This window comes from Hemitrygon akajei, chromosome 25 (genome assembly GCF_048418815.1).
Source record: "Hemitrygon akajei chromosome 25, sHemAka1.3, whole genome shotgun sequence".
NCBI lineage: Eukaryota > Metazoa > Chordata > Chondrichthyes > Myliobatiformes > Dasyatidae > Hemitrygon > Hemitrygon akajei.
The window spans coordinates 13539962-13648171 of NC_133148.1; the positions used below are offsets into that span (position 1 = coordinate 13539962).

The window sequence follows — 108210 nt, forward strand, 5'->3', positions numbered from 1 at the left end:
CAAGCCCTGCCTCATGTTTGAGCAGGCGTTCCTAGAGCAGCTGCCTGAGGACATAAGCATGCTGCTGTCCGACGTGGATTTCAGCGACCACCACCCCACCCCCCCCCCCGAAGGTCGCGGCCCAGGCAGATGTGCTGTGGAAAACCAAGAAGGAGAGTGGGGCGTCCGTCGCACAGATCACCAAGCCACACGCCCAACAGCAGACCAGACCAGGCCCGGCAGCAGAGCCCACAAAACCCAGAACCAGGAGTGCGGAGGCCAATGAACAATGGTGCTTCTATCACCAGCGGTGGGGCACAGAAGCCCGCTGCTGTAGCCCGCCCTGCAACTTCCCGGGAAACGCCAGAGCCAGCCACCACTGATGGCTACGGCGGCTGGCCATCAGGATAGCCTCCTGTATGTCCAGGACAAACAGTCTGGATGCCGCTTTTTGGTCGACACCGGAGCCGAGATCAGCGTCTTACCTCCGAGTTACGACACCCGCAACAGAGAACCAGGACCCACCCTGAGGGCCGCAAATGGCAGCACAATACGGACCTACAGCACCCATACGGTGCAGCTACAATTCGGCTCCAGCCGGTTTATGTGGGACTTCACACTGGCCGCCGTGGCCCAACCACTCCTGGGGGTGGATTTTTTGCGAGCTCACAGCCTGCTGGTTGACCTGCAAGGGAAGAGACTAGTCCACGCCAAGACTTTTCAAACGTTCTCCCTGGGTGAAGCCAAGTTGCCAGCCCCACACCTGGACTCCATCACGCTGTCCGACAACGAATTCACCAGAGTCCTGGCGGACTTCCCATCAGTTCTGGCACCACAGTTCACAGCAGCCATGCCCAGACACGGAGTACAGCACAACATCCTGACCCAGGGACCACCCCTTCACGCCCGTGCTCGGTCTTCCCCTGGACAAGCTCCGACTGGCGAAGGAGGAGTTCAAGAGGATGGAGGAGTTGGGGATCATACGGCGGTCCAACAGCCCATGGGCCTCCCCCCTGCACATGGTGCCCAAAGCAACAGGGGGCTGGAGACCATGCGGAGACTACCGCAGACTGAACGAGGCTACAACACCAGACCGCTACCCTGTGCCGCACATTCAGGACTTTGCAGCAAACCTGCACGGTGCAAGGATCTTTTCCAAGGTAGACCTCGACCGGGGATACCATCAAATCCCGATGCATCCGGACGACATCCCCAAAACAGCACTCATCACTCCGTTTTGCCTTTTTGAATTCCTTCGAATGCCGTTCGGCCAAAAGAATGCCGCACAGACGTTCCCACGGCTAATGGATGCGGTGGGACATGATCTGGACTTTGCGTTCATCTATTTGGACGACATCCTCATAGCCAGCAGTAGTCGTCAGGAGCATCTGTCCCACCTCTGTCAACTCTACACCTGACTGAGTGAATACGGCCTAACAATCAACCCGGCCAAATGCCAGTTCGGGCCAACACCATCGACTTCCTGGGCCACAGGATTACTAAAGACAGGGCAACCCCTCTGCCCGCCAAGGTAGACACGGTCTGCTGCTTCCCCCGACCCAACAGAATCAAAGGCCTGCAGGAATTCGTGGGTATGGTGAATTTCTACCACCGCTTCCTCCCTTCAGCTGCCCGAATCATGCGCCCCTTGTTCACCCAGATATCGGGTAAGGGCAAGGACATTACCTGGGACGAGGAGTCCACCACCGCTTTCATTAAAACAAAAGAAGCCTTGGCAAACACCGCAATGCTAGTGCACCCCAGAACGGACGTCCCTACCGCCCTCACAGTGGATGCATCCAACACGGCAGTCGGTGTAAAATCGATTCCTCTATCTGGCTGGAAGCCCAAGAAGAGTTAATAATTTCTTCTTCTTAATTCTTGGTAGGAAGGTGTTAAGTTCACTTTATGAATGGAGACAGCATAATAAGTATCTTCACTGCTGCAAATCCAGCCACTGATTATACAAGATCTAACATCTCAGAAAGTTTAATGCTAGTCTCCAGACGTTACCCTAGAATCAATTGTCATTCCTATAAGAAGTCTATATCCATTTTCCAAACCTTATTTGATTTAGACGATACTTTCCAAAATGCATAGCCCACTCACGAGGAAATCTACAGATGCTGGAAGTTCAAGCAACACACACAAAATGCTGGCGGAACACAGCAGGCCAGGCAGCATCTATAGGAAGAAGTACAGTCGACGTTTTGGGTCGAGACCCTTCATCAGGACTAATGGAATAAAGAGATAGTAAGAGATTTGAGAGGGGGAGGGGAGACCGGAAATGATAGGAGAAGACAGGAGGGGGAGGGATGAAGCTAAGAGCTGGGAAGTTGATTATTGGCAAAAGGGATACAAGGCTAGAGAAGGTGGAGTATCATAGGACAGAAGGCCTTGGAAGAAAGAAAGGGGAAGGGGAGCACCAGAGGAAGATGGAGAACAGGCAAGGAGTTATTGTGAGAGGAAAAGAGAGAGAAAAAAACAGGAAGGGGGAAATATATAGATATTCATCAAGCACAGAAGTAATCAAACAAATATAAATGGTCAACAGACTTTCATGTAGCACCCCAAGAATACCTACATGGACACCTGAGAATATTTAATGCTCCTTTACATTTGTCAATTATTTTACTGATGTGGCTTTTCCATGTCAGCTTATTATCTATCCACATGCCTAGAAATCTAATCAACTGACAATGCTTCAAGAGTTTGACCATATAATTTCAAATACAGTACAGGTCTATTTACCCTCTTTGTAAAACACACAATTTGTGTTTTTGATACTGAAAGCTTAAATTTATTTGCCAATGTTCAACCTTATTAATCACTAATCGCATCCTAAATACAATAAAATTGAAATTTCTACTAGTAATTCATAAAGTTCCATCGTCTGCATATTGTCATTTACCCACTCCAGTACCTATCTCAGAAAATATCATTAACATTTTATTAAATAATATTAAATACTGGCTTGTGGGGTCCCATTCTCTATCTCATATAAGTCCAAATACACCGTACCCACCGTACAAATAAAAAGTTCCAGAAAGAAGTTATACAGTCTTCCCCTCACTCCTAATTTCCATAATTTAATCAAAGGCGTTCCTTCCATAACATATCATATGCTCTTTCAATACCAAAGAATACTGCTATACAACTTCTTTATTTACTTGTGCTTTCCTAATATCATCTTCCAAACAGAAAACGTAATCCAATGTCATTCTGCCCTTCTGTTAAAATGCTATATCACCTCTCTTTTCCAAAATATAATTCAAATGCTCTGTTACCTTACATTCCATAAGTTTACACAAATAAGACGTCAATGATTTTGGTGTATAACTACAATGATCCAATGGGAGTACCCCAAGTTTAGAAAAGGCACTACTACTGCCAATTCCCATGAGGAAGGAAGATGACCTAACCTTCAAACATGATTCAAAATTTTAATATTATCTCAAGAGAGTTGTCAGTCATATATTTAAACATACATATATCATCCTTTCTTGGGGATGACTGACCTGCACTATAAATTCACACAAAGAAAACTCTACATCACTAATACTGTCATTGCTACCACTGGCTTCCAACACATCAGGGTATTCACTTAAGACCTTATCTTCACTTTGTTTAACCTCCTTACTTAAATTATTATGAGTTGCAGCAAATGACTAGACAGTAACTCAACATTCCCTATTTCAGTAACAATCATGTTACCTTCTTTAATCTATAATGGAACGTTATTGTCACTATGAATCCCCCCCCCCCCCCCATTTTCTTAATCATTCCCCAAACATCTCCAAGTTTAATATGCCTTCCAATAATATCATAATATGAGCTCTAGTAAACCATTTTGGCAATCTTCACTACCTTCCTCGCCTCAACCTGTGCCCATTTAAAGTAATAAGGTCATTTGAAGAGTGATACATAACTTACCGAAAAGCCTTATTTCTCTCACTAATGAGGTGGTTTCCTCAGTCCACCATGGTACAGACGTTCTCCTATTAATGTCCTTTTTAATAGGAATCACTACCAAAGCATTATTACTCTTTGATGAATAATGTGACATAATCTTTCATTAAAAAAACAGTATCCTCAATATTTAGCCCTGACAGACATTCACCACATAACACCTTACAACATTTGCTTTACCAAAATTCCACCTTCTAAAGGTGGCCACACTACTCTCTGTAAAAGAAAACCTTGCCCTACACATCTCATACAGAACCTTACAAGACAGTACAGGCCCTTCCGCCCATGATGTTGGTCTGACCTTTTAACCTATTCTTAGATCAATCTAACTCTTCCCTCATAGCCCTCTATTTTCAATTATCCATATTTCCTCAGAACTCTCCTGCTCTTACCTAATGCAAGTCCACTAAAAGATACACTGTCTACTCTAGCTATAAATCAATAGATCCATTTAATATCAGAAAATATATACAATATGAAACTGAAATTCTTGTTCTTTGCAGGCATCCACAAAAACAGAATAGTGCCCCAAAGAATGAATGACAGTAAAAAATAATTAGAATCAGCCCCCCTACTCACCCTCCCATGCACAAGCAGCATCAAAGCAGCCATGCTCCCCCATCCCACTTACTTCAGCAAAAAGCATCAGCGCCTTCCACTCACCAAGCAAGCAATAGCAAAGCCGTCACGATCTGCAGAACAACTAAAACTAATCACTTACCCGACAATTTGACATACCTCGTAGAATTATTTGAAGTGGAAATAGACTGTTAAGCTCAAGACCTCCATACGTCTTTGATCCCCATTAAACTAGTCTCAACTGCCCACATTTGGCCCATAGCCCTCTAAACCTAACCTATTTATGTACTTATCTAGATGACTTTTATATGTTACTCATGTACCACCTCAACAACTTTTATTGGTAACTCAATTCAAATACGCAGAACCATTAGCGTGACGAAGCTCCACTGCTATCCCTTTTAAATCTCTTGCCTCTGATCCACTCTTGTGTTTAGTATTACCTCCCTGGGAAAGTGACTATGTGTTTTCACCCTGTCTATGTCTCTCATGATCTCATATACCTCTATCCAGACTCCTACATTCCAGGGAATAGAGGCCTAGTCTACACAACATCTCAGACCCCCCCCCCCCCCACCCCAAGTCCAGGCAACATTGAGTAAAATATTTTCTGCACTCTTTCTAGCTTGATAACACCTTTCGTATAACAGGGTGACCAATGTACACCAACTTGGCCTCACCAAAGTCTTATATAAATTCATCATAACATCACAACTCCAAATCTCAATGCCCTGACTAGTAAGGTTCTTCACCAGCTGAGACACTAGTTTCAGTGAACTATGCACTTACACTCCCAAGTACCCCATTTCATAAGATTCCCCAGTCCCAGAACATTCTCAGTATATGCCCAACTTGCTGTGATCTCTCAAAATGCAATGCCTCACACTAATCTAGATTGAAAGCCTTTTGTCAATTAGCAGCCCACATTCATAACCTATACTATCTACAACATCACCTATTTTAGATTCATCTACAAACATAAAATCAAAAAAATAACAAAGGTCCCAGCACCAATCTCTGTGGCACACCACTAGACATTATGCACTGGTGTCCAGTCTGAGAAACAACCCTCAATCATTATATTTTGCTTCATACCACTGAGCAATAATGAATCTAATCCACTATCTCATCCTGGATCCCATGCAATCAAACCTTTTCAGACATTCTCTCTCCAAATCTTGATAGATCCTGTCTGTCAGCAATTTACCCACCACTGATGTCAGAATCACTGGTCTGTAGTTTCCTGGCTCATTTTTGCTACACCTTTTAAACAATGGCACCATATTAACCATTCTCCTGTCCTATAGACTACAACTATGGCCAAGAACAAAGCAAGGATCTCTGCAAGGTCTTCCACAATTTCTTTTGTAGCTTCCTGCAAGGTCTAACTATGCACCAGATCAGCCCCACCTAAATGCACTGAAGCCTCCAATACCACATCCCTGCTAATTTGCACATGGTGTTATGGTCTGGTCTGGAACCCACATTCCAGGTCTTGATCTGGTCCGTGGACTCCGGGTCTTGTAGCCGTCCCTCCTTTCACCCTTAAGCCCAAATAGGATCATCTTGGCTTAAGGAGGTGCACCTGAGACCTATTTGCTGGCAGGTGTATATAAGAGGCTCTGGGACTAAGTCTAGTTGGGGGGTCCCGTCCCTCCCCTCTCGACCCCAGCTTGGAGTACCCACTGTTAATCATCTAGTTCTGTTAGTCCATTCCTGTAGTCACCCTGGACCAAGCTCCCTTCTGATCCCTTGTCTCTGCTGGGTAAGCAGGCTGGACTGCTGTTGTCCGGTGGGGGACTCTGACCCTTTCCTACCCATCTCTTCTGACAGGTTGTGCCCTGCACCTGCCCAAGCCCCTGTGTTCCTGTCTGGGAGGCCGGGCCCTGCCCAGGAGTTATGCGGCCTGCCCAGAAGACTCTGACCCTTTCCTATCCCTTGCTTCTGATGGGCTGTGCCCTGCATCCTGCCCAGGCCCCTGTGCTCCTGCCTGGGAGGCTGGGCCCTGCCCAGAAGTTATGTAGCCTGCCCAGGGGGCTATCCTCCCAGCATTCCTTGTCCCATAGACCCATCCTCTAGCCTAGCCAAGATCCTGCCTTTGCCAAGAACTCCAGGGTCTTCTCTTCCTTGCCACTCTTTTACTTTTTACATATCTATAGAATCTCTTAGCATTGTTCTTCACCTTGCTTCCAGATCCTTCTCATATTCTCTATTTTCCCTCCTAACTTCACTCTTAAGTGCAATTCTACACTTGTTGTAGTCATCAAGAGATTCACTAGCTTCCAATTGCTTATGTGGAGTGCATGCCTCTTTTTTCTTAAATGGAAACTCAATACTTTTCATCAACCAGTGTTTCCAAAGCCTGTCAGGTTTGTCCCTCACCCAAATAGGAACATTCAGGTCCTAAACTCTTCACATCCCTCTTAAAGGCCTCCCACTTGGCAGACACTTCTTTCACTGCAAGCAATCTCACCAAGACAACTACTGCATGATCCTGTGTAAAACTTCCAAAATGTGCACTAACCCTGGAACTTAATCTGTGAACCAATGGTATCCTTATCCATAACAATTTTAAAACTAATAGAATTATGGTCACTGGATCCTCATTCTCATTGACAGATACCTCCACCACTTGCCCTACCTCATTCCCTCTATATGTTGATTAAGGAAGTCTTCTTGGATACATTTCACAAATTCCTCTCTGTTCAAGCCTTTCTCACTATGATTGGCCTGTCAGTATTTGAGAAGTTAAAATCTAGAGGTGAATAAAACCTTATTATGTTTAAAACTAGCTGAAATTCCTTTATATATCTGCCCTCCAATTCCTGCTGACAATTAGGGGGCATATAAGTACATTTCCATCAGAGTGAATATCCCTTTCATTGAAATAAATCCAGTTCTTAATCAATGGTCTTTTCTCTCCTTTTACAGTGATCCTGTCTATCTTGACAACTAAATTTGCTCTCACAGTATTATCCCCTGATACCTCATCAGCCGCTCCACTGCTCAGGTCCCCACACACCTGGTTTAAATCCTTCCATGTAAATTATAATCTTATAACTTCATAATTTTAAAGAAAAGATAAAGATTTTTAAAGATTAGCTCTATTTGTCATCTGTACCTTGAAACATACAGTGAAATGTGTCATCTATGTCAATGACCAATGCAGACCAAAGATGTGGTAGGGCAGCCACAGGTACTGCCATGCTTTTGGTGCCAACGCAGCATGCTCAAAAGTTGCTATGGGAACCGTACTGCACTGTTGAACCTATATATCTTTGTAATGTGGGAGGAAACCCACAAGGCCACAGAGGGAATGTACAAACATCCTACAGATAATGGGTGGGAATTGAACCCTAAGTAATGATCACTGGCACTATAAAGCATTGCACTTACCATGCTGCCCTCAAATTAGGAAAACAGCTCAAGTTCATCCATCCTCTCCTCACAACACATGCCCTCTAATCCAGGCAGCATCCTGATTAACTGTTTCCAAAGCCCCCACATCCTTCCCACAATGAGGTAACCAGAATAGAAGGTAATAGACCAGATGCAGTCTAACCAGAGCTTTATGCAACATAACTTACTGAATTTGAACTCAGTGCCTCAACTAATAAAGGCAAGCATGCCATAAGCCTCTTTTACCATTCTGTTAACTTTTAGGAAAATATAAATTCTTTGGTGGGTTCTGGCTGAACTGCTGAATATTTCCAAAGTATCCACTTCTATTTCAGATTCTGGCATCTTTTGGCAACTTCTACTTTCATCAGTTTGGAAATTTTTATTTCCCAAAACTGCTTTATTAAAAGTAAAAAAACAACAGAAAAGTAACTTCTGTTAGCTGAGCCTTTGAGTGACCCCACATCTCGAATGTAGAATTATCTCAAAGCAGATGCTCCCAATCTACGTTTAGAACATAAAACAGTGCAGGTCCTGTGGCCCACAATGTTGTGTCAACCTTACAACTTACTCTAAGATCAATCTAACTGTTCCCCCGTACATAGCTGTCCATGTTTCTATCATACATGTGCATGTATAAGAGTTTCTTAAATGTCCTGAATGTCACTACCACCACCCCAACAGGGTGTTCCACACAACCACCATTATAGGCATAAAAAACTTACTTCTCACATCCTTCCCACCCTCCACCCACCAATCATCTTAAAATTATGCTACTTTGTATTAACTATTTCTACCTTGGGAAAAAAAATCTCTGGCTATCCATTCAATCTTATCATCTTATACACCTTTATCATGTCCCTTCTCATCCTCCATCGCTCCAAAGAGAAAATCCCTAGTTTTCTTAACCTATTCTCATGTCATGCTCTCTAACCCAGCATCCTGGTAGATCTCCTCTGCATTCTCCATAAAGCTTCCACATCCTTCCTATAACGAGGCGAGCAGAACTGAACGTAATATTCCATTTGGGGTCTAACCTAGGTTTTATAGAACTGCAACATTACCAGATGGCTGAAGCTCAACTCCCCTACTAATGATGGTCAACACACCATATGCCCTCTCAAAAACCATATCAACTTGCACAGTATCTATGGGTGTGGACCCCAAGATCTTTCAGTTCCCCCACACTGCTAAGAATCCTTCTATTAACCATGTATACTGCCTTCAAATTTGACCTTCCAAAGTGTATCTCTTCACACTTTTTCAGGTGAACTCCTTCTGCCATTTTTCAGCCCAATTCTGCATCTTGTCACTGTCCTGTAACATATGAAAACCACATCATCCATAAGTTCACCATTCTTTCTGTCATCTGCAAACTTACTAGCACAGCTTTTCAGTTCCTCATCTAAGTCATTTATAAAAATTACAAAGACCAGAGGTCCTAGAACAAATCCCTGTGGAACAGCACTGATCACTGACCTGCAGGCAAAAAACACACCATCTATAACCACTCTCTGCCATCTATTAGCAGGCCAATTCTACATCCATACATCCCCTGCCTCCTTATTTCCTGAATGAGTCTACCATGTGGAACTTTATGAATGGCTACCAAAATCCACATCTGCTGCTCTACCTTCATCATGGTGCTTTGTCACATCCTCAAAGAATTCAATCATGAGGCATGATCTACCCCACACAAAGCCATGCTGACTATCCCTAATCAGATTATATTTCCCCAAATACTTGTAAATTCTGTCTCTAAAATTCTTCTCCAATAATTTGTCCAGCACTGAAATAATACTCATGAGCTTATAATTCCCAGGGTTATCCCTACTCCCTTTCTTGAACAAAGGAATAACATTTGCCACACTCCAGTCTTCTGAAACTACTCCTGAGGACAATGAGGAAGCAAAGATCATTGCCAAATGCAGCAATCTCTTCTCTCACTTCCAGTAGTAACCTAGGATATTTCCTATACAGCCCTGGAGACTCATCTATCTGAATGTTTTTTTCAAAAGTTCCAGAACGTTCTCTTTCTTGATGTCAATATGGTCTAGCATATCAGCCTACTTTATGCTGTCCTCACAAGCATTAAGATTCCTCTCAATAGCGAATACTGAGTCAAAGTATTCATTAAAGACTTCCTTTACCTCCTCCGACTAATGAATACCCTGTCACCACTGAGGTCTTGTCACTAGGACAGCAAGATATTTACCTGTACTGTGCATTACCATATGCATTTTGAATTATATTTTATTACCTTATTTATAGTACAATATTTTGGTTTATGCACTGTGTGGTACAAAGGAACACTGTTTTGTTTGATTCTATGTATATACAGTCAGATGACTATAAACTTGAACTTGACTGCACTAGCCTGAAATCCAATATTGTTAGCACCCGAATCAAAACGAATAAACTCTTCTCGGGCTTCTAGCCGGGTACAGATATTGATTTTGAGTGCATTTTCAATGACAAACTTTGCCATCTTCATCAGGGATGACACCTGGGCATGTCTGGTCTGGTGGTATATATACCTCCATTGTCTGCCTATCCTTCCAGATTAGTTAGTCCTCATCCAATCAGGCTTCCGCTTTCCCACCTTGTTTACAATTGAAGTCCAGTTCTTACTTAAAGCGAGACCTTCATGTTTATTAAAATGCTTTTCCTCCAGTTTTATTTCAATGGCTTCCTTCACCAGGCAGCCCCAAAAGCCACTGGTGTGGCACAGTAGTTTCGTGCCAAAAAAATAAATCCAATTGCCATTGCGAATGCAATGTTCTGCTACCACCATTTTCTCTGGGAAACCCAAATGGATACAACTCTTGTGCTCTTTGATACGGGTTTCCACCGTATGGCCAATATACGCTGCTTTGCATTCATAGGGAATCCTGTAAATGCCAGCCATCCTGACTTCCAGGTCGTCTTTGACTTGTACTGAAGGATCCATCAATGAGGACACAGGACCATGGGTGGAAACTGATTAAAGAGAGATTTCAGACTAACATCAGGAACCATTTCTTTATATAGCAATTAGTACACACATGGAACAACCTAGTTGTGTAGATGAGAGTAGTACCTTAGAAACTTTAAAATCTAAACTCGATAGTTATTTCAACACACAATGTGAATAGGAATTGGCAAATTTTGTTGGGCTGAATGGACTGTTCTTGTCAAAAACTTTCTAATGTTCTAATGTTGTCTACTGGAGAAGAACAGGCCTACTTTAAAATGAATCACCAAAAGCAAATTAACTGCAAACACATTTTGTTCCTGGATTGGAAAACCCACTGCGGCACAAGGAAGCATAAAAGCTCCACAGGCAGCAAGCTTGACATATAAACAAATTTTAAAGAATTAGTGGTAATTGGGCATCAAGCAGGATGTCCAGCAACCTGCTAATACCCTCAACATGTGTCGAATATTGGAAGTCCTAGTGGACATGGAGAGAATGTGTTCAATAGTTGGGGAGTCTAGGACCAGAGAGCACCACCTCAGAATATAAGGACATCCCTTTAAAACGAAGATTAGGAGGAATTTCTTTAGCAAGAGGGTGGCAAATCTGTGGAATTCATGCCAAGTCATTGGGTATATTTAAAGTGGAGGTTGATATGCTCCATATCAAAAGTTAAAGGTTACAGGGAAAAGGCAGAAGAATGAGGTTGGGAGATAAAATAAATCCGTGATGATTGAATGGTAGAACAGACTCAATGGGCTTGAATGGCCTAATTCTGCTCTGATGTCTTGTAGTTCTATGGTATGGATCCCTCAGCACTATGAAGACATAGATAATCCAAAAACATAAGGAGCTATGCCATTGAGAGCCAAAGCAAAACTGAACAGCATAGAGAGAAAGGCAAACATTGCTCACTGGAAGGAGAATTTTGAATAACTTCTTAACCACAATTCCACCTTTGACACTAATGTTCTTGGTTCCATTCCATAGCAAACTATATGTGTTAACATCAGTACAGACTAAGACTATCCATCTCACAATGTGATGTAATCTTTCATTTACCTAATGTTGCTACATGATAACAATGTGAATTCAAGCAATCTGACCTTATCAGAGCCACCAATGGACCAAGCTGTTCTGAAAGCTACATTATCATCCTAACATTTTCCACAGTCCCTCTTGCATTACTATTGCACCTTGCATCCAACAGCTGTCCAGCTGCATTGGAACGAAGTAAATAAGACATAGAAAACTACTCAGACAATTTGCCTCCACAAAGATCAGGAGGGAGTAGGGAAAGCTATCATAAATGGAGTTCTGCTCCTCGAAATGGTAACCAACACCAGAACGAATGTCATTGCAATCATGGTTGTCAAGCTGCAATATACAGTTGACATTTGAATATGCACATGTTCCGAGGATAAGCTCCAAGCTTCACCAACTTGCTCAGTGAAGCATGTAAGGGACATGTAAGTCTCATACTTAAAATCCACAACACAGACATCTGATAAAGTCCCCCACTCTTTAACAACAAGCCCATGACAATAGTAGTCTCTGAAAACTCATTTAAAAATGTGATCTTTCCATTTCTTGGTGGGAAGGTAGGTGTTGATGATCATCACTTTCAGGATTAATAGTTATTGCCCATTGGAACAAATGAAAAGAGCTCAAATTTTGCTAAAGCTCCTGGTCTAGTGGACAGCAGTGATCCCTGTCTCTCTGTATAGAACGAGATTTGGACTGCTTACAATCGGCACCTCTATGCACTTGAAGCAAAAGCAAAGCTGTCGGTACACCCATCTTCACCAGCAGGGTAAGGGAACCAACGCTGGCATCCTCTTCCAGGCCAAAGCGCCAGCACTAAAAGCTCTAATTTCATTAATCCTGCTCCAATGGATAAACCCTAATCAGCACCCCATGGCTCAGTGACCAAAACTACACACAGTCTGCCAAGTGCAGTCTCTTCAGCATCTTTGCAGTTTACTTACTTATTTAGAGATATGGTGCAGAGCAGGCCTTTCTGGCCCCAGTGAACTGCATTGCCCAGCAACCAACCTATTTAACATTAGCCTAATCACAGCTCCTATGGTGTTAACCCTCAAACTGTATTTAGGATTGTAGTATATTGTGAACATAACCTCCTAGGGGAGCTTTAACCACAAGATCTCTTACTAATCCTTCCTGTTTAGTAATTGATAAATTGAAAATAGTTGTTCCTGTGTAGGTTCTGATGCATATTGCTCTAACAGCAATTCCCGATGCAGTTCATAAGTTCTACTTCTAAAATACACATGGCCAGTTTGGGTTATCCACTTGGCATGTAGATTAAAATTCCCTTTAACACTTCCCTTCAAAGATGTACTCAGCGGGGCTGGCAAACCTGTGTCATGCACAAAATTTTGTTGGCATATGGCATAGAGTGTTACCACTTGATTCTTTAAAATCCACCTATAATAATAAGATATATAATAATTATCCGTACTGCAAAATGGAGCAGTAAATTTTGTTTTACAACCCGAGAGCAGTGGGATGACTTCACAGGAAAATCTCACACCAGCTTGGCACCAGCTAGACGTTTGTGAGACACTTGATGTTGGATGATGCAATTTGAAATCCTTACAGACCTCGTATACACATTACTCTTTGGAGAGTAAATGGTTACAATAACAGTACTAATTAGAAATAATGTTATTTTTCAATTGTCTTTTCAAAAGATTAATTCAATAATTTTTACATTTTCCAAAATGTTTCATTTATTTTGTTCTCTTTGCATTATATTTATATTAATATTAAAACAATGAATACATGTAAATAAGCAACTGGACATTCTTTTTTCTTAAAAAAGTTCATAGTTATTGTTACTATTTCATCAATCAATGATAATTTCTGCTCAAAACTATCATTGCATGTGAGAGTGTTTTTTTAGATTATCACCAGTTGGGCACGTGCTCTCTAAAAGGTCTGCCACCTCTGCACTTGACATTTCCCCCATTTACATTCGGCCATAAGACCATAAGATATAGGAGCAGAAGTAGGCCATTTGCCCCATCGAGTATGCTCCGCCATTTAATCATGGGCTGATCTGATTCTTCCGGTCATCCCCACTTCCCTGTCTTCACCACATACCCTTTGATGCCCTGGCTAATCAAGAACCTATCTATTTCTGCCTTAAATGCCCCCAATGACTTGACCTCCACAGCTGCTCGAGGCAAGGAATCCCACAGAGTTACCATCCTCTGAATATCAAGAGGTCACTTTGGCAGGCTTTAAACTATTCCAATCTGTACCATTGCTGTACCAGACCATGATGCAACCAGTCAGGATGCCTTCAACAGTAGCTCTGTAGAAATTTATTAGAGCATTTTGTGACATGCCAAACCTCTGCCTTCATAAAGACACTGGTGTATCTTCCTTGAGACTCCACTAGTTGTGTTTGTGTTCCAAGAACCTGAACCCATGTTTTACACACTAATTTTTGTTTATTTGCATATCTGACCCCATTTAGTATTTGCCAATTTGCATGTTGCTCAGGTAATAATCCAGAAATTATTAGCCTTGTGGTTCTGGTTTTCAATTTTACCCTGATTTCCTAATAACACTTTCCTGGTGCTACCTATGTCATTAGTGCTTATCTTGATGACAGCAATTGGGTCCCTCTGCTCCCACTTCAGTTCTTCTCAAAGCCAGAAGAGAAGTCCTTAATCCTAGGACTGAACAGATAACAGAGCATTTAATACTTCTGCCATTTCCTGCATAGACATACCTCTCTCATCTCCTTATCTGCAGCTTGGTTAAAGTGTCTGTTCTTCTTTTTGATCTGTCTGTAACTAAGAAGGACAAAAGAAAAAATGGTAATGTCTCTGCTACCTAATTCAGGGATTGAGCAATGCAAAAAACTGTACTTCTGTTCCTTCTCACCACCCGACTGATCTTGGGACAAAGCCTGCCTCTTTAATCAGAGAGGGGAACATGGAACACAGACTCTTTAATAGTTCTAGTCACTGAAACCTGGCTCCTGTAAGTGGACAGACAGAACAATAACTTTTACCAGAATTTGAAGAACTTTAACTATTAACTCAATGGAAAACAGGGGTTGATGCCAAAATTTACTAACCCTGCTTCATAATAAAATGATGTCTAAATACAAAATAATGGAAACACTAGTCTTATTAAAACCTTTCTTCACAAATTAAAACTTAATGGTGTTACAAGGCTGCAACATCCTTGAAGAAGGAATTGGTTTTCTGCAGCTTCATATTTCTGATCAGTTCCTTGTGGAGCTCCTTGTAAAATGAACGGAGTTGAAAACAGAGAGTTGGGATAAATGGTTTATTCTCAGAGTGGCAGTTGGTGACTAGTGGTGTTCCGCAGGGGTCGGTGTTGGGACCCCAACTCTTTACAATCTATATTAATGATTTGGAGAAAGGGACTAAGTGGAACATATCGAAGTTTGCTGATGACACAAAGATGGGAGGGAGTGTAATGAGTGCGGAGGACATTGAAACCCTGCAGGGGGACATAGATAGGCTGAGTGATTGGGCAGACATTTGGCAAATGAAATATAATACTGACAAGTGTGAGGTCTTGCACTTTGGCAGGAAAAATAATAGAGCAAGTTATTATCTAAATGGAGAGAAACTGGAAAGTGCTTCTGTGCAAAGGGATCTGGGGGTCCTGGTGCAGGAAACACGAAAAGTTAGTATGCAAGTGCAGCAGGTGGTCAAGAAGGCCAATGGAATGCTGGCTTTTATTGCTAGGGGGATGGAGTATAAGAACAGGGAGGTCTTACTGCAGTTGTACTGGGTATTGGTGAGACCATACCTGGAGTAGTGCGTGCATTTCTGGTGTCCATATTTAAGAAAGGACATACTGGCTCTAGAGGCAGTGCAGAGAAGGTTCACTAGGTTAATTCCGGGGATGGGTGGGTTGATGTATGATGAGAGGTTGAGTAGATTGGGACTCTACTCATTGGAGTTCCGAAGAATGAGAGGCGATCTTATTGAAACATATAAGATTGTGAAGGGGCTTGATCGGGTGGATGCGGGGAGAATGTTCCCAATGATGGGTGAAACTAGGACTAGGGGGCATAATCTTAAAATAAGGGGATGCCACTCCAGGACTGAGATGCGGAGAAATTTCTTCACTCAGAGGGTAGTGGGGCTGTGGAATTTACTGCCCCAGAGAGCTGTGGAAGCTACTACACTCAATAAATTCAAAATGGAGATAGACATTTTCCTGGATAAAAATGGCATTAGGGGATACGGTGAGCGAGCAGGTAAGTGGACATGAGGCTAGGTTTAGATCAGCCATGTGATCTCCTGGACCAGTTTTCGATAGCCTGGATGGGTCAGAGAGGAATTTTCCAGATGTTTTCTCCTCAATTGGCAACTCGGTTTTTTTTCCCCAGGGTGATCACATGGGTTTGGGTGGGTGAATAATAAAATAAAATGGGCGGCATGGTGCCCTGTTGGTTGGCACTGTTGCCTTGTGGGATTCGGTGAAAACTAGAGTTAAGATTGGATCAGCCATGATCTTGTTGAATGGCGGAGCAGGCTTGAGGGGCCAATTGGCCTACTCCTGCTCCTATCTCTTATGTTCTTATGATCTCATTCTCTCTTGAACTTTCCATCCTGGGCGCAAGATCCGTGTTCTTAGTTTTACATCCTTACAAAGAAATCCTCCGCTAGCTGTTGCAAAGACAGCTGACTTAGTAGGCTCCATTCTCTTCCTCAAAACACTCAGAGTGCAAGGAAATAGGAATTGCCTATGCAGACATTAAGTCTGTCCTGCCATTCAATATGATCACAAGTCAACTATGACTGTCTCAATATCATTGATGGAAGAAGCAAGCTTTTGAAGTTCAATTTGGTTCCTGTTGGAGGGACTCAATCAATTCAACCACCTCCCTATTCACAAAGTCTTCAAACCTTGCTTCTCCTAGCTGCTGGCCAGTCTAACAATGTCCTGATGTGGTCTCCTCTACATTGGTGAGACCAGATGCAGACTGAGCAACTGCTATGGCTACCCAGCAATCCCAGTGGCCAGCCCTTTTAATTCTCCTCCCCATTCCCACACTAGCATGCACATTTTTGGCCTCCTCTTCTGCAAAGATGAGACTAAATGCAAACTAGAGGGATAGGAATTTTGCCTAGGTGGTCAACAACCTGGTGGAATGAACATTGAATTCTCCAACTTATGGTAAACTCCTCCTTTGTCCTCTTTTTCTCTTTCCTGATTCACCTAGTCCTCATTAACTTCCCTTCCCCCAACCTCTCCATCTGCCCTTCACCCACACACTCTCTCACTGGATCACCTTCCCTAATACATCTGCTTGCATTCTTCACCTATGTTCATTGATTCTATATTCCATCTTCCTCATCTTTTAGATTTCATTATCTTTAGCCCTTTCTCACTACCACCTCCCGCTCCATCTTCCCCCATCTAACATCCCTCCTCACCAGGATCCACCAGTTACTTACAAGCTGAAAAAGGTGAAGGGAGGGGATGGAGCAAGACCTGAAACATTGACAGTCCATTATTTTCCATAGATGCTCTTTAACCTGCTGTATTTCTCCTGCATCTTGTGTTGTCTTCCTGAGCTGGTGCCATTTGTCGGTGTGGCCCATATCTCTCTAAAGCTTTCCTATCCACATACCTGTCTAAATGTCTTTTAAACTTTGTAAATACTACGATCTCCTCTGACAGCTCATTTCATATATCCAGCCCATTCTGTGTCAAAAACGTGCCCTTTAGTTCCCCAGTAAATCTTTCCCCTTTCTCCTTTAAACCCCCATACCTTCTAATTTTACCTTACACTGCGAAAAAGATTGTGAACTATCTTTACCCAATATGATTTTATAGCCTTCTGTCAGATTCCTATGCTTCAGGGAAAAGAATCCAGTCTATATGATCTCTCCTTTTAAGTCAAACAGACTAGTCCTGGAAACATCTTTTCTTCATCTTTTGCATTTTTATAGCAGCCTTTGTATAACTTAATGGGAACTGCACACAATACTCCAAGTGTGGTCTCACCAATATCAGGCACAGCTGTAATATGATGTATCAACTCTAGAACTTAGACCTACTATTGAAGGCAGCATGCATGCCACATGCATTCTTCATCACTCTGTCTACTTATGTTGTTACATTTGGACAACTGTACTTGTACCCCAATGCAACTCCCGTTCTATAACCTCCAGCTCCATCTTACACGTAGTATCCATACCCTGCCATAGTGAATTACCAGTCTTGCCCGGCCCTCAACCATATTTCTGTAACAACTGTAATATCTCAGTCCTATGTGTCTATCTGCTCTGCATCACCTTGTTGTCTGCATTCCATCTTCCCGATGCAGTCCTGATGCTGCATGTGATGTCATACACACTACCAGTGTGAGATCCCAGACTCATAACCCAATACATTCATTGCAGTACTGGGAGACTTCAACCATGTTCCTTGCTTGACAACCCTATCCACCTCTGAATAAGCTTTTTAAGTGTCACACAAGACAAAATAAAACATTGGATATCTCCTGTATGCAAATGTTAAAGATGTATACATCTCCACAGCTCTCCCCCCACTTGGAAGATCAGATTACACCCTGGTTCCCATCATGCCCTTGTATAAGCCCAAAGTACAAAAACAGCTAGCTACCACCAAGATAGTAAAGAAATGGCCTTCAAAGGCCATCAAGGGCTTGAAGGACTGCGTTGAATTTACTAATTGGAATGTCTTTTGTGAACCATATGGGGAGGACATTAAAGGACTTACTGATTGCATCACGGACTACATCAACTTCTATATGGATACTATAATATCATCAAAGACTGTTTGCTGCTTCCCTGACAACAAGAGACAGACAGACAGACAGACATACTTTATTGATCCCGAGGGAAATTGGGTTTCGTTACAGTCACACCAACCAAGAATAGTGTAGAAATAAAGCAATATAAAACCACAAATAATTAAATAATTAAGTAAATTATGCCAAGTGGAAATAAGTCCAGGGCCCCAGTGCTGCTAACTATTCTGTCTGACATGCAGTGTTGCAAGCGCACGTACTGTGGTCTGCCAGTCAGGTAATCAATAATCCATGACAGCAGGGAAGCATCCACCTGCATCACTGTCAGCTTCTCACCCAACAGAGCTGGGTGAATGGTGTTGAACTCATTGGAGAAGTTAAAAAATATGACCCTCACAGTGCTCACCGGCTTGTCCAGGTGGGCGTAGACACAGTTCAGCAGGTAGACGATGGCATCCTGAATCGGGGCTGGTAGGCGAACTGGAGGGGGTCTAAGTGTGGCCTAACCATAGGCCGGAGCTGCTCTAGAACAAGTCTCTCCAGGGTCTTCATGATGTGGGAGGTCAATGCCACCAGTCTGTAGTCATTGGAGCCACTGGGGCGCGGCTATGGGTCACAAGGGACCTAAGGGCTTTTCTCAACCACAAAAAGAGAACCTTTAGATCAGGAGACAGGGAGGAAGTGAAACATGTGCAGAGGGAGCTAAAGAAGGAGATCAAGGTGTCTAAAGAGGAATAAAGAGAAAGCTGGAGAACAAGGTTGGGCAGAGTAGCACATCGGAAGTGTGGGGAGGCATAAAGAACATCACTGGCTTCAATCAGCCGAGCTGTAGAGCCTCTCAATGGGTTAATGAGATAAACCAATTCTTCAACAGCTTTGACAATTGCCCTCCTGTTCACACCCCCCTCAGCACACCAGTCCAGGTGCCAAGGCAGCCAATGCTCCAACACCAATGCCTCCTTTCCTTCCCCCTCCCCCCACAAGTTCAACACGTGGATGAACAACACAGGTTACCACTGTCTACATCCCCTCCTCGCCCTGCACCTACCATCCTCAAATCCACATAGCAACTGCTATCGTCCCGATCTTCACCTCCCCCAGGACCCACCTCCCACCAACTCACCAGTCTTCATGGACTCACCTTCACTATGAGCAGGTGAGGGGGGCTCTGGGGAAACTCAGACATGGCAAAGCGTTGGGACCGGATGGTGTGAAACCCATTGACCTCAGGGAGTGTTCTGAGCAGCTGCGTGGAGTTCTCCAGTGCATTTTCAATATGAGTCTCCATTTGAAGAGGGTCACGACTGTTTGGAAAACAACATGTCTGGTCCCAGTACCCAAGAAGAGCCAACCAAAAGTCTTGAATGACTACTGTCCAGTGACCCTGACCTCACACATCATGAAGACCGTAGAGAGGCCGGTCCTGGCTCAATTCTGACCCCCTGGTCAGATCAGCCCTCGATCCCCTGCAGTTTGCCTACCAGGAACACACAGGAGTCAATTTACCTGTTGTCATCTACCTGCTGAATAAAGCCTACTCACATTTGGATAAGCAGGGCAGCACTGTGAGGATCATGTTTTTTTAATTTCACAAATGCCTTCAATACCATACAGCCCCAATTGCTGGGGGGGGGGGGGGGAGCTCCATTCAAAGCAGGTTGGAACTTCCGTTGTTTCCTAGTTAATGGACTACCTGACTGGCAGACCATAGTTTGTGCAGCTTCAGAGCTGTGTGTTAGATGTGGCTAAAAGCAACTGGGGACCCACAGAGTTCCATATTAGCTTCCTTCCTGTTTACCCTGTATACCTCGAACTTTAGATACAACACAGACTCATGTCATCTGCAGAAATTCTCTGATGACTCAGCAAAAGTTGGGTGTATAAAGGGAGGATGGGAGGATGAATACAGGGCCCTGGTGGAGGACTTTGCTAAATGCTGTAAGCAGCATCATCTGCAGCTCAACACAAAGGAGCTGGTGATGGTCTTTAGGAAGACTAAGTCTAACTGTTTCCTGTTACTATTGATGGTGAGGTCGTGGATGTGGTGAGGATCTACAAGTACCTGGGGGTACACTTGAATGTGTACAACAAAGGCCAGACTCACCTCTACCTCCTGAGGAGACTGAGGTCCTTTGGAGTATGTAGGCCTCTCCTTCACATGTTCTTCCAGTCTGTTGTCACCAGTACAATCTTCTATGTGGTGGTGTGCTGGGGCAATGACATCAACACGGGTGATGCCAACAGGCTCAGTAAGCTGAAAAGAAAGGCTGGCTCTATGTTAAGAGTCAAACTGGACACACTGGAGGCTGTGGTAGAATAAAGAACCCTATTGGAAATCCTGGCAATTCAGTATTTCTCACCCTCTCCATGCCACCTTGGCCCAACAGAGGAGCAATGTTAGTAACAGACCAAGACAACTGTGCTGCGCCAAAGAGTGTTATATGAGGTCCTTACCCTCGGCCATTAGGCTCTATAACATAGCTGGGGAAGTAATGACCTCCTCCTGTTGGACTGTTTGAGGTAACTTATTTTTTAATCTTTCTTACTTGTCTATTAATATTTGTAAATCTGTGCATTTGTAATGCTGCTGTGACTCTAATTTCTTTTGGGATCAATAAAGTATCTATCCATCTGTCAAGCTTTTTGTATTAAAATAAATGCTGTTTAGTCTGGCATACCCTTCTCGCTCCATGTCCTGGACCTGTCTATCCCACCTTCCAGACTTACCTGCTTTAACTACTATATTTGCCTCAACTTTCTCAGCTGCCACTCTATTACTTTGTTTTCCAACCCCTTGCTCAACATATTTAACCCCTTCTCAGTAACTCTAGCAAATTTTCCTGCTAGTATTTTGGTTTCCCTCCTGATCAGCTGGGAAATAAACTATTCCCACAATCTACAGGTGACTTTCCAGGACTCTTCATCTCATGTTCTCAATATTTATTGATTATTTAAATTTTATTATGTCTGTTGTTTTTTACTTTTGTATTTGCAATTTGTTGACCTTTGCATACTGGTTGTTTCTTGGTTTGGTTGTGCATGGTTTTTAATTGATTCTACTGTGTATTTACTGTGAATGCCCACAAAAAATGAATCTCAACTTAGTATATGGCAGCAGTAGTAATTTGATAATAAATTTGCTTTGAAACTTTTACCCCACCCCTCGTTCACAGGTTATCTTAGAGGAGATCCTGCCAGTCCAAGATCATGAATCTCTCCCTCATGCAGCAGCAGGTTAGTCACACATTCATTTGTCATTTTTTTCCCTGATTTAAAACTTACTAGTACTGTATATGCCACTGCGAGTAATCGAGGCACTACAGCTCTGTAGGTTCTGCTTTGTCACCTTCTGCCAAACTCCCTTTATTCACTCCGCAGGACCTGATCCATTTTCATACGAGTGTTGTTGGTACCAATGTGTACAATGACTTCTGGCTGCTCTCAATGTCATTGATAATGTTGTGGAACTGGTTGGAGATATCTCTGAACCTGGAAGCTAGGAGGAAATATAACATTTTGGAGTCCCGTTCGTAGGCAAGAATCTCTTGCCTGTTTCTCTAACTATGGGGTATGGTATCACTACAGCTCTCCTTGTCTCCATCCTCCTCTGCAGTGCATCAGAGCCAGTCATGACACAGAACTAGCTACTGCTGCTGCTTTCCTCTGAAAGGCCAACCCTCAACAGTATCAAAATAATATACTTGTTACTGATGAGCATAGCCACAATCCTGCACTTTCTGCCTCCCCCTCTAATCACCATCACAAATGCCCCTTAGTCAGCATAGCTGCAGCCCCTACCCCACTTGATGTGATCAGTGAGGAACTACAGCCAGATGCACTTTAATCACCAGGGATTCTGGAAGTTTTCCTGATCTACAAGAGGAACAGAATTAAATAACACAAAATTATTTAATTAACATCATGCTGGGAGACAAAAACATTTAAATTTTGGGATCAGCAATCCTGTATGACCTGGCAGATTGTCCATCAAAGGAAGACCCTGAAGGAGAGATCCTTTCCCCAAAGGAATTTCTTATACTTGTCATCCAGCACACGGGTTTTATGTTAAATTTTTAAAATTAAATTTGTTATATTACTGTTAAGATTTTGCAGCTATTTGCAATTCTCTTTGTAATTTTGCGATTTGTAGTATTTGGAGCTGGACACAGATGTAAAGCAAATCACTGCTGGCTTAAGATGTTACCAGCCACTTCACACAGTGACAAGGCACAAACACAAATTATTTTAACTAAAACTATATAATTATCTACAACAATCAAAGAAGAATAGATAGAGTGGACAGCCAGCATCTCTTCCCCAGGGCACCACTGCTCAATACAAGAGGACATGGCTTTTAAGTTAAAGGGTGGAAAGTTCAAGGAGGATATTAGAGGAAGGTTTTTTACTCAGAGTGGTTGGTGCATGGAATGCACTGCCTGAGTCAGTGGTGGAGGCAGATACACTAGTGAAATTTATGAGACTACTAGACAGGTATATGGAGGAATTTAAGGTGGAGGGTTAGATGAGAGGCAGGGTTTGAGGGTCGGCACAACATTGTGGGCCGAAGGGCCTGTACTGTTCTATGTTCTATGTAATACGTAGAAAGTTAAAATCACCGACAATCACAACCTGTGAGAGGCAGGGTTTAAGGGTTGGCACAGCATTGTGGGCCGAAGGGCCTGTACTGTGCTGTATTGTTCTATGTACTCTATTTAAAACAATTCAATAATGAATAAAAAGAACAGGAGGAGAGTAATAGTCAGAAATTGTGACTTAGACTCAAAAGTTATTATGACGATTACAACCAAATAATACAAAAGACCAAGGGCTGAAGAGTGAACTTTAACAAATGAATAACAACAAATTGAATGAATTTCAAGTCTAAATTTAATTTGAATTGCTTTTGCATTGTTGTCAAGTGGCTGCAAGCACAGAACACTAAATATACAAATTTGTAAAAGCTACAAGAAAGGTGGGGTTGATCGCAAGCAGAGATGGGGTGGGGGGAGTGGATGCCTTGGTGATTGACAATCAAGAACACCTTAATAATAGGTAAGCAGGCAATGGAGACATTAAGTAAGAATATGATAAAGAAGACTACAAAATTTAATTGTGGGTCCTCTAGTAGAGTCAAAACCTTAGGCTGAACATCTATTGTATAACCATGCATAGTTAACATTAAGAGGAGCTCTTGACCTGTATTCACTGGAATTTAGTGGAATGGAGAATAGGTTTCTCATTGAAACTTATCGAATTTTAAAAGGCCTAGACAGTGAAAGTGGAGGGGATTTTCCTATCATGGGGAAGTCTAGAACTGATAGGCACAACCTCAGAATAGAAGGATATCCATTTATAACAGAGATAAGGAGGAATTTCTTTAACCAGAGGTTGTTGAATATGTGGAATTCACTGCCAAAAAAAGTCTGTGGAGGTCAAGTCATCGGGTATATTTAAAGAAGAAGTTGATAGATTAGTAAAGATGTCATGTCAAAGGTTATGGAGAGAAGGTAGCAAAAGGTTGAGAGGGATAATAAATCAGCCACAATGAAATGGTGGAGCAGACTTAATGGGCCAAATAGCCTAATTCTGCTCCTATGTCATATGTACTTGGTAGTCAAAGGAAAAGTATTGCTTTTCAGATGAAGGATGAAACTCATAAATAGAATCTTAAATATTGAAGAAGATATGTAGTCCAATAAGATTTAAAAATGAATGTTTATCAGAAATATTAAGAGCCTGTTACGTACACACAACAGTTTAAATAAACCTGCAGCAACAGACCATGGCTGGAGTCTGGTTTTGATGCTAAAAACCGCTATTTATTAGTAACTACTTAATATAGTAACTTAAACCAGGTAAATCAAAAGTTAGCAGTGTTATGCATATATATGTGTGTAAATGTAATTCCCAAACTTGTTTAAGCTTGGGTGGCAAGGTTTAAAGTCTTATGATGGTAATGTGAGAAAGTTCAGTTCAATGCACGGAGTTGGTGGGGGTAGAAGAGAGGGGTATCTGTAAGCCAAGGTGAAATCCACAATAGGAAAAGAACGAATAACAGGTGCCATCGGTCTTCCGTTGTCGGACTCTGAATCCACTCGAGTTAACCAAACATAGTTTATTACAAAGGGTACTGTCTTCAAGAGAAGACTACCACCTAAGCAAGGGTAAACACACTGGTAGCCTCCACAGGGTCAGCCCTTCTACACACCGTGGTAGCTACTGATCGATTCTCCTGATCGATCCTCAACCCACCCTTGTGGGCACTCGAAAGTTTCATCCAGTGATTCTTCTGTCACTGGTGTCCTTCCATGGTCGATTCCAGCTGTGTGTCCATGAGAGAGTCATCTGACCTTGCTTAATTAAACACATCGCGAAGCAACTGTAAACATCAACTGTCATATTGTCATAACTCCACCTCTCTCTCACCATAGCTACCCAGAAGCAGGCAGTAGTATTGTAGTCAGTGTCTCTCTCTCTCTCTCTCTCTCTCTCTTTTTTAAAGGCCCAGTCTATATCCATCACAAGCCCAAGATTGCAGAAAACTCCTGGAGTATCAAAAATTTAAACTAAAGGAAGTTGTGATGACTAGAAAGAGGGAGGAAGTGAGAAAAGGAGGAAATAATGGAGACAGACAATTATTTTTTACTTGTTCTTGGCCACATTGAGACTATCAAGGGGAAGGGTACGAAGCTAGGTGCTTTCCACATCAGCACCAATAACAGGGAAACAAAAGAAATGGAGATCCCACAAAGTGAATACACCAAGTTAGGAAGATTAAAAAGCAGGACCTCAAGGGCTTTATCACTGGTTTACTACTGGGGATAGGAATAGAGAACAGGGCAGATTAATGTGTAATAGAGCTAGCGCAGGAGAAAGGGTTTCAGGTTCTTGAACACTGGGATCTTTTTTGGAGCAGAGGTGATCTGTAAGAGAGGTTTACACTGGGGCTGGAGGGGCACCAATTACCTGCCAGGGAGAATTACAAGATGTACAAAAATGCTGGATGAACTCAGCAGGTTGGGCAGCATATGTTGAAAGAAGCAGTCAACTTTTCAGGTCGAGACTCTTTGTCAGGACTAAAGAAGGAGGGGGCAGGGGCCCTATAAAGAAGGTGGGGGAAGGGTGGAAAACCAATCAGAGGAAAGATCAAGGGCTGGGGGAGGGGAAGCAGGGAGGGGATAGGCAGGACAGGTGTAGAAGGAATGTAAGGGGAAAGCACTATGGGTAGTAGAAGGCAGAGTCATGAGAGGTGATAGGCAGCTAGAAGAGGAGACAGAGTGAAGGTGGGACAGGGGAAGGGAGAGGGAGGGAATTACCGTAAGTTGGAGAATTTGCTGTACATACCAAGGGGCTGGAGACTACCGAGATGGTATATGAGATGTTGTTACTCCAACTGAAGTTTGGCCTCATCATGGCAGTAGAGGAGGCCATGTATGGACATATCCGAATGGGAATGTGAAGGAGAGTTGAAGTGAGTGGCAACCGGGAGATCCTGTCAGTAGTGGTGCTCAACGAAGAGGTCCCCCAATCTGCGTTGGGTCTCGCCGATGTAGAGGAGGCCGCACCGGATGCAATAGATTACCCCAACAGACTCACAAGTGAAGTGTTGCATCACCTGGAAGGACTGTTTAGGGCCCTGAATGGTGGTAAGAGAGGAGGTGTAGGGACAGGTGTAGCACTTACGCTTGCAGGGATAAGTGCCAGGTGGGAGATCTGTGGGGAGGGACGTGTGGACCAGGCAGTCAGGGAGGGAACAATCCCTACAAAAAGCAGAGAGGGGTAGAGAGGGAAAGATGTCCTTAGTGGTGGGGTCCTGTTAAAGGTGGCGGAAGCTGCAGAGGATAATATGCTGGATCCGGAGGATGGTGGGGTGATATGTGAGGACAAGGGGGACACAGTCCCTGTTGTGGTGACGAAAGGATGGGGTGAAGTGTGAGAAATGGAGGAGATGCGGGTGAGGGCATCATTGATGATGGCAGAAGGGAAAACACGATTCTTAAAGAAAGAGAACATTTGGGATGTTCTGGAATGGAAAGTGTCATCCTTGGAGCAGATGTGGCGGAGACGGAGGAACTGGGAATAGGGAATAGAATTTTTGCATTTGGCAGGGTGGGAAGAGGTATAATCAAGGTAGTTATGGGAGTCAGTGGGTTTATAGAAGATGTCAGTGGACAGTCTATCTCCAGAAATGGAGACCGAGAGATCGAGAAAGGGGAGAGAAGTGTCCGAGATGGACCAAGTGAATTTGAGGGCTGGGTGAAAGTTAGCGGCAAAGTCGATGAAATTGACGAGCTCAGCTTGGGTGCAGGAAGCAGCACCAATGTAGTCGTCAATGTATCGAAGTAAAAGTTGGGGAGCAGTACCAGTATAGATTTGGAGCATAGACTGTTGCACATAACCCACGAAGAGGCAGGCATAGCTAGGGCCCATGCGAGTGCCCATAGCTAGTGGGAAGAGCCAAAAGAGAAGCTATTAAGTGTGAGTACCAGTTCTGCCAACCTGAGGAGTGTGGTGGTGTTGCGGAACTGGTGAGGTCTATTGTTCAGAAAGTAGTGGAGGGCTTTGAGGCCTTCTTGATGGGGAATTACAAGATACTCAGGAGAGTTTTGACTAGTCTTGTAGAGGGGTGGGGCCCAAAGCATTAGATTGACAGGTGAAGAAGTTGAGAGGAATATAGACATTAAACCAAACAAGTTCAGTTGGCAGGAACAGGACATGGAGAATGGATGGTCTGATAAGCTAAACTGCATAAATTTATTGCAATGAGTCTGACAGCTAAGACAGTTCAACTTGGGATATGTACATGGGATAGGGGTATTATAGCTATCACAGAAACATGGTTGATGAAATGGCAGAACCGACACTGCAATTCTTCAGATAAGAGATGCTACCAGTAGAAGTGAGGGTAAGAGAAGATGGAGAGTTGGTTATTATTGTCCAGAATTCTTCTGTTTCTGAATGGCCCATGTTAATTGGAGTGTGGCAATTGTAATGTAGGAAAGTCAGGTCTCTGGCACTGAGTCCACCTCGGTGACTCAGAAAGGAAGGGAGAGAAGGCACATTGTGGTAATAGGGAATTTGTTAGTTAGGGGAATGGACAAAAAGTTCTGTGGGCAAGAATGAGATTCCTGTATGGTACATTGCCTTCCAGGTGCCAAGGCCTGGGACAACTCGGATCGAAGACTCAACATTCATAAGTGGGAGGGTGAACAGCCAGAGGTCGTGGTTCATGTAGGTGGCAATGACATGGGGAGGATGAGTGATGAAGGACTTATGTGCTAAGTTAAAGGGCAAGACCAGGGTCATGATCTCTGGATTGCTAATATATTAACAGGAAGGTTTGTTAATACTGCATGGCGGGGTTTCAACTAGAATTGCAGGGAGATGGGACCCAAAATCCCAGACCAGTTAGTGTACAGGTTGTGGAGGCAGATGTTGGTAATACCTCAGACAAATTTAAGGAATCAAAAGACTGAGCGTGGATTGAGGATGTTTTCTGTGGTGGAAGAGTCTAAGACCAGAGGATATAGCCTCAGAATAGAGGGGTGTCCTTTTAGAATAGAGATGAGGAGGAATTTCTTGAGCTAGATTGGTGAAATAGTGGAATTCTTTGCCATGGGCAGCTGTGGACGCCAAGTCTTTATGTATATTTTAGGCAGAGGTTGATAGGTTCTTCATTGGTCAGGACATGATGAGATACAGGGAGAAAGTAGGAGATTAGAGCTGAGATAGGCCTAATGGCCTAATTCTACTCCTATATATTTTATTAGACCGAACACAAATGAAGATTGCTCCAAAGTCAATTAACTTCTATGAAAATAGGAAAGGGTAACATTAGTTTACATGGATTTGAGCAAGGTTTTGACCACATCCTCTATGGTAGGTTGGTGAGGTGGTTAGGCACACGGGGTCTAAGTTGTCATGCTATAAAACGGTTCTGACTAAGCTACAGGACACAGAATAGGTTTACATGGATGCTGTTGTGACTGTGGGGCTGAATTGTGAGAGACTGAAGAGGTGGGACTGTTTTCTCTACTGTCAAGGTTGCTGAGGCGTTACCTGAGGTTTATAAAATCATAAGGTCAATGACCACACTCTTTTTCCCAGGTTAGGGGATTTCTCAAACTAGAGGAGAGGTTTAAGTTGGAAGGGAAAATATTTAATGGGGAACCAAGGGGAAGGTTATTCAAATAATGGGTGCTGGACATACGGAATGAGCTGCTCAAGGAAGTGCTCGAAGCAGCGAGAATTACAGCAATGATATTTGAACAGGTCCATGGATAAGGGGGATGTGGAACAAATACAGGCAAATGAAATTAGCACAGGTAAGCACCTTGGTCAACAAGGACAAATTGGACCAAAGTGCTAGTTTCCAATGCCGTGAAACTTTATGAAATCTTAATGTTTACTGATATTGTTAGTGACTGTAATAATACTTCCCTATTTTTAAACTCCAACCTCTATCCCATGAAAAGTAATTTGCCATTTGCCTTCCTCACTGCTTGTTGTACCTGCAAACAAACAAACAAAAGAAAATCTGCAGATGCTGGAAATCCAAGTGACACATACAAAATGCTGGAGGAACTCAGCAAGCCTGCATACTAATGTTTTGCTAATAAAGATGATCGCTCACAACTCCACACATCTGCACTCTCACCATTCATAGAAGAGTCTGACCTATGATTTCTCCTTACCAACATCACACTTTCACCTTTCAAAGGTTCCACATCACAGCCAACATCTTCCAGAGACATACAGCACAGAAAAGGGTCCTTCTATCCAGATGATCCATGCTAAACAAAATGCTCCATCCAAGCTAGCCCAGTGATCTCCCTTCTGTCATTTTACCCTGCAGACATGGGTAATGCTACACCTGCCCCTACACCGCCTCATTCACCACCACTTACAGCCCCAAACAATCCTTGGCAGGTGAGGCAACGCTTCACCTATCTATCAAAATCAGCTATTGTATACAGCGTAGTCTTTTTTACATCAGAGAAATGCAAATTTTGGGACAGCTTTGTTGAGAATCTTTGCCCTGTCTGCTGCAAAAGACAAGATCTCCCTGTGGCTACCCATTTCAGTTCAACTTCCCATTCTGGATATTCTCCAACTTAATAGAACACACATCGAGTTTTCCAATTTTTGGTAATTTCTCCCAATCCCCTATCCATTCTAATTATCCTCTCACCCCTTCTCTTATCAGCCCATTACTGCCCTCTGGTTCCCTCCTCCTGCCCTTTCGTCCACTGTCCTCTCCCTATTAGATTCCCTCTTTTTTAGCCCTATTCCCCCTTCCCCACCCACCTTGCCCCTTACCTGGTCACCTGCCAACTTGTACTCCTTCCTCTCCCCCACCTTATTATTTTGGCTTTGCATACCCTCCCCACCTCCACTTTCCTTTTCAGCCCTGATGAAGCGTCTCGGAACGAGACGTTGACTGTTTATTCCCGGCATAAATACTGCCTGATTTGCGGAGTTCTTCCGCTATTTTGTGTGTGTTGCCTATACTTAGAGTTTCACCGGTCATTTTTTTCTCCATATTCTTCCGAGCTTTCTGTGGCACAACACTCTTGTCAGCTGACGTATAATTCCCATTCCCTGTCCTCTGCACCCCGCCGTCCGAGGGGCTCTCAGTTCTCGTAGTTTTCTATATACGGATGTATGCTTATCGTGATCTCTTGAGTCTCTTTAAAAGCTTCCCGATATTTAGTTGTTACTTTCTCTCACATCTGCATTAAGAAGCAATATTTTGTGTCGCAACAACTCGCCTCTCCGGCGCTGGACACCTTCCTACCACAACAACCCAAGCCGGCAGTACAGCGGCTCGAGACCCACGCCCGCCCTCACACCCGATTGGTGCAGAAGGCAGGGGCCGCTGGGTCGGCTGATGCCAAGCGGGCTCCCCATTGGTTCTCGCCTGAGTGACATCGGGCGGCGGCGCGCAGGCCCGAGACGGTTGACGGTTCGCTGGCGGAGTGAGCTCCCTCCGTTTCCGGTCGGTGGCCCAGAGCAGCAAGGAGCCGGAGGGGGGCGGGGGCGATCGCAAGGCAGGGCGGGGCTAGGGCGCAAGGCGCGGTCCGCCGTCGGAAGTCAGCGTTGGACACTAGCGGACAAAGAAAGCGGTGCTGTGGGACCGCCACCGAACAGGTAACGAAGACCTGCGGGCATGCTCGAACTGTCTGGCTGTTATCCGTATAGACTGCGAGGTTTCGGATTTCTAGCTGGCTGTAGGCGATGGCGGCTGGTAGTTTGGAATGTGGGAATAGACGGGTTCTGGGGGATGGGGGGGCAACTTAGTCGCCATGTTTGAGCAGGACGGGCGGCAAGCAGCACGGGGCATGCGCATCGCCATCTTACTCCGGTCACAATGAGAGGCGTGACTTCTGGTGACGTCAGAAATCCCGCCTCCCTCACAACTTTCTCCTGGTTACTGGGCAACTAGAGCAATTAACTCAAGGACCGTCCAAAAAGCACAGGAGCAGACTGCTCTGCCTTCACTGTAAGAAACTGGAGAGGATTGTGGGCAAACTTAGCACATCCATGCAGTCTGTCTACAGTTCTCAATGCCTCAGCAATAAAGTTCAGTTTAAAGTACATACCACTGGGCTGCAAGACACTTTCCATTTCACAGTTGTAAAGCCGTTGATAGGTTCCTTAGTATGATAAGTATTTTTGACCTCACAATCTACCTCATTGTGACCTTGCACTTTATTGTCTGCTTTGCTCAGCACTTTATCTTTAACTTTATTCTGCATTCTATTCCTGATTTCCCTTGTATCAGCTGTATGGATGGCACGTGACAATAATAAGCTAGTTTACCAATTGGCTCCTGGCCTGCCCCAGCATTTAGTGTGATCATGGCTGGTCTCTGCTGGCCTCAGTTCCTGCTAAGTTCAAAGTAAATTTGGTCAAACTGCATATATGTCACCGTGCACAACCCTGAGGTTCATTTTCTTGCAGGTATACTCAATAAATCCATAATGAAAGAATAGCCATAATAGAATCAGTGTAAGACCGCTCCAATTCAGTCGTTCAATGTGTGCAAAAGACAACAAAAAGAAAGAAATAGTACGGTAATAACAATCGAGAACATGACATGAAGAATCTTTGAAAGTGAGTCCATTGTGGGAGCATTTCAGTGATGATGATGTGATGAAAGTTGAATGAACTTGACGTCCTCTGGTTCAAAAGCCTGATGATTGAGGGTAATAACTGTTGCTGAATCTGGTGGTGTGAGTCCTGACACTCCTGTACCACCTGATGGTAGCTGCGAGAAGAGAGCATGTCCTGGGTGGTGGGAGTCCCTGATAATGGATGCCGCTTTCCTGAGACAACATTTTGTAAGGATGTGCTCAGTGGTGGGGAGGACTTCACCCATGATGGATTGGGCTGCTCTGTCGATGACTCTTTAAATATATCTGGTTATCTGGCCTCCACGACCCTCAGGCATACTACTCTCCCAGGAAAGGAGTTTCTGCAACCTTCAGTTTTAAATTACTAATCTCTTCAGGGCCCTGAACAGCCCTTCTTGGTGAGACAAGCATACACCTAGGTCTTGTATATTGTATCTGGTGTGGCCTCCTCTACATTATTGACACCAGGTGATTGCTCAGCACTTGTGCTCCATGCACCGTGGCCACCCAGGTCTCCTGCTTGCCAGCCAATTTAATTCTCCTCATTTTGACATGGACATGTCTGTCCTTGGCCAGTTCCATTGCCAGGGTGAAGCTATATACAAACTGGAGGAACAACGTGTCTTGTTCTGTCTGGGTAGTCTGCAACACAATGGCATAAACATAAAATTCTCCAATTTTATGTAACTGGCTTCCCCTTGTCTCTCTCCTCCTGATCTACCCAGTTTTACCTACACTTACCCCATTTGTCCAGCACCCTGTTCTCTTTCCCCTCTTCCACCCACTCCATTGGCCCATCACCCATATGCATCAGGTTTTCAGCATTTATTTTGTCTCTTTTTTACTATTTGGATACTGTTTCATGTCTAGTTGAATGGAATTGATTTCACTGGGAGCTTGTTGTAGGTCAGCTGCCTTTCCAGGGTGCTTAGAGTGAGATGCGTAATGTTACTTGATTTGTAACTGCCGAAGTGACCTGGGAATTGAAGTGTTTCAGTTGTAATGTCATTCCACATCATCTAATTTTACTCTTTTGCAGAATTCTTCTAACATTTTTTGTTTTCTGGTCACATTAAGTGTTTTTGCATTGATAACATTTGCTACTTAAGTTTGTTTTCTTACTTACAAGTATATGTATGCACAGATGCAATGAAAAAACAATTTGGCATCAGCATCACAAACACATAGCATCAAATAAGTAGCATTCGCAAGAAAAACTGATGTAAATTATACACAAATTTTGCAAGGAAGAACAAAATTAGAAGAACATCCAATCGAAAGTGGTCATAGTGTTGCTGTGCTGAGATAGTAATTGAATTGTAAAAGTTGGTTCAAGATGGCATTCTTTTATCATCAAGTGCAAGTGTTTTTTTATTGCCGTAAAGTACTGCTGATAGGGTTTGAATATGGGTCCATGTATGATAGCTTGGTGAGTGACACTTTATTAATGTATCTGTGCCATTGTTTGGAAAGAACTTTTACACTGGTCTTACTTGTGTGCTCTTTCCTACAGTGCTAGAGAGTTACTCTCCTCTTGCACTGTTTAAACCACCTTTTTCACCCAATGCATTTAAGTTTAACTTGCATTTTTACCTGAGGTGTGTGCTTTCAGCTCTAACTTGCTTCTTTAGCCTTACTAATTTGCAGATGTGTTTTCTCATCCTTGTTGTTTTGGTAATTTACATGCCTTAAGTACTGAACACTTTTCAGAACTACATTCAGACTTGGACTTAATATTCCAGTTATAGCAAAGATTTATAAAGATTTTGTATAAGTTACGTCTTTACAGTTTGTGCCTCTGTATATGAAGTCAAAGATTCTACGTAAACATTACCATTTTGTGTTTCTGGTGTTAGTGTATGAGAATCAACAGGTTTCTGATGTCCTGTCTTTGGAATGACTTCAGACTTGTACAGAGCTTGGGTTTAGGACTTTGTGCTGCAAACGTGATTGTAGGATGCTTTGCTGTCTCCATGTTCAAAGTTACAAGATGCAAAACATTCTGGAGGGCGAAGGTAAACAACCACAGTCCATGTTACATATAGAAAGAAAGGTTGTGTATTGCAGGTAGACTTTAGAAAACCGATTAATAAGCAGAGCCTGATCTGTGAATACCTGCCATTACTTGCCAAAGATTAAAGAAATAGAAGAATTCAATAAATGTTCTGATAATCCACCACAGTTGTTTCAAAATCAAAATGATTTTGCATCTAGATCACTACTGATAGTTCCTCCTCTCCACTTTGTGCTCCACACCCTGAGCTCGCATGGTTGAGTTAGTGTATTAATTTGTAATAACCTCCAGTAGTCCAGAATGTCTTCCAATCCAGCATCTTCATAATCCTGACTGTGCCAGATAAGTGAGTTTTTACTGATGCATAAATGTATGGGTGACTGGAGAGATGTATTAGGATGGAAAGCTTTAGATTCCTGCCATTGGGACCTGTACTGGGGAAGGTGGGATATGTACAGGCAGGTGCATGGCACTTCAAAAGAACTGGAACCAAGATTCTACTAAGCAAGTTTAATAGTTTGTTAATGCTTTGAGAAGAGCTTCAACTTCATTAATGCAGATGCTGAGCAAAGACTTTGGGGAAATTGAAACAGAAAGCAAAGAAAAGTTAATGACAGCATTGCGTGGCTTAGTAATGGAGCTTGTTGAGTGTGGCTTTGCAGCTCTGGTGGCCTGAGCTACCAGTGTAAAAATCTTCTCATTCTCCCTTAGACTGAAAGAGTTTCCTCAGGGTTTTATGATTTCCTCCCACATCCCAAAGACAGTGGTTGTAGTTTAATTGACCACTTGAAAATACCCTTCTTATAGGGGTGTGTTGATGGGAATATGGGGAGAATAAAATGGGATTAGTGCTGATTGATGCTTATCATTCTGTGTGAACTCAGTTGGCCTTATGGCCTCTTTCCACAATGTATAATTCGGGTAATTTAAAGACTTGGCAGTCAAAGGAGTTTGCGAGCAGTATAGAGAACAGGTAGAGGAATTGAGGGTACTTGTGGAATTTTAAATCCCTGATGGCAGGATTTTTGGATGAGGTAGAGAGAGATGTAAACAGAGGTGGTGGTGGCATCATAGGCTGTAGAAGCAAACATGCACAACTTTCAAACAGGCCCTTTGACTTCACTCATTCATACTGACTAATTTCCCTAACTAAGCCAGTCTTATTTGCCTCCATTTGGCTAAAATACCCTCTCGATCCTTCATATCCATATACCTGACCAAATACCTTTTTAAATGTCATAATTATACCTGTCCTGACAACTTTCTCAGATAGCTTATTCCATATACTCACCAGCCTCTGTGTGAAAAATGTTGCCCCTTATGTTCCTTTTAAGTATTTCCCCTCTCACCTTAAACCTTGTCCCTCTGGTTTTGGATTCCATGGGGAGTAAGATTTGGTTGTGAGCAGGAATGATAGTTTAGTAGGATCATCCTGAAGAAGGGTCTTGGTCCAAAACATTGACTGTTCATTTCCATGGACACTGCCTGACCTGCAAAGTTCCTTCAGCTTTTTGTCTATGTTGCGTTGGATTTCCAGTATCTGCAGAATTTCTGTCTTTATCAAATATCTGTGTTGACTGGATTGGAAGACAGCAAACTGGGCAATCATAGTGGAAGGTGTTTACTATAAACTTCTGAACAGTCCAACAGTGATTGAAGAACCAAACTGTAAGCAAGTGTATGGCATGTGTATAAAAAAAAAACATGAGTTAAAACATTACTGTGTATCAGGCTCAACGTGGTTGGTGGATGCAGAATATAGTTTTATGAATATGTAATAGCTGACAGTTCCTCTTTGTTATTGAAGGCTGTTTCCAAAAGGATTCCTAAAAGCTTAAAACTTGGTCCCATACTTCATGTAGCATATACTAAATGAATATAGGAGGAATGATAAAAGTTTGCAAATGACAGCATTGTCTTGATAGAAAAAACAATTACAATAATTGCAAAGATGAGGAAATCTGCAGATGCTGGAAATTCAAACAACAACACACACAAAATGCTGGTGAAACACAGCAGGCCAGGCAGCATCTATAGGTAGAAGCGCTGTCGACGTTTCGGGCCGAGACCCTTCGTCAGGACTAACCGAAAGGAAAGATAGTAAGAGATTTGAAAGTAGTGGGGGGAGAGGGAAATGCAAAATGATAGGAGAAGACCGGAGGAAGTGGGATGAAGCTAAGAGCTGGAAAGGTGATTGGCGAAAGTGATACAGAGCTGGAGAAGGGAAAGGATCATGGGACGGGAGGCCTCAGGAGAAAGAAAGTGGGGGGAGCACCAGAGGGTGATGAACAGGCAAACAACTAAATATGTCAGGGATGGGGTAAGAAGGGGAGGAGGGGCATTAACGGAAGTTAGAGAAGTCAATGTTCATGCCATCAGGTTGGAGGCTGCCCAGCCGGTATATAAGGTGTTGTTCCTCCAACCTGAGTTTGGATTCATTTTGACAAAAGAGGAGGCCATGGATAGACGTGTCAGAATGGGATGTGGAATTAAAATGTGTGGCCACTGGGAGATCCTGCTTTTTCTGACGGACCGAGTGTAGGTGTTCAGCGAAACAGTCTCCCAGTCTGCGTCGGGTCTCACCAATATATAAAAGGCCACACCGGGAGAACCGGATGCAGTATACCACACCAGCCGACTCACAGGTGAAGTGTCGCCTCACCTGGAAGGACTGTCTGGGGCCCTGAATGGTGGTGAGGGAGGAAGTGTAAGGGCAGGTGTAGCACTTGTTCCATTTACAAGGATAAGTGCCAGGAGGGAGAATTTCAAATCTCTTACTATCTTTCCTTTCGGTTAGTCCTGACGAAGGGTCTCGGCCTGAAACGTCGGCAGCGCTTCTACCTATAGATGCTGCCTGGCCTGCTGTGTTCCACCAGCATTTTGTGTGTGTTGTTATTACAATAATTGATCTGGATAGAAAGTGCTGACATTGTAGTTGATTTCTGGAAATGTCTATATTGCATTTAAGTGATATGTGCAGGAATGCATTTTGGCACTGATGTAGGTCAGGATCCAGATCTGGACCTTGACTGAGCACAGACCCTTAAACTATGCCATGATTTGTTGGTCAGGTTTCAAAGTTTTATGTGTAAATGATCGAAAATTCTCAAATGTTGTTTCCTGCAAGATGTCTGAATAGATTTCCTACGTGAGACATAAACATATAAATCAGATATTCTAGATAAAGAAAGCCCTTATTACAACATCTTTGCTACTTTCGCAAAGTGTGACAGAGGAGGGGAGCCTGCGAGTTGCAGTCAACGAGTGCGAGAGGGGTGACGGGAGGGAGCTGCTATTCCTTCTGACAATATCAGCTATTAACACTCCTGAGAGGAGTACGAAACACAGCTAATGTAACTGTTTCCATTTTCTTCCTTTGATCGAGGCAGAATTTCAGCTGAGGGAGGTAGAGTGAAACAATGGATCCTGAAAGGCCACCTGAAACTGTCGGTTTGAACACCAGAGAGAGTGAAGAAGATCCAAAGAAGCCTGCAGGTTCTAAGGAGTTACCGCCAGCACCAGCAGAGTCTGAGTCAGAGCCTGCGGATATCAAAGAAGATGAGGAGGGACAGAAGAGTGCAAAGGAAGATGAAAGACAACCATCACAGCCGCAGACCAAGTAAGCAGCTGCTGTTGGTTTTTATCAGCACTTGGAATGTTATGATTCTGCAAGTGGTTGTTGGGGAAGCAGTATGTATTCAAGTTTAAGTTTAATTATAATTCAACCACATATGAATGTAGCCAAGCAAAACAGCGTTCCTCTGGGGCCCAAGTGCAAAGCACATTACCAACAGCACATAGCACATTTGTCTTTTGGATTTTAGAAAAATACACAGCCATTTTAAAAAAAAACACAAATATAGCCCAAGCCCCTTAGTGGCATAACTATAAATTAATGGTTCTCAGTGTGGGCCATGTGGTCCACTCAGGGGACCATGCCAGATTTTGTAGGAGCCACAAGTTTAAAAAAAAGAAACTAGAGAGTTTCTGAATGGGCCATAAGTTGACTGTTTTAATAAAATATTAATATATAAATTAAAAAATGAATATATGTCATTTAATTGGAACTCTAAATAAAATGAGTGGGAAAACATACTAGATAATGCAAATGAGGCAGCAATATAACTTAGCCTGTGTGGGGAATGCAGCACATCAGTCATTATCTCTGCTTCTGCCTGATCATGCACAGTTCACCGTTCATACCTATAGGGTAACCTGTGCACCCTGCTCCACATCCACTCCCAAGTTGCCATTATAGAGTGAGCAGGTGGGCATGAGCCACCAGGATGTTCTTCACCAGCTAGTGATTATAATTACTTTTGGTGTGGGAACCATCCACATTTAATTTCAACTGAAAGACTGCCAGGTTGTACATATCCAAACCCTTATCAGAAGGAGATTAGTACGGAAAGTCTGGCATGGACAGTCTTCTAGTAATCTAATTATAACAGTTATAAGTATTATGAACAAATTGAATGTTGGGTGGACTGTTGGCAGTAAGGCCAGTCAGAGAATATGCAGCAGGAGGCTGATTCTGCCTTCCACTAACCTGTGCATGTTATAATACTTAGAAAATGTACCACTACAACTTTCCTTAAATCCCTGATATTTTGAAAGGAAATTCAATTCACTTTCCTTGGTGAGTACGCACTCTTTATTGCTGCACAGAATTCCATTATAATTACATTTTTAAAAGAAATATTTATGACATGTATCTAAGAATTGCCTAAAGAGTTTATTCCACTTTTACATGTATATTCAATCAATTTGGAGGACAAACTTCTTATCTTGCTGTTGTGCAGCTAGTTGTTTTTCCATATCATCTGGCATTTCATGAGTACTCATTAATACAATTAGTATTAAAAGCTCAAGGGGATGGCTTGAACAGTTTTATATACACTGATTCATAGTAGAAATTATAGCAGAAACTGCAGACAGAAAGTATTACGGCTTGTGCAACTGATGGTTCTGCTTCGATGGTAGGAAAGTACAGAGTATTCCTTGCTCATTTTTTTAAAAAATGCTGTACCTGACATTTTTTGCATACACTGTGTCATCCATGGTCAGCATTCGATTGCAAAAAAAATTGGGAGGACGTTTGCATAACACCCTGCTGCTCTAATAATGGCTGTCAATTTCGTTAAATCAATTGCATTTCGAGATTGCCTTTTTTCAACCACTTTGCGAAGAAATCGAAGAAGATTTTGAACAGCTACTAATGCATACAGATTCGATGGTTGTCAAAAGGTAATTGTCTTTGTTGCTTTCTTTCACTTTGGGATAGTAAGTGATGAACAGCTTGGAGAATAAATTGTCACTGACATATTTTACTTGTCACATATATTTGAAAAACTGAATTTATTAAACAGCTACAAGGAAAAAACTGTGATCTCATATCATGCAAAGAGGCTGTTACTGCTTTTCTTGGAAAACTCAAAGTTTTCAGCAGCAATGTTGGACATCGTGAATTTAAGACCATGAGATATAGAAGCAGAATGAGACCATTTTGCCCATTGGGTCTTCTCCGCCACTTCATCATGACTGATTCATTTTCCCCCTCAACCCCAATCTCTTACCTTCTCCCATATCCCTTCATGACCTGACTAATCAAGAATATATCAACCTCTGCCTTAAATATACTCAATGCTTCCACAGCTGCTGCGGCAACAAATTCCACAGATTCACCAGTCTCTGCCTAAAGAAGTTCCTCGTAATCTGTGTTCTAAGAGGATGACCCTCTATTCTGAGGCTGTGTCCTCTGATCTTAGACTCACTCGTCATAGGAAACATCCTTTTCACATCTACTCTGTGCCTTTCAACATTTGATAGGTATCAAAGAGGTCACCCCTTATTCTTCTGAATTCCAGTGAGTAGAGCCCCAGAGCTCTTCATATGTCAAGCTTTTTCAATCCTAGAATCATTGTCATGAATCTCCTTTGAACCCTCTCCAATGTCAGCACATACTTTCTGAGTCAAGGGGCCCAAAACTGCTGACAATACTCCATATGAGACCTTACCAGTGCTTTATAAAGCCTTAATCCTTGTGTTTTTTTTACTCTAGACCTCTTGAAATGAATGTAAACATCACAGTTGTCTTCCTTGCCACTCACTCAACCTGCAAATGAACCTTTAGGGACTCCTGCACAAGGTCCCTTTGCTTCTCAGTTTTTTGTCATTTCTCCCCATTTTGGAGAGTCTAATACAATTTCTTTCTCTGGCCACTCTTAGAATAGAGTGAATAGAATAGAATAGAATAGATCAAGGTGATGATCTGAAAGTATACCATTATCATTTGAAACAACTGCACTAAGGAATTTCGGTTCCGAGAGTTTCTGGAGATTCCTTTTCCAGATTGGATGGTGGATCCATTTGGAGTGGATGTGAATAATGGTAACAGCACATTGCAAGAATGTCTTATTGAGTGGTATAACAGCTCAAGTAAAATCAAATGCAGCAATCAGTATTTCTGGATACTAGTGATAGTCAAAATAAGTTTTCACAGCTCTGGGAGAAAGCAAAGTTGCTTTTAATTGGGTTTCCCACCTCTTTTCAGAATTAGGCTTAATATCACTGGCATACGTCATAAAATTACAGCAGAGGTACAGTGAAATAGATGATAAATGTAAAGAAAAACAGCAGCTTTAAATGTATATTTGTGTGTGAGTGTGTATGTCTGTGTGTATATGTATGTCTATGTATGTGTTTGTGTGTGTATATATACAAAAAGTGTGTATCTGTGTGTGCGTGTTAGAAAGGGCAGATGCTGCTCCTGAATTGCAGAGTGTTTGCCTTCAGGCTTTTGGACCTCCTTTCTGATAGAAGAGGGCCTGTCCTCCATGTGGGGATCTTTACTGATGGATGCTATCTTCCAAAGGGACTGCTCCTTGAAGACATCTTGGATACTACAGAGGCCAATACCCATGATAAAGCTGACTAATTTTACAAGTTACTGCAACTTGCTTCTGCCTTGTGCAATAGCCCCCCCCCCCCCATACCAGATGCTGATACAGCCAGTCAGAATGCTCTCCACAGTACATTTGTAGAAGTTTAAAAGAGTTTTAGTTGACAAATCAAATCTCCTCAAACTCCAAATAAAACATAGCCGCTGTGCTGCCGCCTTTATTGCTGCATCAATATGTTGCATCCAGGTTAGGATCTGGAAAATATTGATACCCAGGAACTTGAAATTGCTCACTCTCTCCTCTTCTCTCATCTCAATTGCTCATCGCTCTGTGAGGATTGGTTTGTGTCCCCTTGTCTTACCCTTTCTGATGTCCACAATCAGCTCTTTGGTCTTACTGGCATTGAGTGTAAGGTCAACTCAACTAACTGGTATACCTCACTCCAGTATGCCCTTGCATCACCTTCTGAGATTTTGCTAACAATGGTTGTATCATCAGCAGATTTATACAGTGTAATGAGTTGGCCAACAACACTAAAGTGGGTGGGGTTGTGCATTGTGATGAGGTTGCAGAGGTGTTTCAAGGCTGTTTAAACATTATGAATTGGGGCAAAACTCAGTAAATACAGTATAATTTTATTTTTATTCTACTTATTTGGAGATGCAGAACAGATCAGGCGTTTCCGGTCCAATGAGCAACACTGCCTGGCAACCTACCTATTTAACCTAGTATAATCACAGAACAGTTTACAATGATCAGTTAACCTACAAACCAGTTTTTTGGACTGTGGGAGGAAGCTGGAGCACCCTGAGGAAACACAAATATTCATGGGGAGAATGTGCAAATGCCTTACAGAGAGCGGCCAGAGTTGAAGCTGGGTCACTGGTTCTGAAATAGGTTTAGCTAACTGCTGCCGCCCATGCTGTCCTATAAGGAAAGAAACAAAATGGTAGAATAATATTTACGGTAAATGGTGTTTAATTGGGAATTGCAAGTGTACAAAGAGATTTAAGGATTCTTGTACATCAGTCAAGCAAAGGGGAATGTGCATCAAGGCAAATAGTGTACTGACTTTCATAGAAAGAAAATTTAATTGCATGAAAAGATTGCTGCAATTACTGAGAACAGTGATGGAGTGTTATAGTCTTGCCTGAGAAGGGATATACTTGTGGAGAGGAATGCTACAGAAGTTGGTAAATCGGTTTATTATTGTCAGATGTACCAATTTAAAGTGAAAAACATGTTTTGCATGCCATTAATACAGGTCATTCCATTACAACATGAGGTAGTACAATAGAAACAATAACAGAATGCAGAATAAAGAGTTACAGTTACAGAGAACATGCAGGGCAAGTAGACAATATGATGCAAGTCTACAATGAGGTAGGTTGTGAGTTCAAGAGTCCTTATTATACGAGGGAACTGTTCAATTGTCTTATAATAGTGTAATGACATAGGCAATTAACATATTGTTACTTAAACAAGAATGTTTAATTAAACAATGTAAATACTCAATATAGATTACTCAAACATAATTGAATATTAAGGAAACAACATTCCTCCCTGCTTAGCTATAAACTCCAACACAGTATAGAATGCAACTCAACTGTATACACAATATACCATTCAATACAACTACTATATACATAAATCCACTGCATAGTAAATTTTTAATTGTCCCACTCAGGCTTAAAGATTTAATCGCTGTGGAGGATTTCTTCCTCTTGTGGGATAATGCCTTTCCTGACAAGGGAGGTCAATCTGCTTGGCAGATGCAGCTGTGAAACAATCTCAGATTCTGGGGCCTGTTCTGTGGTGGTTGTAGGAGTTGACTGAGGCTGCAGGAAGTGGTTCTGATAGTGGTAGCCACCTTACTACTACTTCCATTTTCTTCTTGTATATGTTTGTGTATCTTGATCTTGGGAAGGTGTATTTAGGTCACTGGAGTATTCTCTTATTAGTCCTTCTATTGCTCCTTTTATGATCTGATCTCTCCTTTTGGTTTTTTCATCTACAGCATCATCTGACAAATCCTCTGTTTTTGTATCTCCATCGACCCTAGCTGAGCATCTACTGTTGCAAGCAGCTTGAAGTTCATGCAATAACCTTAAAGCACATAGAGTAGATTTGGGTTCTTGGTACTCACAAACGCTAAATGCTTGCAACTTTCTTGAAGCTCCTTGAACTCTCTTCCAGCTTAAAACCAAGCCATTTTTCGCAGTTAACTACTTGATCCAAATGACTTTTCATCACTTTCATGATTCCCTTGAGCAGCATGGTCCTTCCTTGGTCCAATAAGCTTTCCAACCAGAGGCACAGAGGTTGTCACCAACACCTGTTTGTCCTCTTTTAGGCAACGTTCATGGTGTTTGACATGGAGACAGCTGTTGCATCATCCAGTACCTTTGCTAATTCCCTTTTGTATGGCTTCGTGGCAGGGGATGTGGTGTGCAAATGGTGGATGGATCTCCAATTAAGTTTTAGTTTTCCCAGCCAATCATGCCCCCCACAATACTGCTCCTTCTGTTTTTACCACATACGAGCTCAATGTGGCTTGCTGGGTGTTGTGTTTCCTGGATGTCGTTCCCACAGGAGTTATCTTTTCTCCAGTGTAAGTTCTTGGTTGGATATCTGCTGGGTTCAGTTTAGCATGTTTGAAATGCTGTTTAAACTCGTTTTGAGGAATGAGTGAAAAAGCTGAATCAGTATCCAGTTCCATTTTAATTAATTTGCCATTCATTTCCGGTGTAAGCCATATTGCTCTTCGGTTGTTAATTTTCACACTGTTATTTCAAGGCTACACAATCCTGTGTCACTCTCATCATTAACAGATGCTCTTTTTGAAACTGCAATTTGACTTTTTAGTTATTTCTCTTCACTGAGTGGTGCATTTATTTTTGTCTGCCTACTTTGTTGCATTTTCTGCAAGATTCATCTTTAAATCTGCACTTGTTTAGTGTATGTGAGCCCCTGCCACAACAGTAACACAATTTGTTCAGCCAGGCCAGTTTCTGTTTAGATGATGCAACTTTGTTCACACCGCTTTCTTTCCTGACTGCAGCACCATTGCGTCTCTGTCAGCGGTTTCTATTGAAACAGCAATTTCCACTGCTCTTTTAAATGTAAGCTGTGCTTTAGTTAGGAGCCATTTTTCAATGCTTTCTTGTACTATTCCACAAACTAAGCAGTCTCATAGTACATCATTCAGACAACTACTGAATTGACAATGCCTAGACAATTTCTTCAATTCAGTCACGTACACTGAAATGGACACTCCTTCCTTTTGATTTTGCTTATGAAACCTAAAGCATTCTGCAGTTAACAGTAGCTTTGGTTCAAAATGTCGCTGCATCACATTGACAATATCAGGAAAGCTGATTTTTGCGGGTTTGGCTGGAGAAGTCAAGTTTCGAAGCAAACTATGCCTTTAAACCCAATGAACTCAACAAAATTGGCACTTGCTTCTCACTGGCTACTTCATTTGCTTCAGAATACTATTCCAGTAGCTCAGTATGCATGAGCCAATTACTCATTGATCAAACTCGACAATCTTTCGGATGTAGTCAGCCATTTCTGATTTTTTAAATGATTATTGTTACTTGGTTACTATTTATGAACCTTGGATTCTTCAGTTTGTGGTCTCTTGTTTTTGAACTTGATCATGTCTTCCCTTCCAAGTAACATGTGCTACTCTGCTTTACTGTTCCTTGATAAGTTAGTTTTTATTTTGAACATCTTCCTCGCTTTAACAGGTTTGTAGTTGTCTCAGGTTCTTTTTAAAATTACCTCTTTGCCAGTGTTACGTTTTATAATTTCAAAACATTAAATTAATTCAAAGGACACAGGAATCCAGGAATATAGATTAACTTCATCTTTACTTTAAGTGATGAATACACATATCACTTTGTAGCATGATGATGTATGAAATTAACATTTTTACATATAACCTCTAATTATTTAAATGAACAAAAATGCTTATAATCAAAGAATATATATACAAGATTACTCAAATATTATTGAAATATTAAATACACAGCATGATAGATATTTCATATTTTATCATGACATAGGAGGCATATTGCCCATTAAGCCTACGCCACATCTCAGAGAATCCCATTGTCCCTTTCCCTCTTTTATTTCATAGAAACATAGAAAACCAACAGCACAATGCAGGCCCTTCGGCCCACAAAGCTGTGCCAAACATGTCCTTACCTTAGAAATTACCTAGGGTTACCTGAGGCCCTTTATTTTTCTAAGCTCCATGTACTTGTCCAGGAGCATCTTAAAAGACCCTATTGTATCCAGCTCCACCACCATCACCAGCAGCTCATTCCACGCATTCACCACTCTCTGCGTACAAACCTTACCCCTGACATCTGTACCTACTTCCAAGCATCTTAAAACTGTGCCTCCTCGTGCCGCCCATTTCAGCCCTGGGAAAAAGTCTCTGACTATCCAGATGATCAATGCCTCTCATCATCTTATATACCTCTATCAGGTCACCTCTCATCCTCCATCACTCCAAGGAGAAACAGCCGAGTTCACTCAACCTGTTCTCATAAGGCATGCTCCCCAATCCAGGCAACATCCTTGTAAATCTCCTCTGCATCCTTTCTATGGTTTCCATATCCTTCCTGTAATGAGGTGACCAGAACCGAGCACAGTACTCTAAGTGGGGTCTGACCAAAGTTCTATATAGCTGCAACATTACCTCTCGGCTTCTAAACTCAATCCCACGATTGATGAAGGCCAATGCACCATATGCCTTCTTAACCACAGTCAACCTGCGCAGCAGCTTTGAGTGTCTTATGGACTCGGACCCCAAGATCCCTCTGATCCTCCATACTACTAAGAATCTTACTATTAATACTCTCTTCTGCCATCATATTTGACTGTAAACTCTCTTTGATGTAATCTTCAATGCCACATAGATTCCTCTAGCACCCAGCTATAGTGGAAGCAATTTACAGTAGCTAATCTACTTATTGGGCCAGCTGGTGGTGTAAGGCAGATGGTCCTGAGTTCAAACCTAGTTGGGTCCCAACTTGGGCAGCAGCAGTATCTGCGTGGAAGAAAGGTCTGGCAATCTACTTCTGTATCTTGCCATGAAAACCCTATGGTCCATGAGGTCAAGAAGAGTCGGACTTGACTAAACGATTGAACAACATCAACAATCTACTTACTACAAATGTTTGGGATGTGGATGAATCAGGTTAATTGAATTATAGTGTGGAAATTGGCCCTTTGATTCACTATGTCCATGCCAACTGTCAAACACTTTTTACACTAATCCTATACCAAGCTAATTTATTCTCCCCCATGTTCCGAACAATAATTCCAGATAAATCATTAAATTATATCACTCATCTACACAGTAGAGACAACTGATAATGGTAATACCGTAAATCGGTAATTTATTGGCGTGGCCGAAGATTCTGTAGTGTGCTGTACTGTTCCGTGTAATTTAACTAAATGCTCACAATGTTCTTGAAAATTTATCTAGAGTTAAGATCAGAAAACACAGAGTTACTGGACACGTAGGAAAATTAATTGCTAGATGACTTCAAGAAAGCAGAAAATGGAGCAAGACTTTATTTTATTGTGGAGGTAGGTTGGAAATGGTGTTTCACCACGATCTATGCTGGGATCACTCATTTTCAGAATTTAAAATGCCAATTAAGACTTTGGAATTAAAAACACCATTTCTAAGGTTGTCGATGTGACCAAATTGGGGTGATAGCCAATTCTGACACAACTGCAATAAATTGAAAAATTAACATGGAGAATGGGGAAAAAAGGAAAATGAAGTTCAACAGAAATGAATGCAAGGTAATGTCGTTTGGTGGGAAGAGTGAGGAGGCTATTAATACTTAGAGGATGGGAATCAAATGCGGTAGTTAAAGGAATGAACAAATACACCAATCTCTAAAACTCTTTGTACAGTTTAGCAAAGTAAACCAAGGACAAGGATTTATTTCTGGAGGGACAGAATTGAAAAGCAGCACAAACCTGTATTGAACCATGGATATTGCAGCAAGCCATCTTTATTCTTATACAGTGGATTCTGGTTAATTGCGACACATTGGGACCAGTACCAATTACGTGGCTGCCCCAATTAGCCAGAGTTTCACAGAAATATTTTAAAAGGTATAAAAAAGACAGCCTACCATGTAACTGAGTAACAAATTATGTATTTAAATGTAATACAGAACAAATTAGAATACTGCAAATAGGGTAAAACTTAGTGTTAGTTCCTAATAGTTACTGATGGTACACTGCTATGTCCTTTTTAAATGAACAAAATCAACGCTGAAACTGGTGTAGATAATGGACTGCCTTAATACAATGCGTCCTCTAAATCCTCATGTTCATTGTAACAGACGATGCCTTCAAATTCTTCATAGTTCCTAACTTGTTGAAGTTGTGAAATTGTTCCATTTTCACTCCTGGCTGTTTCTGGCATCTCAAATCTTAAATGCTTGAAACTGCAGTGAGCAAAATGGAACTGAATTGTCTTGTTGCTCACTTCTTGCCAACTATCAGTGACAAAAATCGCTGCATTTTGAACATAAATACATGCAACTGATAGTATTTAAAAATTATTCACTCTATGCACAGCCACACAACTGCATGTGACTGATGTAAGTTAGAAACTGTCCATCAACAGTCTTTGTCCCAATTGAGAACCAAATAAATGAAGAGAATTCCAGCTATTTTCTTTATTAGTTTTTGTTCTTTGAGGGTTATCCCAAATAAGAGGCTGTCCCGATTAACCGATTTTCCATTTAACTGGAATCTACTGTACCTAGATCCTCTTGCTATGAAGAGTAATATAATATTAGCCTTCTTGCTGCATCTAAATGTTTGCTTTCGGTGGTTTATGAATCTCAGGATTGCATATGGTAACATATGTGTACTTGGATAATAAATTTACTTTGAACTAATATACAGGAACACCTCTGTGTACAGTAATAATTCTCAAACAAAGTTCAAAGTATTTTTATTGTCCAAGTTTGTATACATTATACAACCTTGAGATTTGCCTCCTAACAGCCATGAAGCAAGAAAACCCAAAAGAAGCTATTTTTTTAAAAAAAGCTGTCAAACACCCAATGTGCAGAGAGAGACAGAGAAAACAATCATGCAAACAATAAATGCAAGCAGATAGTGTTCTGAACTGAAGTCCACAAATGGCATCTATCCACAGTCCCTGGGTATAATGCAGAGCAGAGCAGCGAGGTGAACCAGCCCGTCCTTGCCTCGGGCCCTGAGCTTTTCAATCTGGTACTAGCGCCTAAATAGTCGTCCAAGTATTGAGTTTGGTTGCTTTGGATATGCTCTGGAGCCTAGACTCCACTGCTTCAATTTGGCCTGGCATTTAAATTGTAAAGCAAACATTGGGTTAAGTAGCTTCAGTATGCTCTGGTGTTTGGAACCTGCTACCTTGATTCGGCCCAAAGTTTAAATTGATCGAACCTCAGGTCTTCCTTGCCCTACGTGACAGGACCGCTGCCTCACCTTGGTTCTGTCACATCGAATTGCCTCCAAGTCCAAAGGGAAGTTACGGACTACTGCTTGTGATGATCGTTTACCAGAACAAGATTGATGAACATTGTATTTAGTTTTCCTTGTTTCATCAGTCACCAGCCAGAAGTTGTTGAGATTCACCAGTGCCACCTTAAACCAGACTATTACCTACTATTGTCAAATTGAAACATATACCATATTTGCCACTATCTCCTGCTTCTAATTTTATTTGCTCTGGCTCATATCCCATTTGTAGATCTGGAAATGCAGAATTGAAGTTTGTACATATTGAATTAGACAGAGGTCCTAAATCCACTTTATGAACTTTATTGCCTTATTCCCTTCAATTAATACTGGTAGCTGGAATCCCCCTTGCCTCCCAGAACATTATTTGTGTTTTCTTTAATTATTTTCCCATTCTGTATGTGTTCTTCTAACTGTATAAATAATACATAATTGTGAGATAAATCCTTTATTCAATCTTTGTAAATATGGATTCTGTGTTACTTTTTTTTTTCTTTCAATTGATGAAGTGCACTGCAATTCTCCCTCCACTTTATCTCTTACCTGTTTTCCAAATATGTTGTATCCTGTAATGTTTAATATCCTGTCCTGATATTTCTGCAGCCAGATCTCAATTGCCTTCACTATGTCTAGCTCTCCAAATGCAAGAACTCCTCCTGTTCCTGTTTTGCTATGGGCATTGTGCATTATTGTAGAATTTAACTACTTTTTTTTCAAAGAGGATTTCCTTTTACCTCATGGTAAACCATCTTTTAAGATTCTTGTTCTAGAACAAGAATTTGCCCTCTTGTCATTAATCATCCTTTGTTCTTTTCTATGATTTCCTCATCCATTTTCTTTTTGTTTTTATTTAATCTGCTTACATTTCTTATAAAAGGTATCAACAAGGAGTAGGGAATTCTGTTATTTTCAAGATAACTTCCCATTTTTGTGGATTCAGGTCCCTGCTTATAATGAAAAGGAATGCTTATTTCTCACAACAATCCTTTAACCACCTGATCTCTTTCATTTATGCCAATTTGAACACACCTTGAACAAGAATATTGAGATCATTTGCCTCAAGGCTCTGGTTTTCTATTGTAACCTGTAGATTTTGCAGAGTACCTTCTGTGTTATTGGAACTTGTGTTTTTTTTTCATTGATTTTAATCATTTTCTCCCTTTGGAAGCTGATTGACAGGGTCTAGAGTAATACAGGACATTTCTGAGCACAGATTCAGGAGAACCCAGAATGACTTTGGCAGCCAGTGAAACCAAGCAGTAGCCATCACTGAGATCAAAGATATCACCTTCTAGCTATCCTTTCCCTCCCCCCATCTTTTTATTCTGTCATTTTCCCCCTTCCTTTCCAATCCTGAAGAAGGGTCTGGGTTCACAACATCATGAGCTTATTCATTTCCTTAGATGCTGCTGACCTGCTGAGTTCATCTAGTATTTTGTGTTTGAGATTGAATGTTTGCAGATGTTTCTGACATTGATAAACATACAAAAATAAAAGCACACGCATTGTAAACTGTAAAACACGTGCTCTTTTTAAACAGATGGGTTTCTTCCTGATGCTCTCATTTCATTTCATAAAGATGCACAGAAGAGTAGAGGTTAATTGAACCTACTGTACATTGTAGATCCTGACAGTGTGTATTGATTGGAATGTGAGAATTAAAACAACAAATAGGATAAGTCCAGATAGTTTTTGAGGCTTGACATGGACTCAGTGAGCTATAGAGTCTGTATGATTCCTTGAGGCTAAACTTTGTTTTGCAGAAGATCTGCCTAAATGTGTCCACTGGGGTAGAAAAATATCCCTTACCTAATTGTATCCAAGTACCATCTTTTCTTGTGTATGCAATGAAAGTGATGAACTTTTAAATGTTGCGATTATTTCTACCTTTACCATCCTTTCAAGCAGTGAGTTACTGACTTCCACCAATCTGGGTGAAAATATTCTTGCTCATTTTCACTCCAATTCTTTCGCCAATTAAATCTGTGCCTGTTGCATTTGCTAAGCAAATGGCACATTCCTACTTGCTCTATATAGTTCCTTCATAATTTTATATATCCCAAAACAACTGTAGCTTGTCAAATATTTCCTCGTGCTGAAATTAGGAAGTCTTGGCAACATCCTTGTGAATACCTCTCCACTCTCTCTACTATAATGTGAACGTGCTGTAATTCTGACTCCCCAATGCAATTTTACTCCTATCATACTGTATATTGGAGGATTTGTGGGCATTGTACATTATTCTCTTTCTCCTCTCATTCACTTTGCATTCCCATGCCTTTTTGAACCCCCACCCCTCTCAGTGCTTTGTCTGGGTTGGACTTTCATTTGCCATTTTTCCTCTTGTAGTCTACAGCATTTCACTTCACAATCAAACTCAGCTGATTTTGTATCAGGGCTCTGTCTAACCTGGCCTGTTGGACTCTATTATGATTTCAACCAGCGTAGTTGTCCTCCACCTCACCTGCACTCAAGAGTCCTGAGTTTCAGCCCGGTTTTATTTATTCATCTTTGGATGTAAATGTTGCTACTATTTATTGCCCATTTATGAAGAAAGTAAAGATTTCATAAAAAAGATAATGGGACACTAATTTATTGAAGCATTATTGCCTTTCTTGTGAAGGTAACCCAGCAACCTTTTGTCAGATCACAAGATCACATTTTGAACGTCTATGCGATGGTTTTTTAGAGTAGCTTGTGCTTGAGCCTTCCGGGGAAAGGCTATCTTAGATTGGGTGTTGTGTAACCCAAATCTTATAAGGGAGCTTAACATAAAGGAATCCTGAGAAGGCAGTGATCATAATATGATTGAATTCATTTCTCTTGAGAAGGAGAAGTATCAGTAACACATGGGAATAAAGGGAATTACAGAGGCATGAGAGAGGAGCTTGCCCAGGATTGGAGGAGGATACTAGCGGGGATGTCGGCAGAGCAGAAATGGCTGAGTTTCTGGGTATGGTTCACAAGATGTAAGATAGGTAAGTCTACAGAAGAAGTTGTTCTCAAATGGCAGGGATAGGCAACCGTGGCTGACAAGGGAAGTTAAGGACTGCATAAAAGTCAAGGAAAGGGCATATAATGTAGCAAAACTGAGTGGGAAGTTGGATGTTGGGGAAGCTTTTAAAATCCATCAAAAGGCAACTAAAAAGTTGTACGAAGGGAAAAGATGAAATCTGAAATAGCCAATAATATAAAGCAGGACGCTCAAAGTTTTTCTCAGTATTAGAAAGAGTAAAGGGGAGGTGGGAGTTGATATTAGACCACTGGAAAATGATGCTGCTGAGATAGTAATTGGGGACAAAGAAATAGCAGATGAACTGAATGAGTACTTTGCATCAGTCTTCAGTGTGGAAGATGCAGTGTGTCAGAGGACCATGAGTGTCAGGGAGCAGGAGTGAATGTCATTGCTATTACAAAGGAAAGAGTGCTAAACAAACTCAAAGGTCTTAAGGTGGATGTTACCTGGGCCAGATGCATTATGTACCAGAGTCCAGAGAGAAGTTGCTGAAGAGATAACGGATGCATTGGTTATGATCTTTTAAGAATCACTTGATTCTGGCATGGTCCTGGAGGACTGGCAAATTGCAACGGTCACTCTACTTTAAGAAAGGAGGAAGGCAAAAGAAAGAAAATTACAGGCTAGTTGGCCTAACCTCTGGTTGGGAAACTGTTGGAGTCTATGACTAATGGTGAGATTTCGGTGTACTTGGGAAACTAATGATAAAATAAGTCAAAGTCAGCATGGTTTCTGTAAAGGGGAGTCTTGCCTGAGAGATCTGTTAGAGTTCTTCAAGGAAGTAAGAAGCAGGGTGGACAAAGGAGAGGCATTGGATGTCATTCACTTGGATTTTCAGAAGCCATTTGATAAGGTGCCACATACAAGGCTGCTAACAAGATAAAATCCTATAGCGTTACCAAAAAGATACTGGCATGCCTAGGGGAATGGCTGATAGGCAGGAGGCCATGAGTGGGAATAAAGGGGGCCTATTCTGGTTGGCCGACATTGACTAGTGATGTTCCTCAGGAGTTACTATTGAGACAGCTACTTTTCACATATTCACATGATTTGGATAATGGAATTGATGGCTTTGTGAAAGTTTGCAGCTGATACAAAGGTAGGTGGAGAGCTAGGTAATGCTGAGGAAGCATTGTGATTGTAGTAAGACTGAGACAAATTGGAACAATGGAAGAATGGGCAAAAAATGGCAGATGGAATACAGTGTTGGAAAATGTATGATAATGAATTTCGGTAAAAGGAACAATAGTGCAGACTATTATCTAAAAGGAGAGAAGATTCAAATATCAGAAGTGCAGAGGGACTTTGGACTTCGGACTCTCGGAAGGTTAATTCACATATTGAGTCTGTGGTAAAGAAGGCAAATGCAATGTTAGTAATTATTTCAAGGAGAATAGAATATAAAAACAAAGAGCTCATGTTGAGGCTTTATAAGACATTAGGGCACACTTGGAGTATTGTCAACAGTTTTGGGCCCCTTATCTCAGAAAGGATGTGTTGTCATTGGAGAGAAAGTCCAGAGGAGGTTCACGAAGATGATTCTAGGAATGAGAGGGTTAACATATGAGTTTTGGCCGATTTGGTCCTGTACTTACTGGAATTTAGAAGAATGTGGGGGGGATCTCATTGAATCCTACTGAATGTTGAAAGGACTAGATAAGGCGGATGTGGAATGTGGAGAGGATGTTTCCTATGGTTGTGATATTCAGAACTCAGTCTCAAAACTGAGGGATGAGCTTTCAGAAGAGGTAAGGAGATGCTTTTTTAGCCTGAGAGTAGTGGATCTGTGGAATGTTCTGCCATGGACTGCGGTGGAGGCCAAGTCTATGAGTATATTTAAAGTGGAAATTGATAGTTTCCTGATTTTCAGGGCATTAAAGGATATGATGAGAAGGCAGGTGTATAGGGTGAGTGGGATCTGGAATCAGCCATGATGTAATGGCCGAGCAGACTTGATGTGCTGAATGGCCTGGTTCTTCTGTGTCTTACAGTCTTATGGTCAATGCTGTTGGCCAGAGGCTACCATGATTTAATGTCAGCAGCGCTGAAAGAATGACAACATACACTTAGTGGCCACATTTTTAGCTACAGGAGGTAGCTAATAAAGTGACCAGTGACTGTTTCCAAGTTGGGATAGTGTGGAGTATGGGTATGACTTGTGGTCAGTGGCATTTCTATGTGCCCTACCTCATTCCTCTTGTGACTGATCAAGAAGGAGAGCGCAGCTGGCCCCAGTGTTCTCAGTAATAAAAATATTACTAACATCATAGAAGAAAATGTCCTAGCAAGACTATCCTCAGTCCTGCCAAAGGGTCTGGGCCCGAAATGTTGTCTGTACTTTTTTCCATAGATGTTGCCTGGCCTGTGAGTTCCTCCAGCATTTTGTGTGTGTTGCTTGGATTTCATACAGAGAGTTTGAAAGTACATAATTAATAGGTTAAGTATACATTCATATATAATAACCTCCCAAACTCATAGTAATTATGAAAAAAGGGAGTAAATAAGAAGAAAAAAAACCCCAAAAAAGAAAAGAAAAAAAAAAACCTAACCAACATGGGCCATTGCATTATGTCATATATACACAGTAGCGTCAATAACTCCGCATCTCCATCCAAATAATTAAGGATAATAGAAGCAGGGTTTAGGAAAAGTCAGTTTAACTGATATGAAAATGTTGGATAAATGGGCTCCAAGTTTCTTCAAATTTAACTGAAGAATCAAAGACAACGCGTATAATTTTTTCTAAGCTCAAACAAGAGATAGTTTGAGAAAACCACTGAAATATAGTTCAATAGGATAGATCTTCTAGCCATTAATGTAACAAATGCACTCATCTGTCGAGCTGAGGGGGATAAACAAATATTATCCACCATTGGTAAACCAAAAATTGCAGTAATAGGATGCGGTTGGAAATTGATATTCAGAACTGTTGAAATAATACCGAAAATATCTTTCCAATAATTTTGCAAACAAGGGCAAGACCAAAACATGTGGGTCAATGAAGCTACTTCAGAATGACATCTGTCTCAGGTTGGATTAACATGAGAGTAAAATCAAGCAAGTTTGGAAAGGTAAGATGTCAAGAATATCGTTGGAAAAATTGACATGGAAATTTGAGCTAGGAGGGTTACAACTTCCAAATTTTAAGAATTATCGTAAAGCAAATCAACTTAGATTTATTGCATCTTTTTTTGAGAAAAGATAAACCGGCATGGATTAGAATAGAACTAGATAAAATAGGAGAAAACACACCAGAAGATTTTATATATAAATGGGAATCTAAATGGATACGGGAAAAGAATCTCCTATATTAAAACATTTGATTGACTTATGGAATAAATGTTGACGATGAGACAAAGAAATCCTTATTAGCAAAGAGATCTTTAATTCAAATAGACTTATTCCTTTTACAATGGATAATCAACTTTTATATAATTGATTTCAAAAAGGGATTAGATATATAGGAGATTGTTTTGAAGGAGGCATATTAATGTCATTCAATCAATTAAAGAATATCAAACAACACTCTTTTCTGTTACTTTCAACTAAGGGCTTATTTAAGAGAAAAATTAGGTCAAACAATGTTATTACCGAAATCCAATGAAATAGAAACTTTAATTCAAAAAGGAAAGATTAAAAAAATTATCTCTTGTATGTATAATTTGATTCAAAAACTGGCAATTAAACAAGGAGTCCATAAGTCAAGACAAAAATGGGAAAGTGACTTGAATATTAAAATTGGTCAAGACTATGTCTTGAGAGTATGACAAATACAATAAATGTCTGATTAAGATTAGTGCAATACAATTTTTTACATCAATTATATATTACACCACAAAAAATAAATAAATTAAACCCAAATTTATCTGATCAGTGTTTCCGATGTAACCAAGAAATTGGTACTTTTTTACATTCTACTTGGTCTTGTTCTAAAATTCAACCTTTTTGGACAAATTTAAGAGTTTTATTGGAACAAATTATTGGAATACAACTTCCACATAATCCAATATTACTTTTACTAGGTGATATTGAAGGGATGAAACCGATATCCAAATTGAATAAATATCAGAAAGAATTTATAAAAATTGCATTGGCAGTAGCCAAAAAGGCTATTGCAGTTACTTGGAAATCGGATACATATTTAAGTATAGATTGTTGTAAGAAAGAAATTTATGGCTGTATTCCACTTTAAAAAATTACTTATAATTTAAGAGATAAATATGAAACATTTTTGAAAATTTGGCGCCCTTATTTACAAAAGATAGGATTAAATATATAGGTGCTCCGAAGATGAAATAATTGGTTACTTGGGGAATTAAATAAATAAATATATATACTAAAGTTATTACGAACTCCATGGAGCATGTGGGGATCTTCCAATGTCCAGGCATTCCTTCTTTTTCTTTCTTTCTTCTTTTTTTTTCTATAGGGATGTTAGGGGGGAGGGGTTAAGGGGAGGGGGGGATGGGTAACATACATTTTCTTTTTCATACACTTTTATTCTGTAACTACTTGAAAACACAATTAAAGTTTTTTTTTAAAGTTTATACTTGGACATGTGAGCCCTATGTACAACCTTAAATTGTATTAGGGCATGTTTAGCACAAATAGAAGAGGAATTGACTAATTGTAAAATTTCCTCCCACTGCTCAGTGGGTATAAGACAATGAAGTTCTTTTTCCCCATTCCTTCTTAATTTTTTCTAATACTTCTGGCTATATTTTCATGATCATATTATAAATGGTGGCTACTAAACCCTTCTGGCAAGGATTCAGAGCTAAAATTTTTTCCGTAATATCCATTGGACATAATTTCGGAAAAGACTAACATATTATTCAAGAAATTTCTAACTTGCAAATATCTAAAAAAAAAAGAGTTTTAGGTGAATTATATTTATTAGATAGCTGTTCAAAGGACATAAAACTATTATCTAAAAATAGATCATGAAAACATGTTATACCTTTTGTTTTCCATAATTCAAAGGCTTGATCCGTAAAAGAGGGTCGAAAAAAAAAGTTACATATAATAGGGCTTGATAAGATAAACTTATCCAAGCCAAAAAATTTACGAAATTGAAACCATATTCGCAATGTATGTTTAACTATGGGATTAGTTATTTGTTTATTCAATTTAGATAAAGAAAAAGGAAGTGAAGATCCTAAAATTGAAAACAATGAAAAGTCTTGTACAGATTTACATTTCAAATTTACCCATTGTGGGCAAGATGCTATAATCAATTCTTGTGTCCAAAATATTAAGTATCGAATATTGACTGCCCAATAGTAAAATCTCAGGTTTGGCAAAGCCAAACCACTCTCCTCCTTAGGCTTCTGTAAATATTTTTTGCTTAGTCTAGGATTTTTATTCTGCCACAGATACAAAGATATTTTAGAGTCAATAATATCAAAAAAAGATTTAGGAATAAAAATTGGTAGTGCTTGGAATAAATATAAAATTTTGGGTAACACTATCATCTTAATAGCATTAATTCGACCAACCAATGACAAAGATAATGGGGACCACCTGGTAACAAGTTGCTTAATTTGGTCAATTAAAGGTAAAAAATTAACTTTAAATAAATCCTTATGTTTCTTGGTAATTTCAATACCCAAATAAGTAAAATGATCTGTGACAACTTTAAATGGTAAGTGTTTATAAACTGGAACTTGCATATTTAATAGAAATAATTCACACTTATTAAAATTCAGTTTGTAACCAGAAAAGCTACTAAACTGAGCAATCAAGGACGAGATAGCAGGAATAGATTTCTCAGGGTCAGATATGTATAGTAACAAATCATCAGCATATAATGATAACTTACAAGTCCCTTCCCCACAGGTAATACCCAAAATATTAGGTGATTCACGAATGGCGATAGCTAAAGGTTCCAAAACAATGTCAAATAGTAAAGGACTTAAAGCACAGCCTTGTCTCGTGCCATGGAATAACTGGAAAAAAAGGAGATCTTTGATTATTGGTGAAAACCAAAGCCAAAGGTTTATAATATATTAACTTAATTCATGATATAAATTTCGAACTAAAATTAAAATGCTGCAACGTATTAAATAAATATGGCCATTCAACTCTATCAAATGCTTTTTCAGCATCTAAAGAAATGACACATTCTGGTATTTTGGATGAAGGAGTATAAATAATATTAATCAATTTTCTGATGTTAAAAGATGAATAACAATTTTTAATAAATCCAGTCTGATCTTCAGAGATAATTCGAGTTAATATATTTTCTAATCTAGTGGCCAAAATTTTACTAAAAATCGTAAAGTCCGTATTCAGCAAAGATATAGGCCGATAGGATGCACATTCAGTGGGGTCTTTATCTTTTTTAAGAATTAGAGAAATAGAGGCATCATAAAAAGATTGTGGCAATTTACCTACAGTTAACACATCTTTAAAAATTTTATAAAGCCAAGGAGAGAGTATAGAGGAAAAGGATTTAAAAAAATTCTGCAGTATAACCATCCGGACCAGGGGCTTTACCTGAATTCATTGGAAAAAATAGCCTCTTTTATTTTGGTTTCCGTAATAGGTGCATCTAGAAGTACACTGTCTTCCGTAGTTAATTTTGGGATATTCAATTTTCTTAAAAATTTATCCATTATAGAAGAATCCTCAACAAATTCTGATTGATATAAAAAATTATAAAAATCTTGAAAGGCTTTATTTATCTCTTTATGATCAATCATCAAAGGGCCATCTCGCTTACGAATCTTAGTAATTTGTCGTTTAACTGAAGCAATTTTCAACTGATTAGCTAATAATTTGCCAGATTTATCTCCATGTACATAAAACTGGGTTCTAGATTTAATTAACTTATTTTCAATCAAAGAAGATAATAACAAACTATGCTCCATTTGAAGTTCAACTCTTTCTTTATAAAGTTCTTTGCTAGGGGTCACTGAATAAATCTTATGAATTGCTTTAATTTTATCAACCAATGTTAATATTTCTGAATTAGTTTGTTTCCTAACTCCAGCAGAGTATGAAATAATCTGTCCACGAATAAATGCTTTAAAGGTGTCCCATAATGTTCCACTAGAGATCTCTTCTGTAAAATTTGTTGAGAAAAACAAATCAATTTGTTGTTTAATAAAATTAAGAAAGTCTGGGTCCTGCAATAAAATAGAGTTGAACCTCCAAGATTTAGCATTAGAAGATGAATCCATTGTCTTAATAGATAGCTTCAAAGGTGCATGATCAGAAATGGTAATAGAATCATATTTACAATCAATAACATCTGTAAGTAAATGATGATCAATAAATAAGTAGTCAATTCTTGAATAATTATGATAAACATGGGAAAAGTATGAAAATTCTTTGTCATTGGGGTGTAAAAAACGTCAAATTTCAGAGATTCCGGAATCAACCATAAAGGAATTAATAAGAGAGGCCGATTTATTCGGAAGAGCTTGGGTGGGCTTAGATCTATCCATCGAAGGGTTTAAGCAACAGTTAAAATCCCCACGCATTATCAGCATGTACTGATTAAAATTAGGAAAGGATGTAAATAAACACTTAAAAAATTCAGGACAATCAGTATTCGGAGCATAAACATTAACTAAAACAACTTTTTGATTAAAAAGTGAACCAGTAATAAGCAAAAATCTACCTTGTGGGTCCAAAATTGTTTCATAGTGTATAAAAGAGGTTGAAGAATCTATAAAAATGGAAACGCCTCTTACTTTGGCTTGGGAATTCGAGTGATACTGTTGGCCTTCCCAAATCCTAAAAAAATGTTGACTATCCACCTTCCTCACATGAGTCTCTTGTACAAAGATAATATTAGCATTCATTCTGTGGAATACTTTGAATACTTTTTTCCGTTTGTTCAGATGATTTAAACCATTAGTATTCCAAGAAACAAAATTAATAATCTTATCCGTATTGCCAATATTTATTACAATTAACATATAAGGTTAAACAAAAGATGACCTCGTGAATCCGGAAGAGGGAAGTAAGTTCAAGGAGGAACCGGAAGTCATGACACTGCAACCATTTTTGTAGTTTTAAGTCAGCCCATGAAATAAAACTAAGCGTGAAGCAAGCAAAAAGAAAAGTCCCCTTCCCTCCACCCTCAAAACCCCAGGAAAAAAGCCAAAAAGAGGCAAACAGGCAATCCAAAGCTAATTTTAGCCCCAGGTCTCAAGACGGCAACTCAAACAAAAAAGTAAAAAAAAAGATACAAACCACCCATATTTTAAGAAAGGGTTAATATAACAAAGATTAAACTATAAAATTAGTGTTTTATATAAAACAAAAGGGTTAAAAGAAAAAAACTAAAACATTAAAACCCATAAATGGATAATATTGTATTAGTATTTTAAAAGGAAGTCCTTACACTTATTCAGACATATCCAAACGGCTGTGATGTATCCAAGCACTAAGGTCTTTTGGGGAAAAGAAATGACATCTTAGAAAAGTTTTTTATTTTAAAAAAACCTTAATATTTAAGCGTTAAAAATATAAAAAAAATGTATATGAACTTAAAAGAAGAACCTAATGAGTTACTTTCAAAACTAACAAAATAATAATATAAAAAGAACAAACTCAGGATAAACCAAAAAAAAAACGGACCTTTACCGTGTGTAAGAAATGGACTATTAGCCATCACACAAAAATCATCAAATTATAAAAGATCCAAATCTATAGGCTAATTGTTAGCATAAAGAAAAGAAAATTAAATACAAATAGTAAAATTACAATATATTAGTCAGCTCGTAGTAAAAAAAAAGTACTATTCTTCATGGAATCTTTGAGCATCCGCTGGAGATTTGAACAGCCGATAAGTCCCATCTTGGAGAGTAACTCAATTGTGCTGGAAATAACAGCATTTGTTTGTAGCCTTTCTGATGAATTTCCGACATAACCGATTTAAAAGCCATTCTTGCCCTTATAACTTCGGGACTATAGTCTTCCAGAATACGAAATTTAAAATTTTTAAAGCTGATCATACCCTTTTTCCGGGCACCCCGAATCAAACGTTCTTTGGTATGAGGATAATGAATCCGGAGGATCACTAGTCGCGGTTTCGTACCTGAAGCTGGTTGAAAACGAGAAATGCGATGTGCACGGTCGATTATTAGAGGGGTATCCAGTACTTCTGAGCCAAAGACGTCCATTAAAAATTTAGAGAAAAATGCAGTCAGATCACTGTTCTCAAAATTTTCCGGAAGCCCAATTATCCGGAGATTTTGTCTTCGAGACCGATTTTCAAGATCAGTGATTTTAGATTTATAACGATCCAGCAGTTGAGCAGTCGAAACTTGCTGTTGTTGCAGAGTTTCAATTTTGCGATCTCTCTGGCGAGTGGCATCTTCAAGAACTAAAATTCTTGCTGCTTGTTGTTGTAAATCCAGTGCAAGTGATTGAAGTTTTGCATCGACTGTCTTTAAAATTTCATCAAGCGCAGGAAGCTTTGGGGTTAATTTATTCTTCAGTTTTTCAAGTCTCTCGTCCATAAGTTTCGCCATTGCTTCCAAAGTTATCGGTTCTTTCGTCTGTTTCGATTCCTTAGGTTCTCGTGGTTTAGACATTTTAACGAGTTGAAAATGATTCAAACAGTTGAAAAAGATTTCATAAGTATGAACCCCTTTAGAATAGGTATAAACAGGTCAGTTAGGGAGTGTTTGTAGGTAGAAAAAAGTAAAAGGATTGGAGCGAAGCCTAAAACTCCATAAGCGCCCTCTTGAGACCTCGATTTTCTTTTTTGTGATATGAAATTAGGATGAGCTTACATGGGCACTCTGGCTTGGCATGGATGGGTTGGACCAAAGAGCTTGCTTCCATTACTCTGATTCTATGAGGGGTAATATCAGAGTAGCTTTGGCAAGTAACTGCAGTGCATTTTCTACGTGGATGAGGTGCCCATCAAGTGGGCTGCTTTGGTATGCATCATGTCAAGCCTTAGGCTGTTAGTTTGCTGTCATCCAGCAAATTATCTTGTTGCCCTTTTTATTTGTAGACTAAGGGAATTCTGGATTATTAAGGAGGAGCATGGTGTAGAATACCATGCCTCTGACCTATTTTTGCAGCCTCATTTTTATCGTTCGTAAGAGTTTCTGATTAGGGGTGACTGTCCTATTGAAATGCTCAGGGCACTGCAATAGCAATGACAATGACTATCAGAAGAGCATCTTAAGACTTTGTCATATTGGAAGTGTTCATTGTAAGCACTCTGCTTGCTTTTACATTGATTCACTGCTAGTTTTATTTTGAAGGACGTTAATGAATTTGTCAAACAGTAAGCTGTTAATAACATCAAGTTGACTCTGAGTTATGATTTTTCTAACTGTCCAGTTACTGCTGGCTTATTCTGTACACAATTGAGATAATAACCCAGAAATGATTACTCATTTTGATTTTGCTTGTTAACTTAGTCTCTAATTCTCACTGAAACGTTTTCAGTGTTTCATGGTCTGTGATGCTCAGATCCTTCTCCTCTTGCGAGTCATAGAATAGTAGAAAAATAAAGCGCAGGAACAGTCCCATCAGCCCATCTAGTCTATGCCTAACTGCCCAGTCCCATCGACCTGCACTGGGACCATAGCCCTCAATGTTCCTATCATCCATGTACCTTTTCAAACTACTCTTAAATGGGGTGAAATCGAGCTTGCATTCTCCACCTATGCTGGAAACTCATTTCACAATCTCACAACCCTCTGAGTGAAGGAGTTTACCCTCATTTTTCTTAAACTTTTCACCTTTCACCCTTAACCCGTGACCTCTGGTTGTTGTCCCACTCAACCTTTGTGGTAAAAGCCTGCTTGCATTTACCCTATCTATACCCCTCATAATTTTGTACACCTTTATCAAATCTTCTTTTCTTCTACGTTCCAAGGAATAAAATCCTAACCTATTCAGTCTTAACTTATAACTCAGGTCCTCCAGTCCCAGCAACATCCTTGTAAATTTTCTTTGTACTCTTTCAACCTTATTTACATCTTTCCTGTAGTTAGATGACTGAAACTGCACATAATAGTCCAATATTCCAAATTGGTGAGGCCTAATGTCTTAAACAATTTCAACATAACATCCTATCTCCCCTACTCAGTACTTTGATTTATGAAGGCCAATGTGCCAAAAGCTTTCTTTATGATGTTATCTACCGGTGATGCCACTTTCAACAAATTATAGACCTGTACTGTATTCCCAGATCCCTTTGTTCTACCACACTCCTCGGTGCCTTACTGTTCACTGTATGAGACCTACCATGGGTGATCCTATTACAGTGCAACACCTCACATTTGGCTGCCATTAAATTCCATTTACCATTTCTCAGCCCATTTTTCCAGCAGGTCCCGATCCCAATCCAAGCGTGATGGCCTTCCTTAGTGTCCACTACACCATAAATCTTGGTATCATCTGCAAATTTGCTGATCCAGTTAACCAAATTTATCATCCAGCTCATTGATACAGGTGAGAAACAACAGTGGACACAGCTCTGATCCCTGTGGCACTCCACTCGTCAAAGATGCAACCATCTACTACCACTCAGATTTCTGCCTCAAAGCCCAAGTCTAATCCAGTTTACTACCTTATCTTGAATGCAGAGTGACTAAACTTTCTTCACCAACCTCCCATGCAGTTGTCCTTGTTAAATGCCTTACTAAAGTCCATATAGACAATATCCACAGTCTTGCCTTCATCAACTTCCCTGATAACTTTCTCAAAGAACTCTAAGATTGGGTAAGACATGACTTGCCATGCACAAAACCATGCTGACTGTCCTTAATCAGTCCATGTCTATCCAAATAGTTATTATTTTGGTCCCTCAGACACATTACCCCAGGCATTATGCATCCAACACTAACTTTATGGTTTATGATCTCCGCTGCAAATGAAAATAACTGTTTTCCTAACTAACAACAGCAAACAATCCACTGGAGGAATGCAGTGGGTTGAGCAGGATCTGTGGGCGGAAAGGAATTGTTGACATTTTGATTAGTATCCTTGCATTAGGACTTCTTTTTCTTGGGCAATGAGATGAGAGGAAGATGGAGTGAGGGGAATGAGAAGGTTGGAGAACCTGCCCCTAACTATACTGTTAAATACACTATTTCCCCTCCTTTGCTGAGTTAAATGTCCCTATACTACTTGCTTAAGTCATCCTCCCTGCAAGCTTCTCTCTTATCCACACTCGCTATAGTATCCTAGTGCTGTTTGGAGAACAGCATGTTCCAAAACTCCTGGGGGGAGAAACGTGACCAGTAACTTTCTTTCTCCAGAATATCGTGAAACCTGCAACGCAGACTCTGGTTCAACAATTTACTTTGAAAGTTAGTCAAGTTCCAGGCACCTGTTACAGAATATAAAAGCAAGGAGATAATGCTGTGCTCCTGCTCACCAAATGCTTAGTTTTGTACTGTGTAGAAGCTGCTCTCTACAAGTACTCTTGTTAATGTGTTGTCATAGTGATGTGATCACGTGCAATGGAATCAGAGAATACGGCAGAGAAACATGTCCTGCTGCCCACTGAATCCAAGCCAACCATCCATTTACACTAACTCTACAATAAACCTATTTTTTTTATTCTCCTCACATTTTTAATCAACTCTTCTCAAATTCTTCCTTTCTTTACATACTAGGGGCAACTTGTAATAGTCAGATAACCTACCACTCCACAATACTTCGTAGGAGGAAACCAGAGAACCCGGAGGAAATGGACACAGTCAGGGAAGAACCGAACAAATATAACACTGACAGACTACTGGTCAAGCTAGTGCCTCAGTGTAGTCACTGGGGTTTTATCCTGGGAAGACAGAATTTGGACTACAGTGTCTGCCAGCTCTTATTCCACTTGGTGCCATTCCTCTGTTTAATCCCCACATGTCCACAGATTATTTATGTCTAATTAATATTCTTGAAACTACTGCATCTTATCATGCCTATTGAATCCCAAGTCCTTATTCTAAGATTTAACAGTCCCCACATCTCGCTTGTTGCTTATGCGTAGAATACAAAAATCTGTGTCTCTTGGCTTTTGAATTGCTGCTCAAGGGATTAATATCTTTTTGTGTAACAAGTGTACATCTAGATCGTCAGCATCAAATCCCCTCAACTATCTTTTTTCATCAGAGAGCGAGCCCTTTTTCCAGTGTAACTATGTTGCAGGAGTTCCTCACTCCTATTGCTTTCCTGCATCCTTGGTAGAGCCTTCATATTGTTCTTAAGTGTGCCAACCAGATTTGGGCACAATGTATTTTGAGGTTCAGCATAACCTCCCTGCTTTTATACCCTATGCCTCTGTTTATGAATCCTGTAATCCAACATAATTTACTGGCTACTCTTTTCATATGTCTAACAGCTTTTGAGGATACTTGTACATGTGCATCAAGAGAAGGCTTGAGAGTGCACGCTATTGAAATTTACAATTTATTCCCTTTAGTATCTCTTGATTCTTTTGTCCAAAGTACATCTCTCTTTATGAAATCTGGTCTGCCCACTCATCACACATTTTTGGAATTTCCTGCTATCTCATTATGACCTCTAAACGCTGTCATTTTCAAACATTTTACGCCATACACCCATGTCTAATGTATTTGCATGTATTAACACAACAAAAAGTATTAAACTTATCAAGATATAACACAGAAACAGACACTTGGCTGCACAAATCTGTGATGATTGTGAGCCACCTGTTTACACTAATCCTACAGTAATAGTTCATTTTATTCTCCCCACTGTCTCATCAATTCCCCCAGATTCTACTAGTCACTTACACACCAAGGAAAATTTACCATGGCCAATATATCTACTAACCTCTGTGTGTTTGTGATGTAGATGGAAACTAGAGCAGCCTACAGAGTTACAGGGAAAACATTCAATCTCGGCAGACAATGCTCGGATCACAGTGTTACCAAAAGCATATTGGTCATTCATGACTAGTATGAAAAGAAATTTCTTCACCCAGAGTTCTCCACCCAAGAGCACTTTGCAGACTCAGTCATTTAAGTATGTTCAAGACAGATTGATAGGTCTTTAGGTATGAAGGGAATTAAGAGATATGTGGGACTAAGCTTAGAAATCTGTCATGATTTGTCACATGGCAAAGAACACAAAAAGGAACAATCGGCTTACTGCTGCTATTTGTTATGTTCTTGGTGACTAGGACCTCGCTTGCTCCATGAACCTGATACAGTAATTTGCGCTTTCTTAGTTAACTTACTGCCCATTATGCTGCTCATGTTTAGGACAGCAATGAAAGTCTGTAATACCCTTCATAGTTTTCTCTTATAGCTAGCTTAATCAACTTTAATACCAGGATCATTCAGATGTATGTGAACTCTGCCTCCTCCAAAGCCAGAATACCCTAAATGAATGCCATAATACATGTCTCCAGATAGGGTTCAACCATATCTTTGCATGGCAAGAATCCAGTACCTTCTCATTAGGTCTATTTTCCCAGCAGAGGACAAAATATTGAGCAGTTCTGCCACTTCCTGTTGGAAGGAAACGAGAGTGGAATGGAACTCAGCTAAAGTTAGAACTATAAGGAAGGGAAAAGCCAGGAGAAAACTCATTGGTATCTCAGCAATAAATAAGAATTTTCTTGTTCATCTCTCAGGGTGGAATAGGTCTCAGAACAAAAATAGATAGACTGTTTTTAATTTTTGTCCTGTACTTACTGACATGATTTGGAAAATCTTTTCATAGGACATTGGAAGAGAATTTCCAGACAGGAGACTCCAATGAATCATCGCATCAAGATCCACCTGAGTCGCTTGATTCTTCAGGACAAGAATGTCATCGTCCATTGAACACGGAAGGAGAAATGTTTGTCTGCTCTGTATGTGGGAAGCGATTTAAAACATTAGTATGGATGGAAAAGCACCGAGACACACACACTAGAGGAAGAGTGTTCCAGTGCTCTGACTGTGGGAAGAGTTTTAATCAGTTACATAGCCTGAGAAATCACTGCAACATTCACAGCCACGAAAAACCGTACACGTGCTCTATATGTGATCGGACCTTCAGTGGGTCAGACAGCTTGATGATGCACAAGTGCAATGACACAGGAGAGCAGCCCTATAAATGTGGCGTCTGTGGGAAGGGGTTCAGTTACCCATCCAAGCTGGAGACTCACTGGCGCAGTCACACAGGGGAAAGGCCCTTCAGCTGCTCAGTGTGTGGAAAGAGGTTCACTCAGACTTCCAACCTTCTGACTCACCAGCGCATTCACTCTGGGGAAAGACCATTCACCTGTTCAGTGTGTGGAAAGGGATTCACCGGTTCATCCAACCTGCAGATACACCAGCGCACTCACACAGGGGAGAGGCCATTCAATTGCTCTCTGTGTGGGAAGGAATTCACTCAAGCATCCAGTTTACTTACCCACCAGCGTATTCACACTGGGGAGAGGCCATTCACCTGCTCCATGTGTGGGAAGGGATTCACTCGGTCCTCACATCTACTGACTCACCAGCGCATTCACACTGGGGAGAGGCCTTTCACCTGCTCTGTGTGCGGGAAAGGGTTCACTCGGTCCTCGCACCTGGTGACACACAGGCGGGTTCACACTGATGACCGACCCTTTAAATGCTCTGAGTGTGGAAAGACATTTAAAGGCTCTGAAGAACTTATGAAACATCAACGTATTCACACTGACGAAAGGCCATGTGGTTGTACCCTCTGTGGGAAGAGGTTCAGGCAGTTGTCTCATTTGCTTACTCACCAGCGAGTTCACACTGGGGAGAGACCATTCAGCTGTTCTATATGTGGGAAAGAATTTACTCAGTCCTCCCATCTTCTAAGGCATCAACGACTTCACAGTGGGGAGAGGCCTTTTATCTGCTCCACATGTGGCAAGGACTTCACCCAGTGGGCTGACTTGCTGACGCATCAGTGTACAGCGAACAATCAGGCACAGGCAAACACAGAACCATTGGTCTTCCTTCAGTTCCAGGTATAACTTCATTAATTATCAGAATGGAGTCAACATTTTCTAAGAACCCAGAGGTGCTGAAAGTCGCCATATGAATGCAGCTTTCTTGTTCAGATTCAACAAGTTGTATTTCTGCAGTGCCTCTGATGTTTAATCAAAGATCCCAAGGTCCTTATAGTTAACAAGTACTGAATAATTAGGAGAAAGAGAGAGTAGAAGGCCTGAATAGGGACACATGTTTTGAGAAGGGTTTTGTTTAGGAAAGAGAATTCTCAAATGTAGGACCCACATGTGTAAAGAGCAGGCCCCAGTCATGAAGCAGAGGAAGGTGGCAACCATAAGAGGGCAGAATCGGGAATGGGGCATCTGTAGGAAAGTTGGACTGGAGGTGTAGCTAGCACTGAGGATTTGAAATGTTTTGGTTTGGGAAGCCAGTGGAAGTCAATAATAAATGGGAGAAAGGAAATCTTTTCTGACTGCATAATGTGAATACAATTGAGACTGAATCCACACCAAAAAAATGTGAATAGAAGGAAAAATGGGAAGAACAGGCAAATGTTATTAAATGGTGAGGCACCTCGTGGAATATAAACATCAGCCAGACCAAATGGCCTTTTTGTAATACATTGTGGGTAAAAACAAAAAAACCCAGTGAATGAGTTCACATGAGGTTGATCCTATTTTTGTTCTTGCATGCACCTCTTTGAGGCACATCAGGACGGTTTTCCTCCATTATTGGCACAATAGAAATGCAAATTTCTTAAGTTCCTGATGCAATTTATTCAAGGAAGTGATTCTGATATCTGTACAAACAGTGTACCTTGACTTCCAGGTTTTTGTCAAAGGCATTATGTAAAGAACAAAACTGGGATTTTCAAGGCTGGATAAGAATCTGACTGATTGGAGGAGTTGTCACGTTGTGAGAAGTTCTAAATGGATTCTACAAGGGCTTCAAATTGGAACGATTGTTATTGCTAATTTCCATTGATGACTTGGATTCAAAATGTCAGTGCAACAATTTGGAATTACAGATGTGATGATCAGTGAACTTCAAGACGCCAGGTGAGAAATGGCCGTAGGTGTAGGCTGCAGAACATAGATAACTATGTAAGTAGAGTTCTGAGGTGGAGGGATTTGACGAAGACAAGTAACTCAGGAATGTAGATGTTTTGGAAGATTGCAGAAAATAATGGTACAGATGAAAGACTAAAAATTAAACTCAAATTTGACCAACATATGTAGAACAGATACCTGTAAGATGTAGGACAAGTGAGTGATCTTGTCATACCACACCTTTAGTGTTGTGATTAGTTTAAAACATGATCAAGAGTTCAGTGCTGCCGTACTGTCAGGTGGTTGAGCTGTAAGGAAATCAGTTTGGGATATGGTGTTTCCAATGTGTCCTTATTGCTGTTTATCAATTAGGAAGGAATAGAGGCTCTAAATTGACTGTTACTTTAAATGGAATCTAGGACATAGATTTACAGGATTTAAAATATTTTTAGTAAGGCAGGGTTTAGGATTCTTTCAGGTGGAATAACTGACACACTGAACAAACCACCCAAATGAAATAAGAGGTGAAAACATGCAATGGCTTGAGGTAATTGTGGCCTCCATTGCCTGAAACTGTCTCAACTCTAGTAGCTAGTGTTTACTGTTGGACTAAACAATTTTCATTCTGGAATTTGGGAATAGTTTTGGCTGAGGCACAAACCCGTATAACTGGGCTGGAGATTCACATATTGGGTATAAAGCAAATAAACCAATATTTTTTTTTTCGGAATTGTCTGGTCCTCTGTCTCTGAAGTAAAACAGAGGTAACAACAAGAGAAATGGAGGGTCAGAGACTGCAGGGCAGTGTATAATATATGCAGCTTATCAGTGGTAAAGGGTATTGTGGAGAAGTTACTACTGTAAAGGAGGCAATGTGGAAACTAATATGGGCCATTACTCATGTGAAAGCTGGCCAGTACACATATCAGTACTAACATCTGTGTTATGAATGTATTTGTGTCACAGGGTAACACAATGTAGATTAGGTGAAAGCTCAAAGGAGTCATCGGTTTAATGCAGTTAAAGAAGGATCAATGTTAAAAATAACAGCCTAGTATGGGAGCAGTGTGCCTGGAAAAAGTGTGAATGTTTATTATTGTGCAAGTTTCTTCTTGTCTACTGGTAAGACATGAAATCTATTACTTTCTAGTGATGCTGTCGTTTATGCTGTACCTTGCTGCCACCTGGTGCAGTAACAAAAGGATCACATGACAATAATCTTGGGATTGGCATGTTCAGACCATGCCACCTAACATTGCATTGAAACTATTTGTAAATATGAACTGTTTTCAGTAGTTTTGTATTCAATGCTGACAGCTCGCTCGACATTGAAGTTTACATGCTCCTGTTTGTAAGTATATAGGCATATAGAATGCTTGTACTTTGTCTATTCAATAAACCAAGTTGATTTAATTTTGGTGTTAAAACTTCTACAATTTGTGTTACTCAGCTCACCTGATTTGTTGGAGGACATGATATGAAATCGACAGAGAGAATTGAGACACTGCATGGCGCTGTAAGGATGGGAACGAAGAAAAAGCTGTTTGGAGAAAGATAGCAAACTGTCCACATTGGTTTACAGGGAGGGAACACATACTCAGTAGTATTTTTTGTGTGGAAAAGATCTTCAATTTCATTATTATAAGTTTGTATCCAAACTCAATGGTAGGAGTGAGTGGTTTACAATTCTAAGTACTTCATTGAACACAACAGATCAATAATCAGAGCAATGCAGATAGAGGAATATGTGATATTGTCATCAAGTTGGGTGTAAGAATTCCAGTCTGTTCAACACAAGAAGCCCTGCAGGATCTAGAATTGCGATGCACTGTCACAGTACAGACCAAGACACCAAGGAGAAGGCAACAGCTTAAGAAGATGAGGAACTGAAGTAGGTTAAGAACGCAATTATAAAATATGGCTAATGCATCTCAGCACAATTTCATGTGCTATCCAGGGTATGTAAGGAAAGTTGAAAACTATTGCCCAAAGCATGGCTCCATGCACAGGTATTTGGTAAAATAGAAACCAAGCAAAGTAGACCATAGATTAAGCTTAGGACACAATATACTAAGTGTAACAGGATGGACATAATTCTTATCAAGTATCATAAGACCGTAAGATATAGGGGCAGAATTAGGCCATTTACCCCATCGAGTGTGCTCCGCCATTCAATCATGACAGATCCTTTTTTCCCCTCCTCAGCCCCACTCCCTGGCCTTCTCCCTGTAACCTTTGATGCTGTGACCAATCAAGCATCTGTCTAACTCTGTCTGACCTGGCCTCCAAAGGTGCCTGTGTTATTAAATTCCACAAATTCTCCATCCCTTTGCTAGTAGAAATTCCTCCACATCTATGTTTTAAATGCCTCACCAGTGTCTTATAAACCCTCAGCATCACATCTCTACTCTTATGTTCTGGACCTCTTGAAATGAATGCTAACGTTGCATTTGCCATCCTCACCACCGACTGTACCTGCAAGTTAACGTTTAGGGTGTTCTGCCCAAGGACTCCCAAGTCCCTTTGCCTCTCAGATATTTGTATTTCCTCCCCATCTAGAAAGTCGGCTGCACATTTATTTCTACTACCAAAATGCATGACTGTGCATTTTCCAACATTGTATTTCATTTGACACTTCCTTGCACATTCTCCTAATCTGTGTAAGTCCTTCTGCAGCCTACCTGTTTCCTCAACACTACCTGCCCCTCTACCAATCTTCATATCATCTGCAAACTTGGCAACAAAGCCATCTATTCCAACATCTAATTCATTGATATACAGCATAAAAAGAAGCCGCCCCAATCAGCCCCTGCAGAACACCACTAGTCACTGCAAGCCAACCAGAAAAGGATCTTTTATTTCCACCTGCTGCCTCCTACCAGACAGCCAATGCTCTTAACCATGGCAGAAACACTCCTGTAGTACCATGGGCTCTTGGTAAGCTGCCTGATGTATGGAATCTTGTCAGAGGCCTTCAGAAAGTCCAAATATACAACATCTACTGCATCCCTTTTACCTATCCTACTTGTAATCTCCTCAGGCAGGATTTTACTTTAAGTAAACCATGTGGACTTTGTATTATCTTGTCCTGTGTCACCAAGTGCTCCAGAACCTCATCCTTAACAATTAACTCCAACATCTTCACAAACACTGATCTATAATTTCCTTGCTGCTGCCTTCCTCCTTTCTTAAGAGTGGAGTGACATTGCAATTTTCCTGTCCTCTGGCACCATGCCAGCGGCCAGTGATTTTTGAAGGATTATTAATAATGTCTCCGCAATCTACCGCTACCTCTTTCAGAACCCGAGGGTGTAGTTCATCTGGTTCAGGTGACTTAAGTACCCTTGGGTCTTCTGCTTCTTGAGTACCTTCTCCCTTGTAATAGTAACTGCACTCACTTCTCTTCCCTCGCAGCCTTCAACATCTGGCACACTGCTAGTGTCTTACACAGTGACGGCTGATGCTAAATATTCATTTAGCTTGTATGCCATCTCTTTGTCCCCTGTTATTATTTCTCCAGCCTTATTTTGTAGCAGTCGTATATCCACTCTCACCTCTTATTATTTTACAAACTTGAAAAAAGCTTTTAAAAAGGGTTAAGAGGAGATCAGATCGGGACATTGGGGAATGGATTAAAGGGAGATCAGATTGTGACGTAGGGGACGGATGAGGGTGGATCAGATCGGGATGTTGAGGAACAGATTAAGGGGCATCTGATTGCGACATTGCGGAATGGATTAAGGAGAGATCTGATCAGGATGTAAGGGATGGGTTAAAGGGTATCAGTTTGGGACGTTGAGGAATGGGTGAAGGAGGATCTTGGACATTGGGGAGGGGACTAAGGGGAGATCAGGCTGGCACATTGATTAATGCATTAAGGAGGATCAGATTGAGACTGGGGAACGGGTGATGGGGGGATCTGATCAGGATGTTGGGGAACAGGTTAAGGGGAGATCAGATTAGGACGTTGTGGAACAGGTTAAGAAGGATCATATGGGTGTGTTGGGGAATGGTTTAAGGGAGATCAGGCTGGCACATTGGGTAATGCTTTAAGGAGGATCAGATTGGGACTTTGGGGAACGGGTTAAAGGGATCAGATTGGGACATTGGGAACTGATTAAGAGGAATCAGATTGGGACGTTGGGGAAAGGATTCAGGGGAATTGCGATGTTGGGGAAAAGGCTCGGGATCAGAGCGGGGTCTCGGTGAACCGGTTAAGGGAGATCAGATCAGGACAATGGGGAACAGATTAAGTAGAATCTAACCAAGACGTTGGGAATGGATTAAAGGGAAATCAGTTTGGGAAGTTGGGTAACTGGTTGAGAGGGATCAGATTGAGACTTTGGGGAACAGGCTAAGAGGGATCAGATTGGGACCTTGTGGAATGGGTTAAGGGGATATCAGTTTGGGACATTGTTAAGTTAAGGGGATCAGTTCTGTCCACTGGGGTACAATTCAAGGGGAGAAAGGATCTAGACTTTGCTGAACTGGTTCTTGGAAATCAGAACTGTATGTTGGGTGTTAGGAGTATCAGATCAGGTTATGGGGGAATCAATTGGGACATTGGGGAAAGGGTTAAGGATCAGATTGGGACTTTGGGAAACGGGTGAGGGCGGATCAGATTGGGATGCTGGGGATCGGGTTAAGGGGGATCAGATTGGGGTGTTGAGAGAAGGGTTAAGGGGGGATCAGATTGGAACATTGGGAACAGGTTATGGCTGATCAGATTGGGACATTGTGAAGGGGTTAAGGGGATCACGGGACTTTGGGGAAAGGGTTAAGGAGATCAGTTTGTGATCTTGGGGAATGTGTAAAGGGGACATGTGATTGGTGGAGAACAGATTAAAGGAATCAGGTCGGGACCTTGGGTAATGACTTGAGAAAAGAATTGGGTCGTTGGGAATGGGTTAAGAGGGATCAGATTGGAAAGTTGGAGTATCAGTAAAGGGGATGAAATTGCACATTGGGAAACTTGAAGGGTTCAGATCGGGACATTGGGCAATGGGTTGAGGTGGATCAGATCGGGACTTTGAGGAACCGTTTAAGGAGAATTTGATCAGGACATTTGGGGAACAGCTTAATGGGGATTAGGTTGGGACATTGGGAAACAAGTTAAGGGGGATTTGATCAGGATGTTGGGGAACGGGTAAAGGGGAGATCAGATTGGGACATTAGGAAATAGGTAAGGGTAGATGGGACATTGGGGAACAGATTAAGGAGATTAGATTGGGATGTTTGGAACCTGTGAAGGGAGGCATCAGATTGGAATGTTGGGGAATGTGTTAAGACCATATGAGAGGAGCAGAATTAGGTAATTTGGCCCATGGAGTCTGCTCCACCATTCAATCATGGCTGATCCTTTTTTCCCCTCCTCAGCCCCACTCCCTAGCCTTCTTCCTGTAACATTTGATGTTAATTACTTCGCATCTCTGTTTTAAATGGATGGCCCTCCATCCTGAGGTTGTGCCCCCTTGACCTAGACTCCCCCACCATGGGAAACATCTTTCCACATCTACTCTGTCCAGGCCTTTAAAAATTCAAAAGGTTTCAATGAGATCCCCCCTTATTTTAGACATAAAGAAAATTGGGAAAGATGAATGTGTAGCAACATTGCTAAACTTGAACTAAAAGAACTACTGATCGGTCAGTGTTATGCTTTAATGAATTAACAAGCAGCACAGAAAAACAGGAATAACGAGATGCAAACCTATTCTAAGTATTTTCTAGAGTGCACTTTGACTCTTTGGTGCAAGTCTCAACTCTTCTCAAATCTTCCCCTCACCTTCTCAACTGTTTCCCTATTTGTTTCACTACACCTTTAATTGTCTAGTGCAGGGGTTCCCTACCTAGGTCTATGAACACCTTGGTTAATGGTAGGGATAGTTATCATATCTTTTTGCGCTTTGTGGCATTTTGGGCAGCATTTTTGCCATTTCCATAGCATTTCACTCCTCTTTTTGAGGCCCAGTTGCTAGCTCAACACTCAACCCAGCACAGATGGAAAGCGTTCAAGGAGCCGGCTGGATTTGAACTCAGGACCTTTTAGTTCAAATCCGGTGCTGATGCCACTACCAGCCGGCTAAGCGATCCATGGCATAAAAAAGGATGAGAACCCCTGATCTGCAATAGCACATTCTTGAATGTAATTAACTTTGCCTCCATAGCTGTCTTAGATAGAGAATTTTAAAGGTTAACAATTTTCTCAGAATAAATTTTTCATTTTATTCTTAAATATGAGATTACTTATTCAGAAACAATGCTCCCTTACTCTAGATATCCCCAACAGAGAAAATTTTGATCGCATCTGTCTGAAATTACTTTCCGGTTGGATATTTGTGATTCTAGGCTTTATTGGCCTTATCTTCCAAATCTGTGATGCCTATCAATATGGAGAAGGGAAGCAGAACCACTGTCTTGAAGTTCTCATCCAAGTCAAGCACCATTCCATATGAAAATGCTTTATTTTTTTTAATCATCACATGGTATAAATTTTGGAACATTGTCACTAAAAACCTGGTAGGAGAGTTAACAAATGGCAACTGATCTAGTGGCTCCAATGGAAATAAAAGGCCAGCAATAAATATCGGTGATAATGGTGATACCCTTATCATATAAAAAGAGTACAATAAAAATTCACTAGACAAATCTTTTTCTTTACTAACCCCCTTCAACTAACTAACCAAATCTAGTTACAAGAATTATTCCAGTAGAACTGCACTTGAAAGTGTGTATATCCTTTCTCAAATAAAGTCGGATCTGTTCATAATGCTTTAGAAGTGATTTCAAAGGTCTCTGCAGTTGTATGACGATCTCCATACTTTACCATGAACAGTATACCCTGTGGAGTAAAGTTTATGCAGCAGAGTTTATATAATTAGATATACAATGGCATGAACACTTATTTGAGCACCAAATTTTAGTAGTTGTACCTCAGCTGCAATTCTCAGGATCTCTGAGACATTAAGAAAGATCAGGGGAAGAAACGATCTGGACAGGATCTAAACAAAACAAAAGCCAGTATCTTTGTGGATACAGACCCTTCAGCCCAAACTTTTAACCTATTCTAAGATCTATTCTAGCCCTACCTCCTGAAAGCCCCATGAGATTCTGCAGATACTGGAAATCCAGAGTAACACGTACAAAATGCTGAAGGAACACAGGACTAATGAATGCTCTTAGCCCAAAACATTGACTGTTATTCTGAACTTGCCTTCCATTTTTTTGTCAGTATGCCTAAACACTTAATAAATGCCCTCTACCACCATTCCTGGCTGTGTATTCCACATACTCGCCACTCTCTGTGTAAAGAGTCAATAATCAGCTCCTTGGTCTTGCTGACATTCAGTAAAGAGTCTATTGTTTTGGCGCCACTCAGCAGATTTTCAATCTTCTTCCTAAATGCTAATGCTTCACCACTTTTGATCTGGCTTACAACTGTGGTGTTGACAGCAAATTTAAATATGGCTATGGAGCTGTGGTTAGCCACAGTCAGAAGTGTAAAGCGGGTTGAGCTTGGGGGCTAAACACAGCATTGTGGTGCGCCTGTGCTGATGGAGATTGTGGAGATCAGCAAGATTTTTAAAAGAGATTGCAGGATATAAAAGGAAGTGGGATTGGCTCTCAAAATTGGGTGAAACTACAAAGACAGCTGTGAGAACAGATGATATGTTAGTATCATCAAATGCAGTTTTACAGGACTGAGAAGTGATTTGACAAAAGGAGACTGGAAACAACTGTATTTAAAGTACAACTTTAAGAGTAATGAGAGGCAACAAAGGAGTCTTGGGGGATGCAGGGTAAATTTTTTCCATCAGAAGGGTAGGACTACGAAGTTAACATGGACACCTATCAACTTGGACAAGAAAATCAGGCTCATCGCAGTACTGCCATCTTGTGGTCCTCATTCAAGTAGCACCATTCCATGTAAAAGCGTATCCTTTTTTTCACTATCATGTGGTATAAATTTCAGAACATTGCACCCAATAACTGAGAGGAGACCTAACAAATGATAACTGTTCAAGCAGCTCAGTTTTACCCCTTCAAGGGCAATAAACCTAAGTGATAGTAATGATACCCGCATCCTATAAAAAAGAGTAAAATACAGAAAAACTTTCAACATTTTTCTCATAAGACAACTCAATTTCTTCACATCCCCCACCACAACCAACTAAACTTGATCACAAGAATCAGTCCAGTGGACCTGTATTTAAGGTATGTATGAAAGACTCTATCACATTATCCAAACAGTCTGAGCAAGATTGAACTACCAAATTTGTAAGCAAATATCTGGCAAGTTGAAAAGCATGGGGACAGTAATAGCATATTTCAATCATTATGCAGTATATTATTTAGTATATATTATCATTATCATACGGTCATATAAATATATGAAGGGCAGAGAATTTCTAAAATATATTGAGAATGCTTATAGCCAATATGTGGAAAGCCCAACCGGAAGATTCGGGTAAGTTTTGATTTAGTTTGAGAGAGGCTGGGAAGAATATTAATGAGGGAGCATTGTGTGGTATTTGTCACCATTTTTGGACAGAACAGTAATAGAAAAAGTATAAAGAAACAAAGGTTCAAATCTGAAGGCCAGTTTTACTAGATTGAGGAGTGATTTGACAAAAGTACTTATATTTGTATTTAAAGTACAGCTTTCATAGAGTAATGAGAAGGGAATGCAGGGTAAAAATACCTCTCATAATTTTATACACCTCAGAGGATCACCCCTTATTAACCTACTCTTCAGTGGAAAACATCACAACCTACTCAACCTCTTTCCAGAATTCAGGCCTTCAAGTCTTTACAGCATCCTTGTAAATTTCCTCTGCATCCTTTCCAGTTTAATGGCACCTTTTCTTTAGAAATGTGATGAAAACAGAATCCAATATTCTAAGTGTGGCCTCACTAAGAGTTTATACATTTGCAACATTACATTTAAATAACTAAACTTAGTGTCCTGACTGATGAAGGCCAGCTTGCAAAAGCATTCTTCATCACCTGCCTACCTGTGGTGCTACTTTCAGGAACCATGTCTTTTCTCCTTGGTCCCTCTATTCCATAACATTACCCAGGATATTCCTATTCACTGTGAAAGTTCTAGCCTGATTTGCGTTCCCAAATTGCAATAAAATATTAATTAAATGAGAGGAAGAGTTCTTGGAAGTGAGTCCATAGGTTGAGGGAACAGTTACGTGATGGGGCAAGTGAAATTGAGTGAAGTTATCCCCTCTGGTACAAGAGCCTTTCGTCAAGGTGTAATGACTGTTCCTGAACCTGGTGGTGTAAGTCCTGAGGCACCAATACCTTCTTCCTGGTGGCAGCAGTGAGAAAAGAGCATGACTGGGTGGTTGGGGGTTTGGGGTTCCTGATGATGGATGCTGCTTTTCTGCAACAACACTCAGTAAAGATGTGCTCAATGGTGGAGAGGGCTTTACTCATAATAAACTATGTCATATCCTCTACTTTCTGTAGGATTTTATGTTCAAGGGCATTGGTGCCTCTATACCAGGCTGTGATACAGCCAGTCAATATACTCTCCATCGCACATCTATAGAGGCTAATTAGAAAAAGGGTAGGACTACCAAACCTAGAGCCACTTGCCAGCATTATGTGCAGAGGGTAGGAAAAGGCAAATAAAATTGAACTGTAAATGACAAAAGCAAAAATCATCAGAAAATGCAGAAGAGAAAATTTTATGGGGAAATTGGAAGGCAAAAAGGGTGCTAGAAATATTTGCTTGTAAAGTCAAACAATTCAGAGAATGCATTTCCAATATGTAAGGAGCAAATGGATGACTGGGGTATGAGTAGACAGGATAGACCAAAATGGTAGGCTGTTTGTGGAGGAAGGCATTTATGGACTGAGATTCAGACAACACAGGTACAGGCCTCTTGGCCCACCCTGTCCATATTAACCATTGTACCCAAAACTATACTAGTTCTATTTATCTGCATTAGCTCTGTCACATTCTAAGCTCATGATAGCCATCTTCACTGGCACTGATCCCAACTATTTTAGTGTCACCTTTAAACTAACATACCATGTCTGGAATAGTCTCATCTAAATAATTGATACAAATGACATGGATGGCTAGGACGAATGGGTTAGTAAGTTTGCAAAGCTTGGTGATGCTTTGGATAGTGTACCAGATTGCCAAAGGATATTGTGATGTATATCAGTTCCAGATATAAATGAGGAAATGACAGGTGGAGTTTAAACTAGTAACATGTGATGTGTGTAAGAGATCAAATGTAAGGCAATGGTATGCAGACTTTTAACTGTGTTGATGTACAAAGGGATCTTGGGGTCCAAGTTGTTAGCTCCCAGGAAGTAGCTGCACTAATTCATAGAGTGTAAAGAAGATGTAGCTAAGACACTGACTGAACTCAAGAATCAGGAGGTCCTGTTTTTACTTCATCAAATTCTGGTCAGGATAATAGAGTATTGTATTCAGTTTGGGTCGTCCCATTATAAGAAGGATATAAGAGTTTTGGAGAGAGTACAGAAGAGTATTATGAACTTTAGAAAGACACTACCTGCATTGTAGGTCAAGCGCTACAAGGCAGGGCTGGCCAACTTGGGTTGCTTTCTCTGGAGCCACAGAGGCCAAGAGCAGATGTGATGGATGTTTATAAGATGATGAAAGGCGTAGTGCTGATGGACAGTATCTTTTTTCCCAGCGTTGACATGCTGAACACAATTGAGCTTGTATTTCAAGTGAGGTGGATAATTTTCAAGAGATGAGCAGGGCATGTTTTAGTTTACATAGAGGATTGTAGTTATCTGGAACGTGGGTGTTAGTGGAGGCAAATGTAATAGAAGTGTTTAAATGTTTCTTGGTCACATGAATGAGCAGAGAATGAGGGATATGCACCTTGAGTTGGCTGAAGGGATGAGTTTTTTTTTCAGCGTTTATTTACTGGTTTAATTAGTTCAACACAACTTTGAGGGTCAATTGACTTATGCAATTACAATTGCTCTCTTCAATAAAATTGATATAGATTGTAAATGTCAGTGGCCTTCAACTAAACATACTTTAACTTACCCCCAGTCATACTAATGTACTGCCTACTTTTGGCCCCTACTTGGTTCGGTAACCTATTCTCAGAAATCCAAGTCTGAATTTCTATCTGACTTGCTCGTTGCATCTTTAATACATCATGATCTACTTAAACATAACTCTTTTTTTTAGAGCCAAGCTAATTGCCTAATTTGGGTCCCGCAAAACAAAGTATACATACAGTAATATGATTCTGAAATTATGTTACGCTTTCAACCATTTTATCTATTAATAATTGGCAATATTTTCCAGCCATTGATGTTCATTTGCAATTCCTCGTTTTTCATTCTTTTCTTGAATTTCCTGTTCCGCAATTACTCTTAGGTATTTTTCACCTTCACTCTATTGCCCCGTTCCGCTGTTGCTCCCGCCTTTGTCTCCCTTCTTCACTCACTCTACCCTTTTTGTGTCTTCTCCCTCTCACACTCGTCTTTCTCTCCTTTTCTCCACCTCTTTGACTGTGCATCACTCCCTCACTTTCTGAACTTTCTTCACTACCGTCTACTTTTTCCCCACTTTCATCCTTCCCGGTGTTGCTACATTCCTCTCCTTGCCAAACCTCGTTTCCCTTTCCAAATCATTTCTGCCCAATTCACAGTCTCCACTTACTGATTTTTTTAAATCTCTCTTCCACCCCACCCCACATGATTTATCTGAGTCTCCCAAATCGATTTCTCTTTCTGTTCTTTTCATTCCCCTCGGCGCCGTTGTTTTCTTCCATTCTCACGCTTTCCCGCTGTTGATTGACGGATGATTCCACCTTGTGCTATGGTTTGATTGGTTAGAATGTACGTAGGTGGACCTAATGTCGGCCAGACGGAGCGCGGCTTTGAGAAACGGATGTCCTGCCTCCGATTGTCCGGCACGAAGCGGAGCGGAGGTGAGTTTACGTCGCGGTCCTTAATCACCTCCTCCCGGTTACATCCCAACGAACCGACCATTCCATCCTATGAACGCCTCCATTAGCATCTCCCAGCACCGCTTACTGCTTATCCGGTCACTGCCACCCTGTGGACAGCCGCAACACCAGCGGCTCATTCTCATCTCCACATCCCACCACGCCTCCAAAACCTCACATACCCCTAGCAACAACTCTAGCATTATCCCAACGACCCCTCTGCAACCACCATCCCAGCATCAGCACCCCATGTAGTATCACAAATACCCTCGCCCCAGGCACATCTCCCACCATCAGCTCTCAGTTCAATGATCCAGTGCTCCCTTAGCGAACCCTTGAATCCATCCTCCAATTTCCACCGGTGCATAACCACCCTCTTAATCTCATCACCTTTGCACTTCTTCCCCTGACAATCCCTCAACTCCACGTCCATTTACCCTCATCCTGCGTCTTCAACCGCGGAACATAGAAACTGACTCATTGACCCTCCTCGTCCATGCTGACCAAGTTGTCTACATTAGCTGGTCCCATTTGCCTGTACTGAGCCTGTAATCGTTTTCTACCGTCTAAATTTCTGCTCAACTGTGCATATGTACCTGTCTCTCTGTTCAACAACACTCCACAGGGACCTATCATTTACTGTATTTGTCCTACCCTGCACACATTTCCCAAAATATTTACTTTGCACTTATCTGGGCTAAATTCTATCCTCCATTCTTTGCCTACTTTCTCAGGAGATGGAGATTGTGTTGTCAACACCTTCACTGTTAATAAACCTTCTGCGTGACTTTACCAATCATCCTTTGTTCCTGTTGAATACCATCAAAATTAACCTTGCACCAAGTTAAGACTTTAAATTATAGAGCAGACCTAACATTTTCCTTAACTATACGTATTACAACTAGTAGGGTCATACATTTACTACTTGAGAAATCTTTCCTGGCCACACTGTGCTCTATCCAATCCTTTAGCACAATGGCAGTCCAATTAACTTTAGAAAGAGTTAAAGTCACCTGGTATCACAACCCTATTATTTCTACAGCTACCTGCAATGTTCTTGGCTATTAACTTTTTTAATTCCCACTTACTATAATTCCACTTTAGAGGGGTACAATCCCATCTTATTTCTAAGCACATGACCTCACCAGATGTCACCAGTTTTACAGATTTGGCAACTAATCATGCTCTGAAGAACTGATGCAGGGGACAAGGATTCAGCTTATTGGATCATAATATTGATAGGGGATTCTATAGTCTGGGGGGCGGATAGGAGATTTTGTGGGGAAGATCGGGAGTCTCGGATGGTATGTTGCTTCCCTGGTGCCGGGGTCCGAGACATCTCAGATTGGGTGCAAGTTATTCTCGAGAGGGAGGGCAAGAATCCAGATGTTGTGGTCCATGTAGGGACCAATGACGTGGGTAGGATGAGTGAGGGGGTCCTGTGTAGGGAGTTCAGGGAGTTAGGTGCGAAGCTGAAGAGCAGGACCTCCAGGGTAACAATCACAAGATTGCTACCTGTGCCACGTGCGAGTGAGGCAAGGAACAGAAAGATTATAAAAATTAATACGTGGCTGAGAGGATGGTGCAGGAGGGAGGGCTTCAGGTTTTTAGATAATTGGGCTTTGTTCCAGGGAAGGTGGGATCTGTTCCGAAGGGACGGTTTACACCTGAACTGGAGCAGTACTAACATTCTTGCAGGGAAGTTTGCTAGTAATTCTTGGGGGGGGGGGGGGTTTAAACTAAATTTGCAGGGGGCGGGGATCCAGAATGTGAGAGAGGATAGCGAGAGGAAGAATAAAGGACAGGTGGGGACTACACGGTTCCAGAATATTAAGTGTGTAGTAGAGAAAGGTGAGGCGGAACAAGTGATAAGGAGGACACATGTACAGAGGGATGGTCTGACGGAACATGAAGTTAAATGTGTTGAAAGAATAAGTAAATTTAGGAAGGACAACAAAATTCTAGGGGCGTATAGCCCGATGGGAGTTCGGGGAGCTGGGTTAAGCACAATAGGCAGCGATTCAAACAGAGAGAGGAGAAATTGGCTAAAAATTCTACAAAAGTGTCAGAATTAAGGCAGATGAGCTTGAAGCTCAGATGCGAATTGGTAACTATGATGTTGTTGGGAGCAGGGAGATCAGACCTGGGAAATGAATGTACAAGGGTATACGTGCTATCCTAGGGACAGAAATGTGGGCAGCGGGTGTGGGGTGGCCCTGTTGGTGAGGAATGAGATTCAGACCTTTGCAAGGGGGGACATAGGGTCAGGAGAAGTAGAGTCTGTGTGGATAGAACTGAAGAACAGTAAGGGTAAAAGGACCCAAATGGGTGTTATCTACAGGCCACCAAACAGTAGCATGGATATTGGGTGCAAGTTGAATAGGGAGTTAACATTGGCATGTGGCAAAGGTAATGTTGCAGTAGTTATGGGGGATTTCAACATGCAGGTGAACTGGGAGAATCAGTTTGGTGCTGGACCACAGGATAGGGGGTTTGTAGAGTGCCTATGGGATGCATTCGTGGAACAGCTTGTATAAGAGCCAACCAGGGACAAGACTATTCTGGATTTAGTGTTATGTAATGAACAGTATTTGATAAGCGATCTTGCAGTAAAGGAGCCATTAGGAGGTAGTGATCATAATATGATAAGTTTTTATCTGTAATTTGAGAAGGATAAGGGCAGCTCGGAGGTGTCAGTGTTGCAGTTGAGCAGGGGAAACTATGGAGCCATGAGGGAGGAGCTGGCCAAAGTTGACTGGATGGATAGCCTAGCAGAAAAGACAGTGGAACAGCAATGGCAGGTATTCTCGGGAATAATGCAAAACGTGCAAAATTAGTTCATCCCCCAGAGAAGGAAGGATTCAAAGGGGGGAAAGGGGCCACAGTGGTTGACAAAGGAAGTCAGAGATTGCATAGCATTAAAAAAAAGGAAGTATGACAGAGCTAAGGTGAGTGGGAGGACAGATGATTGGGAAGTTTTTAAGGAACAACAGAACTTAACTAAAAAGGCAATACGGGGAGAAAAAATGAGGTACAAATGCAAGCTAGCCAGGAATATAAAGGAAGATAGCAAAAGCTTTTTTAGGTATGTGAAGAGAAAGAAGATAGTTAAGAACAATGTTGGGCCCTTGAAGAATGAATTGGGTGAAATTGTTATGGGAAACAGAGAAATGGCAGAAGAATTTAATGAGTACTTTAGATCTGTTTTCACTAAGGAAGACACAAGCAATCTCCCAGATGTATGGATGGGCCAAGGACATAGGGTAACAGAGGAAATGAAACAGATTCACATTAGGAAGGAAATGGTGATGAGTAGACTGATGGGACTGAAGGCTGACAAATCCCCAGGTCCAGATGGTCTGCATCCGAGGGTACTAAAGGAGGTGGCCCTGGAAATTGCGGATGCATTAGTAATCATTTTCCAATGTTCCTTAGATTCAGGATCAGTTCCTGAGAATTGGAGAATGGCTAATGTTATCCCACTTTTTAAGAAAGGAGGGAGGGAGAAAACTGAGAACTATCGACCTGTCAGCCTGACATCGGTGGTGGGGAAGATGCTGGAGTCCATTATTAAAGATGAAATAGTGGCATATCTAGATAGCAGTGATAGGATTGGGCCGAACCAGCATGGATTTACCAAGGGTAAATCATGCTTGACTAATCTGTTGGAGTTTTTCGAGGATGTAACCAGGAAGTTAGATGGGGGAGATCCAGTGGATGTAGTGTACCTCGATTTTCAGAAGGCATTTGATAAGGTCCCACATAGGAGATTGGTGGGTAAAATCAAAGCTCAGGGCATCGGGGGGAAGACATTGACATGGATGGAAAACTGGTTGGCAGATAGAAAACAAAGGGTAGTGGTGAATGGGTGTTTCTCGGAATGGCAGGTGGTGACTAGTGGGGTGCCACAGGGCTCGGTATTGGGACCACAGCTGTTTACAATTTACGTCAACGATTTAGATGAAGGCATTGAGAATAACATCAGCAAATTTGCTGATGACACTAAGCTGGGTGGCAGTGTGACATGTGATGAGGATGTTAGGAGAATTCACGGTGACTTGGATAGGCTGGGTGAGTGGGCAGATACTTGGCAGATGATGATTAATGTGAATAAGTGTGAGGTTATTCACTTTGGGAGTAAGAACAGGAAGGCAGATTATTATTTGAACAGTGTAGAGTTAGGTAAGGGAGAAATACAAAGAGATCTAGGAGTCCTTGTTCATCAGTCACTGAAGGTGAATGAGCAAGTGCAGCAGGCAGTGAAGAAGGCTAATGGAATGTTGGCCTTTATTACAAAGGGAATTGAGTACAAGAGCAAGGAAATCCTCTTGCATTTGTACAGAGCCCTGGTGAGACCACACCTGGAGTATTGTGTACAGTTTTGGTCTCCAGGGTTAAGGAAGGACATCCTGGCTGTAGAGGAAGTGCAGCGTAGATTCACGAGGTTAATTTCTGGGATGTCTGGACTGTCTTACGCAGAGAGGTTAGAGAGATTGGGCTTGTACACGCTGGAATTAAGGAGATTGAGAGGGGATCTGATTGAAACATATAAGATTATTAAGGGATTGGACAAGATAGAGGCAGGAAATATGCTCCAGATGCTGGGAGAGTCCAGTACCAGAGGGCATGGTTTGAGAATAAGGGGTAGGTCATTTAGGACAGAGTTAAGGAAAAACTTCTTCTCCCAGAGAGTTGTGGGGGTCTGGAATGCACTGCCTCGGAAGGTAGTGGAGGCCAATTCTCTGGATGCTTTCAAGAAGGAGCTAGATCGGTATCTTATGGATAGGGGAATCAAGGGATATGGGGACAAGGCAGGAACCGGGTATTGATAGTAGATGATCAGCCATGATCTCAAAATGGCGGTGCAGGCTCGAAGGGCCGAATGGTCTACTTCTTCACCTATTGTCTATTGTTGCATCTATTAAAATGCACATAGCTGAACAAGGAAGGTGAGCAAACTGAGAGCATCGATTGCTTCTACAGAATGGAATACTGTGACCAGTATTTGAGAGAAGAGCAGGGCTGGCAGCTCACTGTTCTGGGATATTGATGCTTTAGGTCTGAGAGAGGAACAAGTAAGGGTTGCCTTCTGATCAGCGTGGGCAGAACAGCAGTGCTAAAGAGACCATTCTTAAGACCATTGGGGTAGATCTTACAAATAAGAAGGGAGTGTTCCGTTTGGCAGGGTTATATAGACCCCTCAACAATCAGTGGAAACTGGAATAGTTACTGTATCTGTGAAATAGCACAGAGTTGTTACGATAGCAGGGTAGTGCGAGTGCAAGATTTCAATTTTCCCTGAATTGGCTGGGTCACCCAGAGTTCAAAGGGCCTGGATGGGGCAGAATTTATGTTTCCTCACACAATAGATAAAGGAACCAATTATTCAGGATGAAAGTACACCAAGTGGAGGGGACCCTGGCTGACAAGAGATAACGAGGATGCTTAAGAGAAAAAAAAATCATACATCAAGTTTAGGCAGCTGGGGAAAATGAATAATTCAACAAATATAAAGACCTTAAGTCCAGGTTTAAGAAGGAAACCAAGAGGGCAAAAATAGGTATGATATGGATATGATGAGATGAAATAGTTAGAAATAAACCCAACAGCTTTTTCAATAATATGAACATTAAAGGAAAGACTAAGGAGAGATAGTTCCTTATAAAGGCCAACAGAACTGTCCGTATGGAGCAACAGGAGTTGGCTGAGATTAGTGATGTCTGTTTCTCTCACTGTTTACCAAAGAGAATGTCGTGGATGCCAAAGAAATAATGGAATATGCAGTAAGGTCTTGGATCATATGCATTTGATGGGGAGGAGGATGTCCACAACTGGGAAGCATATTAAGGTGAGCAAATGCCTTGCATCTAACTGAGTGCATCCCCAAAACTTATAGACGTGGAAAGAAATCACAGTGGACCTTAATCCTTGCAGAGATATTTTCTTTGTCATTACCCACTGGTGATATTCCAGAAAATTGGAAGGTGACTGTTGAAGAGCCCATTGTTGAAGAGAAAAACCCTCTTTCCAACATCTCCCCGTCTCCCTCCCTACAACTTTCCCCATCCCCTCCCCCTCCAATCTCCTCCCTCCTCTTCCCCTTCCTCCTCTCCCTCCTCCTCGCTCCATCCCCTACCCCTTTCCTTGCCCTTCCTCTCCCTTCCTCTTCCTCTACCCTTCCCCCTCCTCCCCCTTCCCCTCCACTCCCCTACCCCTTCCCCTTTCCCCTCCCTCTCCCCTTCCTCCTCCCTCCTTCCCCTCCCCTTCCCCTACCCCCTCTCATCCCCACCCCTTCCTCTTCCCCTCCCCTTCCCTGCCACCTTTCCCTTCCCCCTCCCCGCCCCATCCCCTTCCCTGCCTCATCCCCTTCCCCCTTCCAACCCCTTCCACTTCCCTTTCCCCTCCAATCCCTTTCCTCTTTGCCTTCACCCTCCCATTCCCTTCCACTTTCCCTTCCCCCTGCCCTTCCCCATTCTCCCTTCCCCTTTCTTCCCCCTCCTTCCCCTTCCTCTCCACTTTGCCTTCCCCTACCCCTCTCCTTCCTCTCCCCTGTCTTCCTCTACCCGCCCCTTCCTCTCCACTTTTCCCTCTCCTTCCACTTCCCCTTCCCCCTCCTCTCTTGTTCACTATTCCTCTTTCCTTCCCTCTTCCTTTCCCATTTACCTTTCATTCCACTTCCCTTTCCTCTGCACTTCCTCTTCTATTTTTTCTCCCCTTCCCCTTCCTCCTTTCACTCCTTTTCCTCCAATCCCCTTACATTTCCCCATCACTCCCCTTCCATTTCCTCTTCCCCTTCTCCCTCCCCTCCATGACCTTACCTCTTCCGACCCATCCCTCTCCGCCACCCTCAACCCTCCCTTTCCCCTTCTATCTCCACATACTTACCCTTCTCCCCTCTTCCAATCCTTCACCCTCCCTTTGCTCCCTTCCCCTTCCCTTCCATTCCCCTTACTTCCCCCTTTCCCTTTGCCTCTTCCTCTCTCCTTCCCCATGCCCCTCCCCTTCCCTCTTCATTCCTGTTCCTCTCCTCCCTTGCCCCGTCCATCAACATCCCGCCCTCTCACTCGCCCACTCTCCCTTGCCCTCACTCTCCCCCCTTCCCCCCATTCCTCCGTCCCTTCTTTCCTCCCCCCTTCCTCTCCCCTGGTCCCGTATTCCCTCACTCCACCATTCCTGGTACCCCTTGCTCCATCATTCCCACACTCCATCTCTCCCTCTTTTCTACTCCCCCTCTTGCTCTCTCAGTCCTGCTTATCTTTATTTCTGCTCCCCCTCACTCTTTCCTCCTGCTCCTCCTCACTCATTTGTTCCCACTCCCCCTCACTCTTTCATTTCCTCTCCCCCTCACTTGGCTGTTCCCCTCCCCCAATGCTGTTCTCCCCCTTGCTCCACCATCTCTGCTCCTTTCACTTCCAGTATGCGCTGTCTTCTCACCGCAGCTCCCTCTCACATTCTAGCTGTTGCTTCCTCTCAATTTCACATTCCCAGTTGCACCACTCATCTGCTTCTCTCTCCATCTCCCCCTCACCCTCCTCATCGCCTCTCACCCCTCACCACTACCCTCTCCCCATTCCCGTTCCTCCCCTCCCCCTCTCTCCCCTCCCCTCTCCCCCCGTCTAACCCCATTCCATCCCCACTCCCCCCTTTCACTGTCTCTCCTTTCGCACACGTCCAGCTCCACTCACTCTCCGTCTCACTGTTGCTTTCTCACTCATAACCTCTTGATTTCTCGATCTGTATCTCTTTTTGTTTCTGACGCACTCTTTTTTTATACAGTTTGGCGCCATCTGTCCATCCTCTCTTGCTCCCTCAATACTCACATTGGCCTCTCTCATGCCTTTTCTCTAGCTCCACACGTTGTCTCACACCAAAGCCTGTTTGCTCCATTGTTTACAGATCGCCTCACAGTCCCGCTCGCTCTCCTACTCTTCTCATCCTATCATTGCAACACTTTCTCACTTTCAACATTCTTGATTTCTCATGCAGTCTTAGCCCCTTTTGCCGTGTTAGTCTGTTGTTCCCGCTTCTCCTCAGTCCCACTCACTCCCACACTCTTGTGTTACCTCTTCGTCACAGATTCTCACTGTAGCTTGCTCTTGAATTCTTGCTCTAGCTTCCCCTCACTCCCATTGCCAGATGCACTCACTCTCCAGCACTCTTCTCTCACATTCTTGGGGTGGTTCTTTGCTTCTTTCATTGTCCATCAGTCTTGCTGTGCAGGCAAAGCAGCTCACTCTTGCATTCGTGTTGCATCTCCCTCCTTTAGTCTTTTTCAGTCTCACTTTCACACTTAAAATCTTTTGTTTTGTTCTTCTGTCTTGCTCTTATATTTGCCCCATGCTCTGTTCCACTCCCTCCCCAAAAGTCTCTCTGGAATACAAATCATAATTCCTTAAAAGTGGCATCAAAGTTAGATAGAGAGCTTATGGTACATTGGTCTTCATGAATCAGTGTATTGAGTATATGAGTTAGGATGTTATGTTGAAGTTGAATAAGACATTGGTGAGGCCAAATTTGGAGTACTGTGTGTGTTTCTGGTCACCTATCTACAGGAAAGATATCAATTAAATTGAAAGATTATAGAGAACATTTCCAATCTTGCCAAAACTTGAGGCCCTGAGATAGGGAAAGGTTGAATAGGTTAGAAATTTATTCCATGGAGTTTAGTGGAATGAGGGGAGATTTGTTAGAGTGAGACAAAATCGTGAGTGTTATTGATAGGGCAAATGCAAGCAGGCTTTTTAACTGAGATTGAGTGAGACTAGAACTAGAGGTCATAGGTTAAGAGTGAAATATGAAATATCTATGGGGAACCTGAGGGAAAAAGGCAGTTAACTATAGGCCAGTTAGTTCAACATCTGTAGTTCGGAAAATGCTTGAAGCTATCATTACAGAAGAAATACGGAAGAAAAATACATCTGGAAAGAAAAGGATCCATCATGCAGACACAGAACAGGTTCAGGAAAGAATCTATCCATTCAAAAGTTTGTTTGACAAATGTACTGGAGCTCTTTGAGTATACAACAAGCGCAGTAGGTAGAGGGGAACAGATGGACATTACTTCCTTAGATTACCAGAAGATGTTCGATAAGATGCCATATAAAAAGACATACACATAAGAATTGGGGATAATATGTTAGCGTGGATAGAGGATTGGTTAACCAATAGAAAGCAGAGAGTTGGGATATATGAGTGTATCTCTGGTTGGCAATCAGTGGTACCGGTGTGCCACAGGGGTCATGCTGGGCCTACAACTATTCACGATATAGTACATCTTAGATTGCTGATGATACTAAATTGGGTGGAAAAGTGAATTGTGTAGAGAATACAGAGAGTCTGCAGAGAGATAGAGATAGGTTAAATGAGGGGCAAGGATCTGGCAGATAGAGTACGATGTTGGCAAATGCAAGGTCATCCACTTCGGAAGGAAAAATGGAAGATCACATTATTATTTAAATGGTAAGAAATTGCAGCATGCTGCTGTGCAGAGGGACTTGGGAGTGCTTGTGCATGAGTCACAAAATGTTGGTTTGCAGGTCCAGCAGGCTATCAAGAAGGCAGATGGAATGTTGGCCTTCATTGTTAGAGGGATTGAACTTAAGAGCAGGGAGGTTATGCTGCAACTATACAGGGTCCTGGTGAGGCTGCACCTGGAGTCCTGTGTGCAGTTCTGGTCTCCTTACTTGACGAAGGTATATACTGGCTTTGGAGGAGGTGCAGAGGAGGTTCATCAGGTTGATTCCAGAGATGAGGTGATTAGACTATGAGGAATGATTTAGTAACCTGGGACTGCACTCGCTGTAATTCAGAAGGATGAGAGGAAATCTTAATCGAAACATATAAAATTATGAAAGGGATAGATAAGATAGGTGCAGGAAAGTTGTTTCCACTGATAGGTGAGACTAGAACTAGGAACATAGCCTCAAGTTTCGGGGGAGTAAATTTAGGATGGAGATGAGGGGGAAATGCTTTCCCCAAGAGTGGTGAATCTGTGGAATTCTCTACCCAACGAATGAATGAATCAATCAATCTCTCTCTCCCCTTCTCTCTCTCCCCCTCTCTCACTCTCTATCGCTCTCTCTCTCCCCCTCTCACTCATCTTTTCCCCATATCTCTCATTTCCCACTCTCTTGCTCTTTCATTTCCTGTTCACTCATTTACCTCTTTCTCACTCTCATTTCCCTCCCCTTCACTCTCTCATTTCCCACTACCTTACTCACTCATTTTCCACTCTCACTTATTTCCCACTCTTTCACTTACATTTACCACTCCCTTGCTTTCTCATTTGCTACTCACTCTCATTTTCTAGTCATTTTCTCTCACTCATTTCTCACTCCCTCGCTCTCATTTCCCACTCTATCTTTCCTACACTCTCTCAGTCTTATTTCCCACTCTTTTCCCAATCTTTCTCATTTCCCACACACTCTCGTATTTATTTCTCTCTCGATCTCTCATTTCCCAGTCCCTCACTTTCTCATTTGCCACTCACTCTCATTTCCTAGTCTTCCTCTCTGTCAGTTCCCACTTCCTTCCTCTCTCATTTCTCTCTCTCTGTCTGTCTGAATTCCCACTCTCTTTCTTTTCCTGCTCCCTTCACTCTCAGTTCCCACTGTTTCTTTCTTATTTTTATTTCTCACTCTCATTTCAAACTCTCCCACTCTGATTTGCCACTTTCTCTTATATCCTGGTCTGATTTCCCATTCTCTACTCATTTCCCCCTTCCTCACTCTCTGATTTGCCACTCCCTCAATGCTAGTCTTACTCTCTCTCTCATTTCCCACACTCTCCCTCTCTTATTTCTCTTTCTTGCTCTAATTTCCCCCTCTCTTATTCTCCCATTTCCTCTCTCTCTCACTCACTCATTTCCCACTGATTTTCCACTCTCTCTCGCTCTCTCTCAGAGTTCCTACTCAATCTTTCACTCATTTCCTACAGTCTCTCATTCATTTCCCACTTTCTCCCTCAAAATTCTCATTCCTTCACTCTCATTTCCCACTCTATCTTTCTATCTCATTTCCCACACACTCTCTCATTTCCTATTCTCTTTTGCTCTCTCATTTCCCACTCTCCCTCTCATTTCTCTCTCGCTTATTTCCATCTCTCACTCTCGTTTCTCTCTCTTGCTCTCATATTTACCACTTTCCCTTGCTCTCTTATTTTCCCACCCATTTCCCTTTCTAATTCTATCTCCCACTCTCTCCCTCTCTCATTTCCCACCTTCTCTCTGTCTCTCTCTTATTTCACGCTCTCCCTCACTCTCTCATTTGGCACTCCCACTTTTTTCTGTCTCTTTTCTTTCATTTTCCTCTCTCCCTCCATTTCCCCCCTCACTCCCTCATTTTCCTCTCTCCCGCACTCTCATTTCTCCTTCTCTTGTGCTCTCATTTTTTCCTTTGTCGCTTTGTCTTTTCCCTCACTTGCACTGTTTTTATTTCCCACACTCACTTCTCTCTCTCTCTCATTTCCAACTTTCTCTCTCCCTTTGTTCCCACTCTTCTTCTATCATATTTTCCACTCTCTCTCATTTCCCGGTCTCTCTCTCAATCTCATTTCCCACTTTCTCAATCTGATTTCCCATTCTCTTTTATTCTCTCATTTCCCACTCTCTCACACTCTGTCATTACCAACTCTCTCACTCACTCATTTCCAAATCTTTGTCTCATTCCTCAATCTCTCTAATTTCTTACTTTCTTGCTCTCTTATTTTCCATTCTCTCTCTCAGATTCCCTCCTCTCTCTCATTTGCCACTCTTTCTTGCTCTTTTTCCCAATCTCTCTATCTCTCATTTTCCATTTTTGTTCTCACAGTTCCCAGTCTCTCCCATTTTTATTTCCACTTTCACCCTCTCATTTCCCTGCTGTCATTTACCTGTCTCTCACTTTCTGATTTCTTTCTCTCACTCTCATTTCTCTGTCTCATTCCCACTGTCTCTCTTTTCTGTCTTTTGCTATCTCATTTCCACACTCTCTCTCTCTCACTGTCTCAGTTCCCACTCTTTCAATTATGCTTTTCACACTTTCCCTCACTCTCATTTCCCACTCTTCCTATTCTCTATCATTCTCTCATTTCCCACTTTCTCTCTCTTTCATTTCCCACTCACTCACTCTGATTTCCCACACTCTCTCCCTCTCTCATATTTCACACTTATCCCCGCTCTCTTGTTTGGCACTCTCTCTCTTTCCTGTTTTCTCTCTCACCCTGCATTTCCTACTCCTTTGCTCCCTTTTGAACTCTCATTTCTCTTTCTCTCGGTCTCTAATTTTTCTCTCTGTTGCTCTGTCATTTCCTTTTCTTTCGCTTTTATTTCCCACACTCCCTCTCATTTCTGTCTCTCGCTCTCTCTATTCCCACTCTCACTCATTCTCTCATTTCCCACTCTCTCTTTTACCACTCTCTTGCTCCCTTATTTCACACTCTCTCATTTCTCTCTCTCCTGCTCTCACATCTCTCACTCTCTCTCATTTTCCACTTTCTCTCTCCCTCATTTCCAACTCTCTTGCTCTCTCATTTTACACTCACTCTCCTTTGGATTTCCCACTCTCTCTATCTCTTATTTCCCTGGCTCTCCCATTTACCACTGTATCATTTCCCTGTCACAACTGTCTCGTTTCCCACTCTCTCTCATTTCCAATACTATCATTCCCACTCTATTTTTGCAGGCGTCCCCCGCTTTACGAATGTTCACTTTACACCTCTTCGCTTTTACAAAAGACCTACATTAGTAACCTGTTTTTGCATTACAAAGAGGATTTTTGCTCTTACAAAAAATTTTTCCATTTAAATTAATGGTTCTTTGCTTTACATCACTTTGACTTAAGAAAGGATTCATAGGAATGCTCTACCTTTGTAAAAAGGGGGGACACCTGTATTTCCCACTCTCTCTTGCTCTCTTCTTTTCCCAATCTCTCTTATTTCCCACTCTCTAGCTCCCTCATTTACCAGTCTCTAATTTCCCACTCTCTTTCACTCTCATTTCCTTCTTTCTTGCTCTTTCATTTGCTCCTCTCTCACTCTCATTTTTCTCTCCCTTTTGTCATTTCCCTGTTTCAGACTCTCTCTCATTTCCCACTCTCTCTTGTTCCTCTTTCCCCATTCTCCCCTGCTCGTTTCCCACTCTTTCTCATTTCCAACTCTCAGAATCACTCATTTTCCACTCCTCTCTCTCTCTCTCCCTCTCACACACATTTCTCACTCTGCCATACTCATTTCCCACTCTTTCTCTTTCGCTTTCTCATTTCCCACTCTGTCTCTCTCCCACTCTGTTTCCCACTCTCTCGCTCTCTCATTTCCCACTCTTTCTCTAATTTCCCACTCTCTCACTCTCTCATACCCATTCCCTCTCAGTCTCATATTTTCCACTGTCTCTCGTTTGCTACTATCCCTCTGTCTCTCTCATTTCCAACTCTCTCTCACTCTTATTTTGACACACTCTCTCATTTCCCACTCTCTTGCTCACTCATTTACCTCTCTCACTCTCTCATTTCCCTCTCATTTGCTGTTTCATTTCCCACTTTCTCCCATTTCCCACCCTCCCTTACTCTCTCACTTCTCTTTCTCTCACTCATTTTCCACTCACCCTCTCATTTCTCCATCTCTTGCTCTCTCATTTCGCATTCTCCTTCTGATTTCCCTCTCTCTTACTCCCTCATTTCTCTCTCGGTCCCTCATTTACTTCTGTCACACTTCCCTCTCTATTGCTCAATTCCTTCTCTCATTTCCCCCTCTCAATCCCTCATTTCTCTCTTTGTTTGCACTCTCTCACATTTCCCACTCTGCCTTTGAATCTCATTTTCCATTCTCTTGCTCTCTCATTTCCCTTTCTCCCTCAGTCCCTCAGTTCCCTCTTGTTCAGTCAGTGCCCTCTCACTCGTTTTCTTCTTTCTCTCTCACACTTTCCACACTCTCTTTGAATCTTATTTCCCACTCTCTCACTGATGCCCATTATCTTGCTCTCTCATTTCCCTCTGTCACACTCCGTCATTTCCCTATCTCTCACTCCCATTTTCACTCTCTCATTTCCCAGTCTCTTGTTCTCTCAATTCCCTTTCTAGCTCATTTCCTTCTCTCTCACTCATTTCCCATTCATTCTCTTTTGCTCTTTCATTTGTCACTCTTGCTCTCGTATTTCTATTTTTTCATGCTCTCATTTCTCTCTTTCATTTCCCTCTTTTGCTGTCTCATTTCCCACTCACTTTCTCAATTTCCCACATGCGCTCTCATTTCTCCTTCTCTCGTCCTCTCATTTCTCTCTCTGTCGCCCCTCATTTCACTCCCTCTTGCTCTCATTTCTCTCTCTCTTTTGCCACTCTCTTTTTATCTCTCTCACACATATCCCTCTCTCTCTGAATCTCATTCCCCATTCTCTTGCTGACTCTCATTTCTTTCTCTCAATATCTTGTTTCCTACTCTCTCACTTTCTCAGTACCCACCCTCACTCCCTTATTTCCCTCTCCTTTGCTCTCTCATTTCTCTCTCTTGCTGTGTCATTTCCCTCTTTCACTCTCATCTTCTCTCATTTCCTACTCTCTCTTTTTCTCTCACTTTCCTCCTTCTCACTTATTTCACTCTCTCTCCCTCTCTCATTTCCTTCTACCCTCTCTCCCTATTTCCCACTCTCTCTTGCTCTCTCATTCTCCCCCTCTCATTTTCCTCTCTTTCACTGTCTCATTTCCCATTTTCTCTTGCTGTCTCATTACCCATTCTTGCCCTCTCATTTCTTGATCTCTTACTTTCTCATTTCCCACTCTCTCTCACTCTCTCCTTTCCCACTTTCTTGCGCTCTGATTTCTCTCTCACTCTTTCATTTCCCTGTCTCTCGCTCTCTCATTTCCCAGTCTCTCTCACTTTATCATTTCCAACTTTCTCCTTTCTCAGTTCTCATTTTCTCTCTCTCTCACAGTTGTTTTTCTTTCTCATGCTCAGTCTTAAATGCACAAAGTTGCTTGCTTGCCATCTCTTACAATTCCTGTCTCGATCTGTCATTCACACTCTCCCTCACCTTCGAGCCCAGACCCTTTGCTTCCTCACACTTCCTCTTGTACACACCTTTGAACCGAATTTGTGTCACTGTCACAACCCCTATCAGTCAGTCTGTCATTCTCTCGTTACCACTCTCTGACTGTCCTATAATCTCACTCTTCTGTGATGCAGTTTCGAGCACTGTGTTCTCTCTCTCTTTCATTTCAGTAATTCTATAATGCACATTCTTACAGTCAACTGTTGTATTCTTGCTATTCTCTTCACTCGTGCTCTCTATGCTACTTTTGCTCTGATTCTCTCTTGCTTTCTCATCACCTGTGTCACTCTACTGCTGGTTCATTCTTCTAACTTCTTGCCACTCTTTTCACGTTCTGCCTTTTGCTCCTGCTTTCTCTCACCTGCTGTCTTTCTTTCCATTCTCTCGCTATTTTCTCGCAGTTGCTCTCGGATGGCTCTCATGCCTTCATCTCGGTTGTTCTCTCATTCTCACTGCCTTGGTCACTCTGGCTTTTTCCATCCTGTAGTTCTGCTCACTCACTCCCCCCTGTCCTGGCTTTTCCCTCTCTCTGTCTTGCTTCCTGTCTCCCGATTGCTCTAAGATTCTTCTGGGCTCTTTCCCTATTGTCCCATCTCTCCTGTATCTTTGTCCGGTTATCTCCCACTGTCTTACATTGATATACTTATATTGATATACCTCCTTACATTGATATGCCCTGACTATGTTCAACCCTTCACTCTGTGCCCTCTTTCTACACTCCCCTCACCAACTTCCCACTGCTGTCCAGTTCTGCTTCTACCTATAACTTTCCTCTTTAATATCTCCCATGAATCAGACAAAAATCACTACATGTTCTGACACACTAAACATTTGGCAAATAACTTTCCAGCTTGCTTCTGTCCCATAAAACGTAGGAGTTGAATTAGGCCATTTAGGCCCATCAGGTCTTCTCAGAAATTCCATCATGGCCACTTTATTATTCCTCTCAATCCCATTCTCCTGCCTTCACCCTGTAACCTTCGACACCTTAAATCCCCTGGTTTGCAAATAGTTTGTTTTTTTACTTTATTTTTGGTACCTCCATCATGGTTGGCTGTTGAATGGCCTTCCCAGTTTGTTCTGTGAACTTAATGTGTACCTGGAGCCTTGGGAACCTCAGATCCTGAAACCTTTTTAAAATGAGGCCTCCCTTGGATAGGGTTGACCATGGATGCTTAGTTCTTGCTGTCTATAAATGCAAGCCTGGGCACTACTATATGGAGAGCAAGCTGTTGCTGATGTAGCAAAGTCCACACATCTGATGAACCCAAAGGAACAGGAGAGACCGATACAATTTTGCACCAGCAGCATCGCAGGAACTCAATGTAAGACTGCCTTAGGGACTGCAGCTCCAGATTTTCCCTTCGGGGTTTACTCCTGAAGCCTTCCTCGTGAGTGGGTATAACGTCAGGAGGTTTGAGATCAGAGTTTTCCTTCTCCTAGGTGACTGTCAGCCCCAACTGCCCAATGCACTAATAACTTGCCTTTGTCCCTTTTCCTCTCAGTAGATACTGTTTCACTAGGCTTAGTAGCTAAGCCACATGTGAAAAGCCAGGAGCTGGACTTGGTTGTCAGAGGCTATTTGAGGTGCACACCATTGGAAACATTTAATAGGCAGTGGGAGCTTATTCCCACAATGCCCCTGGCTATAACAAACTTAAAATGATATCATTTAAATAATAGTCCTTCTGCTCCATGTCAAAATCAATATGCCTCTTATTTCACCTGTCACATTACTCATTTTATTATTATTTTCACTGCTTACTACCGTTACGTTATCTGCAGACTGTGAAATTCTAACATTTTGGTGTCCAAATGCAGGTCATTTCCTTTGTCAACTGGAAGAAACGGCTTCAAACCCGAAACATGAACTTTGTTTCGCAACCGGCAATTGCTGTCTGACCTGCTGTGTTTTCCCAGCATTCTGTATTTATTGGACTTCCAATACCTGCAGGTGTTTTTTGCTGTTCATTAAAAGAAAGTTTTATTCCTTTTTTGTCTACAAGACATTTGCAGATGAGCATCACATCAGGGTCTTCCAGCCTCTTCATTCACCAGGATCGGTTTTCTATTGACTTTGGAACATGGCAGATAAAACTGCTGCAAACAACACAGAGAAGCCGTACGTATGTTCAGTTTGTGACTGCACCTTCAGTCGATCTTCCAATCTGGCAGTACATATGCGCAGTCACACAGGGCAGCAGCCATACAAATGTGGGGACTGTGGGAAGGGATTCAACTACCCGTCGGAACTGGAAACTCACCGGCGCAGTCACACCGGCGAGAGGCTTTTCAGCTGCTCTGTGTGTGGGAAGGGATTCACCCGCTCGTCTCACCTGTTGACTCACAGGCCCGTCCACACCGGGGAGAGGCCATTCACTTGCTCAGTGTGCGGGAAGGGATTCATTCAGTCCTCCCACCTTCTGACACACCAGCACATTCACACTGGGGAGCGGCCGTTCCGGTGCACCGTTTGTGGCAAGGGATTCACCCAGATGTCCAACCAGCTGCGGCACCAGCGTGTTCATGCAGGGGAGAGGCCATTCTCCTGCTCCGTGTGTGGGAAGCGATTCACTCAGTCGTCCACCCTGCTGAGACACCAGCGGACTCACACAGGGGAGAGGCCCTTCACCTGCTCCATGTGTGGCAAAGGGTTTACTCGGTCCTCCCATTTACTGGCTCACCAGCGCATTCACACTGAAGAGATGCCAGTCAGATGCTCGACATCTCGCACCGAGCAGATCTTTGGTTCAGGTAACACAGGGACCGAGTCAGTTTCCCAGAGTTATATGGCAACTCCTGGAGTCTGGAGCGAGTGGGAGAGGGGTCCTGGGATCTGGGAGCATTGTGGCAAGAGTGTCTTGGAATCTGAAAGGACCGAAGGCTACACTGGGATGGGATCACATTGGGAGAGAGACCATTGGATTTGGAAACACTGGGGATGGTCCCAGGATGCAGGAACTCTGGATGGCGATTCTAGATGTTTGTGAGCGCTGGAAAGGGAATTGTGGAAAACTCAGGGCTGGTGAATGGAGGAACCAGTTTCTGTTGACTTCTAGTAATGTCCCCAAAACTTGCAGTCACTGGGTTGACCAAGTGCCACCGTCCTGCTTTGACTATTCCTCTGCAGGAATGTCAGCTGCCTGTGTCCAGTACATTCACATCCCCGGTATATATTAATTAATGCTTTCCCCTTTCTTGCTGATTTACTCAGTCACAGAATCGTACGGCACAGAAACAGGACTTTCAACCCACCCCTTTGACCATTGTCTCATCTGATCACATTATCTGTTTTACTGCCTACCACTACTTTGGAAAGTAGTTTAAATATACACAAAGATTACTTCATAAAGTGATCAGAAGTTGTTAAATATTACAAGTACTTAGTAACTGCATCATTTGCAGAGCACTGGGGCCAACATGTTGATGATATTCATGTGCCATATTCATTATCTATTTGTCCATTGAGGAATACTGACATGGTTTCCAGCTCTCTGAATATTGTTACATTCTCAGGATATAGCTGAACCACCCTGGTTTCCTTGGCTGCCTAAGTCTAGAGAAGACGCTGTCAAGTCCTGCCAAACTTGTGAGATTGAGAGGGCTCGTCCCACTGCAAACCCCGGTTTGTGTGGGTGCTGTGTAATTTGCTACACTGTTAGAAGTTGGTAACAGTGTAACAAATAACAATAAGTACACTGCGTACAATTAAAGGAATTATATTTATGAATCTTAACTAAAGGGTTAGTCAAGAATAACAAAAAGAAAAGGGCCCATTCTAGTTAGAGTCAAATATGCACAAGCTGAAGCTCATCTTGAACTTCTCTGTCACCCGCGCGCTGGGCGCTCAGTCAACGTGAAAGCACAAACCACTTTCTGAATGTCGCTCACAATCCATCTTGAACAAACGTGTCTCCCACCGGATTGTACGCTACGACCGGTTCTCCCCAGCATCTTCTCTCTTCATCTCCTCTTGAACAAAAGCCCCAAGCCCAATCTTATTGTCCCTCACCAAGAGAACCTGCCAATTGGCTGGCACACATTCCACATCATCCCTTATCTTCAACAATAACCCAAGCAGGCTTGCTCTTACTGAGCTGCTAAATGAAATATCTACAGCTTAATTGTAAAGATGTGGACCAGGGCATTACAGAGCCATCACTGGAAAAACCTATGTGCACTGTCTGTTGTGATTGTGCTTTAGAAAGTGGAGTTAAGCTAACCTTTTGCCCATATATTGAAGGAAGGCCTACACTGGCATTACCAGATCTTAACACAGCAATGGTACAGGTGTCAGAAAGGAAACCCAAGTCGCCATGTACTTCCTTGTCATTATCCCTTCTGTGTTGTTCAGATGTAGTTTTGGGAGGCAGTTGTAGATAAGTAATGCTGCTCACTTCATTATGGTTTACATTTCAGTCTTAGAGTCATGGTGTAATACAGAATGGTAAACATGTCCTTCATCCCATCAAGTACATGCCAACTATCATGCGCCTACCCAACCTAAACCCATTTTATTCTTCCAACATTCTCATCAATGCCCTTTAGTTCTAGGACTTGACAAGTGGCAGTGCCAAGGAATCTCTGTCTTTGAGATATAGGAGGAAACTGGAGCACTGGCAGGAAGCCCACACTGTCACAGGTAGTTGTGCCTTGGTGCTGCAGCTAAAAATACTGTCACTATTATACCTTTCCCCCACTTCGGAGCAGCCTTTTGTTTCCCTGTCCCATCCTTCCAAAATCATAAATACAACAGACTTGCAATCCTCTTTCTAACCATCAGAAATGTTCAGGTGCTGGAAATATTGAGAAACACACACAAAATGCTAGAGGAACTCCAAATTATTGTACTTCTCCCTCCATCGTATTATGGTTTCTCCCACTTTCTGTCAGACTGGATCAAGGGTCTCAGCCTGAAATGTTAACTGTTTATTGCCTCTCCCTACATTCTCCCGAAACTGTTGAGTTCCTCCAGCATTTTCTCTGTGTTGATAAACTTCAATATCATTTCCACAGGGCAATGCCCATACTGCTTAGTAAATCTACAACATTAGATATCACTTTGGTATTGTATTTAATGTTCTGGAAATCTAAACCTCAAGGTTTTTAAATACCTTTGAACTCCAGTTCAGTTAGCTATCGTTTCTTGAAACTCAATGGTTTTAACTTCAATACGGCCCAAATTAGAAAGTGATGACCACACAGACAGCAACCATTGAGGAGCTCAATGGTATTTTATTTTCCTGCTTGATTTAAATCATTTGTAAAGATTAATTCTTTTGCACAGTTAAAAGCTACCTTAATTCTATTTCGAGATTTCAAGGAAGGAAAGTAGAGATTCTGAAAATGTACAACTTAATTAAAATAAAGATGTGAGAATTTGGTCTTCAGTTTGTTTTCAATTTATTGGATGAAGATGCTGAACTCTCCTGGTTTTGAGAAAGGGAAATTGTATTTGACAACTTTGCTGGAATTCCTTGAGGATGGGACAAACAAGGTGCATAAAGGGAACTTGTAGATGTTCATTTGGATTTCCAGGGGTCATTCGATAAGATACCACATAATACTTCTCCAGAAGATGAGAATATATGGCTTTGGAGGCAAAACATTGGCATGAATGAGGAGTAGCTCACAGAAACCAGGATGTCAGGTCATTTTTGAATTGGTACCCTGTATCTTGTATTGTGCCACTTGGATCAATGCTGGGGTCTTACAACCTGTATTTAAAAAACATACTTAGAAGAGTCTGAGTGTTGTTGACAAATCTGCTACTGATGGGTGTTTAGCAAGTTGTGAGGGGGACACAGAGTCTGAAAATAGAGTGGGTAAACATTATCAGATGGAATTTACTGTGAGAAAATGTCCATGTACAAGAAAAAAAAATGAAAAAGCAAATTATTATTTTAAGCTAAGAGAAACTACTGAAGGTTTCTATACAAGGTGATCTGACAGTCCAAATAAATGAAACTTAGAAGGGAAGCAAGCAAGTACAGCAAATCATTTGGAAGACCAGGCTTTCTGATAAAATAAACATTGATTGCAGCTTTGCAGGACATTGGTAAGATGAACTTGGAGGGCTATGTAGAGTTTTGTTTTCTATGTTTGGTATTTTAAGCAAACTAGAGGTTTTGATGTTTTAGGTTTTAGAATCGTTAGAGAAGACGGTAAGAGGAGCTGCACTACTAATCAGAACAGTACTCAGAGAACACATAATGAAGGGCTCATTTATTGAGTATAGATGGGTACAAATCAAAAATAAGGAATATGCAATCACTCTGATGGTTTGATACTATAGACCATCCCACCCCCACCATTAGCCAATGGGATAGAAACATAGAAAACATACAGCACAATACAGGCCCTTTGGCCCACAAAGCTGTGCTGAACATGTCCCTACCTTAGAACTACCTAAACTTTACCCATAGCCCTCTGTTCTTCTAAGCTCCAGATACTGAGGGTGTGCAGGCAGATTAGAAAATATGTATGGGTGGTGTTTAGTACTCAGATATGATACAGAGATTGGTGCCACTTTAGATAGTGTAGAAGATTGACAAAAGAGAGATGGCAAGTATGAAGTGTTGCCATTTGGGAGATGAAATGTAAAGGGAAAGTTAATATCAGGACCTTAACAGCACTGATGTACAGAGGAATCTAGGGATATGAATCATAATCTACCTCAAAATAACCACACAGTCTGACAGGATGGTAAAGTAGGCTTATGTATTCTTGCCTTTATTGGTTGAGACATTGAGTTCAAATGTCAGGAAGTCATGCTGCAGCTTAATAATACTTTGGCTATGATTATAGGGCACATACTATAAAGAGAGGATAGGCAAACCAGAGTTGTTTTCTCTAGACTGGTGGAATCTGTGGATAGACCTGATAGAAATTTATAAAAGCACAGATAGAGAACACAGCTGGTATCTTTACCCCTGGAACAAGGTGTTGAATACTAGAGTTCATGTATTTAAAGTGAGAGGGATGAAATTTTAAGAGATAGGAATATAAATACCGGTATGATTGAATGGCAGAACGGACTCAATGGGCCAAATATCCTTACTCTGCACCTACCGCACTGTGTAAAAGTCTGAGGCACGTATATATATAGCTAGGGTGCCTAAGACTTTTGCACAGGACTGTATTTGTCAACCTCGAGCGGAAAGTGAGTTTGTAAATCTGGCAGGAGCAAGGGTTGTTGGAAATAGCTTGGGTGGAGCATTATGGGAGGGCTGTGCGACAGGTGGCAGAGAAGGAGTGCTGGGGGAGGGGGGGTGGTTGGTGGTGCAGGTGCAGATGTATCAGCCCTGAGACACCAGGCAAAGTCATTTGATTAATCATTGCAGAATACCTCTCTGGTACTGCCTGCTCCCTGCCCCGTCCTTTCCTCTTTTACAACCATGATCCCCTGTCCCTGCCCCCTTCCCACTCTCAGTCCACAATAGAGACCCAAATCAGAATTATGTTTGTCATCACTCACATATGTCATAATTTTGATTTTGTGGTAGCAGTACAGTGCAGACATAAAATATCTATAGTACTGTGCAGTAGTCTTGGACACCCTAGCTATATACACACAGTATGTGCAAGGAAAGCTTTTTTTACATAGAGAGTGATGGGTGTGTGGAAGGTGCTGTAAGGGTTAATGCTAGAGGCTGATATGACAAAGGTATATAGGAGGGACATGATGGGCACATGAAAATGTAGAAAATGGAAGGATATAGACTACATTCAGGTAGAACGCATTTGTTGTCATTAGCTTACTAGCTTGGCACATCTTCATGTGTTCCTGTGCTGTTCTGTTAAAGAAAGGTGTGCTGCATTAGAGATAATGTAGTAGAGAAGGTTGATTCCTGCGATGAAGGGACTGATGTTTGATGAGAGTTTGGGCAGGTTGGATGAAGATGTGATCTTATTAAAAGGGATCGACTAGTTGGAAGCTGTGTGGCTCTATCCCTATGTGGGGATTTCTGGAAATAAAGGTTAAAACTTAGGAGTAGGATGTCAACTATTTATGATGCAGTTGAGGATTTTTTTCATAATGACCATCAATCTTTGGAATTCTGTACTGCAGAAAGCTGTAAAGGTGCACTCCATGTATGCATTCAAGGCAGGGATGGACAGATATTTGAACTACAGCAGAATGGAGATGAGGCCAGCACTAGATTAATACATCTAATTTGGAAGGCAGAACAGGCTGCAGAAATTCACCATCATCCTCCTGCTGATGTTTGTTTTGTACTTAAGAACAAATTTTGGAGGTTCCGTGGAACTGAGACTTAGTTCTGTTCTACTCAGAGACACAGATTGGCACTAGGAAGTCTAGTTAATCAACATTTGAGTAAGAGCTGTGGAAATGGCATATTGATAGGTTGTGCCAACCACAGAAAGGAAAATATCCACTGCACTCACCACTGTAATCAGGATTAGTGCTCAACAGAAAGTCTGATTTCTTTGACTGACCACACCCGAGTAAAAGGCAATCTCAGAGCTGGCAGTGGGTGGAAAGCAGCAGCTTTGGAGCTTTATTCCTTCATCCTTTGTTCTCTGGGTAATCAAGGAATTCATGATTTGTCAAGCATATCAGACCTTAGGCATTTCTGTTTGCAACAGTATTAGTTCCTGTAAAAGTTATTATTGACAAAATCCATCTGATCCAAAATATGATGGCATCCACAAGCAAAAAAAAGCACACACTTTAGCAGAGAAAACCTTTTCAGAAGCGTAACAGCCAATGCTAGGTACAACTAAAGTACATATTATTAATAACACCTTTTCTGAAGTAAATTATGGTAAACTATCGCCACAACCAATGAAGAGGTGAATGAAAACAAAGTGAATTCAAGGGATGAGCTGTGCTGGTGCATTGCAAAATTGGTGTAGATGGAGTTAGAGTGAGTTACCCGGAGAGGAGAAGTCGAGGCAGGGGAGTTTCAATGCCCTTCCAAACTAACTCGGGTATGAGGTTGGATCGCTCTGTGCCGAACCAATTTGGAACGGTCGAGAACAGCGTTGGGCTAGCCAATGAGGCACAGAATGAATTGCTGGGTGAAGTGGTCTGGGCCCAGAGCATTTTGCTGTGGTGGGGCCTGGGTCTTAATGTGAGGCATTTTTTGCTGTTTGGATCATTTAAATGCAGGCCCTTATAGACTGGGAAGGCAGGGTGTTGGAACCGGAAGCGAGAGTTGGGGTGATTTCACTTGCTCTCCTGCAATGTTCACTCCTCCTTCCACAATGCTGAGGCTGTGAGACTGCCCCGGCTGCAGCAATTTGCCCCTCTAATATGATGAGCTGAGACTGGGGCTTGGGCCTATTCTGGAGATTTATATCTGTCTCAAATGGTTCAGAATGCTATTACTCCCTTCTATTGTTTGCATCATTTGTGCACTTTTCTCTTTCTCTGTGCATTGGGTTTTGGTCTTTTTTTTTAATTGGGTTCTTTCAGGTTTCTTGCTTTGTGGCTGCCCATGAGCAGACAAATCTCAAGATTGTATAATTTATACATTCACTGATAATAAATGTACTTTGAATCTTTGAACTACATCTATCTTAAACAGGTAAGGTTTTTCTTTACAGCAAATAAAAATACACCAAATTACAACAAACTTTAAAAAAAGTATACCGAATCAAGCAACGTGTTGTAGCTGCATGATATGGGAGTTGGTGGACCCCATCGTGGTTTCTAATGACCACACCTTCAGCAAGCAATGGCTGCTCGAGGATTTCAGGCTCAAAATTGATAACCTGGAACCTGAACTTCAAACACTGAGATACATCTGGGAGAAGAGTTACCTGGACAGTTCCAGGAGACAGTCACATCCTTGAGACTAAATACTTACAATTCAGTGTGTGACCAGGGACAAGAGGTTGTGACTGTGAGTGAGGCAAGTAGGGTAGTGCTGGAGCAACCACAGCTCTTGTGCTTGCCCAACATGTCTGAGATTGTTGGTCCCTGTGAGTATAAGGGTAGGAGCTATAGGAAAGAGCCATTCAAGAGGGGGAGAGAAGAGAAATGTAGTTGGAATTGGAGGTATAGTCAGGGAATAGACAGAATTCTTTGTCAGAAGGCTAGAAGATCCCAAAGGCTGTGCTGTTTGTTAGGTGTCTGCGTTCAGGATATTTGAGCTGTAGAAGAACTTTGTGCGGGGGGGGGGGGGGGGGGGATCCAGCTGCCGCACCCCACGTGGGCACCAATGACAAAGAAAGAGCAATGAAGGAGATTCTGCTGAGGAAATTTGGAGATTACTGTAGAATAAAACGCAGAACCAAATAAGTAATAATCCCTGGCATGATACCTGACCCACATCCAAATTGATAAAGGGTTACTAAGATCAGATAGCTAAATGCGTGGCTCAAAGATTGGTGCCAGAGAAGTGGGTTTCAGTTTGTTGGACATTGGCACCAGTATTCGGTAAGGTGGGAGCTGTTATGGGATGGGTGGACCTAAACCATGCTTGGGACCAGGACTAAATAGTGAGGAAAGGGGTGGGGTGAGTTCAACAGTTTGGAAAAGTAAGGGTAATTTAGAAGGGAAGGGGAGTACGGGAAGTTCACCAATGTTTCCAGAATAAATAATGACACCATGTTTAAAAGAAACATAGAAAACCTACAGCACAATACAGGTCCTTCTGTCCACAATGCTGTGCCAAACATGTACTTACTTTAGAAATTGCCTAGGGTTTCCCATAGCCCTCTATTTTTCTAAGCTCCATGTACCTATTCAGGAGTGTCTTAATAGACCCTAAGGTATCCGCCTCCACCACCGTCGCTGGCAACCCATTCCACGCACCATTTAGAAAGGGGAAAAAAATTAAACTTTAGTTAACATGGAGAGAAAATTCAGAAGAGTGGTGGTGAATACAAGACTGAAGGTGTTATATTTGAATGCACACCATATATGAAATAAGGTAGATGATCTTGCAGCAGAAATAGAAATTAGAGGCTATGATTGCATGTCATGGTTGAAAGATCACAGCTGGGAGGTTAATATCCAAGGATACACATTATATTGAAAGGACAGGCAGGTGGGCAGAGGGGGTGTGGTGGGCATTTTGGATCAGAAGATGTGGAACCCTTGTGGATAGAATTATGAAACTGAAAGGGCAAAAAGATCTTGATGGGAGTTATATACAATACAAGCCTCCAAACCATAGACGTGCTGTGGGTTACAGGACAATAAGAGATAGAAAAGGCATGGTCAGGGGAGAGTTCAACATGCAGGTAGATTGGGAAAATCAGGTTGGTGCTGGATGACAGAACTGATGGATTTGTAGCCAAGTTTCCAGATGATACAAAGATAGGTGGAGGAGCAGGTAGTGTTGAGGAATCAGGGAGTCTGCAGAGGATTTAGACAAACTAAAAGAAGGGGAACAATATCAGATAGAATCTGGTACAGGGTCATGCACTTTAGGCAAAAGAATGAAAGTGTACACTTTGAGCAAATTCTGAAATCAGAAGTGAAAAGGAACTTGGGAACATGCAGATTGAGTCAGTAGTAAGGTAGGTAAATGTAATATTAGCTTTCTTTTCCATAGGACTGGGATATAAAATCAAAGATATAATTCTGAGGCTTAATATGCATTGGTCAGGTGACATCTGGCATATTGTGAGCATTTTTGGACCCCGTATCCAAGAAAAAATATGGCATTGGAAAGGGTCCTGATGTTTACAAGAATGATCCTGGGAATGAAAGGGTTAACAAATGAGTACCATTGATGTCTCTGGGCCTGTACTCACTGGAGTTTAGAAGAATGAGGAGGGGAGTGCAAAGGCTGAGATAGAGTGGATGTGGAGGGAAGGTTTCCAATGTTAGAAATGTCTGGGACAGGGCATAGCCTTAGAAGTGAAGGATGTCACTTTACAACAGAGATGAGGAATTTCTGTAGCCCAGTGGTGGTGAATCCATGGAATTCAAAGCTATGGACAGCTGTGGGAGCCAAGTTGTTGGGTATATTGAAAATGCAGGTTAATAATTTCTTGATTAGTCAGGGCCTCGAAGGTTACAAGGAGATTGGAGTTTAGAGGAAAACATTAATTAGCATTTCCAGCATCTGCAGAATTTCTTGTTTATTTATTAGCCATGATTGAATGGTGGAGCTGATGGGCTGGATGGCCTAAATACTACCCCTATATCTTATAGTCTTATGGTCTTGTATCTTCAGTCAGTTCTTTATTCTTTCCTCAGAGCCCTGCAGGTGATCTCTCACATGGGAGTGGTATGGAGTGCTATGGCACTAGACAGAATAACAGTTCAGCATGGACTAGATGGGCCAAAGGGCCTGTTTATGAGCTGTACTACTCTATAAATCTATTGCAAACTGAGAAAAAGTTTATTCTCATTGTCTCATATGATTTGAAATTTGTTTTGCAGCAGCAGTGGAGTGCAAAGACACAAAATTGCTATAAATTACAAAATACATAAGTAGTATAAAAAGGAATAATGAGGTAGTGATCGTGGGAGCATTCAAAAATCTGGTGATGGAAGGGGAAGAGACTGTTCCTGAATTATTGAGTGTGGATGTTCAGGTGCCTGTACCTCCTCACTGATTTTAGAAATGAGAAGATGGAATGTCCCAAATGGGGAGGGTCCTTAAATGATTAAATGCCTTCTTGATGAGTGCATGTTGAAGATGTCTTTGATGATGGGGAGGATAGTGTCCATTATGGAACTGGCTGAGTCTACAACCCTCTACAGCATCTGTGTACTGGAGCCTCCATGCCAGGCTATGATCCAGCCTGTCATAATACTGTCCACTGTATATCTATATAGCAATTTACAGGAGTTGTTGGTGTTCTACCAAATCTTATAAAACATCTAATGAAGCATGGCCACTGGTATACCTTCTTCATAAATGCATCACTGTGCTGGGCCCAGGACAGTTCCTTGGAGATGCTAACATCCAAATTAATTCCCTATTGAATAGATCAACTGATTCTGAAGCTAGCTACTCTGAATGAAGAACTTTCTTTTCATCCTCTTTT

General features: G+C 41.7%; 1 protein-coding gene across 1 annotated transcript; it reads left to right on the forward strand.

Annotated features, from left to right (window-relative positions):
- The first annotated feature begins 30657 nt into the window (after positions 1-30657).
- Positions 30658-100622, forward strand: LOC140716172 (uncharacterized). The gene is made up of 4 exons (XM_073028817.1): positions 30658-30833; positions 37223-37452; positions 65973-67221; positions 97311-100622. The coding sequence occupies exons 2-4, from the start codon at positions 37253-37255 to the stop codon at positions 98220-98222; spliced, it is 2361 nt and encodes a 786-aa protein (XP_072884918.1). The 5' UTR covers positions 30658-30833; positions 37223-37252; the 3' UTR covers positions 98223-100622.
- The last annotated feature ends 7588 nt before the right edge of the window (positions 100623-108210 follow it).

What these genes read in the sequence shown, in the direction of transcription:
- LOC140716172 (XM_073028817.1), top strand. Translation starts at nt 37,253, where the DNA reads ATGGATCCTGAAAGGCCACCTGAAACTGTCGGTTTGAACACCAGAGAG. An exon ending in CCATCACAGCCGCAGACCAA is followed by an intron (nt 37,453 to 65,972) that starts GTAAGCAGCTGC and finishes ATCTTTTCATAG; the next exon opens with GACATTGGAAGAGAATTTCC. An exon ending in TGGTCTTCCTTCAGTTCCAG is followed by an intron (nt 67,222 to 97,310) that starts GTATAACTTCAT and finishes TTCTATTGACTT; the next exon opens with TGGAACATGGCAGATAAAAC.